This window comes from Podarcis vaucheri (assembly GCF_965113315.1).
Source record: "Podarcis vaucheri genome assembly, chromosome: 7".
Classification (NCBI taxonomy): Eukaryota; Metazoa; Chordata; class Lepidosauria; order Squamata; family Lacertidae; genus Podarcis; species Podarcis vaucheri.
The window spans coordinates 54,918,489-55,061,915 of NC_138765.1; the positions used below are offsets into that span (position 1 = coordinate 54,918,489).

Below are 143,427 nucleotides of genomic sequence, written 5' to 3' on the forward strand. Positions count from 1 at the left end.
CTCCCCGCTGTGACTCTATTGCCAGTTCAAGCCCAGCTGAATGTTGAGCAGGGCTTTGGCCCACTGAAATCTCTGCAAGGTTCAATCTAGCAGAAGATTTTCCATGTCTGTTATCTTTATTGGATGGTATAGCAAGGAGAACTTGTGTCAATATCGGAAGGTTTAGCTCTATGACTAACAGATGCAGGTTTGCCTTTAATCATTAACTTCTGATTAGCTGCTATCATGCTGGCATTGGGCATCACCTCAACCAATTATAAAAAGTGGCTTTTATTTGATATGCAACTTGATGTTCTTTCCTCATGAAAAGGGGTGGGAACTGACATCATGCTCCTCATACTTTAGAGCCCCCAGGTAGAGCTGGCAAGGGGCACAGGATGTAATTGACCCAGGGTTCATATATCCTGGAATATGAACCCATCTCCACACAAAGGAAAGATTCCAGAGTTTTTCAGGGCAACCTGTTCTGGTAGTTTGATAGACTTACATTGTCATGGTGGTCTCAAGTCAAATGACATGCTGAACATGTGAAATTATTTTTGTTTTATTTATTCAAGCTAATCTTACACTCAGATATATTCCCAAGAATTAACATCACATTGTCAGTGAAAAGACCAATCTTCATTTGTTCTGAACCACACTTAGTATCTGTTATCTCTGGCTGCCCTAACCTCTTTTTTGGGAGGAAGGGCAGAATATAAATTTAGTAATAAGTAAATAAACCCTTATATCCCACCTTGACCACTGAGCTCAGGGGTGGGGGACTTCTGTGGGCCTGCAGGTCATTTCCCCCAAACCATGACCACCTGCCCATCAGCTGACATCACTGGTGATAGCAACTGATTGGCAGGAAGAGAGGATTTAATCCTGCATTGCCTGTGTGATCCTGTTCCCAGCAGGATGTATCCCTTGAGGTCACAAAAGTTAAATCATTCTCTGGTTATGGATTCTTATGTAGCCAACTGGCACCATTCACACATAAAATGAGGTTTCACCAGGTTTGAAGGATGCTAAAAATTTGCAGAAGTAAAATCTCTAGAGGCGGGGAAAATAACAACACTTACAGGGGCAACCCTCCACAAAACAGCTTAATGTTCTCTAGGTATGAAATGCTGACTGAGGTGGATGTACAGAGTAATTCAAGTAAAGGACGAGGCAGGCTAGTCAGAATCCTGGACAGGATCTCTCCACAGTGACACATTTTGTTTCAGGTCCCACTTGTTTTGTCTTCTAATTTGTTTTAGCGGATGGTGAATGTGATTATATTGTGGTCCCACTTGAGGGTGTTCCATCCCACTTTCAGAAAACAACATTAAATTTGTTGAGGTAAAAGCTCTGCACTCCCCTATCCCCTTTCCCTGAAAAATCAACCCTCAGTTCCAGGAAGAGAGAGCATATTTATGTAGGGACCATGTGACAATCAGTATTGTAATAGTGTGGGCTTCCTCAACCTTGGCCCTCCAGATGTTTTTGGCCTACAACTCCCATGATCCCTAGCTAGCAGGACCAGTGGTTAGGGATGATGGGAACTGTAGTCTCAAAACATCTGGAGGGCCAAGGTTGAGGAAGCCTGGAATAGTGCATCCAATCACCATTCATGTTCCGACATAAAGAGAAAGTTGGACCTGTTTTGCCAGTTCTGAAGAGGACATACAGAACTGGGTATGAATACATCTAAGGACATCGTGGTCTTTGCACCAGTTTCCTTCTTAAAAACTTTCCCTGCACAATAATTTCCAGAAATCTTTGCCGCCACCCTCCAGCTCTTTATATCCTTTCTTAGGACAAGTGTCCGTCTTGTCCAATGACCAACTCAGTCTTGACATCAATATCAACAGATTAATGGCTAGTGATGGGCCAACAACCACCCTTCTGGAGAGGAACTGAAAATCAGACAAATTACAAAGCGGTTGGCCCATGAGAAAGAAAGAGAGAAAGATTATTTCCAAAGACATCATGAAGATGGAACAAGACCATGCTCTCAATTGTATCCATGCTTTCTAAAATCCCATTCAGCCCTGGTCCACTCACTGCCTGTGTAAGAAAGCAAACAACTTTTTGGCTTGGCAAGGGTACCCGAAATCAATGAGGCTACATAAAACAACTGTGAATATCAATAGTCTTGTTTTTAACCACTTAATTTTCTGAAAGGGCAGATCCACAAACATTCTTATCTCATAAAAGAGACCAGAAAATGAGGGGACGGAGGAGACTTTGAAAAGCTACCGGAAATATTTGTCCATTGATAATATCCTAGAAGCAACTGCTGTTCACACAGGGAACCTCTCCTCTCTGCAAGCCCATTGAAACAAGCAAGACATAGGTAAGAGCAATACATCATGTCTGTTACACATCTCTGGCTTAAAAATGGTGCTTAAAAGGATAGGATTCTGGTATATAGTTCCTTTTCCACATACCGTATTTTTCGCTCTATAACACGCACCCGACCATAACACACACATAGTTTTTAGAGGAGGAAAATCCATAGGCCTGCCACCCGTAGGCATTTCCTCCATAACACGCACAGACATTTCCCCTTACTTTCTAGGAGGAAAAAAGTGAGTGTTATGGTGCAAAAAATACGGTATATGCCCCCCCCCCACAAACTTGAATTGATTTACAATCCTAAATGAGCTTATATTCCAGCACAGTAACATGCAATGAGCAAAACTTTGGGTAGTATCCAACTAAGTTTTACTCAGACAACCCACTGGGATGTAAGTGACTATGTGAGTAATGTTAATTGGTTTACTGGATCTGTTCTGAGAAGAACTTAGTTGAATACAATCATTTGTACCTATTAGCGGGTGTGGTAACAGCAGTGAATCCCTGGTCCAAAGTGCACCCCTGCCATTAGCTCACAGCATACACACCAAACATTCAAAGCACCCTTACAGAGGGACAACTCCCTGGGAACTGTAGTTTGTTATGGGTGCTGGGATTTGTAGTTTATCCCTCACAGAACCACAATTCCCATGATACTTTGTGGTGAGATGTGCTTTAAAGGCAGGTTATGCGGGCAGAGGTGGCCTTAGGCAAGGCCCTTTTTTATTTCTCTCCATCTCCTTCCTTCACATCTCCTCCCCTTCAAGCTGCATTATGGGAATAATAACAATTGCCCACCCTGCAGAGTTGTTGTAATTATGAAAACAGGTTCATTGTTTGTTTGTTTGTTTAAAAAGGGTTGTATCCAAGGAGTGTAGACCCAATGAAATCAATGGAACTAAATTACTTGTGATTTTGATGAGCTTACTCTGAGTAGAACTTATCTGGTGACAACCCCAAAGATTAAAAAGATCTACATCAATAGCTGCAGAAAATACCACATTTACACCAATCATGATCCCAGATCTGGACAAAGAAGGTGAGTTTTCAAATTGTGCCTGGACATACCTAGAATGTTCTAATTTCACCTGGGATGGAGTTTCATAAGTGGGGTACTATCACTGAGAATGGCCCCCTCAAAACCACCAGGTTAGAGCCTTGGAATCATGTGTGGAAAGTACTTTGAGCCCCATAAAGTGCTGCATATAACCACAATCCTAACACTAATTAGCACCCCATGTATAGTAAACCAAACTCATTTGTTTGAGTGCCTCCACCAATCCACATGGCGCCAAAATGGTACCCTTCCACACACAAGAGGGAAGCATCAGAAGAGAACACAAAGGTTTGCAGAAGAATATCCCCCCCAAAAGAAAAACCTTAGGGGGAAACCACCCCCATACATCTCAGTGAGAATTGAGTATGCTCATTGGTCTTCCTGAATGTCTGTTAGGGTAAAAGATCGGGACTGAAAATGGAATGGAGTATTGTGTAAAAGGGCATGGCTGGCTGGCTGGCACCCAGAACAAGAGCAAACGTTCTGCTGCAGGTTCCACATGGGAAGCTGCCTTATAAAGGGTGAACACTGGTCTATAGTGCCCTGTATTGTCTTTGCTGACTGGCAGAGGATTTCCAGGGTTTCAGGCAGGAGAGATTCCCGACTCTACCTAGAGATGCCAGGGATTGAACCTCAGACCTTCTGCATGCCTAGCAGATGCTCTGCCACTGAGCTATGCCATTAAGAGAAAGTAAGATTCTAGTCCTCATTGATCTGAACAGGAACATGGGAAGCTGCGTCCTATCGAGCCAGACCATTGGTCCTTCTCATTCAGTATGAGTGACAGAGGGGTTGAACTTAGAATCTTTTGCATGCAAAGCAGATGCTCTAACCCTGAGCTACAGCCTTTCCAATTGCAACGATAATAATATGTGGTGGTGGTGATGATGATCGTGGTCGCAAAGGAGCCACGAAAACGCGACGGGCAGGACCCCACACGAATTCAGAACAAAAACCAAGGCAAAGTTCTTGAAGCTGAGAGGGCAGCCCGTTAGACTTGCAGCCTCCCTGGTTTCTTGATCAGAACCCACAGCCTTAGCTCCCAGGCTGAATCCAAGACTCAAGCGGCTCCTAAAGAGGGCAGGTGGTGGTGGTACTGAGCCAGGGAGAAACAGCAGCCGCAGCAGCAGCAGGATTAACTCTCCCATCCAAGTTTTAGAAAAGGGCTTTTATCCTTTTCCACCCAGCCCTGAAACCAAACCAGCAAGCATGAAAATAACAGGAGGAGGGAGAGCGCGCCAGGGAGGGGCAGAAGCCTCCTCCTCGAGATTCTTGGGGGGCAGCAACTCACCAGCTCTGCAGGCAGCCGCCGCCTTCCCCTCCAGTGGCCCCAGCCCAGCCGCGGTGGCCGCCGGCGGCATCCCAGCCCCGGCTCTGCTGCTGCTGCTTCTCCCAGTTGCAGCGCCTGACATCGCTGCCAGCCCAGCGAGAGGGAGATGATTGCAGCTGGCAGGAGTCGGAGGCAGGACCAGGGCGATTTACATATTGCTGTCTCGGGGACCACCTCCAGCTCTTGGCCGGGCCAGCAGAGAGGGAGGGGCGGAGGCTACCAGGCACTGTGTGCCCCCTCCTCGCCTTTCCACCCCTCCCTCTCTCCAGCCTCATCTCAGCAGCTGCCGCAATGCCTGGCCAAAGGGCTTCTCCCCTCGCTGGTCTCTGCCAAGAGCTGCGGGAGGATGGCTAACTTGCTGGTGCATCCCGAGATATATAATAACATACAGAGCTGGAGAGAGACGGCAAAGCAAGCTGAGGATGGGAGGGATGCGGAGGTGGGTGTGGAGAGACCCAGCTGGCACCACCAGGCAGGCGAATGCGCTCAAGAAACCTGGGCAGCCTGCACACACACCATATACTGAAAGCACTTTCCTCCCCAAGAATCCTGGTAGTTACAGTTAACCTTTAGTGGAGCTACAATTCCCAGAACCCTTAACAGGCTACATGATTATTTGGGGAACTCAACATGGCCACTGACGTGGATGGCTTTAAAAAAAGGATTGGACAAATTCACAGAGGATAAGGCTTTAGATCTCTGCTAGATGACTGTGCGCTGCTTCCAGTCTGCTTCTGAACACCAGTTGCTGAATACCACAGGGGAGGAGAGGACTGTTACACTCAGGTCCTGTTTGTGGGACATCTGATTGGCCCCTGTGAGAACAGGATGCTGGGCTAGCTAGGCCATTTTCTTCTTGTGGGGAAGGGGAAATGTGCTTTGAATATGTGGTGTATACATGGCCCTTGAGCACTGAAGCAACTTGGGCTGTCCTGGAAGATGAGTTCATTTGCTGGAGTGCCCATCTAAGCCATGGGTGGGGGGATTTTTTTGGTCCAGTGGGTCAGATCTTTATCTCTTCCCCCATTTCAGCTGATAAGGAGAGAGAGCTTAGTATTGCTTTCTGCAGGGTTCCAGTGCACCATAGACTTCCTGCAGATAACTTTCTTGAGCACCCAACCCAAGCAGGGTTGAATGCCTCATCCATCAGCTGATGTGCTTGGGACTTCAATCCTGTTTACCCAGCTACATGATCCGGCCAAGTGCCTACCTGACGCACACCTGACATCACATATGGTGTTGGGGGTGGGGCAGGAAGGCGCCCGTAGTTTGTGGGACAGAGCTTGCCAGCCAAATGAGGGTCAAATTTGGCCCACAAGACAGAGTTGTGGTCCAAAGCATTGGTGGGCACCAGATTAGTTACCCCATTTGAATTTTCCCCACAGTAAAGTAGGGAATGTATAGCTGAAAGGTCACAGCTCAGTGGTAGAGCATCTGCTTTGCATGCAAAAGGTCTCTGGTTCAATTCCTGGAATCTCCAGCCAGGGTTGGGAAAGACCTCCCTGCCTGAAACCCTAGAGAACTGCTGCCAGTCAGTGTAGACAGTACTGGACTAGATGGAGTGACCAATGGTGCAGCTCAGTATAAGGCAGCTTCCTTTGTTCCTACTAAGCCTGCACAGGCTCGCTTTCTTTGCTAGTCATCGTAACTGAAAAGAGGCCATTGGTCAACCCAGCTTAGTACCGTTTACTGCAGGAGTAGGGAACCTGCAGCCCTCCAGATGTTTCTGGGTTCCAACTCCCATCATCCCTGGCCATTGGTCATGCTATCCGGGTCTGATGGGCGTTGTAGTCCCAACAACATCTGGAGAGTCAGGAGTTCCCAATCCTCAATCTGCTATGACTGGCAGTGACTCTCCAGGCAGGAAAAAAAATTCTTTCCCATTCTCTGTTACCAGATCCTTTTCACTGAAGATGCCAGGCACTGAACATGAGACCATCTGCATGTATAGCAGCTGCTCCATCACTGAGCTGTGTCCTAAATAAAAATGTATATGTGGATATCTGGGTCATTTACGAGATGGAATTTTGGGCATTCGACTTTCTGCATATGCTCTGCCACTGAACTGCCCCGTGCACCACAATAGTGTTCACTATTACTCTGTGGCTGAGAATTCATGCACTAAATGACAGCTCAGATCAATATTTCTTTTTTCTTTTCTTTTCTGGGTACAGAAGTTCTGCATGGCAGCTGTTTTAGAGAGGGTCTCACAATATACCAGGCCATTCTGTTACTGGCCTTCAGGTAGCCATCATGGAACAAGGAAACTGCGAAGGGAAACTCCAGTGTGATACTGCTGAATTGCAGCTTATCCAAAAGTTACATTCTGTTTGTTTGGGTCTGCAGAGAGACCCAGCTAAGCTTTACTGAGTAGAACTCATTGAAATTAATGGACCTAACTTAGTCATGCGCATTAATTTCAAGGGGTCTATTCTGAGAAAAGTAGCTGAATGGTTTCCTGTTCCATTCCGCTGGAATTTAACTCCAACTTTTACACCCCCGTCCTTTACCACTATGCATATCACTTGAAGCCCAGGAGAGGGTCTTCTCTGTGGTGGCCCCTACACTGTAGGACTCTCTCCTTGCAGAGGTGCATCTGACACATTCATTTGATAGTTTTCACTGCATTTTGGAAGACTTGCCTCTTTCCCCTGGCTTTTGACAGTTGTTTTGTGGGACACACCTCATTTGTTTAGTTGCACTGTTCTGGTTATTGTTTTACTCTTTTTTGCAATTGTGATTGTTTAATGGTTTTTTTTTCAAATAACTTTCTGCCCTGGGACCTTATGGCAAATAACTGAGAATCACACTCCATGGATGTGATGGTTCATGGCAGGCACAAGAAGCAGGGCCTTTTTTGGTGGTGGCTCCCCTATGTGATATGCTCTTCCCCTTGAGACTCACACCAGTGGCTACCTTCTAACCTTTAGGAAGTAAATTCTTCACTGGGCTTGTGAGGACTAAGTTTATTTTAGCCATGCCATCCAAAGAAGCTAAACTTTTATCAGGACAGATAAAAGTATGTACCGGTACCTTATTCACAGTGTGAATAGTTAAACTACAGAATTCACTACCACAGGATGGATGCTTTTAAAAAGAGGATTAGAGAAATGCATTGAGGATAAGGCTATCAACAGCTACAAGCCATGATGGCTGTGTCCTACTTCCAGTGTCGGAGGGAGTATGCCTCTGAATAGCAGCAGGTGGGGAACATGAGCAGGACAGTGCTATTGCACTCATACTCTGCTCACTGGCTTCCCAGAGGCATCTAGTTTGCCCCTGTGAGAACAGGATGTTGAACTAGGTGGGTCTTTGACTTGGTCCAGCTGGGCTCTTACTATGTTCTAATCTGTACCTTATTTTAAAGTGGCATTTTATTATTTTAATGTGGGTTTTGCATGGAGTTTACTGGAGCCGACAATTGCTTTGGAGATCCAAAAACAGAGGTGGAAAGGAAGCACAGGGTTCTGCGGGATAGTAGTAACATTTATTTAATAATTCCCCCAATGATCAGTAAAAAGAATCTGGTAGCTTTTAATACGTTGAATAAACACAGGCGTGCTAGGAAAGAGCTTTGTTTTACAAAGGCAAGGCTGGTTCTTTCCCCAAGTTTTTTTTGATATGGGGCAGCTTTAGGCCTGTGAATGAATAAGCAGAAGCCACTCCACCGTCACTCTGCAACGACAGCAAGCTGGAACGGTCCTGCTCAGATAATTAGGAACATTAGATGCCCCTAAAGCTCACAAAAATATGGTTGCTATGTAAGACCTACTCTGGTCCCTTGTGGCTCTGAACAGGTGCGTGACAGAAGAGAAATGTCAGCAGGCGAAACTTTCCACTGTTACTGCATCTTGGTGGCAGGGGAGCCTCAGCTGTTACACGCACCCTGCCTCCCATGTAGCTGGGATCCCTGCCAGAAAGAAACGGCAGCAGCTCCTAAACAAAAAGACATCCTAGTGAGTGAGCTTCAGATCCCCAAGATATGACTAAATAAAGCAAAACACAAATACTTGAGTGTCTGGGGGGGTATGACCTCCTCCTCCATCATCCTTATCAAGCCAAAGCATTTCCCAGGAAATCAACACATTCCTCGTTCTCTCGGGTAATGCAGAGGCTGGAGTCTGAATGATTCATTGAGTTTGCAAAGGCTGCGTGCCTGGGCATATTCTGTTCAATTAATCAGTGGACGACCACAGCTTTTTACAAACTAGCATTATGGGGGAGAGTGGATCAATGATGCATTACGACTTTCCTAATGAGTTCCTGTGACTTCGCAAGTGCTGGGACTTCAGTTGGAGTTGAAGGCCGCTCCTACGGATTTTGGGAAAGTGCCTTGATCTATTCACTCACTGCCACTGTGATTGTTCACCTGGAAGGGCCATAAATTAGTGGCTATAGCATTTTGTGTGCTGTCCCAGACAACTCCAGATAAGATAGGGAAAGACTCCTGTCTGAAAACTTAATCGAGAGACACTGCCAGTCTGATCAGACCAAAGCTGGGGAACCTTTTTTTCCAGCTCGAGGGCCATATTTCCTGCTGAGCAACCTTTGAGGGGCCATATAGCAGTGGTTGGCAGTGCCAGGGGCAAAAATGGGAAGAGCAATGAATGTAAATTTTACCTTAATAAATATTTAAGATCTCTTTCCACCTCCATCCCCCAGCTGGGAAAACCTTACACTGAAGACAGCATAACACCTTTTATATTGTTCAACTGTAGGCCTGCATTTTAATCATTGTTGTAAGCTGCTCTGAGCAATGCAAATGAAAGGGCAGGTTATAAATCTTTCAAATAAATAATAAGAATCCAGAAGTCAGATGATGCTTTCCTTTCAGAAGCCATTAGCAGAGCACACAATGCTGCTTTCATGTGCCCAGGTGATTATAAAGCCCACATATCTGGGAAGGAAGCAGAGTGTAGCAAACTTTGGAAGCCAGTATTTCAGTGCACTTAGTGGGAACCCCTGCGAGCAGAAAATAAAGGTAATGCTAACAGGGTTTGAAAAGCAGAGAGAAGAGGCAACCTGCATTATGCCTTTGACTCTATTGGCCCATCACGCCTTCTGCTCTTTTGTGAGCAATCAACCTAAACATGAATATCAGCAAAGCTGTTAGTTAAATGCAAGCCAAGCAATATCTCCATCTGTAGAATGTTTTCCAATTGACAATAAAATGCAAGTTGCCACTACATTAAAATCTCCTCTATGCACTGCACTCAACACACACTCATCATTTGGCATCATCAGAGGACTTCAGATCATTACACAAAGAGGGAGGGTGGGACCAGCCAACTGCATGCCAGGCCAAGGTTTAGGGCGAAATGAAAGCTGTTTCCTGAGAGCAGAAATTTTTAAAGCGGCCACCTCAGATAATGATGCATTCATATTGCGGGCTCTGTTCTGCCTTCTACCTTCCAAAGCAGTATAGTCTAGATTTCAGAACCAGGAGAATTCCTCCATGCTATAACAACTAGGTGTTAAATTTAGCTCTAGTAACAGTTGTCACATTGGGTGTGGGGAACCTGTAGCCCTTTGGCTGCAGTTAAGACTCCCATCAGCCCCAGTCAGAAGAGACACATCTGGACTACATACTCGGAATCACAAATCATTACAAAAGCCATACTTATTTCATTGGTTTTATTTTCAAGGTGATGGGGGGGGGAGGAGGAGCAAGGAAATGCAGGTGGTCAGCTAAACATTTTTTTCTCCCAACATAAAACCTCAAACCATTTCTGCTTAAAATGTAGAATGTGTTATAAATAAAGGTTAAGCTAATACAGGGTCCGTAGGAATAGAAAAGACAAACAAAATACATGTAAAATAATGACAAGGAAGATGCCGTACCCCTTCTCCATCAAGAGGTAAATGTAGAGAGAAAAAGAAAAGAAAAAACCCTAAACTGACACATGTAAGCATTTTAAGACTCTTTTATGCTACAGTATTATATTACAAGCCTTTTCCGAATGGGCAAAAGTGGCTCAGTACTAAGTGTAACTGTTTGAAACTCACTTTATAAAGACTGTTTGCATGACATAAAGGACGTTAACAAACAGGAGTGCCTCCCATAAAAGACTTTCAGGCATGTTCATGAGCAATTCCTAATCATTTCAACACAGCTTTGATTTGAACTGCGTTCCATCATATTTGTGTGTCTATTATTATTTTTAACTTCTGCAGTTCTTAAATACAACTACTGTATACCATCACAAAATGGCTGCAGTCAGATGCAACGACAAATTTCAGACTCACACATTCCCTTTCTCCATGGGAGGGGAGATTAAAACTTCTCTTGCAAGCTTACAGTAAACCACAGTTCACTGTTTCGTCTGATCCCTGGCAAACTATGATTTCTGCAAACCAGAATCCCTAGACAGGTCCAGACAAAACAGAAGCTATGGTTTTCTGCAAAACATGTAGGAGGAAGGGAGAAGGTGAGCCTGAGGCCAAAAGCTGTTGTGCTCATAACTATGTCTGAATGTAGTCAGTAAAATGAGAGGAACTGAAATTTATAGTTTTAATCTTGTTTATACCACATGGGTGTGCATTTGTACAGAAGTTACAAGGTTCTTCTAACCACAAGGTTAAGAGAAGCACTCCTGAAACAAACAACAAGAACAAAGAACAATCCTGCAACTCACTTTTTTTTTAAAACCACTTCAAGACACAACGAGCCCTTGGAATGGGCAAACCACTCATGGTGAAAAACGACCAGGCTCATTACATTTGAGTCTGATAGGCAGAAAAATTGCAGCATTCTCAGAACGACAGAGAAACTTGGCAGCATCTGGTGGGTATATTGCTTGTCAAGCTATTGTTTTCTTCCTGTGCAGCATGTCATAGCAACAAGTACGGTGGCACACAACACCCAGCAGTTAGCACTTAGAACAACAGCTCTCAAACTGGCCACGTATTTTCACTTATAGTTATAGATTTGATTCTTTAAAAAATAAAACTAGCAATTAACTCTCTGGAAGATATTTCATAAATCTTAAATCTTTTAAAAATTACTCTCTAAAGGTTATAAAAGGTTAGTCAAAACTTTTTAATATGAATAGCTTGGATAAGTGGATCTAGTTCCCGGCTGGAGAATTACAGCAACGTATTATGCAGAGGAGGAGAAGAGTCCACAGAGGAATCTGCAAACTACGGTTGGAACCTCAAGGATTCTCATTAAAAAGATTTGACTGCATAGTGACACATCCTTTTTCTCTCTCTCTCCCAAGTGATGTGTCTCACTCATTGGCTTTCCACATCACTTGAAGGAACCGTTTTAGTACTTTATTTACATTCAAAAAGTATTCATCTCCCCCTTTTGTTTCTTCTTCAGCACAGTGGAAATGCCAACAAATCAAGTCAATGGGAGACTCCCTAGCAGAGGTGCAGGACAGCTTTATTAATCTCTGGATTTGTCCAATCATTCCGGATGTCATCCAAATGATTATCAAAATCTACTAGTGTTTCATAGGACCGGCTGTCCAGAAGTGAGGCAGAGATCCTCTGGGCTTCTGACCAGTCTTCACAGTAATCACTAGGAAGCAAGAAAAAAGTAAAGAATTAATGGTCCTCAGGAAGAACCAACCAGCCTCCTAGTCCACTGGAGTGAAAGCAAAGGAAAAATCTATCAGCAATGCATAATGACAAGCAGAGGGTCAGCGACACTACGAACTAAAACAAAAACAAAAACCACTTCAGTCAAAATGACTCACCCTGAGGAAACCTGGGAGTTACAAGAGAGGTGCACCTGTTTGAAGTATCTGCTAGACAGCCCTCACAGAGCTACAATTCACACAGAGACCTTATTCAGATGCAGTGCTACATCTATGACTTAAGTGTTGCATCGATGAACTCGCTCACTTCACTTCCCTCTCCCTTCTCTTCTTCCATCTCATTCACAGGGAGATACAAAGCTTATGCTTCTGTTTTTAACTAGGCATAGTACAGAATTATGTTCAAACCTTGACAAACGGTGGCCAGTCTTAGTAATGGTTTATTAAAAGAGGGCAACTTCAAACTGTGGTTTATGAATCTGGCTTGTTTCAGTGAAAGCTTCTGATCGCCTCCTCCTGCTCCTCTTGGTGGCACCTTCTCCAGCCTGATGCTCCCCTGACATTTTGGGCTATGACTCCCAACAGGCTACTGCCAGCATGGCTGTGTTGGCTGATGGGAGCTGGTAGTTCTACTATCTGGAGAGCACCAGGCTAGGCTGAACAAGAGCTTAGTGTTGCATCCTAACAAGGCCAGTGCCAGGGGCGTAGAGAGGCATGACCCTTAAACTGTTTCACATACCATGGGCAGGCCCTGCACATTATTTCTTCATGTTAGAAAAGCTCTGGCGAGAGCAGAAAACCTTTCAAAAGCTGACTGTGATTAGTTCCCAATGGATGCTACTCTGGTTGTTTCACATCTGAACCCTCCTTCCTCTCTTCCCCCTGCCCCACCTCCATGCCTAACAATTTCCTTTGGCAATAGGTTTCATACACTATGTTGCTGTTCTGAGTTTGTTGGCTTTACAGTTTGAAATATTATTCAATTAGGAAGATCGGAAATTTTATTAGGTTAACACTGGATCTAGGTCATTAAAATTTTGTTCTTTATTTATCAAGTTGGTTTGGGGATAATAGCAAAAAACTACTTTATTCAGCTGCCCAAACTGACTCCTCCAGATGTTTCAGAATAGAAGTCCCATCAGTCCCAGATAACCAGCACAGACTGAAGAAGTCTGAATTAATTCATTGTTTGGATTTGCTGTGTGCTTGTATTGATTGTACATTATATATTTTTGCATTGACTGTTTCATACTCATAGCCAGCTGCTTATTTTGGAGGCATTCCAAACTTAGGCTTCGTTTCAAGGTAAAATATACTAAATATAAAAATGTAAATGCTGCTTAGGAGCAAAGGTCTGTTCTATGAATACTCACAAGTGCGGGTCTTTGCATCTCCATTTGTTTTCGTGATGTTCGTACACGTGAACAGTCGGTTCTATGCACTCCATTGTAAATTTACTATTATCCACCTGATGCAGAACAGAGAGAGGGAACAGAAAGCTCAGTGGCAGAATGTCTGCTTTGCATGCAAAAGGTCCTAGGTTCAATCCCTGGCAGCTCCAAGTAGAACTGGGAAATGTTCCCCTGCCTGAATCCCTGAAGAACTACTGCCAGCCAGTGTAGGCCAGGTATGGGGAACACCTGTCCTCTCTACCTGGTTGTCAGGGCTCTCCCAAGTCCACAGACCCTGTTGAACCACACCCTCCACCAATCCTGCTCTGAACCCTCCTTGAGTGTTTTTGCCTTACTGGAATGCTTCCTTGAATGCAGATCATACTTCTTGCTTGTCTGGATGGACGATAAAGAGGCCTACTGTACAAGGTAAAATTCACAGCTGCTGTTCCATCAACTTTTGCCTCTGGCTCTTGGAAGGTTACTTAGGAGGAAATGCAGCTTTTGAGCCGAAAAAGATTCCCCACCCCGGTGTAGACAGCAGTGAGGTAGATTAACCAATGCTCTGAATCTGTAGAAGGGAGCTTCCTATTCAGAAAAGCATTCTCACCTAGACACATACACTGGAACAACCTTACAATTTATGCACTGGAAATGGACCCTTGAAATTAAGTTGGAAATGTGGAGAATAAACTAGAAACGAACTCCTGTTAAAGTAGTGGTTTTCAAACTTTCTACCTTCAGGGAACTCTTTCCAGCTTGTTTTGTCTGCTGAGCAATCCATGATGGTCAGCCACAGACACCTAGCAGGTTGCAAAGGATACTTGGGCATGTTTTAAGGGCACACACTTGTTTAATGCAAGGCATAATTTAGGCCTGTTAACCATTGGCTCCATGGTGACATTGTGCAATCTAGAACACATCCAACAGTTTCCCTGCAGCTATACACTGCAGGTATAAATCCCATAGTGATGGGGAAACAAACTTTCAAGGAAATAAGCATCATCATTATTAATTCAGTCTATTAGTCAATTAATATGATCAGGATGACAGCCAATAAAACAGTATTAAAACAATCCACACTAAAACAATAGCTGGTTGCTAGTTCTCAAATAGCCAGGGCCTCAAAAAGCATTGCTGACAGTGATCTCAATACAAAGGCACATAGTTGTAGAGCAGGGGTGGGAACCTTTTTCAGTCCAGGGGCCACATTCTCTTCCAAGCAATCTTCTGAGGGCCACCTGCCACTAGTAGGTGGGGCCAGAGGCCAAAGTGGGGCAATTAATATGAATTTTACCTGTGCAGAATAGGCTACTTACTTCACTCTCAGGACACCTCTCTCTAGTCTCCATCCAGGCAAGCAAAGTTCAAGGACATTTTCCAGCTAGGCAAAAACATTTGAGGGGGGTGCAGAGCAGGGGCATGTCTTGGAAGAGTCCCAAAGGCCAGAGAGAAAGACCATATCCCCTACGTAGTGGTTCCCAATCTCTTAGAGAGAAGGGAGTGATCAGAGTACCCAGGTCAGAAACAGTATAGGGCTTTGTTCACCATTACGTCTTCTTGTTTTACTTTAAATAAATGGAAGAAACTTGAGCAACTGAAGGATTTTCTGGAAAACAGTTCTGAAGCACACTGCTTTAGCGTGATGGTGCGACTTCATGGTAGCTAGGGAGGGTTGTATTACAAGACTTGCAAATAACTGAAGCACTTACATTTCAGAAAATGTAATCTAAGCAATTGATGTCATTAGCTATGGCCATGAAGTGTACACTAAAAGAAAAAAGGCAGCGGGGGGTGGAGGAGCCAGGGGAAGGATATTACGTACCATTATGAGGACTGTGTCGTTGAAGCCTTCTGCAATCCTGGAGGCAACCTTTTCAGCAACCTGGTTTGGACTACAAAAAGCACACAAATTACTTACAATTTTGCAATTCTTCAAATCAATCATAATGAAATTGGAACACTTGAATGAAGAGATGATAAGATGTCCGATGATGTGCTCAAGAGGAAACGTTTTATACGGCCTAAAGCAAGAATCGGGAACCTCTGGCCCTACAGACGTTGTTGCACAACATCTCCCTTCATCCCGAAAAACACTCACCACACTGGCTGGGACTTACTGGACTAGGAGTCCAATGACATCTGGAGGGCAACAGTTTCCTTAACCCTGGTCTAAAACTAAACCAGATTTGAAATAAACTGATGGTGGCTGGGCAGTGCCAGTCCTCTATTTTGCTCACTCCTCCTGGCCAACCTCCTGTTCTTGTAACAGAGACATGGGATATGGGCCTCATTGCATCAGGCATTAAGCAAAGCCTATAAATTAAAATAAGACTTTTGCAACCAATCTGGTGCCTTCTGGATAATCTGGACTACAATTCCCATAGCATCAGGTCAGGGATAGCTGGCCTACACATTTAACTAAACCAATGGTAATAGCTTCCCCTTAAGGAGCCCTGGGAATTATTGTTTTGCAAGGCCACAAGCACAGAGCTACAGGAAGAATTTGCTACTAGGTGTTTTGCTACAGTTAGCCTTTGATTCGGTTCTTTCTTTCTTTCTCTCTCCAAGTCCCTCTCCCTTTATGTGGCTCATGTCCATTTTTGAATGGGTTGCAGTGGCAAGGTGGTTGCAGCAACATACCTGGCATCTTTCAGACGTTCATTAGCTTGATAGTACCCGGCTATTACATAGCTATTCTCTTTGCACCATGAATCAATCTGAAAGAGGACATAAATAAAAAATCCGTAAGCATTCAAAACTCAAAGCACTGGCTAACGTCACACAGACTGGAGGGCAGGGGGTGCTAGCTAGTGAATTAGTGGATTGAAATATCGCCACTTTATACCTATTAGCATGGGAAAACATGCCTCCCTTTTGAGAGCTGTTGCAAGGACAAAATGAAAACTTTTGGCCTGCCAGGGTACTAGGTAAAAAATCTATTTCTCAAATGAAACATTATTGCTGTTAATCATTTCATTAAAAACTTTAAATTTATGTTCTATACAACATATAACTTGCTCTCCTACCCCGGTGAAACTGGCCATGGCCACTGGTCCCATCACCTCCTGGCAAATAGAAGGGGAAGAAATTGAGGCAGTGAGAGATTTTACTTTCTTGGGCTCCATGATCACTGCAGATGGTGACAGCAGTCACGAAATTAAAAGACGCCTGCTCCTTGGGAGAAAGGTGATGGCAAACCTAGACAACATCTTAAAAAGCAGAGACATCACCTTACCAACAAAGGTCCGTATAGTTATAAAGCCATGGTTTTCCCAGGAGTGATGTATGGAAGTGAGAGCTGGACCATAAAGAAGGCTGATCACCGAAGAATTGATGCTTTTGAATTATGGTGCTGGAGGAGACTCTTGAGAGTCCCATGGACTGCAAGAAGATCAAATGTATCCATTCTTAAGGAAATCAGCCCTGAGTGCTCACTGGAAGGACAGATCCTGAAGCTGAGGCTCCAATACTTTGGCCACCTCATGAGAAGAGAAGACTCCCTGGAAAAGACCCTGATGTTGGGAAAGATGGAGGGCACAAGAAGAAGGGGACGACAGAGGACGAGATGGTTGGACAGTGCTCTCGAAGCTACAAACATGAGTCTGACCAAACTGCGGGAGGCAGTGCAAGACAGGAGTGCCTGGCGTGCTCTGGTCTATGGGGTCACGAAGAGTCGGACACGACTAAACAACAACAACATGTTATTTATATTGATAGAATTTCTATAATGCCAAATCATAGAATACAATGGTGGCATTAAAACATGAAACATATTTTTTTAAAAAATGAAGGGGTTAAGGTGACTGGCTAATAAAATAAAATAAACAACTGCCAAGGCCTGTTGGCATAAGTCTTCAAGAGAAGCTTGAAACTCAAATGTGACGATGCCTGAGGAATCTTTGCTGGAGTGTTCCACTGCACAGAATCTGCAACACTAAATGCCCGACTTCTAGTTAACACGAGTCGGGCTTCTATAATACAGGGAACATTTTATTTCCATTGTACAAAATATGAACTGGGTGGCCATGGACAATCTGCAGGGTAGGTGGGACAAATTTGGGACTCCTGGATATCAGCCCAACTCTCTCATAAAGCTGTGGAAAGCCACCTCAATGAGCTGTCTCCAAGTTCTACTCAGAGGAGAAACACTGAAATTAAATATCCTAATTTACTCATGCCCACTAATTTCAAAGGATCTATTGAGTAGAACTTAGAAAGATATAAAGGGTTTTATCAAACTATCAGTGCAGTGGATGCAGGAGATCTGGGTTCAAAGTTACCGCTTTGGTCCTGGATTTAACTGTGTGTTTTTCTGTAAGACATTCGCATGGTCTCAGCCTGCCATGGAGACAGTGATCTACTAGGGGCTGCTGAAAGTGGTCAAAACAAACACCATGAAATGCTTTTTCTAACTGTAAGTGCTATATGCCTGCCATAGCAATTCCTTTCCTTTACAGATAAGTTGGGATTCCTGAAGGCTGACCTGGTTGACAGACACATGGAAAAGACAAGCCAGAGAAGGACTTTCATGGAGAAGTAAAATATGACAGCATAGGTATGCATAAGGAAGGGGAGAGACTATCTTGCCCTTCCTCTGGTCACTTCATTAAGCATGGAAGTGAAGGGGCAGAATGAGCGGAGAGGGGTCTTAGGAAGTGCGTAGAAACTTCATGGGGTGGGGTGGGGTGGGAAGAGGACAGACGGCACAAGTCAGAGTGGAGGGGAATCCTTGTTCTTTTGTCCCCTACTCTCTGTGCAGAATGAAGGGCTGGTGGACTCTTGACTTGCTAGTATTCTCATGGGAGAAGGGGCGAGAAAACTGGTCACCAGCCCCACTCTAAAAGACCCACATTTAAACTGCCCAGCAACCAGGGCTGTGGGCTATAGCAGGAAGAGCAACATGATCCTCGATTGGTGATAAGGTGCAGATTCTATTGTGTCTACTCTGAACCTCCACCCCTGCTGCAACAGTCACTTTAATTAGTGAAGATATTTGCATAATATCATTTTATCCTAATGTATCATCTGATCTGCCACAAAGCTTTGTTAAAATACCCAGTGAGAATTAAAGGGGCAAATTCATCTTGGGTGTTATGAGGCAGGATTTAAAGTGCTGCATTTATCCATATCAGATTTTGGCCCAGTTTCAGTGGCTTTTGAATATATCCCCATATTTGCTACTCACAATAAATGTAACTGATTAAGATAATCCAGTGATTTTGGGAGGTGGAAAAACGAGCTAGCAATTGTGCTTTTTGCTGTCAACTACTATCTTAAAAAAATGGGGGGAGGGGGAATTAAGTGGATTGCAGAACATTTTGGATGCTGAATTCCAGCTTCCTGCAAAACACATCAATCTCATGGTTAGCAGAATAATTACAGCCCTGAATTAAACTGTCTAAAAGCAGAACGAAGCTACACAAATAATCTCTTCTAAAAGAATGACATGGATTTATGTGTTTCATTAAATTGTCATTTGCTGGCATTGTTATACTTAAAGAGCCAACTGCTGAAGTAATCATAACCCCCATTTCAAGGGTTTATAGATGCCATTTTAATTGCCAGCAAGTTGAGATCTTTTAACTAAAAACTAAACACCCGGATAAAACATTCTTGCTCACAGCAAACATTAAGAAGCTGATCTGAAATTTTCCTTTTGCTATTCTATAGGAAGCTCAGTTTCTATTCAATTTTAGGGGAGCAACAGAGAGAGACAGCTCTGCTCTGGCTTGTTAGCAACAGGGTTTTTTAAAGTAACACTTTATTGGGTTTTATAAACAATGATCATATGAATAACAAATTATACAAATAAATGGACCAAGTCTTCTCATGTCATTTGTACATCACAAAAATAGCACAATAAATTTGCAGGAATATCTACAACATATGCTTCATTATTAGTGGTCAAAGGGGAAATAGGATAGAACAGAGTAACAGATAACATTCAACATCGCATAGCTAAACCCCTAATCAGGAGCCCTTGTGGTTGTGCTTAGATTAAGTATGAGTAATAGTCATTTTTCCTCTTATGTTACCAATGAAACAATCTAAAGTGTTGAACATTAATGAGTGTGGGAGCACAGTTCAAAGTGAAAATAAAAATTTATGTTTACATTTTAATTTCGGTCAACCAGACTGAGCCAAATGCTGATGGGAGGTGGGGTCATTTTTAGGAATACTGGCATAAATTAAACCACACCAGGGTAAAGTCATCTTTTTTGATCTGTCCATGTGCCAGCTGTAATTTATTTCATAATCTTGCAAGGACGGCTGTTTCCCAAACTGAACCTCAAAGTTCAGTTCTTTGTCCTACAGCTATTTTTCCATATTTGAATGTAATGACATTTACTTAAGTGTAAGGAAAGCTATTTTATATTGGCAATGTGTACACATCACCAAGCACGTGTACCTGCCTTAAAACAAGCATTGCCCTACCAGGTGATAAAGTTTCCTCATGACAGCTCAGTAGATGTCCTTTGCAGATGGCCAGGCACAGTTGGGAAGTAGTTCTCAAATTGCTCCTTGCAATTCCCAAGAGTTAACTGTCTCATTTGCCACAAGTACATTTAGTTATTTGTGGCCTTAACACAAATGCACAGACAGCTTTCGCTGGGGTTCTGTGCATGGCAGCCAGAGGCAATTTTTATTCCCAACAAATGGCCAACTATCAACAAGCTTGGCCTAGTGACCCTTGGCTTGGCAGAGGAATCAATTTTAGCCTATTCCCGTGGCATATCTGCTTGGCTCATGTGGTTAATTCATCCTTTGTTGATTGGTTCATTGTGGCCTTAACTTTGTAAGCCTATCATTATGCATGGGGCGGTGGGAGGACTTGGTATGTGGATCACCTTCCCTTAAAATAAGGCCTTGTGTGGTTTTTTGAGTTCTCTATTACTACTCTGCAACTCCTTAAGTATTCTTGTACCTTGACAATAATCTTAAAAGGACAGGATGTGAGCAAAGACTCTTCCTTGGACAGAATAAATATTTCACTGGGAACTTCTGCTTTCTACACTTTCTCTCAATACTGTATCTCCTTCATGCACCTGCTTGGTTGCTCCTATCCTTTAGACTTCAATCTTTCTAGTGATGGTCTCAGCACTGCACTTTGTGGCTTTTGGCTGGATAAATAACCAGGACTGCTGGACCCAAGTTGATATACACATTTCATCTTCTGGCGTTTCTACTATCAATCAGCAAATAGGCTGTTACATCTGAATGCCACTTACAAAACCACAAGGCAGCACAATAAAAAGTTAGGCAAATATGGATAAGCACCTTGGCTTTCTAAGACATCTCGCACTATCCTTGATTACGTTTGTCAAAGCTGCCACAAACAATATTTGCATGCCACATTGATTTGCTAATTGATTAAAGTTTGACAAATCCCAACTCAGCTTAAAATGCACAAATACAATTTCTTCATAATTAGATTGTTTGAGGACTTGCAGCATTTCATGAATTCTGCAATTATTTCAATTTCCCATTAAAGCTACAAGCTGATTTTGCAAAGATTTCCATTTGGTAAAAGTCAGCGCTGCCACAATGCTCTGTATACCAAAGTGATTCACTGCCCTTAAAATTCAATGTCCATGGTGCTCTTCATTCACCTTTGTACTCAGCAACACAACTTATTCCATTGCTGCCCAGCCTCCTCTAGATGCTTTTGGTTTAATTACTCTGATATCAGAGGGGCTGTGAACACACTGGTTATTATCTGAAAAGATATCACAGGCTATGCACTGTCCAGGCGGCCAAAATGTTTATTGTTTTCAATGCTTGATTTATAGTGCACCCATCAACAGATTCCCAGGGTGAATTACAAAAAAGTTTTTTAAAACCACAACAAAAAATTAGAACAGGAACATTAAAACATCATGTTAAAAAGCAGTTTAAAAAAATATCAGCCAGCAAAACTAAAATGAACAGCAAGCACTGCAAAAACTGAAGATCGCCCTTCCCAGACATGGCACCCTTCAGATGTTTCAACTACAACTTTCATGAGCCCCAGCCAGCACAGCCATGCTGCCAGGGGTTGATGTAAGCTACAGTAAAAAAATATCTGGAGGCCACCAAGTTGATAAAGACTAAAGATGAAAAAGCTGGGGGAAATGAAAAGATATTTGGTGCCAAAATGTCATCAAGGTGGATGCCATGTTAGCATTCCAAAGTTGGGTTCCCATCACTGTGTAGGTCCTTTCTCCTATAGTCACCCACTGCCCTTAGATGGTGGGAGCTCAAAAACAAAAGCCTCCTTTGAAGATCTTAGTACACTGTATAGGCAGACACATGTTGAGACAAAAGGTCTTTCAAGGTATTGTGGTGTGATGCTGTGAAATATTTAACACAAGGACCTTTGTACATTTAGCAGTTGCATTGCCAAGGACCGTTGGGCAGGTGCAGCTTTTCAACCCCCCTGCTGTCCTGTAACTGCTGAAAGTTCAACTTCTACAAACCAATGAAAAAAGTATAGAGGTGCTAACTTTGGAAGCATAATATCCTCTGTGCTAGACAATGGGAAGGGTTATTAACAGGTAACATGCTGAAGGGATGTGGCCAGATGCCCCTGGGAAGGCCACATATCAGCTCCCCTCTGTTGTTTGTCCTCTGCATGCATGTGATATCCAAAGGTATGCTGCCTGATCATCTGTGAATTTGTGTAGAAGGCAGCCTTCCCCAGCCTGGTGTCCTCCAGATGTTTAGAAATACAGCTCCCACAACCCCCAAATTCTGACCAACTAGAGTTCGAGGGAGTTATACAAAAGTCTGGAGGGCAGTTAGGGGATGTCATTATAACAGTTCATCTAGCACCGCACCCTCAATTTCTCATAGTGGGTGGGTGGATGTTTAAGGAAAGCCCAAAAGAAGCTCCCCAGCAGCTGTCTTTCTAAGGCCTCTTCACGGGGAGGTTATATATAGGCCAGCATCCTGTTTCCAACATTGGCCAGCCATAGGTTTTTTGAGGTACAGAGGTAGCAGTTGCCTTTCTCATCTGTCCCATTATGTGGCACGTTGAGCTATATTGCCTACAGACAGGGAGGCCCCATTTAGTTCTTATAGTCAACAGCATTCAACGGACATATCTGCCATGAATTAAGGCAACAGACCCCCTGCTTTGCTGTTTGCTCCCTTCCCTCAATCTGACATTTATAAGTATATTACCTCAGCAGTTAAGAAAGGCCGTAAATCAACTATCACATATAGAAGCAAGGCCCCAGGCTTAATTCCTGGTGTTCCCAGCCAGACAATGTCAACAGCACTGAGGTAGAGAAACCAATGGAGTGACACAGTACAACTGACAACTTCCTATGTTAACCCTTCATTCAGACCCATGAGAACTAGAACCTTACTTTTAGGGGAAGGGCTGTGGAAGACCCCATGATTTACATGCAGAAAGTCCCAGGTTCAATCCCTGAAGTCTGTAGGTAAGGCTAGAAATGTCCCCTGCCAGAGAGATAATACTGAGCTAGATGAAGCGAGGATTTGATGTTCACTATAAGGCATAGAAGCTCTATTCACCCACAGGGAAGCCTTCCCAAAAAGCAGCAAACAAGTTAAGGACCAGTTTCCCATTGAGGAGTAAAGAAACACAAGAAGCTGCTTTATACTGAGTCTTAGTACTGTCTACACTGATTGGCAGCAGGCTCCCCAGGGTTTCAGACTGGCAGGAGTGTATGCTTTCCCAGCCCCTACCTGGAGATGCTGCTGCGGACTGCACCAGAAACCTCCTGCATGTAAAGCAGATGCGCTACCATGGAGTTAAGACACTTCCCCTAAAAGCAATATAAGACGCTAGTCCTCATGGTTGTGAATAAAGGGTTTAAATGAGAATATGGGAAGTGGCCTTACATTTAGCTCAGCGCTCACTGACTGGCAGTGACTATCTAAGGTTTTAGACGGGGAGGAGTCTTTCCCAGCCCCTACCTGGGAAACTGAACCAAGAACTTTCTCCATGGAGAGCAGGTGCTCGACCACAGGGTTAGGGTCCTTCCCCTAAAATCAAAGCAAGACACTAGTCCTCGTGGTTCTGAATGATGACAATGTGAGGCCTTTATACCGCGTTAGACCCATTGGTTCATCTGCCTAGCTCAATTTACTGTCGACGCCGGTTTCCTGCCTCCCACCCCACCCGCTTGGCAGCCCCCCTGGCCCACCCACCAGCGTGAGCGCCACCTCCAGCATGGGCGCCAGGGCGAGGCTGCCATGGAAGAGCGGGATGCAGTCCACGAAGAGCGCGTGCGCCGGCAGGTGAGGCCCCGTCGGCTCCCTCTCCCGGCCTCGCTGCTGCTGCTGGTGCTGCGGCTGCTTCTCGGCCACCAGGAGCCCGTTGACGGCGCAGTGCGGGTACTTGGCGCCGTGGAGCACCATCTTGCAGTAGGCCTGCGTGCTCAGCTTCATCTTGGCCGGGCCCCCGCCTCAGTCAGCACAGCCGTCGCCGCTGCTGTTTCCTCCTCCTCATGTGGCCCCGCTCGGCAGGGGCAGCTCCGGCCTCCCTCACGACCACCGCCGCTGCCCGCTTCCGGCTCCACGGGCCCGCCGCCAAGCACCGACCGTAAAGCTGGGAACGGGGAGGAGGGGGAGCGGCGCAAAAGTGTCGCGAAAGGAGCCTCTCCAAGTCCCATAGCTGAAGTACATAGGAAGGGTGGCGAAGGCCCTTCTAGACTCATATCTATGGTCTTCTCTAGTTCCGCCTTCTTTACCTCCCGTCATACCCCGCGGCGAAAAAGCCAACCTAAAGTTGTTCCTTTTTTTTTGGAACGCATAGAGTTACGGATCCATTGTCTACAAACAAGGTTGCTCGGTTATTTTTGACGGCCCTCTCCCGTTTTTCCCCTGTCTTATGTGAGATAAAACAGGCAAGAGATTCCGAGGAAACAAAGGAGGAAAACTCTGTCTTTTTTTGGGTGGAATCTAAAAAGCTAACAAATTTTATTATGGCATAAGCGTGCATCTGATACGGTGGGCTCTAGTCCACGAAAGTTTATGGCACAATTTCTACTAATCTGAAGATGCTACAACACTTTTTGCACTCTCTCTTTTGTTTTGCTGCAATAGACTTGAGTTGCAATCCTAACGCCACTTACCTGGGAGTAAGACCCACATAATTCAAGGAGACTTGCTTCTGAGTAGACATTGTTAAGGATTGCTCTGTTACTCCTCTGTAAAGTGGAGAAAATAAAGTACTTTAGCGTAGCTACATTACTATTAGGCGGGATATCTCTCCCTCCCCGTAAAGCAAAGAGAGCAGTTAACAATGCATCTAATTGAGGTCTTATTTATTGTGAACGGCACTTTGGAAACTTACTCTCCCTGCCCCTCCTAAATAGGAAAAATGAAGAGTGACACACACAATTGTCTGAAAACCACCTTCTAAGTTCTAAGTTCCTTTTTTTGCCTTTCCTTCTTTTCTTTTTTGCCTTTCCTTCTTCCAATAATTTTTTTTTGAAGTTTTTGGTAGAAAGTATTGCTACCCAATCACAGGTAAACAACAGTTCTATATTTCTCTGTCCTTTTTCTATAGCAGACTTCACCTACTACTAGTAGTTTTGGACTACTAGTAGTTTAGGGTAGAAAAGACAAGGAGCGACTTTTAGAGGTGTCTAAGGTTATTCACGGTGCGAAGTAAGTGGATAGAGAGAAGATTCTCTCTTCATTCTGGAAGGTCAATTCAATGAAGCTGGATGTTCTTGATGTTAACGCGGAAATCACCCCATGGGGTAAACGATACCTGGTTACTTTACATTTTCCTATATCTATATCTTTCGTCGTATCCCGTCATGCTTCGCGGCAGAAGGCTTTAGGCACCGCCTGGGAGGAGGGACTTCCGCCCTCTTGGAGGCTTGCTCCGTCGCTATCCCATGCTGCCTTGCGTTTCCGCTTCCCTCTCCTTCCCTCTTTCCGTCCTCATTCTCCGGGGTTTAGAGGACACGAGCTGCCTCGGGTTTGTGGTGGCAGGTGAGGGAGGGGCTCCGCCTCCACGGAGAAGAGTGAGGGGGAGGGCCTGTGGCGGGAGTGGGGAGTTGCGGGGAGGAGGGGGAGAAGGAAGGCATCCTGCTTAATTGGGGTTTCCCGGTTGAAGGGGGTATCCTGATTGGGGTTGGTGATGGAGAATGGAAAAGATGCTGGTAGTTGCCCTGGGAGAGACGAAGGGGCAGGCAGACATGTCTCCCTTTGCACGCTTACCTGGGAGTAAGCCCCATTTCACCCACTGGGGTTTAATGGACCAACCCTTATTCGGGGATAAGCCCCGCCGATCTGAATGGGGCTTGCTTCCAGGTAAACATTCAGAAACATTTTAGTCCCGCCTCATGCACAGGATGCAGGAAAGTAAAAGTGCCATTGTTTACACCTATACCCTGAATGTAAGCCCTGCTGAACTTAGTAAGACTTAATAGCCCAGCCTTATGCATGTGTCTAAATCCTGCATTATGGAGCCTTATTTGTGGAAGTAATCAGTGCTGAAAGCTTCTGTGTCCACTAGCCTGTTGAGTACAGTGGGGTTTACATCTGAGTATATATGTTGAAAAGGAGTGGGGTGCTTGTGGCCAGCTAGATGCTGCTTAACTGCAACTCCTGTTATCCCTGACTACTGGCCATGCAGGCTTGAGCAGTTGGAGTTGTCTTCCCATAACAACTGGAGGGCTGCATGTTCCTCACCCCTACTCTGGAAAGTAACAAAATGTTGTTACAAACATTTTGGGTTCCTTCCTTTTGGGAAGTTGGGCTGTCAACTCTGGAGATATCCCATAACCTGTTAATAACAGCAATTAACAAGTGGTAATGCTTCTCTATGGCATGAAAAGTTTTATTACTATTATTTAAAGTATTTATATCCTACCTTTCTCCCAAATTGGGACTCAAGGCGGCTCACAACATATTAAAAACATCCTTACAAAATACAAAGAAACAAAAACTAATTAAAAACAATAGTTAACAAACTTAAATACAACAAATTTAAAACAGCATTGAAATAACAATTGCCCTTATAGCAGCCAAGTGGTCATTGTCTGCACCTAGTTTTCAATGACCTGTCTGAATAGGAAGGTCTTAGCCTTCTAGAAGAATGATACCAAGGAAGGAGCCAATCTATCTTCTGTTGGGGGAGAATTCCACAATATGGGAGCAACCACAGAAAATGCTCTCTCTTGTATCACCACCTCCATGCTTCTGATATTGATGATACCAAGATCATTATGATTTATTTGTTAGATGAATTGGAACAGAGTTGCATTTCCCCTTCAGGCTACTTGACAACCTGTTGGGAAGACACACTAGGCTGCAGTCCTATGCTTGTTTATCCATTAAATGTGTGGGATGCCTATTGCCCTTCTTGCAATGTATATATGCAATTGGTGCAAACATATTGAAAGCAGAGCATGGAAAATCCCAGGTATCTGTTGTCCCAGATTGTATTAAAAAGGAGGATGCGGTGCAGAAGCTTACATTCAGTTTTAACTCTGTAGCTGTAACCACCCTTCCCCCGATTTTTTGGTGTCACCTGTGGGTAGAAGATTTTCCCTTCCAGCTCTTTGTTTGTGAGAGGTTGATTAGTAGAATGCAGAAACTGTTGGTAGTCCTTTCTTGTGAGAGGAGATGGGAGTCTGTTGCTTGTTGGTGCCTTCTATTCTTATGCCCTTAAAACCTAAGTCTGCATCTTCTCCAAATGTTACTCAGTAGGCTACATTTTGGTTTGCTGCATGGTCATTAGAGCTGTGAGATTCCAGCACTGTATTTTGCAAGAAAGACAATGCTGCAAGAAATGATATGTGGACAGTGTTTTGCAAGAAACTGCCAATGGTACTTGTAACACAGAAGGAAGATTGTATTTTTTGGATTCAGTCTGATATATAACGTTGTACCTTTTTCTCTTTCAGGATGTTGGCTTCTCGGGCATTTAGTCTTCTTGGCAAGCGGGCCATTTCCACTTCAGTCTGTGTGAGAGCCCATGGGCATGGTAAAATGATGGCCTACTATTACATTTTCACCCTACCTCTCTTTGAAGGAGCTTAAGGTGGCATACAACGGTCTTCCCCTTCCCTGTTTTATCTTTACAATAATCCTGTGACATTGACTGGCCCAAGACTATCCCAGTGGGCTGTCATGGCTGTGTGGGAATGTAAGCCTGGGTCTCCCTGATCCTAATCCAACACTCTCAACCACTACCCCATCCTGGCTGTCATCTTAGCTTAATTATCCTAAAACTGTTCACATACATTTAGTACATTTCAGCGTATATTATCACAACAGCTCCTTTAAAATAGATTAGAGTGACATATAGTGACTTTCCCATACAAGTGAGAAAAGCTGAATGGCTTTAAATCTGCCACATGCCCTATTACAGCCTATCGTCTGATCCATGAATGAGGAACCTGTGACCTTGATATGAAATAGAACCCAACAACCCCATCATGGGCAATGGTCAGGGATTATGAGAGTTGTAGTCCAGTAACACCACAGGTTCCCTGCCCCCCATCTATTCCATCATAATGACATAATGCTTCCAGAACTAACTTATTTTTCTTGTGGGTCCTCTTGTGTGAAGGAGGAGGAGGAGTTTGGATTTGATATCCCGCTTTATCACTACCCGAAGGAGTCTCAAAGCGGCTAACATTCTCCTTTCCCTTCCTCCCCCACAACAAACACTCTGTGGGTTGAGTGGGGCTGAGAGACTTCAGAGAAAGGTGACTAGCCCACGGTCACCCAGCAGCTGCATGTGGAGGAGTGGAGACGCGAATCCAGTTCCCCAGATTACGAATCTACCGCTCTTAACCACTATACCACACTGGCTCTCTAAAAATCCATTGTATTTAAAGTCTCTGCCTTTCTTAAGAGAAATTAAAAGATGAAACTGCCCAGTGCAAATTTTAGTGTGTGCCCTTCTGCTCTGATACCTTTGTTTGGTTTATGCCATTCCAAGCTTCCTGGGATTGTATCTGTGTGAGACTTCTCTTATTTTCCCTGCCAAACAGGTATTGCAAAAACGGAAGATTTCAGCCTGCCAGCTTACACTGATCGTCGGGATATTCCATTGCCTGAAGTTCAGTTTACAAAAAGTCTCTCTTCGGAGCAGAAGGCCCTGAAGGAGAAAGAGAAGGCATCATGGACTGCCCTTTCTTCTGCTGAGAAGGTTGCATGTAAGTATTTATGGTTACGGTGGGCTGTGGTGGAACAGGGGAAAGCAGGGTGGCAGGCAAAGGTGACTTGGCTAACTTTAAGCTTCAGCATCTCAATTGCACCCTCTCTTCTCCCCACCTTTCAGTGTACCGCATCAAGTTCAATGAGACCTTTGCTGAAATGAACAAGGGGTCATCTGAATGGAAGACTATTCTCGGTGGGACACTCTTCTTTATAGGCCTCACTGCTTTTGTTGTCATTTGGCAAAGGATGTATGGTAAGTAGTTGGCATTTAAGGAGCATCTTAACCATTAAGGTAGCAAGGTGTCTCAAGTGAGAAGTGTATGTCTTATGATCCCAAGAGTAAGGAGAGAGGTGTGTGTGCATGTGCACTGGGTAATATAGAAGAACTAAGCAGTTACACTTGCAGGTGTATTTGCGCCAACATATGGCTCTTTTAAGTCATTGAAGAGCATCATTGCTATGCTCTGGCAATTTACCTAAATCCATGTTTTCTCTTGGGAGGCTGCTTTGGTAATTCAGAGTTGTCTTTTTTTATAATATGATGGCTGTACTTGAGGCAGCTTAATGGCCAGCACAACAGCGTATGGGGCTATTCACTCTTTTTCATGCCACAGGTTCTTGGCTTTGGATCTATAGCAGGATATGGGAGGCCCTGGGCAGAAAAACACATTGTGTTCATCTTTGTCATAATAGGGACAGGCAAATCTCGGGTGTCTGTCTATCTTCAGGTAGATCTGTAGCTGATCCCCATCTCCAATAAGCTTATAGGGGCAAGAGGGCCTCAGATGGCTTATTTTCCAGACTTCCTTTTAAAAGATGGGGTGTGTATAACTTCACAAAAGTTGTTAGCTTAGCTGCTCGCATTTCAGCTACATAAATTATTTCCGTCTCAAGCAACAATAGATCCAAACATTTGTTAAGCTTTCTTGCCTTAATTACCTGGAGACTATCTGGTTTGCCATTAAGAGTTAGGCACCTGACTGTGCAGAAAAAAAGATTTGATCAAATAATAGTCAGGTATTACATAGCACAAATTTTTAGAACTGCAAAATATTTAAACATCAAGCCTAATGATGATATAATTACAAGGTGTTTTTTGGGTAGTATCTTAAACAGTGAAACTGACTCTAAAACAAATACAGTGGTATCTTGGTTTAAGAACAGCTTAGTTTATGAACAACTTGGATTAAGAATGCTACAAACCCGGAAGTAGGTGTTTTGGTTTGTGAACTTTGCCTTGGAAGCAGAACATGCTCCGCTTCTTGTTGAGTGTGTTCCATTTGTAAATTGAGTCGCCTGCTGCTATGGGAAAGCACGCCTTGGTTTAAGAACGCTTTGGTTTGAGAACGGACTTCTGGAATGGATTAAGTTCGTAAATCAAGGTACCACTGTAAATGAATTAGAGTAACTACTTGGTACTGTGCACAATTCATTAACATTTCTATAGGTTTTCATCCTTTTTGCACCTAGGGCTAGCCTACAGTTTCCTTCCTTTGGGAGGAAGGATGGAATATAAGTTCAGTATATAAAATAACATTAAATTACCGTATTTTTCGCTCTATAACACGCACCTGACCATAACACGCACATCGTTTTTAGAGGAGGAAAACAAGGGAAAAAATATTCTGAATGAAACAGTGGACGTATCATTTTTGTGCTTCATGCTGTGGCCACAGACATGTGATCTGATGGTGAATTTGGGGTGACCCAATGCAAAAATCCTGAGAATCCCTGTGGATCCATGCTTTGTAACCACGTTTTTGCACCATTGCAGCCCCAGGCAACAGTGGGTGCGTGATTTTTTTTTTTGGGGGGGCAGGCTGTAGCCATGGACATGCTATGTGCTCTGATGGTGAATTTTGGCTGACCCAATGCAAAGATCCTGAGGATCCATGTGGACCCATACTTTTTAACCACGTTTTTGCACCATTGCAGCCCCAGGCAACAGTGGGTGCGTGATTTTTTTTTTTGGGGGGGGACAGGCTGTAGCCATGGACATGCTATGTGCTCTGATGGTGAATTTTGGCTGACCCAATGCAAAGATCCTGAGAATCCATTTGGATCCATGCTTTGTAACCACGTTTTTGCACCATTGCAGCCCCAGGCAACAGTGGGTGCGTGATTTTTTTTTTTGGGGGGGCAGGCTGTAGCCATGGACATGCTATGTGCTCTGATGGTGAATTTTGGCTGACCCAATGCAAAGATCCTGAGGATCCATGTGGACCCATACTTTTTAACCACGTTTTTGCACCATTGCAGCCCCAGGCAACAGTGGGTGCGTGATTTTTTTTTTTGGGGGGGGACAGGCTGTAGCCATGGACATGCTATGTGCTCTGATGGTGAATTTTGGCTGACCCAATGCAAAGATCCTGAGAATCCATTTGGATCCATGCTTTGTAACCACGTTTTTGCACCATTGCAGCCCCAGGCAACAGTGGGTGCGTGATTTTTTTTGGGGGGGGACAGGCTGTAGCCATGGACATGCTATGTGCTCTGATGGTGAATTTTGGCTGACCCAATGCAAAGATCCTGAGGATCCATGTGGATCCATGCTTTGTAACCACATTTTTGCACCATTGCAGCCCCAGGCAACAGTGGGTGCGTGATTTTTTTTGGGGGGGGGGCAGGCTGTAGCCATGGACATGCTGTGTGCTCTGATGGTGAATTTGGGGTGACCCAATGCAAAGATCCTGAGGATCCATGTGGATCCATGCTTTGTAACCACATTTTAAGTGGGGAGGGAAGGAAAAACACAGAAGGCTAAGAATGCAGGAGAGGGCTATAACGTGAGGAAAGGAAGGCAAAAGTTTCCCCCCACCCACCCACACAAGCCAGCCAGCGTGTGCTCTCTCTCTCCCTCTTTAAATGGAAGAAAGCATATTTGAATGCTGTGTGTCTCCAAAAACAAAAAGCAGGAAGTCAAATCAGAATTTTAAGCCGAACCTGTAATCTCTCTTCCCTTCACAAACATTGTTCCTCCGGAGCAGGGAGAGGATAGAAGGACGGACGCTCTGCTTTCCTCTCTTCTTGCCTGGAGGGGAGGGGCTTCCCCTGCTCTTTGTTCCGTTTGAGCAAACACAGTAACGAAACAGAGAGGGCGGGCAGTAAGACCCTGAGGCAGAATGCAGGAAAGCTGCCACTTCCTCTCTTCAGGCTTCCCTTCTCCCTGAAGCGCGGTTTGATTTTTGCCTCATTTTTCGGCTCCAGGGACCACACATTCGCTCCATAACACGCACAGACATTTCCCCTTCCTTTTTAGGAGAAAAAATCTGCGTGTTATAGAGCGAAAAATACGGTAGTGATTAAGTAGAAGTCAGTTTTTAGAAGACAGGCATGGTACTGCATCAGACTAATTCTCCAAGTAGGATTACCTTCAACTGTTTTTTGTCTCAATCTGTATTGTCAAAATAATCAGTGCGTTCCTGGCTAAGGCAGGGCAAAGGAGCAAGCTGCATTTGCTCCTGCTGTTCTGACAAAGTTCGCCCTAATCAGATTTTAAGAACTTAATACTGCCACCCACATAATCATATTATTGGTTTCGTGGGATATTTGTCCACAGTCATTTGACAGGTGTGTCAGTGACTGAATTTACAGAAAGTAATTCCCTTCTGTTTGTTGTGTGCAGTCCTCACTGGCTGCTACTGGGGCCAGCCCTATCAATGGCCAAAGAGGTAACTTCCTCAGGCAGCAGATACTGAGGGGGGCAGTAATGGTATCTCTCTGCCTGTTGCTTCTGGATCCACCAGCCACTGCCTCTGTTGGAGGAGAGAGCCATGAGTGCCACACAACCTGTCCTGTGCCTTTTAAGCTAGGCTGCTTCCCTGAGGTGTGGAGGACACTGCTCCATTGCCAGTGTTGGAAGTAAGATTCAGTGGCTAGTCTAGTTAGCTTTGGTACTTGGAATGGGGGTGAGTGAGCGAGCGCCATATGGTCAGTGGAAGCAGGACCCTTAGGGTGAATGGGGCACAGCCCAACCAACTTTAGTTTGCCTGCTTTCTTAGAACCAGTCGAGGGGTGGCCTACCTGTCATTAGCTCTGGCTCCACCTAGTGTTGGTTCCAATAGGCAACAGCCTCCACTACATCTTGCCCTTTGCTTTGGGCAGCAGAAGGCCTTGGGTGGACCTCAGCTGCCATGCAGTAAATTCTGGGAACAAATATCTGTTAACATAAAACTAGATTTGACTGTCCTCCACCAGGGCCAGGGCTTTTTCAGTGACGACTCCGACCTGGTGGAATGCTCTGTCCCATGAGACTAGGGCCCTGCAGGACTTGATCTCCTTCCGCAGGGTCTGTAAGACAGAGCTATTCCACCTGGCCTTCAGTTTGAATTAGCCTGATCCCTTATTCCCTTTTCTCTTTCCTTTTCTATGAAGAAACCCTTCTGGGACCCCACAATTAAGCTCTTCCTTGGTCTCCTTGCTGGCCCTAGTAGGACCAACTTAGTCAGTTAGCCCTGGTGATCATTTGATGTCTACTGACTGGGGTTTCCACCCCCCCAATGACCTCTGAATTTTAGAATTTTATTGACATTGATGCTGCATTTATGTTGTATTTTATGCTGTTTTAATACATTTTAATCGGTGTTTTATATTTGCTGTTAGCCGCCCTGAGCCCGGTTTTTAAACCAGGAAGGGTGATATATAAATTTGTTGTTGTTGTTGTTGTTGTTGTTGTTGTTGTTGTTGTTGTTGTTGTTGTTATTATTATTATTATTATTATTATTATTATTTATTTATCTAGCCGAACGATGTTTGTGAGATGTTTTCATGTTTTAGTTCTGAAGGCAGAGCAGAGGTGGCTTTCAAATGTACCTGGGCCAGATAATACCGAGAGAGCATCAAGCTTTTGACTCACACAGAGCGTTATGTCTCTGTTCAGAAGTCTTAAGCCAGATAGTGGTAGTTGGATGCTAAAATATAAAGTCTCTAAATGACTTGCAGTCATCAGATGTGCATATACTTTTTATTTATGATTATGAATCTCCTTTCACATAAGCCACAAAACAATTTACAAACTTACAATAAAAACAACTAAAGTAGTTTTCAAAACAGTACAAAAAAAAGCCGAAGAGAGACTTAAAACATATCCTGCAGGAAAAAGCTTGTTGAAACAAAAAAATATTCAGTTGTTTGCAGAAAATACAAATGGAGGGTGCCTGTATCTCTTCTAGGATGCTGTTCCACAAAACAGTGACAGACGCACTTGAAACCCCTGCTCTGAGTTAACTTCCTTTTGGGAAGCAAAGAAGTTCTATTATTTCTAGGCTTGGGGAAAGCTTGGATGGAATGTACTTCTTACTGTTGGCAAATTGGAGATGTCATGAGCTTATTGTAATTTGCTTTTCAATTTACAGTTTTTGGGCCAATCCCTCACACTTTCACAGATGAGTGGAAGGCTATGCAGACCAAAAGAATGTTAGATATGAGAGTGAACCCAATTGACGGCTTCTCGAACAAGTGGGACTACGAAAAGAATGAATGGAAAAAATAAATGCACTCCAGGGATCGCCACTCCTGTTCTGGCTTGAAATGTTGAAACCATTCCTTCATCTCCATGTGACCTCGCTGCTTCTGTGTATGGGGAAGAAAATACCCCTCTATTGAAAGAGAAACCTTTAATAAATGTTTGGTTTGCTTGACAAGTTTATTCTGCTTTGTTCTAGGGTCCAAGAAAGTATAAATTGTCCCTCTTGGTATATTTTTAGATGTAAAATCTACACAGCAAGATTAAAAGTTGAAATTAAAAAAAAGGACTTTGTGACCATCTCTTGATGATAATCTTTTAAAAAAATATCTCTGGGGGATTCTGGCTGCTGAAATACCAAATGCATCTTATGTCATCCAGCAACTCTGGAAGCATCTAGTGTGCTGATGCATATTTAATAAGCACTTAGTGCTTGGAGTTGTCAAACCATGGCAGCAGAAATGGCCTGGCAAAAAACCGATTCTGTGTTTTTTTGAGTGCATGCTGAAAGGCAGGACCGCTGCATGACACGTCAACATGCAGTGTGCCACAGATTGTAATCAGCAGGGAAACCACACCTCTCACTCTGCATAAAACGTGAGAGTGTGCAGAACACAATGTAGGCAATAAATCTGCCTCCAACGATGCCTATAGGTTCGGATGCTGCTGCCCTGAATTAGCTCAAGTTCTGCACCAAGTGCTCAGCAGCTTCTGCTACTGCAATGCAGCAAAGGTGTTGCCTGAGGGCTGACCTTCTGGAAGCCTTCCCAAAGCTTGGCAACACCTTGCCTTTGGCTTCCCACAGGGTATGTGTGTGGCTGAGCTGGCAAAGGGAGCTGCTTGATGGCAGTGATAAGTCACTTTGGTGGCAAAAGGAAATATGACTGCAGAATATCATTAACTTGAAATCTACATTGCACTAGATCTGATCTATGTTGCAATCTGCCTCTACAGGCAGCTTTAGATGTCGTGACACTACTTTGAGAAATCCATCTGTGAATGCTAATTCCTACTACCTTGGTGCTCTTCAGTGTAACTCGGAAACAATCCAAGATAGGAGCAGGCCTAATGACAGATAATCTCTAGTGCTTCTGATGGAACTCTCATACCAGATTTTTGTGTGTGGAGGTAGTACATGCAGTCAGTTGGGAGGTCCCCCCCCCCCCTGAAATTCCACGGAGAATCAATGCACAGAGAAGAGGAGGGAGTGGGAGGGATCACTCCTGCTGTTCTTCCTTTGACCTGCATATTGATGTGAAAGTGAACACGACTGATGCTTGTTCATGCACAGCAACAAAAGCCATAAGCTACTATAGATCGCACGGGCTGTTTGCATAGCTGTAAAGGTTCACATCTGCAGAATACAGCTGCAGGACCATGAATGATCCTGTCACTATTACTGCATGGGAAAGATTTAAATTTTGTAGCATTCCAGGGATGGATTGACATATGTGTGAATCAGCCCTATCGGCTCTTGTCAACCCCCTTTATACTATTTTATTACATCTATATCCCACCTTTCGTCCAAGGAGCTCCAGGCTGTGTACAGGGTTCCCCTCCTACTTTCTCCTCACGACAGTCCTGTGAGGTAGGTTAGGCTAAGAGACCATGGCTGGCCCAAGGATATCCAGTGAGCATGGCTGAGAAGGGACAGGATTTCAGCCCCAGGCACTTAGCTCTTAAGTCTGATGCTTTTAACCACTACACCACACCGCCTCTCTTGTTGTGAATAGCATTTTGCAGTTCATTCCCTGGTGCTAGGGATTTGCAGGTCAGCTAATAAGCCAGCTGCGTCCTGCATCCCTTGCAGCCTAGCAATATAAGGATCGCTTGGGTGGGGGAGGTTACCCTCTGAGCTGAAGTGCTTTGCCCGGTGGCTTGTGCCTGAAAATAGCACTAGCTGCCTTCACTGACTCTACAGTCGCTGACCTGCTTTCTAAATCCCAGTGAGGGAGGCAGCCTGGCCTCTGCAACAGCACCCTCTTCAGGTGAATCCTGATAATGTACCAAAACAGAGGTCCCTTTCCCACTTCCTTTCTTTGGAGGCTGGCTTTGGAAAGATGCAAGCAAGGAATGAATGAAGGTATCGTGGCCAAAGAAAGCATGACTGCAGCAGAAAGGAGCTGATGCCTCTGCTGGCGAATGACGCTTTGCTGCTGTCTCCGAGGAAGCTCTTAGTACGACTCCAGAGCAGCCGAACTGGAGCCTTTACCTGAGAGGTAGGAATGGGCAAATGACAATTTTACTTTCTCATTTTTCCAAACCTAAGTTCAGTTTTCCACATTTTTGTATCAGTTTGCAATTATCTTTTTTAAAAAACATATTTTTTAAAAACATGAGATTCCAGCCTATTCCCCCCTAACACCTTTTTATATGCAAAGTATACACATTTTTGCAAAAAAACAAAACCAAACCACAATACAATGCATTTTTTTGTACATGACTTTTCTTCCTTTATACATAAAAATGTAAGGGAGGTTAAATGGAAGCGGGAGGTGCTTCACACAGTGGTTTAGCAAGTCACTCTGTGAAGTGCCTCTTCCCTCCTTTAAAAGAGAACGGGGCTGGGAGCAAACTGGTGGTGGTGGGGAGGCAAGGGGATGGGTGAGGGGTAAAGGGTGGTCAGGGGTGGGGGAAGGGTGGCTGGCAAATGGGTGGGCAGAGTTGGACAGAGCAAGCGGGGGGGGGGGTGAGCCCCTAATATCAATATATACCTTGACTCAAGCCTGCACACAATGCAATGTCTGCGCACATTACTGGGCTGGGTAGCTGCGTTGCAAAATCCAGAGAAGTGCAGATGTCGAAGGGTTTCCGAAGGGTTTCTGTGATAAGCAAAGTCTGGGGGATAACTGTTTCCATTACCCCCCCCCCATTCCCCAAGTTTGTTTAGAGTGATGTTGATTTCCCCTCTTTTTGTCTATTTCAGTAAGGCAGAACCTCTGCATTGCAACAGTATGCTAGACATTTCGCTTGGCAGCAACAGCTGTAGCACAGTGACTCATGAAGCAGAGATGGGAGGGGAGTGTGTGTGTTTGTGTGGCAAGCATCGATGCCCCACACAGGAGTCCGCCAGCAACTGACCAAGGATCCCATGTCACAGCTGGTGACGTAAGATCTGCAGATCTGGATGAGAATCCCAAGTCCCTATTCCTCTGTGTCCTGTTGTGACCCTTAATATTAACGCCGCTGCTTCTCTCTCTCTGTGTGTCAGTTCCTGCCTGGTACTCTGTCCTCCCACTTCAGATGCGGCAGAGCTGGTAAGTGTACGGAGATTTCCTGCAAGTCCCCACCCCATAATAACCAGCGCATGCTCTTCCTGGCCCATAACACTCCTCAGCAGATAAACGCACCTTTCGGAATGAGTCAGAGGAGGAAAGCGAGTCTCAGTTATAAGGGTGTTTCCCTCCCTTTTCTCTCCTTATGTTTTGCAGTGCCCTGGCGACAAACAGGGGAACTGGAATGAGCAACTGTGGGTTTTGTGTGTGAGCCTGGCTGCTGAGGAACTCAAAAGTGGCATGGGGACCGGTATGAGTAAGGTACAATCCTTAGGGTTCATTGCAACTTAGCAAAAAGTGGGACTGGGGGTGGTAAGGTGGTAAATTTATTTATTTATTTTATCTGTTGCATTTATATCCCACTGTTTCCTCATTAAATCCCCACCACAACCCTGTGGTGCAGGTTAGGCTGAGAGGCACAGGGACCAGTGGCGTAGTGTGGGGGGTGCAGGGGGGGCCGGCTGCACCGGGCGCAACATCTGGGGGTTAGGGTTAGGGGGCGCAAATCCACAGGTTAGGGGGCACAAATTACTTGCCTTGCCCTGGGTGCGGACAACCCACGCTACGCCACTGACAGGGACTGGTCTTCAAGGTCACCCAATGAGTTTCATGGCTGAGTGGGATCTGAACCCTGGTCTCCTGGGTCCTGGCTGGACACTTGGCCAACGAGACTGCACTAGCATGACTGGGGCTGATGGGACTTGGTAGTCCCCCAAAATCGAGAAGGGACCAGGTTGGGGAAGTCTGCAGTGAAGCAATTTATGTCAAAGAAATAAGGCTCGGTTTGAGCGGTTGTGGAGCAGCTGGTGGCCGCACCCCAGGGCCAAAGTCCAGTCTCCTGCCCTCCCCCACCCATGACGAGGATAGAAGCAGCAGCAAACAGGCACTGTATGCTGGGGCTGAACAGGCTTGATGCTGGCCATCCCAGTGTCCTCCCTTCCTTTCCTTTTTAAAAACACTTTATAATCTTGTGGCAGCCAGGTAGGCATGTAAATGTTTTTTATTATTTTTACCTTAAAAATTGGCTCATTATTGTCAGGTTTGTGTTAGTACTGCAGCAGCAGCAAATTCTAATTATCCATTAATGTGGCTGTGATTTAAGTGAGTCTGAGCATAGGCAAACTTGGCCCTCCAGATGTTTTGGGACTACAACTCCCATCAACCCTAGCTAACAGGACCAGTGGTCAGGGATGATGGGAGTTGTAGTCCCATAACATCTGGAGGGCCGAGTTTGCCTATGCCTGATGCACACTTTCATATTTTTAATCGGGGTGGCAAAACCAACTTTTTGGGTGGCTTTTTGCTTAAACACAGGGGTTTTCAAACTGTGGACCACCAGTGGTCCAGAAACTTCACTCAGGTAGTCTTTCAAAGCATGTCTACATTCAGTAGTCATATTGATTTTCAATTGTATGTTTATTGCTTCTTTCATTAGAAATTCAGTTTGATTGATTGCAAATTGTAAAACAATAGTATATAATGTAAAAAAGTAAACACTGAGCCAGTGTGCTCAGAATGTCCAACCAAGACCTGAAAGACCAGGGTTCAAGGACCTGAAGCTTGCTGGGTGACCTTGGGCCTAACTTACCTCACAGGGTTGTTGTAAGAATAAAAAAATGGAGAGGGGAGGACCATGTTAGCCACCTTGAGCTCTCTGAAGAAAACGAAAGTGGGATATAAATGCAATAATAAATAAATGAATGAATGAAGCAAGCAATAAAAATACAATTAAAAACCATACCGTATCTGGCACAGTGCATCACAACTGCTACAACAGACAGAAAAAACATTCAGCAGTAAACTATCAGCAATTTTCACGTGGTCCTTGGTGAGCATGGCTCTAACATATCAGGGATGCAGAGGTAGTTGTAACAGCAGGGTAGAGGGAAAAGAAGCATTGATCATCAGCTCCACGATTGAAGCAGCACACCTGATCATTGCTGTAAGACTATTAAGTCCATCGTGTAAATTTATTCAATTTTTCGCGACACAAGAAGACCCCTGTTAGATCAGGCCAGGGGCCCACCAAGTCCAACACTCTGTCTTCACAGTGGCCAACCAGATACCCCAGTTGGGAAGCGAGCAAGCAGGACCTGAACACAACAGCACTCTCCCCGTTTGAGATTCCCAGCAGTACAGTAGTACCTCGGGTTACATACGCTTCAGGTTACAGACTCCGCTAACCCAGAAATAGTACCTTGGGTTAAGAACTTTGCTTCAGGCTGAGAACAAAAATTGTGCTCCGGTGGCATGGCGGCAGCAGGAGGCCCCATTAGCTAAAGTGGTGCTTCAGGTTAAGAACAGTTTCAGGTTAAGAACGGACCTCTGGAACGAATTAAGTACTTAACCCGAGGTACCACTGTAATTCAGAGGAATACTTGCCTATTGCGAAGAATTTACAGTGGCCCCAAGCAAACTATATTCCCTCAGCCTTCCCTGTCTGCATGCAATATGAGCGATAACAACAATGGTCTACCTTGCAGGGATGTTAGAAGGATTACTAAACTATTGGTCTGTGTCTCCAGAGAGCTCCCAACTCCCTACAGTTTATTTTTCCCACTTGGTGAGCCTTCCACCCCCCTTACACTTGCTGCAGCCTCCTGTTTTTATCAGAAGACATTCAGCAATATTGGTTGGTATTCTTTTTAACAACAACAACAACAACAACTCACTGAAGAACTATTTGTTTAACATGCAGCTGGGTGCCTGGCAGTGGGATCAGTTTACTGCCTGTACAGGGAAAGTCACAGCTTTACTGAATTAAAATTAGATCCTCTGACCCAGATAAAAATGCCTGCTCAAATCAGAGACTGCCGACCTCCCTGTTTCTGGATTGAAATAATTGCGGACAAGAGGTTTTCTCAGCTGGCTGGCTCACTTTCCTGCAAAGGTAGGCAAGATATTCAGCAGAGGCAGGTCTCTTAGGGCAAATGGGACACTGTCCCACCAAACTCAGCCTGCTCCTACTTGCCTGCATTCCTGCTTCCAACCAGACTAAGGAGGGTGGCCCTGCCTGTCAACTTCCTCCTCCTTAGTCTCAGTGTTGCCCTTATAGAACACAGCAGGGAGGAGGATGAGGGCAAAACTAGAATGAGTTGGCTCAGTACAGTAATTGTCTGCATCTGCCACTGGCTTTGGCTCCACCTACCGTTGGGCTCCCAGTCTTACACCCTACCAGCTCCTATACGCACCACCCACCATGGAGGATAGCTCATTGTCGCAATGCTTTCTACAAAATCTGACTCGTTCAGGTCCTAGTCTGACACTCTAACCACTATGCCACACTGCCCAAGTTCGTTTTGTTAGGAGGCAGGCGGGGAACACAGCACGTTGTAGTTGTTCTTTGCTCTTCAGAGCAGGAGGAAGGAACGAGAGAGAGGGGGCCTGTTTTGTTCAGATGTCTCGAGCTAAGCATTTAAAAATAGCACCTTCGTGTGTGCCTGCCCTGGATGCCGTCTCTCGTAGTGGAGTTGTTTGGAAGATCTGTGCTGGCTGCTATAGAAACGCAAAACAGAGCCATGGCGTCTCTGGGCCACAGCAGACCCTTGCTGCTGGTGTGAAGCCAAGCTGTGTCTGTTTGAAAGGTCACGCCGGGAAGGCCTGATGTTTAGGTTGCCTGGCGCTTGGTGTGTTCCCTGTGAGGCTGGCAGTGGGCGAAGGATTAAGAATGCTGCTTTTTAAAAGGCACCAGATCTATGCCCCTGTCCTAGAACTGAGCTCACAGTCCTCTCATAGGAAGCTGGCATAGATAGATAGATAGATAGATAGATAGATAGATAGATAGATAGATATGCAGAGTTGGATCATGTGTTCATCTAGCTCTGGCTGATCTACACTGACTGTAGACATGGGCGTATCCAAGGGGGAGGCAGCTGCCCCCCAATCAGATAAAGTAAAACAATAGAAATACTTAACCAACTAACCAATCACGTTAGTTCTGCCCCCACTAACAAAAGTCCTGCCCCCCCAAAAGTCCACTCCCCCCAAAAAATCCTGGCTACGCCCATGCCTGGAGATTCTGAGGGTTGTATCTGGGACCTTCTGCATGCAAAGCAGATGTTCTGCCTCTGAGCTACAGCCCTGCCCCCAAAATCTGTTCAGAATTCTCTCCTCTCATGCTTTCTTCATTTCAGAAGCCGAGTTTGGGGACTGGGAAGTTATTGCAATGGTTAAAGAATTGGGTGGGGAGGGGAGGAGAAATCCATGTTGGTCTACTGCAAATCATTCAGTGATCTACCAGTAGATACTGGTCCTCATTCTGTGTGCTCTGGGAGAAGGGATTGGGGAGGAATTTATTTCCATTCACATTTAAAGCTGAACTTATCAAATTCACACTTCCTGAAACAATATGAGAACAATATAGAAATGAATACATTACTGGACATATACCAAAATGCATTATGAGCAATTCCATGCAAAAACATGTATGTGACTCAAAACTGGGTGTAAAAATGTGCCAGGAAGAATTCTTCCCCAAATGTGGAAGAATTTCCATGAGATTTTTTTTTTTTTAAATGAGACCATTCTTGTAGAAATGTGGAGAATTGAATTTAAGATTGGAAACATGAGAAATGAAGAGAACAAAAATAGGCAGATACTTTCATCTCTTTTCCTCTAAAGAACATTACTGTTAAGCCTACCCAGATGCATAGAAAGTGTGAATTTTAATTATTATTTTTAGTAATTTAACTTTCTGTATGTTTTAAAATATTGTAATATTTTCTTATGTTTTCTTGTTTTATCTTTTTGTAAACCACTTTGAGGTTTGCTTGTTTTTTTGTTTATACAATCAAGTTTATGAAATACTATAAGACACATCAGACCACAAGACGCACCTAGTTTTTGGAGGAGAAAAAGAAGAAAAAAAATATTCTGAATCTCAGAAGCCAGAACAGCAAGAGGGATCGCTGCACAGTGAAAGCAGCAATCCCTCTTGCTGTTCTGGCTTCTGGGATATCTGCGCAGCCCGCATTCACTCCATAAGACGCACACACATTTCCCCTTACTTTTTAGGAGGGAAAAAGTGAGTCTAATAGAGCAAAAAATATGGTAAATAAAATAAGCCCAGGAGGATCTTGTTCACAAGGGACAGTGCCTGCAGCACTAACTATTTTTATTGGCTTATTTTCAGGTTGTGGGGGGGCTGTACCTTGGAAACATCAGGGGTAAGTTGTTTTTCAAACTGCCTGTCTCCTAGCAGATGTTGATTATGAGCCGTGTATGTGGTCTCTGCTTCCTCCTCCTCCTAGAATCTAGTACAACTGTGGAATGATGAGCTGGTTTCATCTTTGCATGGTGTATGTATTGTTATAGATTTAGGAGTATTATTACTTATTCCCACCAAGGCCAGGAAGTGTCCTACTAACATACAGTGGCGTAGCGTGGGGGGTGCAGGGGGGGCCGGCCGCACCGGGCGCAACATCTGGGGGTTATGGTTAGGGGGCGCAAATCCACGGGTTAGAGGCGCAAATTCTTGTGTTAGGGGGCGCAAATTAGTTGCCTTGCCCCAGGTGCTGACAACCCACGCTACGCCACTGCTAACATAGATTGATATAATGCAAGGGAACCATGTGTTTCACAAGGCATATGTGCCATTTTAACATACAGGTAAGTTCTGTGCCATTTTGAAAAACAAAATTTCATTTTATGGTTTAGCATTGCTTTATTTTGAGTTACATATGGGGCGGGGAGGGCACAACAATATTTTCAGTGCTTCTAAGTGTTATGTACTGAAGTTCTCACCCTGGGCCAGCAGAGGGATACTGTAGGTAGTTTTCACTCAGGTCCACATATAATAATAATAATAATAATAATAATAATAATAATAATAATAACAACAACAACAACAACAACCCACTATTTCTACCCACTATTTAACTCTAAGGGTCTTAATCTGGGGCTGCATCCATCCACATGATTTAATGTTATAAAGCAAGAGTGCATGTTCATAATTTCTTCATACTTAGTTTAATCTGTAGTTATTTGCATTATTTATACACCGCTTATCAAGTGCTTTCCCCAAAGGGTCTTATGCAGTACAGTATTCGAAAAGAGAGAAAACAAGAACAAAAATGCAAAATAAAAATCACACAACAAATTAACAGCATTAAAAGCCAACCAGTCTCCTTGCAAACACATACACACTAGAAAAAATAATAATAAAATCAGCCCACATATTAGAATCAACAGATTAGAAGGTGGGGACAATCACAAGACAGAATGCCTCCTGTTGTGAATGGGAAAGACTGAAGTTGCTCCTAATATATGTGTGGGTGGACTGCTGTGGTTTAATGCAACAGGAGGTGGAGAAGTGGATGAACAGCTAACTAATGTCCACATGTGGGCAAATCCTTGCTTAATAACACAAGGACCAAAGTAGATGCTACACATAAGTACCAATATCTTTACTTGAGAGAGATTTTGGATTGGCTGGAAGGGAAAGGGTCAAGTCCTCCATAGCACTTTTCTGGTGATAAATCTGCAGCTTCCAGAGGCTGCTTTTTCCTTAAAAAAATGGGAGAAAGTTTACACACATCTTTCTATGTAACATCTTGTTTTGGTCTTTGCTGGAATAAAGCAAGGGTTATGAACTAATGCGCCTTTTTATTCATCTTGGATCTTAGAAGTCTCTCTTTCTTTCCAGATTCTGAGGACAAAGAGAACTTAGTGAAGAATGGGATCACACACATCTTGTCGGTGCATAACAATGCTAAGCCTGTTCTGGAAGTGAGTACGGAGAGGAAATCTGGAGCATCTTGGATCATAGCAATAAGGAGGAATCCAATTACTTAAAACATGACAGCTGGAAAATATATAAAATGCTTTAGGGACCCCAGCTGCAGGCCATTTCCCACCCCATTCATTCATATTTCTTTGGTTTCCCCAGCTAAAATGTGAATGCATGAAGGTAATTATTTCTGTGGTGAAGTTATGAAATGTCACAAGCCAGTAGAGGGCAGTGCAATTACAGAAATGATTATGCTAGGTTTCCCAAACCTCCCTCCCTCCACATACTGTGTATTAACAAATCTTGCTTTCAGTCGTCTTGTAATGCCAGATTTGCCTAGTGTAGGGATGGGGAATCTGCATCCCTCCAGATGTTGCTGGACTACAGCTTCCATCATCCTTGACCACTGGTCATACTGGGGTGCTGTAGAAAGAATGCAGTTGGTCAAGGGAGCCGTGGACTCAAAAAGGTTGAGAACCTCTGGACTAGATGATCCTCAGGGTCCCTTCCAACCCTGTGATTCTATGATTGGCTAGCATTTCTCCAATTTAAATGTAGGCAATACTGAGCTAGATGCGCCAATTATCTGACTTGATACAAGGCACCTTCTGATGTTCTGATGCAGCTGCTGCTAATAGCAGTTTACTCTGCTTCCCTGATGTTTCCTTACCTGATAATTTTCACACTTTATGTGATACTTCACACAGCCAAAGAACCACTTCTGGAAATCTAGCAACTGTTCAATGCTCATTTCTGTGCTAGCTGTTTCCAGGGCCACACTAACACCCTGCATTTAAAGCACTGTGATACCACTTTAACAGTCAGAGTTCCATCAAAGAAATCTGGGGTGGTTTACTAATCAACTCCTCTTCACAGGGAACTCTGAGAATTGTAGCTCTGTGAGGGGAATCAGGGTTCCCCTAACAGCTCTCAGCACATGAAGGGAAAGGGTCACCTCCCAGAATTCCTTAGGGCAAGGTGCACCTCCCAGAATTCCTTAGGGCAAGCCATGACTGTTTAAAGTGGCATGATAGCACTTTAAATTTATTGACTGAATGTAGCCTAAAAGACATGTTAGATAGAGGCGCTAGCATTGTAACCAGTAAAACTAATGCAATAAACCGCATGACTGAATACAGCTGTAGAGAGTTGTGTGTGTGTACTGATGGTGTTGTTTTGGGTGGGTGAATTTGCCCAGGCGATACATGCTGCTTTGCTTCCCAAGAAAATACAGTATGTATTTATTTAGAAAATGAACTCCATGAAAGCCATTTTCTTGGTAAGAGATACTGACTAATGTCATCGAGGGGGGGAAAAATCAAATGCAGGGAGCAAAAACCGCTCACCAAAGCCGCAGCTGCTTGGACCGCATCTCTGCAGACATGCCAGACAGATGGCAAATGGGCGCAGAGGTCTTACAACATGATGGAGTGAATGAGGCCAGGGAGAAAAGGGGAACTGGAAACACACGGGTGCATTGAGCAATTTGTCACTCTAGCAAAAAGAATTGCAGAGTCAAGCTCCTTTCCCATGCCTAGCCCTCCAGCAAATGCTGAGAGAGTGTGCATGGGGGTGGGGTGGGGGGGTCCCATCTCTGGTAGTGAGCAGGGGTGGGAGGAAGCTTCAGTGGAGAATAGTAATTAATCCTGATGTGTATTGTTGTGTGATTTCCTGGGAAGGATGGGGTGGGGTGAGGACAGGAGAGGGAGAGGTTAGCAACTGCCTGGAAGATTTTACTGTTGCAAATGTGTTGCAACACTGTCCGCAAAAAGTATTTTCGATACTAGTGGTGTTGTGTCCCCCCCCCCCCCAAAAAAGCCACAACCTACGTATAGATGAACCTAGTTGGGAATGACTTGGTCCAATAAAAAACAATCTGAAAATTGTGCAGCAGTAGCAGGTAGACTCAAGTTGGATGAGGCCTCTGCTCTGTGGTGTGCTTAGCTTGATGCTTAATTTGGACTATATCAGTGCCCTCTCTCTTTTTCTGCATCTGAACATAGGAAGCTGTGATATGCCAGCTCAAACCATGGGCTTCTCCAGCCCTGTATTGTCTACTTAGGCTGGTGGCAACTATCCAGGGTCTTGGGAAGAGAGAGAGCTTTCTCCACTATCACCTGCCACCTGAGGTCCTTTCAGCTGGAGATACAGTGGTACCTCAGAAATCGAATGGAATCCATTCTGGAAGTCCATTCAACTTCCAAAATATTTGGAAACCAAGGCATGGCTTCCAATTGGCTGCAGGAAGCTCCTGCAGTCGACCAGAAGCCGTGGTAGCCCCATTGGACGTTTTGGTTTCAAAGAATGTTCACAAAACCGGAACACTCACTTTCAGGTTTGCGGCATTCGGGGGCCAAAATGTTTGACTCGCAAGATGTTCAGGATGCAAGGTATGACGGTATTCAGGTTTCACATTTAAACTGATTTGGTGCTCTTGCACAGCAAACCTGTTCCACCATAGCATTAGGCTTATGGGGATGAGAAAAGTGATGGGAAGATGCAGTGGAATGCCTGGGATATTTAACTGTGGTTCCTGCATTGCAGGGGGTTTGGACTAGATGACCCCTGGGATTCCTTCCAAATGTACAATTCTATGATTCTAACCTCCCCGAAAGCAAATCGGAATGAATGCTTAGTTGATGTTGCTTAGCGTCCTCGCAAACCTAGTGCAAACAGATCAGGGCCAATGCTCAACTAACAGGTCATCTGACAGCAAACATCTTCATTAGGGCTGATTAAAGCACCACAAAACAGTGAGCAATGTTTTATGTTTCCTAGAACTCTTCCATCAGGCTGGCTGCATCAGATCAGAGCTCTTCCATCAATCTGGTGCAGAGGGTGTAATGCAGATTTGGGGCATAATTAGCTGTTATGCTGGGGCTCTGTAAAGGAAAGCATCATAGGGGCACAGTTTGAAGCAGGCAGCCCTGGAGCACCTCGATGACCCAGACATACAAATAGTGCTGTTTTCCATAGTGCCACAATTATTATTTTTCAAATGACAGCATTTTAGAGTTGTCCAACAGAAGTGCCCCGAACCTGGATGGGTTACTATGTCTGCAAATTTTACCAACTTCTGTGGGTAATAATAATAATAATAATAATAATAATAATAATAATAATAAGATGCCTCTCATCTGAATGGGTGGCTTTCAAAAGGGGGAAAAAAGTTGTGGCCATGTTTTGATTCCCCAATTGTGCTTGGTGGTGGAGGGAATGATGCAGAATCTGACCCCAGAGCTAGACCAGGTAGTCTCCACTTTAGTCTAAGCCAAATCAAGCTTATTTTACAATGCTGTGGTCTGAACTGGATCTCATGGTCAGTACACATTTCTAAAATGGAGCTCCAAGATAATGAGTTGTTTGGCTCTTAATCAGACGAGGTTGTGCTAGGTGCAAATAACAAATCTGAGGTTACGCTGAGGACTATCACAGAACAATAGCAGATGTTCCGCCATTTGTTTACTGTGCTGTGCCTCCTGCATGAAGTGGAATGCACAAGTCCCTTGTAAAGTTTGTCTCTTCTTTCACAGGACATGACCTACCTCTGCATATCAGCCTCAGACTCTTCGAATCAAAACCTGTAAGTTCTCTCAGGGTTTTCAGCCTGTATACACTGCAAACATGCTAGCTTTCTTAGAGAGCAATCCTGTTTTCCTCACTTGTTGTTCATCAGAGAAATTGGTTTTGTATACAACACACTGATCCATATTATGTTAGTGCATGGAGCAGAGATGGGAAACCTCAGGCTGGGCCCTGAATGTGGTCCTCCAAGCCTCTCCCTGGCCATGCCCTCATTTCCTTAGACCACATCATTCACTCATTGACTCTGCTTGAGTGCTTAAGCTCGAATTTGTCCTTGAACTCTGATACCGCCCTTCGTTTCACTGAATGAAAGACAGTGTGAAAGTGTGTAGAAACTAGCTGTCTGTAAAAAAGGAAAATTCACATTTGTTGCTCCACCCACTTTTGCCTCCAGCCCTGCCCATCACTGGCATGTGGCCCCCAGAAGGCTTCTTAGAAGGGAATGTGGCCCTCAGGCTGAAAATGGTTCTTTATCCCCAACACAAAGCATGACTTGATGTCTTTTCTTTTATGGGCACAGGATTCAGTGTCTCAATGTCAACTGAAAAGCTACCCCCTCATATGAAAGGGCCCCTTCCCTGAACTAAAGGTTCCCTCTGAGGGGACTGAGAAGCTTGAAAAGAAAGTCCTGCTCCAGCAAGTTTTTTTTTTTTGGGGGGGAGAGGGTGTTTTGTTTATTCCCCCTCCCTTCTTATTTCTTTTAATCATAACATGCCTCTAAGCAATGGGCCACAGGAAGGAAGTTTTGCTCTTAAGGGGTTATTTTCTGCACATTGCATGAGACTCTGAATTTCACAATCCTGGTGAACTTAGAGAGGTTCCCCCCACCAAGAGTCCAAATGAGACTGGGTGACTTGGAATGACCCGTAGTTAGTGGGCTGAAGGTGGGGGTTGTGACCCATCACCACCCACTCTTGCTTTCCAATAGGTTTTAATGCCACACCTGCAAGATCACAGCCTTGGTGATCTTAACCACAGCCTTAACCACAGCCAGTGTGGTGTTGTGGTTAAGAGCGGTGGACTCGTAATGTGGGAACCGGGTTTGCTTCCCCGCTCCTCCACATGCAGCTGCTGGGTGACCTTGGGCTAGTCACACTTCTCTGAAGTCTCTCAGCCCCACTCACCTCACAGAGTGTTTGTTGTGGGGGAGGAAGGGAAAGGAGATTGTTAGCCACTTTGAGACTCCTTAAGGGGAGTGAAAGGCGAGATATCAAGTCCAAACTCCTCCTCCTCCTCCTCCTCCTCCTCCTCCTCCTCCTCCTCCTCCTCCTCCTTGTAAATTGGTCCAGAATGATGACTGTACCATTTTTTACATTCACAAACTTGCAGTGAAAGAGTGGAGGAAAAACCATGTGGAGATGCTTTAACCATTCTGATCATGAGTGGAGTAGGGCAGATAAAGGGTGCTATGTCTGATCATGATGGAAAAGACCCACAAGTAGCCTCTGGCTCTCACATTTCCTCCTCTTCTCCTTCAGCCCTACCACCAGGAGACTGGAAGCTTCTCCCCCGCCATGTTTGTTGTGTCTTCCAAACTGTGGTTAATCTTAACTATAGCTTGTTTGATACTAGCCAACTTCCAACCAGGGGTTATGAAACGTTTTATAATTCATGGCACAACAGGTGCTACTCCTGTAAGAAGAAGAAAAACAGAGAAAACTACACACTGCTGTAGGGTCATTTATTTATTTTAACAATGCATGTACCACTTAATATGTGTTTGGGTAAAATAGGAATACAGCATGAACTGCATATTGTGGAAAGTTGCTTGTTTGCTATGCATCTGGACATCTCCTAAGATACCATAACCTAATTTTACATGATAGTTCCTGAGATCGAAGAGTGGGTTTTTGTCTATGCTGAGATACAATTGGGTGCCATTTGGAATCAAGATGGTGGACTTGAACCTTTCAAAATTGCACTGATTGTAACCACTGATTTCAAAACTGCACTGATTTTAACCAAGGATTTCAAAACTGCACTGATATTTTAACCAAGGATTTCAAAACTGCACTGGTTTTTTAGAATTCCTGAGCAACAATGGGTATGAGGTTGCTAGTATATCTTAAGATCAGTTAAAACTAGCCATCTCATCAGAAAAACTCACTTAAAATGCCTGAAATAAAAAGTGTGTGCATCCTGCAGAGAAGAAAATTAATTATTATTACAACAACAAGAACAGCAGCAACGAGTGGTGTAGCGTGGGTAGCCAGCTCCCGAGGCTGTGGGTAGCGTGGGTGGGTAGGAGGGAGGGAAATGGACAGAGTACGCATGCGCATTCAACTGCCTAATGGTGTCAACATCACCCAGGATATTGCAGCCTCGGAGATAAGAAAAGAAGAGTCACTCTGTTGTATGGAAAGGTCACTTTCTGGTTCTCATGGAGAAGCCGTTTTCAATGGAGCCCAGGGACGAAAGTGGGCAGCTGTACTGAGGCAGCAATGGGTACTGAAATTTTGCACCCCTGACAATGTTGTGTGCAGGACAACTGCCCCATGGCTCCCCCAAACTACACCACTGGCAGCAGCAACAACAATTCCATTTTGACTTTTAAATAACCAACAATTCTGCACTCAGGATCTAAAAATAGATTACCAAATTGAGAGGATTCATTACCTCGTCATCCACTTCTCATCAGGCCAGAGTGAAGAAATCGAGAAGGGGATTTTACAGTACCTGAGTGTTATTTCTGTGAATGGAAACACCTTTTGTTGAGGTGTCAAGGACCTGGGATGAGTCTTCTTTTACTCAGCATGCCTCAAGTTTACCAGGCTTATCATCAAGCAGGAAATCTGACTGCCACGTACAGTGTTAAGTGCCTCTTTACTAGCATTGCTTCTGGCACTGCCCACACCTTTGTTTGGTTTCATTTTTCTTTCATTTCCTTTTTGTAAGTGAAGGTCAAAGGAGGTGCTGTCAGTTCCTTTGCCAGCATCAAAGGAGTGGCACCAAAGGGTGAAAGGGAAGGGGGAGGGGCAGGAACGTGCACAGATCTGACTGCAGGTGTGGATAACTCTCAGTGATGTGATGCAGTGATCTTGTGCCCCTTGTGTGCAGACTTAGGAGGGTGCAGGCTTGCACAGATGCCTTATACTTTTTGGCATTGTCTTGGTAGACAATGGAGGAGTGCACCGCCTGCTGTGGCTGTAGAGACATAGGACAGACATGTTTTGTTGCAGCTGGGGCAGATGAGGGCATTTAGTTGTGCTGCCGCAGATGCACCATGACATTTCTTCTCCCTGAGCTCCTCACAGCCTGGTCACTGCTATGGATACACAACCTGTCTGTCTGTCTGTCTGCCTCCAGGCACTGCAGTTGTCTGCAAGGGATTCCCACAGGGTGGGGTTGATGTTGCCAGCCTTCATGTCACATTTGCAGACATCTTTGTAACACAGAGTTGGTCTGTCAATGTGCCTGGAGCTGAGTCTTATACTGCCTCATTCTGTCTTATACTGAGTCAGACTGGTGGTGGCTCTCCAAGGTATCAGACAGGGGTCTAAAACCTGGAGATGCTGGGATTAAACCTGGGATCTTCTGCTGGGATGTGCTCTGCTACTGAGCTACAGCACTTCATTTCTTCATCCGACCATCAATCCATCTATTCCAGCAGCCACCTTTTCACCAACCAGATGCCTCTGGGAAGCCTACAAGCCTCTCCTGCAATTGCGTTTGGCATTCACAGCTATACTGCCCTTGGACAGTATAGTTCTATTGGTTCTATTTAGCTACCAGCACACCTATGAGCCACTGATAAAGCTCATCTCCTCCATGAAATTGTCTATTTCCATTTGAAAGCCATCTAAGTTCTCAGGGGCGCCGACTTATAAAAAATATTGGGGGGGCCCATACCGGGGTCCTGCCGCTGGTTCGCTCGGGTAGCCGGGAGAACGCAGTTCGAGGTGGCGGTGTTGGGGAGAGACCCTCGCTCAGGGCGCCACGAGACTTGGCGGCCGGCGGCCTATCTGGGGGGTTTTGGAGCGTATTTCGGTGGAGCGATTGGGGAGGAGGGGGCTTGTTGCCGGATTCTTCAGCTGGGCCGGAGATCCGCTGCTGGGGGGTCCCTGGGCCGAGTTGTGAGCACGGCCTGCTGAAGGGAGATCCAGCCGATTGCGCGACGGGGACAGTCGGGGCTCTCCGGCTAGGGCGCGCGGCTGGCTGGCTGGCTGGCTGGCGAGGGAACAGGTGGGGAGGAGGCGGGGGTCCTCACTCTCTTAGGAAACGCACCCGCGCGCCCGATTGCCACGAAGTCCGAAGGGTGCGTGTGTGGAATTAAAAAGCAAAAACGAGATACGGGCAGGGCAGGCAAAGAGTTTTCCGCAAGAGGATGGAGGGCAGGTTGAAGAGAAAATCACTCAGGATGAGACAGTCAAATCAGCCATGATAAAATGGGCTCAGGATATTGGGTATAACATCATGTTTGAGGACTGGGAAAGGTTATGGACCACCGGAATGAAATTCACGGCATGTAATGCCTTGAAGGAAAATATTATGAAAATGATTTATAGGTGGTACATGACCCCAGTCAAGCTTGCAAAAATATATCACCTGTCTGATAATAAATGTTGGAAATGTAAGGAGGCTGAAGGGACATTCTTTCACCTCCGGTGGACTTGTCCAAAAGTGAAGGCCTTCTGGGAAATGATCTATAATGAGTTAAAAAATGTATTTAAGTATACCTTTCCCAAGAAACCAGAGGCCTTCCTCTTGGGCATTGTTGGCCAGAAAGGGTTAAAGAAGGATAGAACTTTCTTTATGTATGCAACTACAGCAGCAAGAATACTTATCGCAAGATATTGGAAGACACAAGATTTGCCCACACTGGAAGAGTGGCAGACGCAATTGATGGACTACATGGAACTGGCTGAAATGACTGGCAGAATCCGAGATTTGGAGAAAAAACAATGGAAGAGGACTGGAAAAAAATTAAGGACTATTTACAAAAACAATATAAGTTGTATGAATGTTAAAAATTTACACGATTCGGAAACTATAGCTTCAGCAATTAGATTTGGGAAACAGGAAATTATATTTTAAGTAAGAAAAGGTCAAAATCTAAGGTAATACTATGTTTAATTTAAGATATAAGTAACTGATGAAAAGTATGTTAAATTTAGAGGTATAGTATTTGAAAAGTACAAAATAAGGTACGAAACAAGGTAATAATTTGCTGATATCTTTATTATCAAGAATGCAGGGTAAGGGAGATGCGAGGAAGTCCAGTTAGTTATATAAAAAATGTGTTGAATGGTTGGTTTTCTTTTCTTCTTTTTCTTTTTTTCTTTTTCTTGTTCTTTTACTTTTTTCTTCAGTGTATGTTTCTAACTTTGTATTTGAAAACTTAATAAAATATTTATAAAAAAAAAGAGAAAAAAAATCCTTTCGCTTTTCTGGGGCGCAGGGAAGTCTCAGAGCCGGAGGTTGGGGAAGGGACCCCCTTTGCTCTGCCCTCTTCTCCCGTCTTAGATTCGCATGGGGGTCCCCGCCCGAGCTTGCGTGGCCACCGGGCCACACAAGGGCCGCGCTCTACGCGGCGCACCTTGCTAGCCGCGCAGCTGTCCTCCGCGGCTGCGGAGTGGCCCTGCGCCGGTGCCCAGCCCCTCTGGGCGCCCGCTGCGCTGCCAATGACAAGTGGGCGATGTCGCGGGCGGGGAAGGCGTCGCTTTCTTTCCTGATCCTTCATCCTCCGAGTCTTCCAGCCCTTTTTTGGGTTGGAAGCTGTCTCGTTCGCCCTTCTCCTTTCTTCACCCTGCGCGCAATTTTCCTCCCTCGTCTCCCTCCCCATTTCTCTCTCCTTCCTTCCTTCCTTCCTTCCTGACTGACTGACTGACGGGCTTGGGCTTGGGCTTTGGCTCGGGCTCCGGCTCGGGCAGCCACAGCGTCGGCGGTGTTGGCGATCGGCGGCGCGGGGGGATGGCCCTCCCGGGGGAGCCGGCGCTGCTCAATGGGGTTGCCAAGGAGACAGGCCGGCCGCCCCCCGCCGCGCCGGTGCCCGTTATCGAGCTGGTGCGCGCCGGGCGCCCTATAAAAGCCGCGGACGCGCCAAGCGTCGACAGGCAGAGCCAGCGCGGCGGCGGCGCTCTGCTGGAGGGGCGCCCGAGATTATTGGGGGGGCTCCGCCCCCCCAATAAAATTTTTGAGGGGGCTCGGGCCCCCTCAAGCCCCATGGAGTCGGCGCCTATGTAAGTTCTCCAGATGACCAATTTATTCAGCATTCTTCCTGATTGGCTTGCACAAAGCTAATGCAGAGGTTAGACTTGGTCTGGTCTTTATTGAACATTCATTCTGATATGTTTGCAGGGCGGTTATACGGCAATGAATGTTCATCTTGATTTGTTTGAGGGGTGTTGTTACACCTTCCCATCAGTCATTCATTCATTCCATACTTTCCAGTGCATTTCCTTGTCACTTTTCTAACTTTCAATCTGTCCTGCAACATACTGACAATATGAAGTCAGTTGCCACCATCACATCAAGTGGTAGTGAGTTTGTGAATTACCGGTAATAATAATGCATTGTGTGATGAAGGACTTCATCTAGTTTGTTTAAGATCTACTCAGTTGGATGACCCTGAGTCCTAGACCAAATCTACACCATACATTTAAAGAAGTATCATATCACTTTAAACACTCACACTTTCCTCCAAAGTATCCCGGGAACTGTTGTTTGTTAGGGTGCTGACAGTTCATTTATTTATATTTTATTTATAAAATTTCTATGCTGCCCTTCATCTGAAGATCACAGGGCAGTTTACAATATAAAACACACAATATAAAGCACGTCAAAGCAAATTTCTGCTAATAAACACATTTTTACATGCAGTTTTTACTCACACCCACATTTTTGTGAGCAATTTCCCCTAATTTAATGCATCTTTGTATTGTATTTTCATTAATACCTTCATTTATTTGCACCCTTTCCCCTAATATATGCATTTTTGTAAACATTGTTCCATTGGAGAACTGCATCACAAAATTTTGGGTAACAATTTTTGAAGGATAGCTGTGATTTGGTTCACATGCTGAATCAAATTTCACCTTCATCTCTAGTTCAGGGCAAACAATTCCTAATTTTTCTTCTCTGCTCTCAGGATACAACACTTCAAGGAGTGCATCAAGTTTATTCATGAATGTCGGCTACATGGAGGAGGATGTCTCATTCATTGGTGAGCTGCTTTTCTCTGCCTTTCCTTTTCAGGATGGGGAGCACACTATAATATATGTATATGGACATTTATATATCTCTGGAAACCTGCTGGCAGTCATTCCTAAACTATACATACATACTCAACTGATCTGGCTCCCTTAACCTTGCAGGATGATTTTCATTCAGGCTTGAAACAATCGTCGTCTGAAAAGTGGCAGCGTTATGGGTTTTTCCATGAGTTATCTTATCTTCATGGGAAATGAAATGGCCTGAACAATACTCAGGCAACACATTGCAGATGCTGAATGCCAAAATGATCTAGGTTTAACCTCAAATAACATTTTAATTGACAGAGCACTTCAATCCTACAAACCAGTCAGCCATCTTTACCTGCTCTCTGTTCCAAAACACCACAGAGTCTTCACTCTGGTACATTTAAATACTGTTACACCAGCTGTTCTTGAGGGGAGGTTTCAAAGAATTCCCTAATGTCAACGTAAATGTCCCTGTGAATTGGGAGAGGAAGATTCAACAACTCATGCTCTTATGTATTGCTCTTCTCCTCACGATATACCTAACATTCTTATTGGAAATTCCCAGGGCATTTGGATGTATTTTATGCTTCTAGATCACAAGGCATTCACCTCTTCCAGGATGGCTAAATACCTACCAGGGATGAATTTTAGCAAACTCACAATTCTGTTCTTTGTGACTGGTGTTCTACAGTACAGTACATTTACTAGTAATTTTATTGTTATGGTTCTCTATTTTGTATGCTTTTATTTTATTTTATAAATTTGTACAAAGTTTCTTTTTTGAATACTGGTCATTGATCATTATAAAGAGATTGATTGATATACATACATTTAGGTCACACAAATTTGCTAGAGTTTAATATAGGCTGAGATAGGAGAAAAATAAAGGCTGCAATCCTATCTATGTATACTCAGGAGGAAGCCGTATTGAATGTAGCGGGACTTCAACCACTTCCAGGTGACAAATTTATTGAGCATTCAGCTTGATTTGTTTGCAGGGAGGTTAGATGACACCCGGTAGTCACTGATAGTCCATTCTGATTACAGTGGTGCCCCGCAAGACGAATGCCTCGCAAGACGGAAAACCCGCTAGACGAAAGGGTTTTCCGTTTTTGAGCTGCTTCGCAAGACGATTTTCCCTATGGGCTTGCTTTGCAAGACGAAAACGTCTTGCAAGTGTTCCAATTTCCCCCCGCTTTCCCCCCTTTTTTCTAAGCCGCTAAGCCGCTAATAGCCTTTTATCCGCTAATCCTTGAGAGCCAGTGTGGTGTAGTGCTTAAGAGCGGTAGTCATGTAATCTGGGAAACCGGGTTCGCATCTCCGCTCCTCCACATGCAGCTGCTGGGTGACCTTGGGCCAGTCACACTTCTGTGAAGTCTCTCAGCCCCACTCACCTCACAGAGTGTTTGTTGTGGGGGAGGAAGGGAAAGGAGAATGTTAGCCGCTTTGAGACTCCTGAAGGGGAGTGAAAGGCGGGATATCAAATCCAAACTCTTCTTCTTCTTCTTTAATAGCCGCTAAGCCTTTAATAGCCGCTAAACCGCTAATAGTGCTAATCCGCTAAGCGGGTTGCTTCGCAAGACGAAAAAACCGCTAGACGAAGAGGCTCGCGGAACGGATTAATTTCGTCTTGCGAGGCACCACTGTAGTTTGTGGGGAGGTCAGATGTTGTTTCATCAAGGAAACATTATCCCCCATTTTTCTGTGCATCTTCCCATTACTTTCCTTATTTCAAAGAGTCTAATTTTTTTGTGTGCAGAAGCTCCAAATAAACTTCCCTTGCACAACTTGAATTTGCTGATATGTGATTCAATCCCACCAGAAAATAGCAACAGCCTGGAAGCATCCCTGGGCTGTGTTCATACTCCTGTTTGCTGTGCACTTACATGATTCCAGTGCTGGGTGTTTCATCCATGCTCACACAACATTATCCAAAATGCATATGTATCTCTTGTTCTGTGGTACTACTGTTTGGCACTGTAGTTTCTCAAACGAGCGACTCGCTGACTGCAGTCCTTCAGCTGTTCCTAGTTCATTTCTTGCCATGGGGTAAAGACATCTTTGCTCTGTCAGTGCTCCCTGGTGTGCACACAAACAGAGATGAATTGAAGCTGGTGCTGATGTGAACAGTTGTAAGGGGGGAGGGAAGAGGTGTGAAATGCCTGGGACACAGGGAACAACTTTGTTGAGCTCTAAGATGGTAAAGTGAGCATACTTCTACATTAAGTGGACATGGATAGGATTGCACTGTCAACAACCTTTTGCTTTCCCCTAAAGCTGGATGTTATCGTTGGAATTCTGAAAGCACCAATGGCTTGAGCTAAAGAAGCAGGTCTTGCTTTTGTTCCGTTCAGCTAGCACTGAAGGATTAGTTTGGCATGCTGTTGCAGCTTTTAGCTACTCCCCCCCCCAAAGGATTCCTTATGCAAGCTGCAGCAAATTTATTTAGATTTTACAAACCAGTCAATGTATCATGTGGATTGTGCAGAAACCATTTGCAGAGGGTGGGGCTGGCGCATGAAGATACCGGCTGCCGACTAGACACACTCCTCTATTCTGCCTCCTTCATTTTGCCCCATTCTTTGGATCCTAGCCAATGGCTTCATTAGCCAAGTAGAGGCTTCAAAAGGGCGATGAGCCACTCCACTCTCACTGTCAAATCCACTCCCAGCATCTGTCATCAACCATGTCCATCATTTCAAAGCCTTTTCTCCCTGCTTGTCTCTCATTTTGATAGCCAAGAGTCACACCAAGATCATGTCAAGTTTTTATACATGTAATGGTTTTTTCATATATATATTGCCCTTGTTTTAACAATATGCGTAATTGCTTTATATGCTTTTCTTGTAGCCTGCCTGCTTTTATTGCATCTCTTTACCCTGGCCTTTGACACCTGAGACATGTTTTCAGGACCCACCCTGTGACTGCCATTTGTTATAACTGTTTTTAATGCTGATTTTTAAATTGTTGCAACCTGCCCTGGCACCTGAAAGTGAAGGGCGAGTCGGGAAATTAATACCACTACTACTAATAATTCTGAAATTGCTTTGATATGCTCCATGGGAATTGAGTCATAAAATTAATCAAATAAAAAAATAATCATGTTTAATCTGTGACCTCTGCCTTTATGGCATTGTAAATCTATGTTGTTGATGCTGTGGGTTCTGCCACATGGCAGTTCATGGTGGAGTCCATTTTTTGCAGCATCTACACAACAGCGCCCCCATCATAAGGCCATCCCATATCCTCCCCTTCCATTTCATCTGGATTTACTCCTTCTGGAGTATTCTTTTTCTAACTTACCAAATTTCCGGCAGAAAAGGTAAATGAAGAAATAATATTGCTTGGCATTTTGATGAGGATGATGTAAAAAGCTTGCAGCCCTGAGTAGAACAGAGTCCACAATAAACTGCCATTAGAAGTACCCTGTGAGAACAGGCCTTTTAAGTGGTGGCCCCTTGTCTGAGCAATGGTCTCTTGAGGGAGATGTACCTGGCACCATTTTTGTCAGTCTTTAGGCACCAGGCTAAGCCCTAACTGTTTACCCAGTCCTTAGATTACGGCAATTAATTTTGCCTGTTACGGGGGTGCTCATCTTTTAGTGGGTTGGATAGGACTTGTCCTTAGTAATACATTGCTGGATGAGCATTTTATATATTTTATATTGTTGGTGGTTTTAATTTTTCCTAGTTTTACATTGCTATTATCTGTTACAGTGGTTACATACGCTTCAGGTTACATATGTTTCAGGTTAAGGACTCCGCTAACCCAGAAATAGTGATTCAGGTTAAGAACTTTGCTTCAGGATGAAAACAGAAATTGTGCTCCAGCGGTGGAGCGGCAGCAGGAGGCCCCATTAGCTAAAGTGGTGCTTCAGGTTAAGAACAGTTTCAGGTTAAGTACAGACCTCCAGAATGAATTAAGTACTTAACCTGAGGTACCACTGTATACTGTATTTTAGCTAGTCAAGTCACTTTGAAACTTTTAATGGTTTAAAGTTATTGGTAAATGCAATAAGCAACAACAACAAAACACAATAACTTTAAACTGTTGTAAGTGACTCTGCATATTACACAGGCAGGCATTGGATGCATGGGCTGGAAATCTCTAAATAAATAAATGAAGACTCAAGGATTTTGAAAGCTAATAATAAAGTCAAGAAAATATGAGCTGCCCTGCTGGATTAGGCCAGAAGCCCATTGAGTCCAGCATCTTGTCATAGTGGTCTATCAGATGCCTATGGGAAGGCCACATGCCGCACCTGAATACATGCAGAATCTCTCCACTTGTGATCCTCAGCAACTGGTATTCAGCAGCATACTGTCTCTGAAAAAGGAGGTAGAATAGAGCCGTGGTATTTAGCAGCTGTTGATAGCCTTATCTTCCATAACATTTAGGTGACAAAATGCAAAACAGTACTTGATAAGAGGGCATCGATCTTGAATTCCATGATGCATGAATGCTGTAGTGCATGTACAAACTTGGGAATATGTCCAAGAGTGGAGGAAGCAAGACTTGGGGGTCTTGCACAATCCTAACATGAGTTTTCTTCACTCCTGTTCCTAATTGAAAACATTGCTCCTTTATTTTTGCTCAACAGCTTAGCTGGAGTGTCTCGCAGCACCACCATCCTGGTGGCCTATCTCATGACGGTCACTAACTTTGGCTGGGAAGAGTGCCTGACAGCCACCAAAGCTGTCCGTTCTTACGTGAGCCCCAACTTTGGCTTCCAGGAACAGCTTCAGGAGTATGAAGTCACTCTGCTCAAGGAGGTAAGGCTTCATGCTGCTGGTCTACTAACCCAGTTGGCACTTCAGAGCAACATTTACAGGCTCATGTCTTCAGAGATAGCTGAAAGTTAGCTCTTTCCTTGCTCCTCTCTCACACAGTGATGAGAGAGGAATCAGATTCACTTTGCACTGATAGGCAAATCTCCCTAATTCACACTTTCTGAACAATACTTGTACAGCTATCCTTCGAAGGTGTCCTGGACCTAAGTTGATTGTTGAAGAACAGTGAGACAGCAAGTGAAAGTACTTTTTCTTTGCAACAAAGGTTTTTTTCCCCCAGTGCCCCAAGGAAACCCAGTGTGAGCATGTCTCACAGCTGAGACTGTCCGCAGGTTCCTCCTGACTCCCAACATTTATGGGTCTAGTGCCCTGTGCTTTAACTTCCCTTCTCAGAAAGTTGTTGCTTTCTTTTAAAATAAAGAACCTCCAGGATATTCTGAGAATATCCCATGCTGAGGAGTGGGCTGAAGGAGGGTGGAAAGATGAGGTGGTGCTGCACAAGAAGGCTTTCGGAGAAAAACGTACCACAGTTTGCAAAAACTATTTGAGCCAGGCATTCCCCCAAAGGACACAAATTCAGCTGATTTGGGCATCCCCCATGAATTCAGCTGACTTGGGCATCAGGCATGACGCCTCGCAGAACAGAACATTTCCCCAAGGAAGGATGTTTGGTTGCTGAAGATATGAACTGGCCCTTTTCACTCTACTACTGTTTGTTTGGGGGCATAATGCAGATCTGTTCTATGTGAAAGGGCAGGGCTGGGAAACCTCAGGCGAGGGGGCCTAATGTGACCTCTCTATCTGGACCTTGGAACTCTCCCCAGACCATATCCCTGTCACACGAATGGGTGTAGTGGTAAATTGTGCAGGGTCCCTTCATGATAGTCATAAACATTATACAACCTTCTAAGTTTATGCAACAATCTTATAATTATACAATAATACTAATATGGGATGCACTGAAACAATCAATGCAGATGCCTGTGTTGTATTTCAGCTAGATCTACTATTTTCTGTGCACGTGTGTGGGCAAATGATTTGGACCTCATGGTTTCTGTGCTCCTAAATGCTTAAGCTTTGGAACATGCAGAAGAACTCTTGTTCTTCCTGAGTGCCATTTCCAGAGTGACCCTAGGAGCCAATCCTCAGTTGCTGACTCACCTCCTTTCACTGTGGCTCCAATCAGCACAAAGGATGAGAATACTTCTTCTCAGTAGCTAAAAAGCTCCCCTTTTATGCTGATTTGGTAGCTATAAGATACTGGAGACAGGGACCCTGCCTGCTGCAGAAATAGTAATGGGTCCGTCTCTGATTGCCTTTGTAGTCAGCTTGCGGGCTTCCAGGAGGCAGAGGGTGGATTGCAGAGAGCAAGAGAGGGGGTCTGCAGTGCATAGGTCTGCTACAGTGCAGTTTCAGGTTTTGTGTGGGCGGGGGAGCAGTGGTGGGTTGGGGAGCAAGAGAAGCAGTTTGCTTCTTTTAGTCCAGTGGAGGAGAGAGAGGTAGGCCCATATGCCCATATCAAATCAATTGTAATGGATTGATTTGAAGTCACTTCTGCACCATGTAAAGTAATTTTTAGCCCCCCAATTCTCCCCCCCCCCGACCAGTCCCTTATTTGGCCTGACCAAAGGTGGCAACCCTGACCTTTGATATGATTGAACAGGGCTCCTCTTGTCTCTAGAAAGTGGCAAGAACCACTTTCACTTTCAGTTCTAAATGAAAGTCACTCTGTGCTGCAGCTATATCTGTGGGCGGAGACTGCGAGACTCGGGTGTGGAGGACTGATGTTCTGCTCCACAGGCCAAAGCCAACCAGCTTATCTCTGGTTTCTCGGGCAGTTTATGTATTTAAATTGTTTTTTGAGGCTGGCTTCCAACTGACAAGCATGTCCAAAGCAGCAAATAAGAGAAATAAAAATAGCAATATCATTGTGCTTACCCTCACTGTGAAGATTTCCAGGGACAGGTGCTTCCCTTTGTTTGGTTTTCTTGGGAAGGAGGCTACTGGTCCTGGTGACTCCCCCCCCCCCGCTTTGCAATGTTTGCATTATATTTACAGGTACACAGATTGCATGTAGGTGGAGACACAGCTTAACCATTCCAGCAGACAGCTACTGTTTCCACCACTCCCTTATCAGATATCCAGGAAGAGAGACAGAAGCCTAAGCTACTTGCAGTGCCCTCTTGTCTATATGGCTTTCTTAGGGTTTTCTCCGTTGAAATTAATAGCCATGGCTTTCAGTGGGTAACTGAGTATGGGTATGCTGCCCACAACCTATTTTGCAGAGAAAGCAGAGAGTTTAACATGCAGAGGTCCTCAAACATTTTTGGGCTCAGGGGCACATTTGGAAATCTAAAGAATTGTTGTGGTTGCACCACAAAATACCTATTTCATAGAAGAAAAACTAGCAAAGCTCGGAACCTACCAAAAAGCAGGCAAAACATCACCCATTAAACAAACAAACAAATAAACAAATAAATAACACACATTAAAAATATCTCTAGAAAACAGGCAACTTTCCTGAAAGCCAAAGACTTAGTAAAACAAAAAACCAAGTCTCACGCAGGATGCAAGCCAAGCAGAGTCCCCCACCCACCCAAGCAGAATGACACTTGACTTTTGCCGTGAATGCAGGATCGGTTACTTTGTGGCAGTTTGGGGTTATGGATCACATTGTTTACTTGCAAGTCCTTGATAGGAAATAAACCAAGTTTCCTTTTTACTGTGTGACTAGCTAGCAGCATTGCACCTCCGCCTTGAAACAAAACATTGCATGCTTTCCTGATTAAAAGAATAAAAGTTGTGCATTAGATTTCCATGGCCCAGAGGGAAGATATGTTATTACATGCAATCTTAAAAAAAAATCCCACTGGAAGTCCCCCAATGGGCTGGGGGTAGCCCACTTAAGGACATGAATGATCAGGGGACCATTAGCACGGCTGTGCGTGGGAGGTGGCGCTCACAAGGGATCCTCTCTGCTGGGGAATCAGCTGTAAGGGTTATGTATTCATTATTTCCTAATTCTTTACTCACATGGCTTTAGGTAAGTTCCTGCAACTTTTATTCTGAGTTGAATTGAACACACAGGGTTACACACAGTGTGATTTCCCTGCCCCCCCTGTTTAACTAGCTCAAATGTCTTGCTCAAAACCAAACAGCAATGACTCTGCATTTAAAACACAGCTGCTGCTTTTTCCATTATTTTTTTTAAATTGTCATATTTTTGCACAGCAAGTAGACAAGAGAGGAGGGGAGAAAGAGGAGATGTTGAGTAGGATACTAATAATAACATAAGGCAGGGGGATACAAACCAGAGAAACTGCTGTGGGCAATGACATCCTCCCCACTTAGGTGGCTATTTGAACAATGTAGTGAGAATCCATTTGCAAAATAGATTACAGCATTCACTTGTCATTTCATCATAATTGTATAAGGCCATGTGCTTCTGACATACACCTGTTAGGCCAGTCTTCCTCATCCTGGTGCCCGCTGGATGCTTAAGACTACAACTCCCACTGGCCCCCAGCCAGTAGAAGCTGATGGGAGTTGTAGTCCAAATTATCTGGAGAGCACCAACTTGGGAAAGGCTTCACTGTGCCAACTGGTTTTACCTGCATTGCCTGCATTGTCTTTGCTCATCCTTCATATCTTATGCAGCTTCTCCGGGATTTTGTCTTAACAGTACAGGGCCTGGATTCAGCAGGAGTATGGCAAGAACCCACTCAGTGACCAAGAGGACTTGCAGTGCTTACTTTCCCAGCAAGAAGAGAAAGTAAACCAGCAGCAAGGTGGACTCAGAGAAACTAACTGGATCAATGCCCCGAGCCAAACCAGCTCTCAGCCACATACCACCTATGACAGCAGCTGCAGCCATAGCCGGTGGATGAACAGATAGCAAGAGCTCATTAAAGACTTGGAAGAACTCTGCCTGTTATCTCTTTAAGGAGAACACAGCTTAGTTATTCTGACCCACGGTGAGGAGTGAATAGATCAGCTGCATCTTGGACATGTTGTGGGTGCAGTCGGCATTGCTCAGTGGTTCAGAGTCAAACTCACTCTATTTCCCACCCCTGCCTCTGCCACAGGCTTCTTGTATGGCCTTGTTAGGTAGCATCTGTTGTCTCTCTTTGGGTTGCGCCCCTGGTAGTTGGGATTAGCACAGACATTGGGGGCTTTCTGAAGTCAATGAGAGAAAGTGAGATGATGGTTTAGAGCCAAAGATGAGGTTTCCAGGAAGAGAAATTTGAGACACAACAACATTGAATCTAGCATGATGAGCAGATGGAAGTTGACTGGCTCATTGGTATTGGGGGTGCTTTCCCAAGTGACGTGGAGGGCTTTTGGCTTGAGTCCAGGCATTTTCATTTCTGAGGTCCTCCAGACAATCTGTTTATTGAGCATTCAATCTGATTACACAGAGCTTAGGTTATATCCAATCTTTATTGAGTATTCATTCTGAGTTCTTTGCAGGGAGCTTATACCACAATAAACATTCTTCCTTATTTGCTTGCAGGGCGTTTACAAATCTCCTTGTTAATCATTCATTAACCACACACTTTTCAAAGCATTTCCCATCACTTTCCTAACAGCAAAAAAAAACAGTTTCGTTTTATTTTTTTAAGTGGATTTGTTGCACTAGGGCGGCAAGAGGGCTTTAATCCAACAGGGCTTTAATTGCACAGAACTAAATTTCCAGGACATGCTTGAATCTTGCAGTGCTTTTCATTCAGAGCCAGCAAAACATCAGGAGCTGTTAGCTGTTGTGTATTTTGTTGCTGAAAGCCATATTCCAAAATACCAATAAATATAAAATGCACTAGAAACAATTCTTTCTTTCTTTCTTTCTTTCTTTCTTTCTTTCTTTCTTTCTTTCTTTCTTTCTTTCTTTTTATGCGATTTCCATACTGCTTAATATATTTTAAAATATCTCTAAGTGGTATACAGCAAGTTATAGAATCAGAATTGTAGAGTTGGAAGGGGTCACAAGGATCATTTAGTCCAACCCCTTGCAATGTAGGAATCTTTCATCAAAACCCACGACACTGAGATTAAGAGTTCCATATTACAAAAATATACAGTTATCCTATGAAAAGTTATATTAATACAAAATTACTGATAAATATGAACTGATATCAGTTCTTTCACATTTGGGCATACCCTCTCTCTCAGCCTCCTGGCTGTCACCTGGAATGCCACCCACTCACCTTGACTCTCACCCAGTGCCCAGGCAAAATCTCAGCTCTCCTAGGGAAGTCTCATGCAGAGAAGGGTTGCTGATGACATCACCCGAGGCTTGTTTTCTTATGGGATGTGGATGGAGATTCCTCAGGCTGGCCACTGCTGTGTCCCATTAAATAGCCAGCTACACTCTTCACATGCAATTCCATGTGTAGTAGGTTTGTTGAGTTTCCCAGGTGGTCCCGAGAATGGGGAAATCATGTTATTCATGATTCAAGTTTATTTCAGATTCAAAGGTTGGGGAAAGAATATTGGCGTTTTCCCCCTGTCCCTAAAATGGTTTTTATATCACTTAAATGAAAACCTCAGTTTATTTGTTATTTATTCCAACAATTTCCATACTGCTTAACACTGTAAAGTGGTACCTCGAGTTAAGTACTTAATTCATTCCGGAGGTCCGTACTTAACCTGAAACTGTTCTTAACCTGAAGCACCACTTTAGCTAATGGGGCCACCTGCTGCTGCGACGCCGGAGCACGATTTCTGTTCTCAACCTGAAGTGAAGTTCTTAACCTGAAGCACTATTTCTGGGTTAGCGGATTATGTAACCTGAAGCATATGTAATCTGAAGCGTATGTAACCTGAGGTACCACTGTAGTTTTTAAGTGGCATGCAATGAAATATGACAGTGATCGACTCATGTAAAATATTACCCAGGTCAACCTTACTTTCTATGCATTTGTGCCAGGCACAAAGCTTGATTCTGTTTCGTTAGATAATTAAAAGTCTATTCGTGGTAAACGTTTCTACCAGCAGAAGTCAAGTCACATAGGAAATCCCATCTTCTATCTTATGCTTTGTGTGCTGAAAGCTACAAATTATCAGTTGAACAAATGTTTCATAACTTATTACTTTTATTATTCCCTGGTGTAATTTTTACAACTGACCTTTGGTTCAGTACTGACTAACTTTTAATGCTAAGACAGGAGGAGATCCTTACCAGTTTCACTTGGGAGCACCAATTATTAAAATGGCAAAGTCTGAAGAGGTTGAGATTAATCCAGGGTTTCCCCCCCAAATTAGCATTAAGGTTATTCAGTCTCAGCTCCTGTGAAAGCTCCCACTTTCCAAGGTTATAGCATAATGCATATATGCTGGGAGGAATACTGTTAAATCCAGCTTTACATTCACTTATTTGGTGGTGGAGGAGTAGAACTACGTGCTCTTTGCATTATTCCTTGGCCTGCATCTCCTTGGCCTTTAAAAATGGCAGCAAAATGAAGCAAAATAAATAAATAAATAAACAACAGCTGCTGGAAGACACTGCCAGTAACCTTCACTCCCCGAGAGAGTGACCGGCCGGAGCCAATTTGCGAAGCAATTGCAAATTCTGCTGTTAATCAAAGTGGCTTGGAGAGGAAGTTAGGCAAAAGCCCAGACAGTGTGTCTGGTTGCTCTGTAAATGGTGCAGGAAGCCACCAGTGAAACATGTGCATTAGAAAGAGAAGAGAGGCTGATTTTGGTAGGAATAGGAAGTTATAATAGATATGTGATAAGCAGAGATTACATTTACAATAGGTGATACCGAGTGATGGAGGCTGTATAAGGATGCCCTGGTCAAACAGGAGCATTTTAAATTAAGATTTTAAATCCACCTCAGCTTTTGCCAACATGATGCCCACTAGATGGTCTGGACTACTGCTCCCATCAACCTACAACCTGATGCTATTCCGGCTAGGGCTGATGGGAGTTGTAGTTCAAAACATCTGCAAGGTTGCTCAGTCTGCATTAGGTGTACTTTTCACACAGTTCATATTTGGTCTTTTGATGGTAAATCCCCAAACTGGAAAGTCAGAGGTGAAAACTAAACAGATGCAATATAAGTTTCTTTTGTTATAAGAAAAAATACTGCTCCCTTTCCCTTATGGGGTATCTAAGAGCCCGTGTTCTCGAAGCTACCAACATGAGTTTGACCAAATTGCAGGAGGCAGTGGAAGACAGGAGTGCCTGGCATGCTCTGGTCCATAGGGTTACGAAGAGTCGGACACGACTAAACGACTAAACAACAACAACAACAAGAGCCCATATAGAGTCCTTATGTGGGTTCTCTATTGGTAGGAAAAAATAACAGAGGCCAACCAGAGAATATTGAGAAGCAAAGCAGCTAGTAAGCATGATCTTTATTAAACTGTTGCAACCGGGTCTCCCACTCCCCCCATGCAGGGAGGGAAGAGAGGAACCCAGAACATTGCTGTGCAAGCTCTTATATAGATTTTTGAAATTGCCTACCCTGTAGCTCAAGACCACCACCCAAAACATCATACATACATCGCAGAAAGAGGTGGGCCCCAGCAGAAATTTGAGTGTGTTGCTTCTCTTCTGTCTGCCAGAATACTTGATAATGCCTTATCTGATTGCCTTTTCTGGGAGGCCTGGCCATTCCTTTGAGGCAGTAAATACAGTGGTACCTCGGGTTACAGACGCTTCAGGTTACAGACACTTCAGGTTACAGATGCCACTAACCCAGAAAAAGTACCTTGGGTTAAGAACTTTGCTTCAGGATGAGAACAGAAATCGCGTGGCGGTAGCGCCGGAGTCCCCATTAGGTAAAGTGGTACCTCAGGTTAAGAAGGGTTTTCAGTTAAGAATGGACCTCCAGAATGAATTAAGTTCTTAACCCGAGGTACCACTGTACTTAGTTCCTGAATCTCTTACTCATGTAGATAGTGTGCTCAGCTTAACAGATACTTGCCAAACTGTATATTCAGGGAGGTGTGAGCCCCTACAGTCCAAAGACAATTTGAAAGCTTTTCCTATTTCCTTCCTCCTTGCAGAGAAATATTTGAGGTCAATTTGGGAGGGTCAAAATGGCTTCAGGATTGTTCTCCTGTACTATTTCAGACACGTGGTTTATATACTTATGTATGTGTTTGCCTTGTACTACACACACACACACACACACACACACACACACTACCTTAGAATTCCTATGACATTTGAATAAATAAAAAATAAAAATAAATCAAAAATAAAATCTGAGTGTGTTCCTCTTTTCCATGGAAAATCAAAGAACATGGGCATGGTGTAACAACAGCTTTCCTGTTACAAAACAATGCAAAATGCTGTCTGCTCCAAGGTTGTAATAACAATCTTTCTAAGGTCATGATCCTAAAAACATTTATTTGGACAGTCTCTACGGAAATCAGCAAGACAAGAATGTGGAACTGGTGGATCTCAAAATGTTGTTAGACTCCAGCTCCCATGATCTCTGGCCACTGACCATGTTGGCTTGGTCTGATGGGAGATACAGTCCAATAACAGCTACAGGGGACCACATTACTTACCCCTGCCATTAGGACTTTATAATCCTTGCCGTGTCAGTGATCACAGTAACCCAGCCTTTTGGTTTCCAGGAAGTGGGAGGAAAACATGTGATGAATCAACTTCCAGGAAATAAGGAGAGAGTTTTGCTGAAGCCACGATGACTTGGACTAACTTCCACTTCCTTGTGAAGATTTGTTTTCCCCAGCAACATAGTTTGGAATAACCCTCTTATCTGGTTGCAGACAGTAGGTGTCACCATACACATGAAAAGAGCGAGCCTGACAATGGATTAAGTAATGATGATTAAAGAGTCAAGACACTGCACAAGGATGAGCTTTCTCAGATCCTTATGAAGATACTCCTGTGCCTCTGAATATAAAGGTGGCCCTATTATTAGATATCCTGTTACTCAACAGATGGTGAGGCATTTCATTAGTGTTACAAATGTCAACTCCTGCACTAAGCACATAGAAAGCAGCCTTATACTGAGGCAGACCATTGGTTTGTTGAGCTCAGTTTTGTCCACACTGACTGGCAGTGGATGTCTAGAGCTTCAGGCAGGAGACATTCCCAGTCCAGCCTAGAGACGCTGGGGATTGAACCTGGAACCTTCTGCATGGAAAGCCTGTGTTCTACCACTGAACTACTGTCCTTTCCTTGGCATTGTCAAGTTTATTTTCTCCTATATGCCTTCAGAAGTCATATTATATAAATTCACATAGTAAGAGGTCCATCAGTGACTATTAGTCAAGATGGTCATACAAAAACTCCAGAGTCAGAGGCTTCAGAGCACCAGTTGCTGGAAAGCAACAACCTTCATGCCACCTGGTTATGGACGGGTTGGCAACTGTTGGAAGTGGGATGCTGGGTGGACTTTGATCAGATCCAGCCAGGGAAGGGCATTAATAGGAATGTAGAGGACCCGGAGCATGGGCCCAGGCCACAAATTTGCATAAATGTAAAGAGGTCTTTTTGGAAAATTTAAGATGGCTGATGTCTCACCAGTACTGCATTTTACAGCAGGCTGAACCCAGCTTGTAAAGTTCTGCTATTGGGCTGCTTTCCATAGGCATTTGGTTGGCCGCTGTGAGAACAGGATGCTGGTCTAGATGGTTCTTTGGCCTGATCCAGAAACCAGACTTTTCATTTGTTCTTAAATGGCAGGGACTTTCTCATTCCAACTACGGGTTGCAGAGCAATAACTGGAATCCTGACATGCTGGAAGGGGCCCATAGGATATATAGTGCCTAGTGGTTAGTCCAGCTCTGATTCTAACAGACTCAAGCTTTGGCCCAGGAACCCAAAAAGTAATGAATCTCACATCTGTGTAACACAGAGTGTTGTGTGGGTGGTTGGGGAGGCCATGCCGCAGATGCCTGATACAGGTTATGGCATCTCCAGGGATCAAGTAGTTGGTGATGGAAAAGCTCTCTGCCTCAGACATCGAAGGGCTGCAGACACATGTGTTTTAAGTAGCACTTCAGGCCCTGGGTCTTTTGGGGGTGTCTGTGTGCCTCACACAGTTTGATAAAAACTCCCGCTTATCAGGCAGGTTTGCCTACCCATCCCTGGGAGCCAGTGCAGTGTAGTGGTTAAGAGCGGTAGTCTCGTAATCTGGGGAACCGGGTTCGCGTCTCCGCTCCTCCACATGCAGCTGCTGGGTGACCTTGGGCCAGTCACACTTCTTTGAAGTCTCTCAGCCCCACTCACCTCACAGAGTGTTTGTTGTGGAGGAGGAAGGGAAAGGAGAATATCAGCCGCTTTGAGACTCCCTAGGGTAGTGATAAAGTGGGATATCAAATCCAAACTCTTCTTCTTCTATCAGATGTTCGGGATTTCCCAGACTCCAGCTTCCAAAGAAAACTTGGTCCTTCCTATGGGAATTCCCCCTCTCCACCTCCTGAAGGCTCAGCCAAAACCTCCCCTTGCCTCTCTTGGCAAGTTAGTCCTTCATCAAGGCTCAGCAGCTGCTAGAATCTAACTAGATTATGCATCGAATCAGTCCAACAGCTTTCTTAATAATACTATCATTTTAAATCAATGAGAAGGCTACAGAAACAAAGGTGAGCGCGGGGGCGGGGGCTAGGGATGCCACTATCAAAATCTTTAAAAACAAACAGCAAACGGACAAACAAACAAACCCGGGACTAGGAAAACTAAAGAGTGCGCAAAGGCTGTCAGGAAATCCAGCCTGCCCCCAAACTTTCGACACGTGGGCGCAGGGGGATTTTTAGAGGAGTCAGAATTAAGAGGCGCGCGGGCGGAGCAAAGAAAGTGAAAGGACAGGGGGACAATGGAACGTTGACTTGGGAGTCGAATGTTGACGCGGGGATGGAACTTTGGACTGGTACTCTCGAACGGACTCCCGAGAGCGAGAGCGAGAGCGAGAGAGACTGCCGATTTCTCGGAAAAGAATGTAGTGAGAAGAAGGAACGCTGCACTGGCCCCTCCTGATTGGCCAGTTCGCCTCCTTCTTTCTTCCCATTGGCTCAGAGACACCCCCCCCTCCGGAGGGAGGAAACTGCATATCCTCCGGGCTCTAATAGAAATAGATATACATATATATTGGCAGGGCGAGCTTCTGTTTCATCTTCCATGACCTGGTATCTAGCGTAGATAAAGATCAGCGACCGGCACAGATGTGGAGGTTAGTGCTCTGTGTGTCCAGGCGTACTTTTCTTTTGCTGGAGTTGCCGGCTAACTTTTTTTCCTTGCAAAGCGAAAATAGCAATTTAGCCTGGGGGCTTCCAGACTACTAATAAGGGTCACAAAATTTTGCTTAGCTATTAGACCTTGCCAGACCTGAAGATTTTGTTCTTAAACTGTGGATCCGTTTGCCGCCCTGAGCTCTTTCGGGAGGAAGGGCGGGATATAAATGAAATGATCACAATAAATACTGTATTTGCCTCCTTGTGAAACGGGTTTATTTTTGCATGCTTCCTTATTTTTTCATATTTCTTATTCTTACCAACTTAGAATTGAATTATCCTTATTATTAGTTTTGCTATTAATATTATTAATATTAATAATCTAGCTCTGAATAATAATTCAATGCACGTTTATTTGGTAGCAAGTCAAAGAACAGCCTATTGGAATGTGAGTACATATTTCTGCATGTGCCTTTGATCTTCAATAAATCTATGTATGAGAACTTTGTGGAGTTTTGTTGACTGCCATCTAGATTAAGAGAGAAGTCTCAGGACAGAATAAAGTCAGTTGGCTGAAGCCACTCTCCCGGCAGTAAATGTCATTGAACTTACTCCTGAGTAAATTTACTTAGCATTGTGCTGTTGCTTCTGAGAAAGGATGGATAGGATTGTAAGTCTCTCACCTCTCTGTGTTGTGTGTTTATATTGTACCACTGTGTTTTGAGTGGAATTTAAGAGAAATTGTGTCATGGGTTTTAAAAAAACCACGTTCTGTACTGGAAATTCAGAACAGATTCACACCTTTCTAACCCTATGCAAAACACATCACAAATAACTTGATTCCTATCAATATTAGGAAGTCGCCTTTGCTGTACTTTTTCTGATGCCTGCTAGAAAACCTTGTTTGTAAGCCTACTCAGACATGTAATTTTATCATGTATGTTTTTAAAACTGTTGGTTTTATTTAGATTTTGATTATTATGTCTATTTTTTAAGGTCCATTGATTTTATCAGTATATTCTTATGAATATTTTATATTATTTTATGTAAATTACTTAGAGGTTTCCCAGATGAAGCAGTATATAAATCTTGTTAAATAAAACAAGTAAATAAACTTGGGACACCCCTTTTCTGTATTAAGCCTATTGTTGAACCCACTGTATGGGCTTCTGATTCCCATGCAAGTGTTCAAAGGAGTGCACAAGTAGTCTTGGATTGTATAAAATGGGGGAAGAAAATAAACAAATAAGAATTCTAAAAAGTGTAACATGTTTCATCTACCAAAATGTGCCTATATAAAAGATTGTCCAGTAACATGTACAATGAGTAATACAATGATTATAGTAGTTCTTCTTAGTTGGTTTAAAAGCAAAATGATCATACAGAGTAATTCCTCCTTGTTTGACTTAGTATATGTACTACTTCTTTTCTGGAAGAAACATTCAAAATTTCAGATTCTAAAATGAATTTTCAGTGTGGTGTCTTGGTTTACAATTAAGTGTGGCTATGTGAAGTAGGCAGTAATTGCAGAAGATGAGCCCTTCAAGTTCAGACAAGTGGTGTAGCAGGTACTAGTATGCATGCAAAAGGTTCCATCTTCAACCCCTTCCATCTCCAGGTAGGGCTAGGAAAGACTCCCTGCTTGAAACCCTAGAGCCTGTAGAGCTGTGGCCAGTTAGTGTAGACAGTAGTGAGCTAGAAGGCTAGAAAATTAATAATAATTAGAATGATACATTCATGATTTATTAGACATATTAGTCACTTGTTACCTAAAAGGTTTCCGAGTGGCTTGCATTTTAAAAATGCAAATACATGTAATGACTTGAAATGGAATCCTTGTTTACAGACACTAGCCTTCGGCCTTCGTGTTTCCCATCTCTTGCAAATAACTCAAGATTACAGCTGCAATGCTGTGTATTTACAGGAAGAGTAGCTCAACTGGTGGAGCGTAAGACTTAATATCAGGGCCATTGGCAAAAGATCCTGCATTGCAGAGGGTTGGACTAGATGATCCTTGCGGCCCCTTCCAACTCTGCAATGCTATGCATACTTACTTGGGAGTAAATCCCATTGAACTGAGTAGGTAAGCATAGGATTACATTGCACAATTAAGTGAGTTCCCTTCTGACAAGACAGTCATCTGGGGGCGTCTCCGTGACACAACTTTGCTAACTGGAACTTGCATTGCTTGACTTTTTCACCTCTCTTTTTAGTGCTCAGATTCTACTGGTCTACCTTTCTATGTATCCAGTGGTGTAGCATGGGGGTGCAGGGGGGCCGGCCGCACCGGGCTCAACATCTGGGGGTTAGGGTTAGGGGGCCCTAATCCACGGGTTAGGGGGCGCAAATCCACGGGTTAGGGGGCGCAAATTACTTGCCTTTCCTCGGGTGCTGACAACCCACGCTACGCCACTGTATGTATCTAGCTCTGTATGCAACCTGTTTCCAGTGATAATAAATTAGCTGGAGATTTGGTCTCAAATCATCTTTGTGTAAATTATTTATCAAGGGAAAGGTTTAATTTCTTGTTGATTACAAAACAACTGCACACTACTTGGAACAGTTCCTAAGGTCTAGCCGTGTCAAATGCTAGAGCAGGGACAGCCAATGAGCTGCCTTCCAGATACTGAGGACTACAACTCCCATCAGACCCAAACAGCATAGGCAGTAGTTAGGGATTATGGGAGTTTCAGTCCCCAATATAGTTTCCCCCCGGGCTAGAGCACGTCCAGAGGAAGGCAACTAGGATGGTGATGGGGTTTGGACCGCAAACCCTGTGAGGGATGGTTGAAAGAGTTGGCCATGTTACCTGGAGGAGGTAAGCTAAGGGGAGAGCTGACAGTTGACTACAGAAGATGGAACAAACCTGTTCTAGATCCCATGGGTGGAAATGGTAGGCAAGCAGGTTTCAGCTAGGAGAAATTTTCTAATGGTAAGATTTTTCCAATAGTGGAAAATGCTGCCTCTTTTGCTGCAGGTTTTGGGCATCTAAGCAGAGGCTGGATGGGCATCTTTCAGGAATGCTGTAGATTATTACACTGAGCTGTGGATTGGACTTGATGACCTTCAGGGGCCTTCTAGCTCTAAAATCCCCTGATTTTATGATTTCCTTGGATGAAGAGTTTTATCAAATTGCAGCTGGCTTTTTTGTCCCTGGATCTCTCTGTTTGTGTGTACTGTACTGTATGTTTCCCACCATGGGGCATCAGGTGGCTTCTTTGGGTGGACGAGCAATCTAGGTCAGGAACTTGACATGAGGAAAGAATTGAATGTCTTCATGCAGCACAATGGCCTCGATTTTGCTCCCCTGCCCCTTTTAAGCTATTTTTGAAATCACAGGAGATCTTCTGAAGGTTTAGCTCCTTTGGTCCTTAAAGGGCAACATCATGTTTCTGACTTTTGGCCCAAAGCAGTTTATTACATATATTATTCTGTCTCCTTTAATGTCCTGCATGTTGAGTTTACGGACTGACTAGTGTTGGAAACATATTGCCGGATTAAAGGGGACATTCTTCTGATCCAGGTTGGCCCATAAAATGTTAGTTGAAGAATAGCCAATGTGGTGCCTTCAGATGTTGTTGGACTCCAACTCCCATAATTTCTGACCATTGGCTGTAATGGCTGGGGCTGATGGGAGTTGGAGTCTAACAATATCAGGAGAGTGCCATGTTGACTATCCTTGCCTTAGTTTGTTTTGCTGCAAATTAACACTGTTTCCTCTTTGGGAATCTGTGTGCCAAGGGGTGGGGAAATAGCTCAGTGGCAGAGCATCTTCTTTGCATGCAGAAGGTCTCAGGTTCAGTCCCCAGCATCTCCAGCTAGGATTGGGAATGGCGAAGACTCCTGTTGCTGCTGCCAGTCAGCGCTGAACAAGCAATACTGAGCTACACAGCATAAGGCAGCTTCCCATGCTCCTATCCACATACCACATGTAAGGATGGGTGTAGATATCAGTTGTTTGATATCTGTAGATGAACATTGTTTTATTGAAGACCTATTCAGAGCTTGAATTTGGTGCCTTCTGATAAACTAGTGGGGATTTAGATCTCATGTTTACTAAGTATGGCCAAACTCAACTTGGGTTGAACAATAGTTTTTTTTTGGGGGGGGAGTGTAATGTCTTTGTCTTAAATTTTACAATTGTTTGCTTCACACTGTTTTCCTGTTTAAAATATTGTCACTCTGCTCAGAGTCTCTAGGAAGGGCAGAATCAACATTTAAATGAGCAAATCCAGCATTATTTTAATTACTTGTGCTTTACATTAAGCTAGCATTGTGTTACAGCCCCCAGACTCTCCCTTTCATTCTCCGGTTTGCAACCTGATTACTTCCTCAGTCTCGTACCTTCTTAGTTCTCAGACTTGCAACTGTATCACTGTTTTAGGATGTGATCCTATGCACTGTTATCTGAAGAAAAGCTCTATTTAAATCATTCAGGCTTACTTCTGAGTAAATGTGCATAGGATGGGATGGGGTGTGTGTGCTGAACATCTGGCCATGTTGGATGCAGATGGTTAGTCATGATTAGATTGACTAATTGACTGGAGAGGTTCTTAATAAAAGCTATTCAAATGCTTCCATTCAGGATGTGCGATCGAAACGGTGGAAGACGGCTCAGGCAATGGCTGATTGAACAAATTGATAGCGGGATGTATTCTGGCCTGATCTGGGAGAATGATGAGAAAACCATGTTCCGTATCCCATGGAAACATGCAGGGAAGCAGGATTACAACCAGGAGGTGGATGCATCCATATTCAAGGTATGAAGAATATGCCTTACATCAATGTTGCAAATGTCAAATCTGTTTATTTTCCTGAGATCCTTAGTAGTTGAAACTTTCTATACCTTTATAAAAGCAAACAACAACTTTTCAAGTCACAACTCTTGAGGTTTCTGTAAGTCTTTTTGAGGGTGCATTTTCACAATCTGAAGTCCACATGGGCTTGTCCTCTATATTAAGAACATAAGAAGAGCTCAGTTGGATCAGACCATAGGCCCATTCTGTCTAGCATCCTGTTCTCCCAGGGCAAACTGTATGCCTCTGGGAAGCCCACAAGTACAACAGCACTCTCCCCACTTCTGATTCCCAGCAACTGTTACTCAGTAACATGGTGTTTCTGACAGGAACTCATAGGATTGTAGAGTTAGAAGGAATCCTGAGGGTGTGATAGCCATTTTCAAATATCTAAAGGGCTTTCACATGGAAGATGGAGCAATCTTGTTTTCTCCTGCTCCAGAGCGTAGGACCCAGACCAAACAGGAGATTCCAACTAAACTGCAGAGAGAACTTTCTGATGGTAAAATCTATTTGACAGTGGAAAGGGCTTCCTCAGAAGGTGGTGGTGGGCTCTCCTTCATTGGAGGCTTTTAAGCAGAGGTTAGATGGCCACCTGTCATAGATGCATTAGTTGAGATTCCTGCATTTCAGGGTTTGGACTAGATAGCCATCATGGCCAGTAGCCATGGATAACTTTATCCTTTGTGAGTTGGTCAAATCCCCCTTTAAAGCCATCCATGGTGGTGGTCCATCACTACCTTTAGTAGGAGCAAATTGTGTCATATGTGAAGAAGTCCTTCCTGTTGTCTTCCTGTATTCAGCTTAATGGATGACTCTGGGTTCTAAGATTATGAGAGAGGGAAACACTTTCTCCAAAACATGCATAATTCTATGCACTTATATCATGTCCCGCCCCTACTATGAACTAAAAACTATCCTTTTGAAGTTGTCCAAGCCTCTTGGTCACTTTGGTTGCCCTTCCATGGCTTATTCCCTGTAGTTTTTGTAGTCTTAAGTTTCTTTTAAAAACCACCTAATAAAAACAGCTTCTTACTATGCTTTACTGAAGCTTCATTTATTTCAGGTAATTATTTTTACGCTTCCCTTCAAACTATAGCTTTCCCAAGGCATTTTACATTACTATGAAAATACTCTGTTTTATTTAAAACAAATATTAAAATGTACAGTTTGAATTGTAATGAAATAGCCAGTTTAAAACATGCTCAAAATAATAAAAATGAGTAAGAACAAACTGGAATGCCCATTGAGGCACTTGAATGGAAGGGATGGTCTTGCTTAGAGATTGTTCTCAGTGAAAGTCTGATTCCCCCCCCTCCATTTGGAACCTCAGAAAGCAGTGGTACCTCTTTGTGAGAAACTTTCCTGCTTATCCTCTAGGCTTGGGCAGTCTTCAAAGGGAAATTCAAGGAAGGTGATAAAGCTGAACCAGCCACATGGAAGACAAGGTTACGCTGTGCCTTGAATAAGAGCCCCGACTTTGAGGAAGTGACGGACAGGTCACAACTGGACATCTCAGAGCCATATAAGGTCTACCGCATTGTTCCAGAGGAAGAACAGAAATGTAAGTGTAACGGAACCAAGCAGGATCTCATGGTGTAGCTCACAGTAGATTCTGCTTCAGACCACAGGCAAGAGATGATTTGTTTAAAGACACATACAAAGTTTCTTCGTATCTATTGTACAGCAAGCCCCAAATGTCTATATGTTTTAAACAAACTGAGGGGCTGTTCTTCAGGAGAAAATGAATTTTGGGAGGAAATACAGTGTGAAAACATTTTTTTGTATTTTAAAACTATATTTATTTTATAAAGAAAACGGAGATGTAAATTTCCTAATAAATCAATTTCTTCTCCTGATTCTATAGTTACTTAATCATCTTCATCGTAGAGATTTGCAAACGGAAATATTATCTACCTGAATTCAAAAGTTGCAAACCACTTTGAAACTGAAGTAAAAGACTGATTGTGAGTTGAATGCGCCATAGGATTGAGTCCGCTGCTGCCCCCCTTTGCATGTATGCCATAACATGCAGTAGAATCTGCATGTGCATGAACTGTTTGCATGCAGACTGTGTCTATTTACTGGTTCCCAGTTGAATGCAGAGTCTGTTCACATGTAGGCTCTCTTGGAAGTTATGAATGCATGCATGTGGTGCAGCTAGTGTGCATGATCTTGCTCCCCCTTGAACACACATTAACCACCAGTCCTTATGTGTAATGTCCTGCAGTTGCCATGACAGCTGGTCATTCATCAGTTATTCTGTCTAGGTAATATCCAAGAACCATGCATAGGTACATGGGAGAAGCTGCCTTATGCTGGGTCCATCTAGCTCAGTGTTGTCTACACTGATTGGCAGAGGCTCTCCAGGGTTTCAGAAATTACATTCCCAGTCCTACTTGGAGATGTCAGAGATTGAACCTGTGACCTTCTGTATGCAAAGCAGGTTCTGTACCCCCAAAGTACAAGGGAGCTTCTCTTTGAGAGAATGGGAGATGGAGCTTGCTGCACATTAGGATTTGATTTACACACAAGTAAAAGAAATTCATCAAGGTGCTTTTTTTCCTCTGATGGCGTCCCCCACTCCCTTGACTGATGCAGCTTTCTTTGAAAACCACACCACATTACTATGTGTCTTGCATTCCGCGAAGTCTCCATTCGTATCAAATCCCAGTGTCAAAGGCGCTGTGAGAAAGCGTTCACGGCACCTTTTATTGTCAGCCTCAGCACCCACACCCCAGTGCTCGGTTTGCAAAGCCCCAGATGTCAAGGATACAAAGCAACAACTCTCTGCATTTGCCCTTTGCTGGAGTAAAGCAGAGCTGTGCATTTGTGGTTACAGTAACAGAACACAGAACGTCTGTCTTTGAAATGTCCGGTATTACACGAGCCTCGCTCTGTTTTATTTTTATCTGTGGTTTTTGGTGTGTGGTGACTTTTCAAGCATACAGAATTGAGTTGTCAAGAAATCACCCCTCATAAGGCTGCAAGGCTTAATGCTCATGCAAACGGCTTGCAGTTTTTCTGGAAAACTGTCCACTGTTTACAAAGTTCACTCACCTTTTTCAGTGGGCAGTATTGTGGCCAGGCATCCGGCCCCCTGCAGTGATCTGGCATGAGGACGGGGAGTCGATGCCCCCTTGTGCCGATCCGGCCGTGTCACTGGCCCATTGTGGCCCTGCTGGCCAGTCAGTGCCGGTAGAGGGACGTGGTTGTGGGAAATTAAAATGTGATGCCTGGACGTGGGCTAGGGCCATGCCATGACCCCAGTGGGGACACCTAGGGTTGCCCCTATTTGATGTAAGTCAGGCATAGGCAAACTTGCCGCTCCATATGTTTTGGGACTACAACTCCCATCACCCCTAGCTAACAGGATCAGTGGTCAGGGATGATGGGAGTTGTAGTCCCGAAACATCTGGAGGGCTGAGTTTGCCTATGCCTGACGTAAGTCATAGGGCTCTCCCTATTGGTGGTTTACCCTTAGTTGGACTCCCTGCAGATGGGTGGGAGTTGAGATATAGCCTGGCTTCACCCAATGCCTAAGCCAAACTGCTCACATCTGTAACCAATAAAGTTGTGGCTTTTTGGAACCCATAAACCTAAATACTTGTGTCTGTGTGTTTATTAGCCACTAGGGGACTACGCTGTGGACACTAGGGGACGCGGGTGGCGCTGTGGGTAAAAGCCTCAGCGCCTAGGGCTTGCCGATCGAAAGGTCGGCGGTTCGAATCCCCACGGCGGGGAGCGCTCCCGTTGTTTGCTCCCAGCGCCTGCCAACCTAGCAGTTCGAAAGCACCCTCGGGTGCAAGTAGATAAATAGGGACCGCTTACTAGCGGGAAGGTAAACGGCGTTTCCGTGTGCGGCTCTGGCTCGCCAGAGCAGCGATGTCACGCTGGCCACGTGACCCGGAAGTGTCTCCGGACAGCGCTGGCCCCCGGCCTCTTGAGTGAGATGGGCGCACAACCCCAGAGTCTGTCAAGACTGGCCCGTACGGGCAAGGGTACCTTTACCTTTACCTTTAGGGGACTACGAGTCATGGGGGCCTTGGCATGCAAACAACCTGGATCGCAGGGTAGCGTCAAACAGTTTTCAGATTATTTGGGGTGGAAAGTTGGATGGCCCTTACAGAAGTACCTAAAACCCTCTTGCAGAGGGCTAAACTACATGCCAAAGTTGCCACTCTTTTAGAATAGTTTGTAATGGTATTCAAACTGTGTTTCTTCCCAGGCAAAATGGGGATGGGGAATGGGTGCAGCTTGAGTGAAGTAACGGAAATGGAGTGCAGTGCTTCTGCAATAGATGACTTGATGAAAGAGGTAATTAACACCCCCTTTGCACATGCTAATATATCACTTTATTTCTTCAGACTTTCTTTTTTTTGAAGGGTCACATGTACAGTATATGTATTTTTGTATGCATTAGTTGGCATTACAAAAAGTGTGAATTTCAAAGGATGGCGGTGCTGCAGTTAATGTATTGCTTTGGAAAGTGCAGATTTTGTAAGTTCACATTTAAATGTGAAATGAATCGAATTTCTCCTCTATCCTTCTCCACACATGCTCATTCCATGCACACCTTTGCCCTTGAGTGTCCAGGCACTATGGCTGAGGAGGGCTTATGTGTAGTGCCATAGCGGGACTGGGATGATGGTGTTAAATTCCCTTCATTCCATCCCCTTTGACTCCACCCAGAACAAAATTTACTGTACCATTTCAAATTTTCATTTCTTTTATTTCTTTAGAAAGCTTCATATATTGTTTAATTGAAAACAAACAAACCTGTAAGCTGTTTACATAAATAAGTTAATAAAATATTCATTTAAAAAAAAAGCAAATAAATACATTAAAAACATGGTGGATGAAGTAATAAGAATATAGACAAAAGGAACAGTTTTCAAAACAAATACACATAATAAAATAAAATGTCTTTGTAGGCTTGCCTAAACAAAAAAGCCTTAGCAGGCAAAGAAAGTAGGACAATAAAGGGCCTTTCCTAATATCAAGAGGCTGGGAGTTCCTAGGAATAGCTGCCGCCACATTACAATATTGATTTCTTGCCAGTGCAGATCAAACATTATGTGGCACTTATAAAAGTGCAAGCTCTGCAGAATGAAATGTGCACATATTGGGTAGCTATAGCATCCTATTAAGCATGAAATGGGAACTATGGTTAATGGATTCCAAACAAGGCCAGAATTTGGAAGCCACCTTTAAAACACAGTTTGGCCCTTCTTCTTTGCTTATGTGGTGATGCAGAAGTAAGGAAGGGCTTTAACTCAGCGGCAGAGCATCTGTAATGCACGTAAAGAAGCTTTCAGGTTCAGCTCCCAGGACCCCCCAGATAGGGCTGGAAACTTTGGGTAGTCGCTGCCAGTCAGTGTAGGCAATGTTGAGCTAGGTGGACAGATGCTCTGATTCAGTATAAGGCTGCTTCCTATGTTCTCACAGTAAAGAACTGCCAGAAAAGCAGTTATTCAGCTGTAATGGGGAAATTGGGCCCTGGAGATAATCCACTTATTGCACAGGGAAACATGCAGCCTTTGTGGGATAAGAAATCCTTCCCCCATCTGGCATTTGGATTGTGTGCAAACCACAGTTTCACAACTGTCAAGCTGCAATTTGATTTGTGTGTGTGTGTGTCTACCTTAGGGGTGGTTTAAAAATTACTGAAACAATGTTAAGTGCTTTGAAACACACAGTGCTTTTGGGGGACAGTAGTCAGTGGTCTGGGGGTACCATCCCTTTTTTTTTACTGCTGGTTTTGCTGCCATTTTGTGCTGGCATCCATGACACTTTTATCAAGATGTGAGTACTTGATAAGAAGCAGCAGCACTGGACACACTGACCATTTCTCTTCATACGTGTAGCCAAGCCGGGGGGCGGGGGCGGACAGGGAGGCATCTGCTCCCCTAAATCAAGTAAATAAATGAAACTAACAGCTTGGTTCTGCACCTCTAACATAAAGTCTGTCCCCCCAACATAAATCCTGGCTACGTCCATGCTCTTCTCTCTCTCTCTCTCTCTCTCTCTCTCTCTCTCTCTCTCTCTCTCTCTCACACACACACACACACACACACACACACTTTCCCTCTCTCTGTCCCCCCCCTCTCAAAATCAAATTCTCTCTGACACACACAAAATTTGTGTGTATTTGTATCTCCTATATCTTTATAAGTATTGCTCTTTATTTCTGGAGGGGCTCTTGGGAGACATCTTGTCATACGAAGCAGCAGAATAACTCTCAGGAGCACCACTGCTTTCGGGTTACATATACAGTACTTATAATGTTAACATTGCCATCTCAATGGTCATCTTCTATCTCTCCCCACCCCCCATAAACTTTCCAGCCCCCCTCTGCAGTGGATGAATACCTTGGCACAATTAAACGAAGCCCTTCACCACTTCAGGAGACTGGAAGAAATCCACCAATACCCGACTGGTGGACTCAGCAGTCAAGTCCTGGTAAGGCACTGTTATGTTCTCAGAAAGTCAAGGTGCTCACATCATGGATACAGTAAACACCAGCATGTGTATCTTAAGTTAGACGCAGAGGCTAAATGTATAAGCCCTTCAGGTGTCCACATGAAATTCATGTCTATATGAAATATGTTCCAATGTAGCCAGGACAGTGAGGTTCTCAGATCATTCAGTAATAGGCAGTGGGTATTTACCCTTCCAGGCTGAAAGCATAAATCTCTTAGCCATAAGGGCTCACAAGGTCCACTTTTGTCCTGCCTTTTGTACTACAGAAATACTTTTATAAATATAAATACATAAGCCATCTTGTTTAGGCAGGCACTGGTTTTAGTGGGCAAATAAGTATTTATCCGATGCCTCTGTTTTAGCTGCTGTTTCTGTTTTGCTTATAATGTAATTTAGAAAATAATAATGTATTTTTTGGTTGGCTTGTATACATGTTAGCTGCCCTAAGTGGTGTGCAGACACCAGAAGGGCAGGATGTCACTTGTTATAGAAGTAAATAAAATAAACACATGTACCTTTTCTTTTCTTTTTTTAAACCCACAGCTTTGCCGCTGATGAGTGGGTGCACTGGCTATGAAGCAGTTCATTCAGGTATGGCGACTCTTCAGCTTCCTCCCTCAGTTAACATCTGGTACAGTTAACCCTTGTTTCATTTCGTTTTCAACCCAAGTCTAATTTTTTTAGGGGGGGGAGTTAAAGATACCAAGAACTCCTGCTTCCCTGCCCCCAGTAAAAGCAGCCCATGGTGACAGGTCCCTGTCAGAGCCACTATAACTTTGTAGCTGAAATTAGGTGCTTGAGTTTGCCGTTTTCATTCTCCCTCCAGACCTCTTTTCCTTTCATGATGTATCTTTTAAACCGGGGGACAGGTACTGTGTTACCACAGATATTTCTGAGCCACTTTAGGAGCTATTTTCTCTTGCTGAAGAGCAGTATTAACAATGCTTCATATAAATAAGTAAATAAATTGGCCACATACAACCCCTTGATGGGTGATTGCCACATATCTCTTCACAGGCTATTCCCAGATGGTGATCAGCTTCTACTATGGCGGGAAGCTGGTGGGAAACACGACAACCTCTCGCCCCGAAGGTTGCCGGATCTCCCTTGGAGAGCTGCCTTATGCCTTGGAAAGCTTTGATCACGTGCGGTTCCCGTCGGCGGACGTGATCCCAAATGAACGGCAGAAACAGATCACCAAGAAGCTCTTTGGGCACCTGGAGAGGGGTGTCCTTCTGCAATCCAACAGGCAGGGCATTTTCATCAAAAGGCTGAGCCAGGGCCGGGTCTTCTGGAGCGGGAACACCATGATCTACAAGGACCGCCCTAACAAGCTTGACCGAGACGAGGTGGTCAAGATATTTGACACCAACCACTTTCTCAGAGGTACGGATGGGGGGTGAATCCGATTCATTTCGTGTGTATAGACGAACCTACCTAATTTGCAGTTTCTGAACCAAGACACAAACTGAAACGCAGCCACTCTTCAAAATTCACACCTCTCCGAATTTTTGCAGTTCGGTTCTCCAGCCAACTCATATGTATCGAAACAATTATTCTGGGTCAAAATAGGCATAGAAATGCATATGTTCGTAAAAATATAACCTACAAAAACTGCATTGTAGTAAAGGAGAATTGCTTTGCAAAAACATATATGTTTAGGAAAATAAACTAATGAATTTCCACGGGGACTTTTTTTTTTTTAAAAAAATTGCGAACTGATGTAGAAATTTGGGAAGCTGAACCAAAGACTGGAAAAATTAGAAACTGAAAGAAACTGAAATCAACAGATTCACCCACTCCCTCCTCAGAGGTCTGTGGGAGGTCTTGGTGCATTTCTCACTTGCCCCCATGTGCTTGAGAATTTTATGCCCAGGGACATTGTGCACCCTCAAATTTGAAACTAAGATCAATGTGCTTTGCCAAGGTCACCCAATGCAGGTGTGATTCTGCACCCTACATAAGTTATGTGTAGGTTCAAAATTTGCACGGAATTGCAATTTGTTTTGTCTCTTCTCTCCATGGGGAAGAGGGGAAAAAGATCTCGTCTAAGTCCTGGGTATTCTGTTCTTCACCCCCATCTTTTGAGGTTTCAGCAGGCATTGCCACACACAAACTTAAAGTATTTTTTTGCACTCTTAAGGGCTAGAAACTTGTTTCATTTTTAAACAATAATAATGAAAAGCTGAGATTCCTAGAATTCTCCTCCCCATGCACCTCTCAATATGTTCTGGGAGTTCCCCAACCATATGGAGCAAATTTAGGGGGCACGTGGGGAGAGAAGAGGGAGGGGAAGTTCCATTGCAGAACTGTTTAGTTGGATGCTGTCCAAGATTATTATTTTTTTGAAAAAAGTAAGGATAGCCTTCACTGAATTGTATTCTTGAGTGTCATAGAAGCATTATGCACACATAATATTCCCTTGTTCAGCATTCCAAGTACCTCTGTCTCCATTTTGTTACAGACCCACCTGTAGTTGGGCTCCCAGACACAGAGACAAATGACTTCTGCCTCTAATTAAAACATTTGCCATTTTCTTCTTCTAGAATTTCACCAGTATTACAACAATCAAGGCCGCTTCCCAAACAGCAAAGTTCTTCTATGTTTCGGGGAGGAGTTTCCAGATGCTACCCCTTTACGCTATAAGCTGATCCTAGTTGAGGCAAGTATTATAGTCTGTCTTGGTGTCAGTTGTTTATATAATCTCTGTGCCCCCTAGTTCTTCTCTGACTTGAGTTCTCTCATTTATAGTGCAAGACGATCTTGTGACTTCCCAGTGTTAAATTCAGGGAAGTTCCTCCTTTCCCACCCACAATGTAGCATCAACAATCAAGTGCAGCACATTTCTTTTCTGTTTTGTTTTTAAAGCAGGCAACCAAGATACTAGTCCTCATGTTTTGGGGAAATTGTTTTAAAATGTGCTTTATGCTCAGGGTTGCCTGATTTTGGTGTCAGTTCCCCTAAGTTTGGCAAGTGAACCTGAGGTGGCCCTCCCCTTCCCTTTATGGAGGTAGGCCCCTTCAGAGAGAGAGCTGTCTGCTCTCTAGATGGCTTGGTGTACCAAAGCATTTATTTGATAGCATTGGCACGCTAAGCTGCTGTCTACAGAGAACACAGAAGTGTCATGTTCCCTGCCATTAAGGCTTAAAAGTCTACATGAGACGAGCAAGGCCAGGAAAAGGGGAGAGAGGACTTTTATGGAAGAAGTATTTCCAGGCATGGTCTATGCTTCATAGCTCTATGTCCAAGCATCCTTTTTTCTTTGCACTCCAGACCCACCAAAACCTGCTGGGGAAATAACCACAACCAGACACAAAACTTTTAAGTGCAGCCTGGAAAGGGTGTGGATAAGGATGGATAAGCCCTGTATTCACAAGGAGGGTTCTCTCAACATAATCATCATCATATAGACAAGGGAGATAGATACAACATCACATTTGACTGCCTCTTTCAAGTATTTCCTCTATCAAGTATTGCAACAAAAAAAGAAAGAGACTACAGTAAGCCTGCAACTTACGCACATTTAACTTGTGCATGGTCAGCTTTTTGTACTTGGCATTTTTAAAAAACAACAACTAAAAAGGGAGTGGGCATCCAGAAAAAAAGACTTTGGCAATCCCACCTGCCATTGCATCCAATGTGTTTTGACTATACATGATTTTGGCTTTAGGTGCAATCCCTGGAACATAACCCCAGCACAAATTGAGGGCTTAGTGTACAGAATTGTTTATCCTGTAAGAAGGAGAATATTTATAAGAAAGAGAGTAGAGTCGGACTAGCACTGAATATTAACCCAGAGTAGTATTCCACTGGTTGCCGGTTTTTTCCCCCTGGCCAAATTCAGGATGCTCTCGTTAGTGTTCAGAGCCCTAAATGACTCCAGCCCCAAATACCTGAAAGACCGCCTCCTTCCCTTCAGACCACCTTGAGCACCAAGATCAGCAGAGGGGTTCCTCTTGGTAGTTCTCTGCCCTCAGAGGCTTGGGATGGTGGCAGCAGGAGGACCCATTCTCTGGGGCAGCCTGTACGTTGTGGAACCCCCCACAGACATACACCTCACACCTTCCTTATACACTTGCTGAAGGCACACTTCTTTGCATGGGCTTTTGACACTTGAGGTGTATATTTTTAGGACCTGCCTTATTTATGTAATTGCGAGTTGTTTTAAACTGCTTTTAATATTTTGTTGTCATGTTGTGTTTTAATGTTGTAAGCTGCCTTGGGGCCTTATGGTGAAGGGCAGGATAGTAATAGTAATAGTAACAACAACAATAACAATAGTATCCACAATTGAGTAGGACCATTCTGCTGCACATTCAATCCTTCAAAGGTGCCACTGCTCAAAATAAGGATTTCTGATCTTCTCCCAACTTTAGATTGAGCAGCTGAATATTCGTCAGTTGGTGGAGGAAGCTGGGAAGAACGACAGCAACTCTTTGATCCACCCGATAGGCGAGGAGCTGCATTATGACCAGATATATAGGAATTTCCAGGATTCTTGTGGACCACACCAAAGACCCATTTTCCGAGAAAACCAGCAAATCACTGTTTGAGAGAATCCTGGGCAAAACATTTGTTTTTTAAGGATTCAATTTAGATGTATTTTTGTATCACCACCATCCATTTAATTTTTCCTTTTGGGAACATTGTTCTGGGTTTATACATGTAGATGTGTGTGTGTGTGTGTGTGTGTGTGTGTGTGAGAGAGAGAGAGAGAGAGAGAGAGAGAGAGAGAGAGAGAGTGTTTGTGACATCTTGTTTCCCCATATGGAATTTGACATAAAAAAGGAAACAATTAAACATTCCTTTGGGCTTCTCAGCACTATAACATACATCCAAAGTAGCTTTAAAACCAGTACTGGGGTATTGCTGGATGGCTTGGTTTTTGAAAGGAAAAAAGTGAGGTTGTGATTCAGCAGCTTTGATCCCAAAAAGACACACACCATGTTGATTCATTGGCCTCAGAACAGAGAGGGACATCTGTAGGGCTGTTTTGGTGTCTGGGTAATGTGTTTCCTGAAGAGGAGGGGTGACGCAAGCTCCAATCACTGTATCTCCCCCCCCCCTTTTGGTATAAATGTCTGCATTTAGGGGAATATGGAAGTGTCCCCAAGAAACATATCTCCTTGTGTTGTTCAGTACTGGGCATCTAGATGGAGCTGCTGTGTGTGTGTTCAATGTACCTGGAATGTGAACAATATAGATAGATAGATGATAGATAAAGATGACTGATAAATGATAGATAGATAGATAGATGATAGATTGATAGATGATAGATGATAGATGATAGATGATAGATAGATGATAGATGGATGATAGATGATAGATGATAGATGATAGATGATAGATGATAGATAGATAATTGATACACACACACACACTGCAAGCCCCAGTGAATGAGAGACGCTTCAGCTGCAGAGATGGGCTTATATGAGCTTTGCAGAAAGGGACTCAAAGGGGCTGATTCACATGTGCATGTCAAGTCATCTGATTTCTGTGCACTCAATCACTGGCAGCTAAGCATGTGAGCAGAGTCCACCGAAAAGTCTAGGGGTGATGTGAAAATGTTATTGGTGGTGATCTCCAATAGCTTATTCCCATGCACTGGCGGAGGAAGGGGTCTGTGGTGGGTGCGGTCCACCCCAGGTGTCATCCCTGAGGGGTGTGTGACATCACTGCCCCGCCCCCCTGGGATGCTCACCGCTTGCTGCGGGCACTGCCACCCAGGGACGCTCACCCCACCCCTGCGGGCGGCTAGCCCTGCCCCTGAGTGCACAACGTGTGCGCTGCTCCAGGTGCTGGAGAAGCTAGCTCCGCCTCTGTTCCCATGTGCACGTAATTCCTTGTTGTCACAGTCATCAAGTGATGAATATGCATGTGTGAACCTAGGTCTGCTCCCCTGCTCCCAAGACGCCCATCTTTAGCTGTCTTGTGGCTGATTTGCTCTCTTTATATTTTCAATATATCCCGGTAAGAATTCTGTGATGACTTTGTTGACCAAGTGGCTTCTTACTTTTGCTATTAAGAAACCACACCTAGCTATACATTTTTGCATCTATGTAATATATTCCTGTAAAGTTTTATTTTAGCTCGTATTGCGTAGCTGTTTTTTGTGGTGGAGGGGGAGGGTAGATTAAAATGCTAAGTCATTTAAGAACTAAACAGAATGATGAACATATGAAACTTGTCTTATATGGAGTCAGAGTCAGACCACGGGTCCATCTAACTCAGTATTGTCTGCACTGACTGGCAGCAGATCTCCTGACAGGAGGTCTTCTTCCAGCCCTGCCTGGAGATGATGGGGGATTGAATCTGGAACCTTTTGCATACAAAGCAGATGCTCTAAAACTGAGCTGTGGTTCTTCCTGATTTTTTTTTAATTCTTAAATAGTAACATGTACCCCACCCCCTTAAGCTATGTTAACTATGAAGTGTTTCTCAGTAAACAAAATATCCCAAGAGCGAAATGTGAACAGCTCTACTTGGTGAGACCAGTAAGGTAAAGGGACCCTTGACCATTAGGCCCAGTCGTGACCGACTCTGGGGTTGTGGCGCTCATCTCGCTTTATTGGCCGAGGGAGCCGGCATACAGCTTCCGGGTCATGTGGCCAACATGAGACCAGTAAAGGTAAAGGTAAAGGTAAAGGTACCCCTGCCCAAACGGGCCAGTCTTGCCAGACTCTGGGGTTTGTGCGCCCATCTCACATTTATTGGCCGGGGGCCAGCGCTGTCCGGAGACACTTCCGGGTCACGTGGCCAGCGTGACAACGCTGCTCTGGCGAGCCAGAGCCGCACACGGAACGCCGTTTACCTTCCCGCTGGTAAGCGGTACCTATTTATCTACTTGCCCCCGGGGGTGCTTTCGAACTGCTAGGTTGGCAGGCGCTGGGACCGAGCAGCGGGAGCGCACCCCGCCGCGGGGATTCGAACCGCCGACCTTTCGATCGGCAAGCCCTAGGCGCTGAGGCTTTAGCCCACAGCGCCATGAGACCAGTACCCTAGCTCAAAAGGGCAAGTGATAGATGCTTCAGAGCAGAGTTGGGGAAGTTTATTCAGTCTGAGCGCCACATTCCCTCCTGGGGGTGTCACATGACAGCGGTAGCTGAGGCAGTGAATGTGACTCTGTACAGTTTCTATGAGCCATTCCTCCAGCCAAGCAAGTAGGAGAGAGGCATTGCTACCATTCTAGGACAAACTCCAGCAAGGCTTAACAGCTGGAAGGCATGGAGAGGAGAGGAGTGTGTGGCCTAGAGAGAGTCCCAAGGGCAAGACAGAGAGGTCCAGGGGGTCCCTGGGCCTGAGGTTCTCCACCTTTAAGAAGAAGAGCAGCAATATGTTCTTGGCTCTTTTCCATCCGGGCAAAGTTTTGGAGGATGCTGCTGTATATATCTATGTTAATAGGAAAAGCATAGACGAGTGGGTCCATAGGAGGGTGGTGCTGGTGGGGATCCAGTAGGATATGCATCAATGAGGACCAGCCGAAGGGTCCCAGAATCAGAAGCTGTGTAAATATCTTATTATAGAGCTACATCAGCCTGGGCTCTTAAGGAGCTATTAGCACACATGCGCTTCAGAGATCCCTTGTGATTGCATGCACACAGCTCTCCCATCCAGTGGAGGGAGCAGTTTCGTGTGTGCCAAGAGGTTAATGGGTGAGCACTGCAACTCATTTGTGCACATGGCTGTGTGGATTGAGCAATCTCTGTGTTTATGCCATGGTTGCAGCAGGAGGAAGGGGGTAAATCTCTGTGTTACTTCTTGGTACATCAGGGGTGTGACACAATCACTGGGAGGGGGAGAGGAGCAGGAGTTAATTGCTGCTTTTCTAGAGAGTTGCATGCCTCGCTCTGAGCAAGCCCCTGAGAGAGCTGATTCGGAGGTGGTAGTTGTGACCTCCCCCCGCCCCTGCATTGTAAATGGGGAAGAGGAATGCACAGTAATCCCGGGGGGAAACACTTTAGAGTATTGCAAAAACTACAATGGTTAAAATCCAAAGATCATTGAGGGACAACATTCATGTGTGCTAAAGCATGTGTTCAGTGTATGTACAGGTTAGGAGTGTGTACAAGCTATCATTAATACAGACCCAGCCTGCGTGTGTGTGTGTGTGTGTGTGTGTGTGTGAGAGAGAGAGAGAGAGAGAGAGAAAGCAGTCATGCAGATGCATTCATTGTTTGCAAAGGGCATTATGCGCATTTTGCTGTCAGCTTGAAACCAAAGTGATTGCTTTGATCCTGTGCTACCACGTGCATGATGGAACACCCACATGGAGCTCCTACCTTGTGCAAAGTCTTGTCCACTAAGGGCAGAAGTGAGCAGGGAAACTTGCACTCAAAAATGTGTGACTATGCACCCCTGAGAACAGACACAGTGCTTTGGATCAGTCTGAATGTCTCCATCTATAGTAGGCAAAGTATTTATTGTAATTGCTTGTTTTAAAATGTTTTGTGATTGTGTACCAAAGGTACCTGCCAATAAATATCTATCTTTCGTAACCTCTTGTGTCTGCTTTCAAATGGGTAAATAAATTTAGTCTCACCTAATTATGCATGCATTTGTCTTGTTGGGTGGTAGTGGTGCTTTTCTCTGTGTGTGTTCCGGGGGGAGTGGGGTTGGCAGGGGTGTAGGGAGGTGGTGGTTGAAATCTGCATTTTAGTGCACAGAATATGTGGAGACATGCTAACGGAATATCGTAACTCCCTTTCTTTTCTTCCGCTGCTATAGAATTTTGGGGACAGGTTTTTAAAATTTGGGTATTATTATTTATAAAAAATATTTCTGTACTACTAATTTGTTGGTTTTTTTTAAAAAAACCCAGAACTGTTTGCAACAATTGTTCATAAAAAACAATGCGATTTAAAAATATATATTAAAAAGTTAAAATCTGAAATCAGGTAACTATTGTGGAACAACATCTTCTTAACAGCCTGCATAAGCCAGGTGTTTAAAAGTTGAAACAGAAGGCATCTCTATGGGCAGAGTATTCTACAATACTGGGCCAATGACACTAAAGGCTCAGTTCCTTCTTGTCAAATGAGCCTCACCAACTCTGGAAAGGACCAACAATATTCCTGCAGGGTGTGACACTTTAAACAGACTAGTCTACATTAATCTCAGGGTCATGGGTTCAAGGGCAAAAGATTGGGCAAAAGATTCCTGTATTGCAAGGGGTTGGACTCATGTTTCCTTCCAACTCTACAACTCTATGATTCTATGAAAAGCATCAGAATAGTGAATGATTTGCATTCTAGCTGAGGACTGGGTAGGTTCCATGACACCCCCCCCCAGCAAGAACATCATTCTGTGCAACACTCAGTCTGTTGAACCATGAAGATTTGTTCTGGTTCAACATGGCGTTGGTCATTTAACAGGGCTTATGAAACAGGGCTATATACAGCTCTCTGGTAGGGCTCTTAACAGTGGCCTGCAACAGTTTCCCCTAGTTGATGAGTATCGTATGCTAGGTTGTATATAAAGGGATGATGCTTAGGGGACAGAATGCAACACAGCCATCACTGTGGCATCAGTTTTCAAGGGAGGTGGAAAGCAAGGCAAGGATTACATTGTAGCTCAGAGGTGGGGGACTTTGGGCCCAAATACAGCCCTCTGTGCCTCTTTGTCTGGTCATTGAACTCTCCCCAGGTAACAGCCCTCACTAAACCCTATTTTGCACCCTCCTTGAATGTTTTTGCCCAGCTGGATGGTGTCCTTGAATTCTGATTATGACCTTTGCTTGCCTGGATGGAAAGGAGAGTGTGAATGTGTGTAAAAAGTTGCCTTTTGTATGTAGGCAACATTTCTATTTGTTGCTCCTCCCACCTTTGCCTCTGGAATGTGGCCCTCAGACTGAAAATGCTTCCTCACCCTTGCTGTAGATGGAAGGCTAAAATGCACCATAACTACCAGCCTTTCTGTGCATGAGAGCAGAAGACTTGCCAAAGTTTAGGCTAGCAGCAGTTTTGTGCTTGGCTTCAGGTCCAATGAATCTGTAACCTGGAAAGATCCAGCAGGATGCTCCAGCTTCCTTTGGTACTGACCTGATGGGAATGTGGAGAGGCTAAAACCCACCAGAGGATGCTTTCAGTTAAAACAAGCTCTCAGGACCATGAACACTGGGCTGCATCTGCTTCCTCCAAATCTCTTGTGTCTATGCAAAAATGTGTTGGAAAATCAGCAGCTGCTTTTTTAAAAAAATCTTTTTGCAGTGAAAGCTATTGCTCAATGTGAAATTTCAGACCATTTCCAAAAAGTATGCCACTGATTTCTTCTTGACATTGACATTTTGTAATCTGGGACATTCTCTGCAAGATGCTTCTATTCAACTGCTCTAAAACAAACATTTGCAGAAGAATTTAAGAATCAGGAGGCTGCTGGATCAGGCCAAAGGCTCATCTAGTCCTGTTTTCACAGTAGCCCAATGGATGCTGATGGGAAGCCAACAAGCAGGACCTGAATAAAATTCCCACTTGCATTCCCACTAGTGATACCCAGAATTTGGTGTTCAGAGACAATAGCTTACAATCATTGAAGAGCTTACAATCTTTACTAAATATAAGGGGACAGGTCTCTGCCTTGGAGAGCTTACAGTCTAAGATCTGACACAGGAAAAAGATCTAAGGAAGGGGAGGCAGCAACAGGCAATGAAAGAACCTGAGCTATTTCAATCGCCTTTGGTTTGGCTTATTAGTTACAGAATGGCAAGGGGGGGGCAGGAGTGGTGCCAAAACTATTATGGAAAAGGTGCTCAGTAATCCCGTTTACCACACAAATGGCCACAGAGTACTAAAAGTAAAAAGGGGGATGTGGTTCAACCTGAGTGGCACTTTTGTATGAAAAAGCCACTTCACTGCTTGGGTGCCCTAGACCACATCTATGCCTTACACTTAAAGGAGTATTATGCCATTTTAAACTGTCATGGCTTCCCCCAAAGCATCCCAGGTACTGTAGTCTGTTAAGAGCCTTATCCCCCACACAGAACTACAATTCCCAGGGTTCCTTGGGAAGAGGCACTGATTGTTGTTCTAATGTAGTTCTGTGAGGGAATGGAGGCCTGCTAACAACTCTCAATACCCTCAACAAACTACAGTTCTCAGGCTTATTTGTGCAGGAGCAATGTTGTTTAAATGTATGGTGTGTAGGCAGCCTGAGGAAATAGATTGATTCATGTGCTTACTGTCCAAACCAATAACATCTGGAGGGCACTAGGTCTACCCCCATGCCTCATTTACAGGAAGACACACAGGTAGAGTTAAATTCTGGAGCTTGGTTTCCAAGAAGAGAATTATTCTACCATCTGCCAGACAGATGCTGCTGATGCCCTTTTGTTCGAAAAGTGAGAGAGGAAGACAGCAACATTTCAGTTTTCCAGCTGGAAGGCAGAACTCCCTTGATGAGGTCTGATGCTGCATTGCAGAATAACCAATGATTAAATAAGGGATTCCCTGCCAAGGCTCATGGTTGTAATTTGCTAATGATTTGGCACTGGTGCTTTAAAGCTACAAGAAACCCATCGGTTTAAAAGGCCATTTGCTTCCATGTGGAGATGGAAATGCAGGTTTCAAGCAGCAAATTGCTCCTTAGCCTGAGTTCGTACCCTCCAACATTTCTCCAATGAAAACAGGGACATCCTATTCTACATCAGGAAACTTCTCCTGCATTGGATCTCACCACACACATAGACGTCATATGCACATCTACATTGATGACATTGAGCCAATGGCAACCTCTCTGCCAAACCTGGCTCACAGGATTGTTGTAAAGAAAATATGTGTAAGGGAAGGCATTGTGTACAATACATTCAACAGATAAAGGGAATGAAATAAAATTTCAGCTGTAAGCTGCTTTGAGTGAGGGGAAAAAGTAGGAAATGATGATGATGATGATGATGGAAACCGTGAGAATGATCAGGAACATACCAGAGAGTAAATCCTATTGAATGCAGTGGGACTTACTTCTGAGTAGAAATGTTTCAGATTGCAGTGTAAGGCCGTCCAGCCTTTGCCCTGTTACCTGGGAGTAAGCTCCATCAAATATAGTGGGACTTACTTCTGAGCAGACTGTGTAAGGTTCCATTTTCAATAAAGGAATAAACACTCCATGCAGTTCCCTAGAAATAACTGGCTGCTGAAGCATTGCAATGAAATATTTTGAAGTGGATTGGTGACCTTTCCCTTCAAAATTATAGGAAGGGTTTTGTATGCCAGCTTCACCATTTCCTTTCAGTACAAACAGGACTTTTGCACTTACACATACACCACTTTTAATTGTTCTCCGAGATGTGGAGGGGAGGAAAAAGGAAAAGTGGGACATTCCGGGATCAAATCAGAAACCGGGATGGCTTCTGTAATTCTGGGACTGCCCCTGGAAAATCAGGACACTTGGTATGTGAGTTTTGCTTTTTAAAATTGCTCACTCATGCCTTGCCACTTAGCTTTCAGGCCAAGTGCACATCAACTTCTGCAACCTCACCTTCTCAACTGTGGGTGGGGAAAATCTCTAAGTCAGAGCCCAGAGTGTCTCAGTTTCTCACAAGACTGATGCAAATCATTTCTCTCTTTCAAATGACTTTCATTACAAATATTTTCTCGGTGAAACTTGGCACACCATGATTCAGGCTCAAGTGTATTTTCTGTCCTTTTTGTATAATAGAACATGTGATTTGTCCTATAACAGGGTAAGATTTGCTAGTGGTACATTTTGAAGCACAGGTGCTCATCATGAAAGCTGCCCGTAGCTGCACCTGCAATGAGAGCGTGGTTGTGCTCCTGGCCAGCTTGCAGGCTTCCCATTAGGGCATCGAGTTATCAACTGTAAGAACATGATGCCAGATTAGATGGGCCTTTGATCTGATCCAGCAAGCTCTTTTCATGTTCTTAGCCATGAAAACAAACATGCAGGCCTATGTGTTGTTTCTAATTATGCAGGCAGCTATGTTGATTCATTACGATACACACACACACACACCACCCTATGCATCACTACTTGGGAGTAAGTGCCATTGAACTCAGAGGTGCTCAATTCTGACTGCACGAGTTCAACTTAATAAAGCTTTAGCCAAAGATACTCATTCAGCAGAAATGCAGCCTTTAGCTTTCAATCAGAAATGCGAACCATCTTGCAAAGAACTATAGCCATTTAAACAACTTTCTTGAGGTAGGAGCTGCACCAGAGAAAAGTATCTGCTCTCTCTGTGTTATTCTGTCAGAAACAAACAGGAAAGGCTCATTATATCACCTCATTCACTTGCCAGAACAAGGAAAGTCCGTCAAATGCCCTGGTATTCCGGCAGATGACATCTTCATTGTTGCTTTGAAAAAAGCCCCAGAGCTCTCCTGTGTGCCCTGCCCACCAGTCCCTGAGCTTTTGAGCCAACCCTTGGAATTGTCACCTTGACAGGTTTGACCTGCATGATCAGCAGGCAATGATTTTGATTTCTGTGCCATAAAAACCTGCATCTCCTCATCTCTCCATATGAAACCTCTGTCCCCACCCCGCCCCCAGTTGGCAAATGGACACAGAGATCAATGACAGCTAACATGAATGCAGATTCGGCAATTTGGGAAGGGGGGGCGATAGGCAAGATGCACTTAGTGGGTCCCCATTAAAACAAGGGCCCATCTAGTCCAGACTCCTGTTCTCACTGTGGCCAACCATATGCCTCAATGGGAAGCCTGCAAGCAGAAACAGAATGCAACAGCACCCTCCCCACTGCAATTATCAGCAACTGGCACTCAGGGGCACTAATGCAGAGGCAGAACACAGCCATCGTGAAAAGTAGCCAGGGTTAGAAGGATCTGTCAAATTTGGTTTTCTCGGTTTCTCATTTTTCCAATCTTAAGCTCAGTTTGCCACATTTTGCAGTGATTTTTTTTTTAAATTCTCTCGAAAATCCACCAGCATTTTAGTGCTAATTTCTTCTGATAAACACTTTTTATATACAGTTTTGACTAATGTGCACATTTTCTCATATCTTCATTTTAATGCACACTTTCCTCTAATATATCCAGTGCTATTTTTCTAGAAAAAGAGGTGTGGAACTCAGCATGAACACCTCTCTTGTTGTCTTATAATGGCATTGGCACCCACCTGAATGGTGCCGGAATTGAGTTCTGGCAAGTTCCACATGCAAAAAGCCCCAAATATATCCTATATACTTTTAAATGTGTTGTGGGAGGGAGGGTCATTGTTTTGTTCTTCTTCTTGTTATGTAGTTTGTGCTTTTATCTTGTATTTCTATACTGTGGACTGCCCTGAGATCTTTAATAAATAAATAAAGTAAAATAATATATGCATTTTTGTAAACATTGTTTGGTTAGTTGGAGAACTGCACTGCTCTTTCTGTTGCTAATCAGTTTGCTGAACTGCTTCATTTTTTTGTTTTGTTTTAATGCATTGCATTTTTTTAAAAAAAGGATTCTGAACTACTTTGCAAATTACCTGCTGGTGTGAAACCCTGGTAAATCTACCAGTCTTTTAATTTTTGTACAAAAACATAATCTTCATCATTATCTACTACTACCACCTCCCACTGCAGGAACTTTCATGACCAGCAATGCTGCCTTTACAGGTGGTTAAAAGCAATTGCTAAGTCACATGATTAGAAGGAAGCAGCTGTGCGTTTCCAGCTGAGGAAGTCTAATATAGGCCTTTGTGAATAACCTTGTAGCTTGGCGTGGGTGTCACTGATCAAGCAACATGGGATTTTCTATTGCTTATTGCACCATATTATTAATAGTGATTCTCTTGGGGCTGGCCCTTCTGTAATCCAGAAGGTGCCATCCTTCTCACACAAATGGGGGAAGTCCCAGAATGTACAGGAGAATTTTATTTTTATTTTTTAAAATAGTCTTACGGGGACCATCAAAGGACTGTGGAAATCTAGAGGGTATGCTGACAGATGGGAGGCTGGAACAACATGCTCCTGCAAAAAACGACAACAAAAACAAAACAACAAACAAACAAACAAACAAACAAACCCAAAGGGGAATGGAATGGAGTATCCTGAAGAATGATTCTAACACACCAAGAGCAGGAACACTTCATGCTGCCAAATTTAGTTGCAGCCAGTTCCACTACTGTTTATACAAAGTATTGCGATTGTGGTGAATGCAGTAAAGCCTATGTGCTGAACTGCCAGAGATGGAAGGAGTGTGTGTGAAGGAAACTTAAGAAGAGGACAGAGGTTGTGGAGAACTGAGGGAAGGAAGGAATGAGGAATCTGCATTAACATAGGGAGTTGCCTTAGACTGTGGGTCTATCTAGCTCAGTATTATCTAGATTGACTGGCAGCAGCTCTCTGGGGTTTCAGAAAAGGGTCTCCCAGCCCTACCTGGAGTTGCCAGGGATTCAGCCTAGGATCTTCTATATGCAAAGCAGATGTTCTACCATGGAGCTACCAGCCCTTTCCTGATTTCAGTGACCCAGAAACAGCCTTTTAGTTGATACTCTGGGAAGCTGCTTTATACCAAGTCAGCTTATGTCCAGGATTGACTCTAATGACCAGCAGTGACCCTCTATGCTCTCAGGCCAGAGGGGTGTTTATCAGTCCTGCTAATATCCTGTCAACTGGAGATGCCTAGGACTGAACCTATGACTTTCTGACTGTGAAGCCTGTGCTCTGGCCTCTTTTCAAATGCACTTGCCAATTAAAGGCGAAAAAAGAGCACCTGATGTGTTGCTTGTATTTACCTCACATCTTTGTCTTTATACAGAGAAAAGGAGAGAAAGTGATTGGCCACTCTCATTGCAAGGAGCTCGTTGAAGAAAGCTGCAGGAAAGAATATGCCGAAAGGGCTTTGCTTCTAGAAAAAGCAGTAGGTGACGTAGGTTAATTTCTGCATTGCGTTGCATGGTGTCCTCACTAGTGTTGAGGAAATAGAAGTTCTAGAACTTATGATAGATGACTGAGGTTGATGAATGATGAGTGAGTAATGTTCAGATATGTGTTACCCAATCAATCAATCAATCAATCAATCAATCATTTATTGTGTTTGACTAAAAGCCATCACACATTAAATTACAGATCCAGCAAGTCAATTAAAACTTGTTAAAAGAAATCCAGAGATATACTGTATTTTTCCGTGTATAAGACTAGGTTTCTTTCCCTAAAAAATAATGTCAAAATTTAGGGGTGTCTTATACACGGGGCCATCTCCCCCCATTTTCTTACATCTGAGTCCCCCAAAATAGGGGGCGTCTTATACATGGGAGTATCTTATAGACGGAAAAACACAGTATATCAATTTACAATAAGTCAAATTAATGACTCACCTGCACAGTCTACAGCATTGTCTTTTATACAGCTAACACGAATACTTTTAGCAGCTTTAGCAAATAGGGTTGTTTTGTATGTGACAAGTGGATCACAGCCAGATAATAGCCAGCATATTTTCACTTCAGGGTTCTGTCCCTGTAGGGGAGCCAGCATCTGTTCCAAAAATCTCTTTCTGGGGTTTGGATAGAGCTGACAATGGAGTATATAAAGGGGAGATTTTCTACCTCACCTACTCCACAAATACAAAGCCTTAAATGCCTTAGAAAATTTCTGTATTTTCCATCTAAGACTGATGTTGGCATTGTTTGAAAATGGAGAGCAGTTAATGCAGTTCTCAGGGAGGCAAAGGTAAGTGACTGCAAGCTCTGGTGTGGTTAAAGGTAATGGTAAAGGGACCCCTGACCATTAGGTCCAGTCATGACCGACACTGGGGTTTTGGCGCTCATCTCGCTTTATTGGCCGAGGGAGCCAGCTTACAGCTTCCGGGTCATGTAGCCAGCATGACTAAGCCGCTTCTGGCGAAACCAGAGCAGCGCACAGAAATGCTGTTTACCTTCCCACCGGAGCAGTACCTATTTATCTACTTGCACTTTGATGTGCTTCCGAACTCCTAGGTTGGCAGGAGCAGGGACTGAGCAACGGGAGCTCACCCTGTCATGAGGATGCGGTTGAATTTCAGCAAATCATACCAATGGGAGAATTTTGAGAGAGGGGTTAAAGATAAAACTTGCTCATTATCCTGTTTATAAATCCAATCCCTGAGGAATCTTTTAACTCCAGAGAATACAAAAATATCTGTTGTCATTTTTTACTGAACCTAGCAGGTCTTGAAGTATCATGGCCCAACCAGCCTTCTTCCATTGTTCCTCCAGGCAGAGTCTAGGCAAGAGATCCTCTAGCATATCCAGGACCCTTTTATAGTAGGAAAAAGCAGCCATCTCCACCATGGCTTTTACAGACACCATGCCTGTTTCTGTCCTAAGGAAGACAGCTGGGATACCCGGAGGTACTGCCAGCAGATATCTTAGGAACTTATTCTGGCACACTTCCAGGTCTTTCAGGCTATTATGATTCATCCCCCAAATCTCAATACCATACTGCATTTGAGCTACTGCTTTCCCACCATAAACTTTTAGGGCTGGGATGACCAGCCTGCCACCTTTAGAATAGAAAAACTTCAGTATAGCATAGGCTTAGGTGTTACCTTCCAAACATTTGCTATTGACATTAATGGGTGGTGGTTAATTACCTTCATTTTTGCACTGATAGCCTGTGCATCGCCAAATAGTGGGAGGGTGAGTGACAAAAATATAACCATTAAAATAAGTCCTCCTCCACCACCACCACCACCACCAAGTATTGGAATAGCAAAACAATTCATTTTTTGTCAAGCACATTGCTTGACAGCAACCTAGGAAGTTCAGGGAATGTCTTGCTATGGTGAAAAACCACAAAGTTTTATGGGTCCTTAAAGACTTAATACTGGGTCGACCCTCTCATGAAGGAGAGTGAGACAATTGCCTCAGGTGGCAGATACTGGCAGGGGGAGGAAGCATAAGAACATAAGACAAGCCCTGCTGGATCAAGCTAGTGGCCTATCTAGTCCATCCTGCCCCTCTCACAGAAGCCCATACAAAGGACCTGAGTGCAAGAGCACTCTCTTCTCTTCTCTTCTCTTCTCTTCTCTTCTCTTCTCTTCTCTTCTCTTCTCTTCTCTTCTCTTCTCTTCTCTTCTCTTTCTTTCTTTGGTTGCCAGTGGCTGTTATTCAGAAACATACTACTTCCAACAGTGGAGGAAGAGCCTAGCCATCAGGGTTAGTATCTACTGACATCCTGATCCCCCATAAATGCATCTAATCCTCTTTTAAAGTCATCCAAGGAAGTGTCCATCACTGCCCTTTGTGGGAGCAAATTCCATAAGAGTCTCTGCTGTTGCTCCTGAGCCCCTGGCCTTTTCTCTCTGCTGGACATCAAAGGTGTTCATGTGACACCCAGTCTGTCTTGCATTCCCCAAACTTGCCTACTGCCTCAGGGGCAGTAGAGAGTATTATGCTTTTGCCATTGTTGGAGTATAATTCAACTGCCAGGACATAGTTTCTGGATATGGAATGGGGAGGCACCATTATGTCATTTGCTTCAGGCAGCAAAATGTCTTGGGTTGGCTCTGTTTGGACAATACTAAGCCATGCAGTATTCCATTGCAGGAAGAGGGCCTTTCCTGTTCACAATGCTAAATGCATCTTGTACACAGACAGCATGTAGTAACTTATGCTAATTAGTAGTGAGTCCCATTTCTTCCCCTCTTCTCCCTCATCGTACTCTAGAAAGGGGAAATTGGAAGCACCTACTTCCTGGTTTAAACTAGCCATGGTGTGTGGCTACATATGAGCTGGAAACTGTGGTCAGATTAAGCTATGATTCATTGACACAAGCCAGGATCAGAAAGCATGATTCGATTTTATCTGTTGCAATAAACCATAGTTTAAAACTCAGGTCAAGGGGTACAAAAGTGCCCCTCCAGGCCTCTTTACCTCACCCCCAGGACTCTCCCCAGCTGCAACCCTCATCTTCCCTGCTTGAGGGTTTTGCCTGACTGGAGTAAGTCTTTCATCTGTCATAATGATCTACGTTTGCCTGGATGGAGAACAGAGAAGGATGGCTGAGTGTGAAGACACTAGCCCACTGTACAAAGGTTAACTTCATATTCATTGCTCTGCTCAATTTAGTCTCTGCCCCGCCTCCCCGCATACATGGAATGTTGCTCAGAAGGCATGGTAGTCCTCAGGCTGAAAAAGTCTCTCTACCCTCAGTTTAAATTAACTGTAGCTTGACCTGATCATACCCAAGTTATGTGCAATCACCACTTGACATAACGGGGGGCTGTGTGATTTGAGACCACCTTGCCTAGTTGTAGAACTTAAGATCTTTTTTAATAAAAAAAATTATTTGTGTTTCTGATACAATTCCATATCAAAGAAATGAATGAAAATAATGCAAAGGACACACACAGAAAAAAACAACACAATTTTAGGATATCAAAAAATAAACAGATCCGCTGTGGTTAAATGCATCTTGTACACAGAGAGCATTATATAATTCATGCGCAGCTGCACACTCAATTTTGGTTCTTAACCCTTTCTGCTTGAGGTATTGTTCAAAGGAAACTTTGAAACTCAGAGACAAATGAACAGGAAACAGTTCTTTTTGCTCCGAGTCCTCTGTTGTGTGCTAAAATTGTACTATGTTCCATTCTGGGCTTTAAACATTTGGCATCAAGAGCTTCCATGTCTGCCATGCTGCCTGGTTTATGCACTAAGTGAGGCATGAAACCCCAGTGGCCTGAAGACCTTGCTGCTCTTTCTGCCTGTAGCTTCAAGCTATTTTGGTAAACTTGGTAATCATCTTACCTAAGATGATTGTTATTCACCTGCTAACCTGAATGGCACAATGCAATTTCATCCATCTCTTGTCCTCTATGTGCACCTGTCGCTGCAGCTGCCTCCTCCATGCCTTGCTGCCTCCTTTGCTGCTGCCTCCTCTTCTGCCTGCTCTCTGTGACCACTGCCTCCTCCCTGCCCAGGCCCCTCTTTGGTGGCCAGCCAGAGAGGTGGCTGGACATAATTATTCACATAAACTGCTGAATAATGGATATTGACAGGAGCCAGTTTTTATAGCAAAGGTAGAAATCATAGGGCCACAATCATGGCCTGTGTTAAGGGTGGGTTTGGTGAATCTGGCCTTATAGTGAGAAATTTGGGAAGGTTGGGTTAGGTTTTGTAGCTTGCAGTTAGAAAACCATTCACTGTATTGATTTGAAACTTGGCAGTGTAGGAGAGGAAGGTTTGAGGATTTCCTCCATGGGATAATTTCGAGATAATTGTGAGGCAGGTTGAGCTGGACTCAATCAATATGAGAAACCTGTAACCCTTCAGGTGTTGTGGGTTTACAATTCCCATAATCCCTGGCCATTGGCCATGCTGGTTGGAGCTGCTGGGTGGTGGAGCCCAACAACTTCTGGACTATATGATTTATCAGTTTCATTCCACTACCTGCTAGATTCATCTTCCTGTTCCTGAACTTCAGCTTCCCCCCATGTATGGTATTAGGCTGACTTGCGAGCAAATTTCCATTCTTTGGACAGCAACCAATTTAATGCAGCCAGCTCCCTAATGAGAGTTTGATCTTCAGGGTGGGTCTTATGATAGTTCCCATCATAATAACTCAAAGAGACATTTCAGTCTCAAAAGATATTATTAATAGTGGGTATTTCCAATGGTGAAACCAGGTGATTGGGGTTGGTGGGTGGTGGCGGTTTCTAAACATGAGTCATTTGATGATTGTTTATAAAGTGAAAACATGAAGTTGAAAGCTCCAGACCTGGTGGCCACTTCCCAAATCCCATCCTCATCTAATAAGAGACACCTAAAAAAGCATCAAAAATTAAAAGTGGTGGGATGTTCTCTGTACACTTTTCAGCGAAAGGGGAAGTGTGCAGGAGAGAAAGTTTCGGATAGCTTGCTCCAAGTGGTCACCCCACCTTACCTCCTAGACTTGACATGGAGCAAAGAGCTTGGGGTCAATGGGACAGTGTGTGTTGAGGGACGACACTTAGTCCACCTCCATGTTGCAGCCCCTGGAGTTAATACATGGAGAGGTCATGTGGAAACCCAATACCCTCCTCCTATGGCTTCTGGCAGGTGCCATCTGCTGTCTGGACCATGTGTTAGAAACCAAATCATTGCAACACCAATACTGTGGTTCCTGTGGTTAGGAGGGTGCTCAGAACCCAGTGCAGGTGCCATGGGAGGAAAAACCCGAGTTAGAGAAGTCAAAGTTCTAATGGAGAAACCAACCACCCCAACATACGGCACAGATGCACCAGCAGAAGGGAACTCTTGAGCAAGCATGCCAGGTGTTTGACACCATGGGCTTCCTTTGACTGGAGGGCACCCTGCTTACAAAAACTGGGCCTGAAGGATGCTTGCAATGGTCTCTCCATTCTTTATATAGGCCGTTCAAACAAATCTAATTATTTAATAGCCACTTCCACATTTTCACTGGTTGGTGGTATCAACACCTTCGACACTTCCCTAGATATGTTTCAACCACACATAAGCCGTCCACCTTTCCCCTTTTTGGGCAGATGGACTAGTGTTTAAAAACAACTTATTTCTCTCTCCCCCCACCCTTGTAACTATCATTCTCTCCCCCCCCCCACTTTCCATTTGGGGTGTGTTTTGTACTGAAATAACTAGGAACAGGGAAAGGGGTTAAATTTCATTTAAAAGATTTTGAAAAAAGCCCAAGTGGAAACTGAGAGCTCAGTTGGCACAGTATTTATATAGCTGGAAGTTGCTTGGGTAGATGGGGAGCACAGCTGGATCAGAGCAAAGGCCCGGCTAGTCCAGCATCCTGTTTCTGACTGGGACCAACCATCTGAAGCTTCCAGAAAGTGTGCAAGGAGGGCACGATGTCAATAGCCAGCTGCTGCTGTTTCCCCCTCAGAACTGCAGTCTAGATCAGGCTCCCCCAACATGGTCCCCTCCAGATGTTCCTGGGACTCCAGCTCCCATCCGTCCCGGAAAGCATGACCAGCCCCCTCAAATATTTTATTGGGCAGGGGTCGAAGGGACCACGCCCTCTCAGAGTTGGCTCCTATGGTTCTCCACAACATATTATTGTGAACAGGACTTTCAACTCTGACAAATATGAAAGATCAGAAAAGAGAAAGGCTTCTTTGTGTTGATGAGAAGAGTATGTTTGTCTCAAATTAGACATAATATGAAATAGATTACCCAGCAAAAGCAAACTCACACCCAGTGCTTTTTTCCCTAGAAAAATAGGTGCTGGTACTCACCATGCAATTGTTACAGTAAGTGCCACACTTTTTAACAACAAATAAAAGAGGTGCTGGTAGTGTGTACTCTTGAGTACCCCCTGGGAAAAAAGCACTGTTCACACCCCTCAATGAATTTGTATACATACTTAAGGTGCATGTATAAGAGGCTCATTTATAATGTTGGGAATGATTCATTTATAGGCTCATTTATAATGTTGGGTGCATGGGGGGACTTTGGGGAGCCCCACTGCATTAGGAAGACTGCTTTTGTTGCCTTCCACTAGCAGAATGAGGTAGTTGAAGCTGACCCTATATGTTTTGTTAAGGATTTTATTTTTACTTCAATCTTTTTCCAGTCAGTTTTATTGGACTGGATGACCCTGATTGTTAGAAGAGATGGGGGAAAGTTTGTTGATTAGGAATAGGGGAGAAATTAGGTTCAGTTTGTATTTTAAGGTGATCTATCCAATTCACACTTACTGAACCAATGTGTGAACTGAAACACAGCTACCCTTCAAAATTCACACATCTGCAGATCTCTTGATGCAGCTTTCCACCAAAATAATGTGCACCTCATAAAAATGCACCCATACATGAAAATAACACATGGAAATGCACCATATTAAGGAAAAATAGCTTTCACAAATGCATGTATACTAAAATGCTGATAAGATATTGTGGATTTTTTTAACAAAATGAAAATGCAACCCAGTGTGGGACTATGGACAACTGGGCATAAGACTGGAAAAATGAGAAACCAAAATGGACATATTTGCCTATCCCTGCTCTTAATCCAATTTCTCTACATCAGACATTATGCTATACCTTTTGTTTCTAGCTAAAAAGTCCCAAATGCTGATTCAAAACTTTAGTACAAGTACTTAAATGCCCAAGGTTTTAAAATGAATGCGATGAACATGCTGTCGCTCAAAATTTGTGCAGTGTAGAAATATCTCCTGTTTATAAAACTGAGAAGGGGGGGGGACCCCACCCAGATCAACCCCTTGGGAAATAGCTGGTTATCATTTAATTAAGGTGACAGCAGGAAGCAGCAGACAGAAGTGTGACAAGGTGGGGGCAACCCAGGCGTGGTTCTGCTTGAAAGGGCAGAGTACCTAAATTTCCTTTGTGGTTCTTTTGATTATTGTTTCTGAGCATCGTTCCCAACAAAGGCTGACGGCAAAGATCTACATCCAATGAAGTTGTTCTCACAGCAGACTCATTGAAGCAATGGCTTGTAGTCCACTAAGTCCTACCCTGGTGTAGACTCATTGAAATGAATGAACTTAAGTCAGTCATGCCTATTAACTTCAGTTTGTATAGGATTGGCTTTGAATACCACCCAGCACATTTAAAAGCACTGGGCAGAATTCAACTATGCTGTTGCATGTGCAGAATGAGGTCTGCTCAGACAATGGGACTTTCCTCCCCTTTCCTCCCGCTGGAGCCCCTAAATATGCTCTGGTGCTTTGGGGGGAAACCCAGAAAAGTCTTAGGGGGTGCAGGGGTGGAAAGAGAGGGGGAAGTTTCACCGGTGCGAGCGGACCTCATTTCCCCCCCATGCACATCTCCTACTTAGCACTGTGTTGAATTCCACCCCTTTATTTATTTTATTGTACAAGAATTAGACACGGCTTGATTGTAATAAAACAAAACAACAACAATGTTAAAACCATAGATTAAATAAAGTATTTGAAAACATTTGAATGGTAAGTAAAATCAGCAATATGTAGAAAGAGATTAAAATGCATGCCATATCTGAGTAGGGTTGGCTACACAAAAATGTTTTCAGCAGGTGTTGAAGGGAGAACAAAAGATGGGTCTGGCTGGTTCAGGCCAAAGGCGGCTTATCTAGTCCAGCACTCTGTTCTCACAGGGGCTGACCAGATGGCCATGGGAAGTTGCTTAAGTATATTGATGTCAGCGGCTTTACTTGGCGTATGATTTAGCTGCATAGAAACCAAATATCTCTGTACTGCTCAGTAATGATCCCTGTGGCGAACACTGCAATCCTGCGGCATGTTTGAACTCTGAAAGTGATTGATGGATGTTATTAGCGTGAGTGTCATAGAGAATCACACTTTGCAAAAAGGAAGGATGGGTGTTTTGTTTTTTGTTTTTTTTTAAAGTTATGCAGTCCTTGAAATAAAGAGCTTAAAATACTTTATGACCGTTTGTGGGGATATTATGAAAGAAGACACCTTGGTAGAAAAGGATGTGCACCAGAAAAGGAATTAAAATAACTCATTTAATGCAATCCACAGACAATTAAGGGCAAATAATAATATTTAGCCTTGTATGCAAAGAAACATAGAAATGTGTCTTAGACCGTGCCAGGCACTGGTTCATCTAGCTCAGTATTGCCCACACTGGCCAGAAGCAACTCTTCAGGTTTTCAGGCAGGAGACATTCCCAGCTGTATCTGGATATGCTAGGATTGAACCTGCAACCTTCTGCATGCAAAGCAATTTTTCTACCACTGAGCTGTAGCCTTTGTTCAAGGTATGGTTGTGTCTTGAAATAAGGAGTGTGTTCCAGTACTTCTTCATGCAGTTCATAGTTAAACTATGGAACTCACTCCCACAGGAAGCAGTGGTGAGCACCAACTTAGATGGCTTTAAAAGAGGTTTAGGCAGTTTCATGGAAGAGGGAGCTATCAACGGCTACAGGCCATGGTGGCTATGGTCTGCCTCCATAGCCAGAGGCAGTAATACTTCTGAATACATGTTGCTGGAAGCCACAGGAGGGGAGTATTCTCTTATGCATGGGTCAGCAAACTTTTTCAGCAGGGGGCCGGTCCACTGTCCCTCAGACCTTGGGGGGGGGGCAGACTATATTTTGAATTTTTAAAAAATGAATTCCTATGCTCCACAAATAACCCAGAGGTACATTTTAAATAAAAGCACACATTCTGTTCCTGCAAAAACATGCTGACTCCCGGTCCGTCCGCGGGCCGGATTTAGAAGGCAATTGAGCCGGATCCGACCCCTAGGCCTTATTTTGCCTATCCATGCTCTTATGCTTGGATCCGAGAGCTCCCATGCTGTGCCTTGAACCTGGTCCAGGTGGTTTTTGGTTAAAGGCTGAAGTTCAGATCCCTTCCTCTTTTTCTCACAAGATGGACAGAGCATGGGGTGAGCTGAATTCAGGTCACACACTTGTGGAAGAATCACGAGACGCAGGCCATGGCCATGAGAACAACAGGAACAATCTGTAGGAGAGGAACTTGGGATGAGCCCAACTTCTCTAAAAATTATAAAAGGGCCCCAGCCCACAACACAAACATGCCTCCTCCCTGTTTGAGCATGGAGCTTCTCCCCCTGGCCTGGATCGTTTACCGTTGAGAGAAAGTATGGGCAGGGGGGAGGGGAGAGAAGGAAGGAAGGAGGGAGAAAAAGTGCGAGAGAAACAGATGAAGGGTGTGTGTGTGTGTGTGTGTGTGTGTGTGTTATTCTGACATTGTGCAATTAGCCCCCCTCTCTCAGGCCTTCCCTCCCAGAAAAGGAAATGTAATGTAACCACACATCAATGTACGAGAATCAGAGTAACCTTTACAAGAAAATGAATGGTAGCAGTTGGTATTCTGGTGTCTTAAGCCAAACTGGCCCCACATCTGCCGTTTCTCTCTCTCTTTTTCACAGTGTGGCCTTCTTAGTTTTTCTGGATCCTGCACAAGGTGTAGACCTTTGGGTCCATACCGCAGTCCATAAACACATACACAGTTACGGATGCAGAGAAACACACACACACCAGTTCCAGAAGCCGTAAGATCCTACAGATAGGTTTCAGGGAGAAAGGTGGGCTATAATTAATTAATTTCAAGGGATCTACTCTGAATATAGATTAATTGGGTGCAACTAATTGAATACAGGATCATATCCATAACACAGAACACGTTTAAAGTTCTTTGGGATTTCCCCCCAAAGAATCCCGAGAACTGTAGTTTCCCCCTCACAGAGCTGCAGTCCCCAGCAACCTTGACAAACTACAATTCCCAGGATTCTTAAGGGAATCTGTGTGATTTAAATGTAAGTTAAAAGTGATTTAAATATATGGTGCGGATGTGACCTGCCTCAAGACTAACAGTATTAGGGATAGGCACGTCCTTTCGAATGGAGAAAACCCTCATGCTCGATCATCTTTTACCACAGGTTTATACCATTTAAAACTCCCTCATTTGCTTTTTGAAATGTAAACTTACTGAAGACTGAGGATGAGAAATGAGGACTGAAGTCACTTAATAATACACATGCAAACTGAACCCTGACACCTGTGTGTGGTGATGGTGGGTACAAACTACTTGTTGGCCCAGAACTGGGCCAAAGGCAGAGTTGTTCAGAAATGTTTCGCTTTCTCAGTACACAAACTTTTCTAAGTTTCTAGGACTGATTATTGTAATCAATTGGCACATGGAAATTTCCACCAGAACTTTTTAGTTCTTAGTTATAAACCACATTGTCTGAATAGTTAATTAAGAGACAGCCTAATGATGCCAAATAAATATTTTTGAATTTGACACATTCCTCTTGTAGAAAAGACACTTTTAGTCAAAATGGGTTACATTCATTGGAATATTTACCTTAGTGAAATCAATGGTTGACATCTTGTTGAACTCATAATAAGTTTCTTAAAATGAGTTGGGTTACATAACACTTCTCTCTCCCCCCCTCATAGATTTTGTTTAAATTATATTTATTTAAAATCATGCATATGCATATACAATATATGTATTGTATATTTATAGTTATATTTTCCCCAAAATATTGCATTGTTTTCACTTATTTATTTAAAAAACACTTCTAAGAACTAGGTCTAGAACTGCTTTACAGGAAAGGTGAACTGCATCTTTCAACTTACTCCATTCATTCTCTGAAACATGATTTTTTTAAAAATTAAATATTTGTTGCTTTTTAAAAATATGAAAAGTAATAAACTTCCCCATTTCAATATGAAAATTAATACATTCCTTTACATGTCACCCCTTCCCTCCCATGAATACTTATTTAGAATCAGAAGATCCCAGTTTCCCTGTGATTAGTTACAGGCAGTGGAAAGTCTTCTGCCAACTGACATCTTCAATGTGTGAATTAAAATAAATGTGGTTTTGCCCATTGCCACTCAAATACTTTTTGACCTCACATTCTTGTTTCCAGCTGCATCAAAACTGCACTTGATTCAGGAACTCTGTTCTATACCCTCACCTCAAATAAGATGATTTGTTGGAAGCCCAGATTTATACCTCTGTAATTTATACCTTAAACTACCATTTAAAAATTGCAATAAAGGTGCTTATAACATGAAGGCTTGTCATAAACTGGTTGCCTTAGAGATAAATGATGCTCAAAGAATAAGTATTATTAGCCGCCTGTCTGGTTAATTTAAAATAGTGCAATGGGTTACTTTACTATTTCAAACCCTTTTAATTCAATTCTTGTTATGAGTTTAATAGCATATTTTGTCCATACTGTGTTGATGTATTTGCTGCATGCTGCACTGCTTTTGTTCAGCTGCAGTTTGCTTTCTGTCAAAATCAACATTATTCATCTCACTGTTGGCTGTGGCAAGATTATGTAATTTACATAATAGGTTATGTAATCAACTGCATTATGTAGCAACATTGTCATTATGTTATTGTTTGCAGACTGAAAGCAACAACAACAACACTGAATATCAATTGTATCTGCTGGAAGTATTTCCTTTCTGGATATGGGACGAATAAGTGAGCATCAGTGATTTCCACTCCTGCTTTCATCCTTGTTGGAATTTTCCTACCTGGAGATGCCAGGGATTGAATCAGGGACTTTCTACATGTGCAGCACATGCTCTACCAGTGACAGACCTTCCTTCCAAATTGTTATGGAGCCAAAGTTGCATCCTTCATGCCCAAGAGAGAGGTATCAGTTTGCTTAAGTGAAACCAGAAGGTTGCCAAAGGGTCATCCAAGAATGAGGACCAAGTATGAATGCTGACTGATGTATGGGGTGGGAACAGAAAACAGCAGTGGGGAGGGGAAATGGACTGGAGTATCCTGGAATAGAGCACTTTGTGGAACCTGGGACAGGGGCACGACAGGCTGCAACCTTGTGTTGCAGGTCCCATTTCTAGTAACAAGATTACATTTTCTTTTCTTGGTAAAAAGGGCTTCCCATCTCTTACCTGCCTAATCAACAATCCAATAATACTGAACAGTTCGATAGTACGGAAGATAACTTCTGATGTTATTGCTTTAACTGTTTTTCTTTTTAACTGTCATGCATATTTTAATTACACATTATTAGTGCCCAATGGTAGTGTTATTGTGTGTTTTAATTATGTGTTGTTTTATAGTTGTAAGCAGAGACATCACCTTGCCAACAAAGGTCCATATAGTTAAAGCCATGGTTTTCCCAGTAGTGATGTATGGAAGTGAGAGCTGGACCATAAAGAAGGCTGACCGCTGAAGAATTGATGCTTTTGAATTATGGTGCTGGAGGAGACTCTTGAGAGTCCCATGGACTGCAAGAAGATTCAACCTATCCATTCTTAAAGAAATCAGCCCTGAGTGCTCACTGGAAGGACAGATCGTGAAGCTGAGGCTCCAATACTTTGGCCACCTCATGAGAAGAGGCGACTCCCTGGAAAAGACCCTGATGTTGGGAAAGATGGAGGGCACAAGGAGAAGGGGACGACAGAGGACGAGATGGCTGGATAGTGTTCTCGATGCTATGAACATGAGTTTGACCAAACTGGGGGAGGCAGTGGAAGACAGGAGTGTCTGGCGTGCTCTGGTCCATGGGGCCACGAAGAGTCAGACACGACTAAACAACTAAACAACAACATAGTTGTAAGCCACTTGGAAGCCATTTGGGCATGCAAACAGCATTTTAATTAATCTACTACTACTACAACAAACATAATTAGAAGCACATCAAAGGAGCAAGAAGAGGGCAGGGCGCATCATGCACCCATGCAAATGCTGAGCTAAAAGGAGTGGAGTTATTTTTCACAGGTCATTGTGGTGGCGGCCTCATTTCTCTCATTTAGGAAAAATTGTGTTTGTGTTTACAAGGGGTCTTTTTGCCGGATGCACTTGCTCTCCCTTCATTTGCATGAACAGACTAGAAAGAGCTGGGCTGTGAAAACGCTTTTTGCTGCTGATGCTTTTTGCATGACAGGCTGATGGTCGCTTCCCCTATTGGCCAGCTTTGGCTGTCTGGGAAAGTAGCTGCTGTTCATAAGAAAAGCCTTTCTGATCCAGCCTGCCTCCAGACTCTCAGTATTTTGTGGGAGGGAATCAAGAGCGTACTGGAAATTGAGCTTTAAGAAATTAGAGGAGGTAAATGCGCCCTGTTGTTCTAGTGTAACAAATCCACTTTTGTCTGTTTCAAGAAATGGAATTTCTGTAGTCATGAAAAGTAGGAGATGAATGAATGATTGTATATATAGATGCAAACAAATCAGGATGAAGGCAAAGAAATCAGAGCAAATGCTAAAAAAAGGACCAGATATAATGTAACCTCTGCATAAGGTTTGTGCAAGTAAATCAGGATGAATGCTCAATGAGCAGATTTTCTAGAGCAGCACCCAGAAGACCTGCTCAGACTGCTGCCCAGTGGGAAGCCCCTTCAAACTTTCAATAGAGGACAGCTTCAAGCAAAGGACTATCATCTGTGAAGAACATCCTAGGTGGTTGACTCAGCTGGCAGAAAGCTCTTTCATACAAAAAATAAAATTCAAATCCTTTCACGAAGAAACTTAGATGCCAGAGGAAATGGTATAGTAGAACATTTCTGACATACAGGATGCTTCCAAACTGTCTCTGTCTTCAGGTGGGACTCAGTTACATACTGGCTAGATTCACGTGGCATCATTCAAGTCTTGCACAAGAAACACACTTCCAAAAGCACCTGGACTTCTTATTTTTCTTTTTTTGTGACAAGGAAAGTGATGTGAAAATGCACTGGAAAGCATGGGACGGACACTTGCTTGACAACGTAACATTGTCTAACCTCCCTCAATCCAATTAGAATGGACGCACAATTAAGAGCCAACATTGTCTCAGCTCCTTGCAAATAGCTGTGCAAAAAACCCAGGATTAATGGTAATTAAATGGGCCATCTGAAAGTGAACACAGTTCTCTGTGTGATGGGATATTTAATTATTTGTTTATTTCTGGCACGGAGGTGTTATCAGCTCTAGGTGCTGCCCACCTATAGGGTGCAAATCAGTTTCTGGCTGACCACCTTGCTGAGAACTTGACCCCTGTCTGCTTTAATTTATTTTGAGATACTTTATAAATTGTCTCCAAACCATTTCCTCTTTCTGAGAGATGCTGTGCTTCAAAACCAGAAGACTGCAAGAACCTCTAACCACACTGAGAAGGAGACTCTCTCCTGCTTTTTGTTATGTAACAATCATCTTTCTCAATTTATGTGGAAATGTGATGCATGTAATCCCTGTTACGGTTAATATGGTGTTAGCCCACCGACTCTAACTAAATACACTAATTTGAGTTGCATTAAAAGATATGTGTTGAAACATAAGAGCATATGAAGCTGTCTTATAGTGAGGCAGACCATTGGTACATCTAATTCTGTATTGTCCGCACTGACTGGCAGCGGCTCCTTCCAAGATTTTAGGCAGGTGACATTTCTTCCAGTGTTATCTGGAGATGCTGAGGATTGAACCTAAGACCTTCTGCAATGCGAAGCAGGTGCTCTGCCACTGAGTTACAACCCTTCCCCAAATGATATATTGACTTTGATTTCAGTTGAGCACTGTCAGGTCCATAGGCTCTAGGGCCAGAGGCTATGTTTCCATACTACACTACAGAGTGAGAGGCAGCTGAACAAGCAGGTTGCAATGGTGAAATGGGAGAAGCAGGTCTGGGACGGGCTCTTGGCAGCTGGCCCCTTGCCTGAGTGTGGGCTCCTGACAAGCAACCAAACCATTACAGGGCAATCCGGGATTGAGCCCATGCAAACCACTAGGCTGCAATCCTATAATCATTCACTTGGAAGTCTGTCCATTTCATTTTCTCTCATTGTCTCATTTTCCCCCAACGTTAAATTCCATTCTCCACATTTCCATATTGCTTTGCTGCTTTTTAAAAAAAGCCCTTGTGAAAATTCACCAGCATTTGGGTGCAGATTTCTCCTTATTTAATGTTTTGCATGCAATTTTAACTAATACACCCCCCCAAGGATAATCTTAATTCAAGGCATTTTGCTATGTTATTTTCACCAACATATGCATTTTCGTGCAGATGTTGCCTTAGCATTTGCAATTTGGTTCACATTCCTTAGCAGGAGAACTGCACTGCAAAATTCAGAAGAGTGCCACTTCCAAAAGATGGCTGTGTTTCTGAAAGTGTGAATTAGGTCAGTTCACCTTTAAATGCAAACTAAATAGAATTTCTCCCCTATCCCTGCCTGGGAACAAGCTTCATGGAATTTCAGGGGAAATACTTTTGAGTAGAGATATATGGGACATACTATTAACATCTTGCTTCTGCTAATTTATTTGAAATAAGGTTCTAGGGATCTCGATTGGCATTTACTTTCATGTGTATATTTAGGATTGGGGCATTAGCAAATGGTAAGTCGAAAACAGAAACACAGCCTTTTCCTGTAAATCAGGGCATTATACTGACAGTGCGATTTCCAGGCTTCAGGGTTTTCTGACTTCCTTAAATATTCAGCTTAATTCTTTAATTAACACATGCTAATCCCCCCACCCCACATTTTTCTGGTGGGGAAATCTAATATTTGAGCCACTTAAGACATTAAAATACAACATAGAAAATCCAAAATACAGGGCTTGTGTGTTGGTTCATTGCGCTTAAGGAATATATATCTAGGAATGTATAAGAGGCTTCCTTATACTGAGTCAGACCATTGGTCCCACCTAGCATTGCATTGTCCATGCTGATGGGCAGCACCTTTCCAGGGTTTCATGGCTCCTCCGGACGATGTGTTTATTAAGCATTCATCCTGCTTGGCTTGCAGAAAACGTATGCAGAGGTTAGACTGTAGCCAGACTTTACTGAGCATTCATTCTGATTTGTTTGTGGGGAGGTTATACAACATTGAGCGTTCATCCAGATTTGCTTGTGGGATGTCTATATGTCTTCCTGTTAACAATTTGTTCACTCACATGAATTTCCGTGAGGACGTTATAAACACACACACATGTAGAAATGTGGAGAACCAGACTTAACATTGGAAAAAATGAGAAACAGGCAGAACTTAAAATTGACAGATTTGCCCATCACTAATTCTGTATTACAGTGGTGCCCCGCAAGACGAATGCCTCGCAAGACGGAAAACTCGCTAGACGAAAGAGTTTTCCGTTTTGGAGGTGCTTCGCAAAACGAATCTCCTATGGGCTTGCTTCGCAAGACGAAAATGTCTTGCGAGTTCCTGTGGTTTTTTTCCCTCCCCCCCCCTTTCTAAGCCGCTAAGCCGCTTATCAGCTGATCTGATAAGCTGATAAGCCACTAAAAGCCGCTAAAAGCCGCTAATAGCGCTAATCCGCTAATCTGTCAATGGGCTTGCTTCGCAAGACGAAAAAACCGCTAGACGAAGAGAATCACAGAACGGATTCTTTTCGTCTTGCGAGGCACCACTGTACTATCTATGAAAAGGGAATTTGTTAAAGAATTGCCTTCCCCCATATAAGTTTGCCCAATGGTAGGGCTGGCCCTCAGTCCAAATTAATATAATCTAACATCTCTTTTAGTGAAATAAGTCATGACTTCACTTTACGTTGCCTTCAGTGGGAGCTAAGTTCAACTAGGTGTATGTACACGCTAGCACTTACTCTAATCATTTGTGCTCCCACTTTTTGAAGCTGCAAATTCACAGTATCAGCCACAACTCCTATTGATCCTGTGGTTGAAAACGAGAGTTTCTTGACAAATACAGATGTTTGAGGTGTTTTTTCTCCAGCTGTTTAAGAATTGTAGCCTGAGTTTGATTTCCTCTGCCTTCCCTCCCTGCCCCCTTTTTCTTGTGGGCTGTATTAGGTTTTTTTAAGATGAAAAGTCTGTGGACAGGAATCAAATCGACTCTGGGAGTCGATTTGATTCAAAAATGGCGTACAAATGCTATAAACAAACAAAAAAGCCAGCTTCAATCTGATCAGAAAACTGAATGTGGAGTAAGTGTTAATTTTAAGATACTCTAACATTTGTCATGGAGGCGCAGATGACAAAAATGAATAGGAGTTCCAGGGGTGGGGAAACCAAAAAGTTAATGTACATCAGGTGAATACGCACTCCACTCCTATGATAGGACCATGTTGTGTTTCAAACTACTAATACGAATATACCCCAACTTGAATACACTCAGTGTATTCAAAACAAGCTCTGAAAAAATCACTCTAAAGTCTATATCATTCAGAGCAGATTCTTTGGGAAATTTGTCTGAAATTTTGAAATGAAGACCCACATAATGGGGGAAATTATTAATTGTCATTTTTATGGTGTTGCTCATGTTTATGTTCTTGTTTATTTGAAGTTTGTGCTATTATTTATTTAGGTTTTTCAGAGTTCATTCAGGTTTTGAATAAATTCATTTTGCTTTTTTATTGTGACTTCTATCAAAATAAGGAAAAGATTTCTAAAAGGGGAATGTTGTAATCTGCCAGTAAAATTCAGAATTTTAGGTTTATGTTGTATATAGTTTTATCTGGGCCTGAAGTAATTTCTACAGAAGCTACCTCATGTTACTTTATGCAGATACTGTATGTCGTTCCCTTTGCTAAACTCTTGCTTGTGGTAGTCTGATGACTAAATACAAAAATCTTGTTTATTAAGAAAATGATGATTAAAGTGTTGTTTAATTGTATTTGAAAAGAAAAATAGAAAAAAATATAAGAAGCTATATCATTTAAAAGAAAAGCTATATAGGTGCTGCATAACTTGTTGCATTTTCAGTGTCTGCTAAAGACATTTTTGTTTAGGCAAACCTATCCAGACATGTAGAATGTTGACTTGTGTTTTAATCTGGTTTTTAGTTTATCCTTGATTTTAATTATTTTTGAATAGTTCAAATTGTTTTTAATCTAGTTTATACTGTGTCTCACCTCCAAATAATATTTTTTATTGAACTTTAGAATAACAGAGAGAAGAAAAAACTTACAGAGGAGAAAAAAGGAAAGAAAAGCAAATCTATTTATAACCACATCATTGAGTTATAGCAGAATCTTCAATATATGAGCAGGTATTTAGATGTATTTGGAAGTAAGTACATAAACAGTGCACTGTTTTGTTAAATAAATGGTGTTTCAAATAATTACATTGACTCCTGTGCTTTGGCATTCTGTTCACTTTAAAATAAAGATGAAGTAAGAATAAAAATAAAATAAAATAAGAAGCCTTGCTTACTACGGTTTATGCAGTCCATATTTTAGTATAAGCTGCAGGGAACTTGTGTCTGTGTGACTCTTTGTTTGTAAATGAGATGAAATCAAACCATGTTGCAGAGAACTGGTCTTTTTTATTTTAAAAAAACACCTAGAAAAGTTAAATCTATGAGAAATTTTCTCAACCAATGCTATCTGCCAGACCAATAATCTAAATTAGCCAAACTAAAGGTTTTCCAAAATCTTGCTACAGCTGCCCTGGCTGCCGTTAAGAAGTGAAAAAGGAGTTCCTTTTTTATAATTTCATTGTTTTATTCTTTTTGTAACCACTTTCAGGGTTATTTCTGGGGTGGTTTTTTTTTTACACAATCAAGTTGTATATAAATTTTATGAAAGAAAAATAAGTAAGTTATTATTGCACAACGCTTCTTGGAAATGTGTGCAGTTGCTCAGCCTAGAAGCCGCTGCATCAGCAAAAGAAGTTCACAGAGCTGTATGACCATGAACTCAAAACCAGAGTTGGTGGTTAAAAAAAATTAAAATGCTGTTGCCATCATCTTGTACAGACTATCATATAATTCTACAACCGTTTTTCGCTGGTGCAGCAGCTTCTAGATTTGTAACACAGGATCTAATAATTTGGTTCATTTATCTAGTTATATTCAAATACACCAACAGGGGAAAAATTCAATTCAGTTTGCATTTAAAGGCAAACTTGCCCAATTCATGTTTTCTGAAACAATATGTGAACCAAAATACAGCCATCCTTCAAAGTTCACACTTTTCTGAATTTTGCAATGCAGTTCTACAGCAGAGCAATGTGTACAAAAATTGATATTTTAGGGTAAAGTTTGCATATAAATGCATGTATTAGTGAAAGCAGTCAATAAAATTGTGTTGATTAGGGGAAAATGCACTAAAATTCTGACACATGTCAGTCTTTTACAAGCTGGCTTCTTACAGTGAGGGTAAAAAAAATGCTTTGCTTGCATGCAACAAGAAAACACATTCGTGGTTTTAAACACCACCGACATGCTCATCAATTTCCTAGAGACTGACTCCCTCTGATGGACATAACGCAAAACTGCAGCCATTAGGCCACTACTTTGGTGTTTCCCAAACTTCTGGATTAAACAGTGGAGGCCCTCAGAATGTGATGTGTCAGGCTCCTGTGAAAGGTTTTATCATCAGTTCAAATTTCTACAGGAGGTTTCTCTCTGGAGGCACAATATGAATACTGCTCCCCTTCCACCCACCTTTCCAAATTTGGATCCATGTGTTCAGCATTTGTAGGGCTCATGTGGTTATTAGGCTCATGTTGGTTCTATAGTACTTCCATGTTCAGAGGAAGTATACCCCCAAATATCAGCTACTGGGGAGCAACAAGAGGACAGGTGTGTTGGTTCAATGCATTGCCGGTCCCTTTCTGAAGGCATCTGGCTTGCCATTGAGGGGAGAGTAGAACGCTATGTTAGATCAGAGTTTCCTCTCTGGAAGATAGAATAATAAACTTATTAGTCATTTCTAACCTAACCAAGTGACTTACATTTAAAAATACCAACCACAAATGAACCATAGAAAAAAGAAAATGGAACATTAATGGAACATTATATGGAACATTAAGATTTTCATACAACATATGAGAAACACCCCCCCCCAACAGCCATAGGAAACTTTGGCAGTAAACTAACAATAGAACAGAATCAGCTCAGTCTTGGGGGGGAAAGGCCATGTTTTTATCTGGTGCTGAAAAAGAGGTCAATGAAGCACCTGGTAGATCTCACCAGGAAGAGAATTACGCAGATGGGAGCCACAACTAAAAACAGCAATAATACACTGCTTCAAACTGACGTATCTAATTGGTGTCTAGTGAAAACAACGCCTAAAGTATAAAATAGTCTGAAATACAGACCACAAGTACAGATTAAGGGAGGAGGGGGAGGGTTAAGCCTTCCCTTGGGTAGTTTTTCTTGGGTGCAAGGTAAAAGGTAAAGGGACCCCTGACCATTAGGTCCAGTCGTGACCGACTCTGGGGTTGCAGTGCTCATCTCGCTTTATTGGCCAAGGGAGCCAGTGTACAGCTTCTGGGTCATGTGGCCAGCATGACTAAGCTGCTTCTGGCGAACCAGAGCAGCACACGGAAACACCGTTTACCTTCCCGCCGGAGCGGTATCTATTTATCTACTTGCACTTTGACGTGCTTTCGAACTGCTAGGTTGGCAGGAGCAGGGACTGAGCAACGGGAGCTTACCCCCTTGCGGGTATTCAAACCGCCGACCTTCTGATTGGCAAGTCCTGGGCTCTGTGGTTTAACCCACAGCACCACCCGCGTTTCTTGGGTGTACCTCTTGCTAAATGCCCAGATGGGGCAAAAACATATTGGGAAAGAAAGGGTTGCTGAGAAAGCAGCAGAAGGGGAAATTAAGGCCACATCCACACGTACTTTTGCTCCACATTTCTAGGCACAGGTCTCTGCTTTCCAGGCCTGTATCTGAGCAGGTTTTGTTTTTGTTTTTTGCCTTGCACTCCCTGCCTCCAGTGAAAACCCACTCTTTACCACTAAATTGGATCAAATAATCCATGGGAAATCCGAATTGCCATTTGGTCCAATTCAGCACTAAAGATCAGGTTTTCCTGGGGAAAGCAGTGGGGGGGGGGCAACCCCAAAAGTAATGCTCAGACACAGCCCGGAAGAGTGCAGGCCTGTGCCTAGAAAGCATGGGGCAAAAGGTAAGTAAGGAGGTGGGGCATCTGAATTTGCAAGACATTGAGGAGTGGCCAGGTTGTATGGCACCATGGTTAGTATTTGTGTGTACACACACACAAACACACACAATTACCTCCAATCTTGGAAATAGAGCATAGCAATCATGGCTAGCAGTGATTGATAGCCCTTACTTCAACGAATCTGTTTAAATCCTCTTTTAAGGCCATCAGAGTTCATAGACTTCACTGCCTCCAGTGGGAGTGAGTTCCATAGTTTAACTGTGCACTACGTGAAGAAGTCCTTTCTTTTACCTGTCTTGAATCTTCCAGCGTTCAGTTTCACTGGATTTCCACAAGTTCTAGAAGGAGGAAGAAAAGCTTTTCTTTATCCACTTTTTCTCCACGTGATGCCTAATTTAATAAACTTCTATAATGTCATCTCTTACTTGCCATTTCTCTGAAGTAAAAAGTCCCAAATGCAAATTCTCTATTTTGGTCACAGGTTTCCCATCCCTGCTCAAGAACCAGCCCCCAACAGTATGTGACAAACCAATTTTGCAGGAATGTCTCTTGGAAAACCAGGAGCAAATCCATTTGTTCCAGCATTTCCAGCTGCGTAAAATACACAGAAACAGGCAAAGAAACCACAGTCTTGGTGCAAAGGTATATTCCAAAGCCTCTCTGTCTCCTTACCCACCAGACAAGCAGCTCTTGGGAGGGGGAAAACCCTGTTCCATTTTTTGACATCTTTAGTAACCCTTGCAAAATAATGGTAGGTTTATGCTTGCAACAGGGAGGGTTCTCCCCCACCGCTTATAAAGAAAACAACACCATGTCCCCAACAAGTCAAGCTGTAGTCTAAAGAACCACAGAAGGCCCCAGAGGAATGCAATGAGGTGGAAACTGTTTGCAGAGCTAGGGAATTAACTGTCCTCACGGCATACACACCATAAATACAAGATAGCTGCTAAAAATGTCTCTTTGTGTGGAGGAAGTGATGTCATTGATTTGGTTTTCTAGAGAATTCTGTTTTCTTTGGCTTTATTGCAGGGGTGGCTTCCCTTGGATCTTACCGGACTTACAAGTCCCATCAGCATGGCCAGTGGTCAGGAATGATGGGAGATGCCAGGGTCGGACTTTGGTAATCTTTCATAATACGGCGCCCTGTGCAAGGACAAAATTTGGCACCCCCAAACGGATCTTCTGAATTATGGATCTTCTCAGTTTTGTGCCCCGTTAGCTCAGCGTCTTGTGGGGGTGGGTGGGAACAACCCACACTGCCCTATATCCAGCACTGGAGAAGCAGTCTCAGATGTACTGCCTCACCAACTTCAGCCTGCTCTCAGCCAGCCCCCACCTGCCTGTCTTCTTACTGGAGAAAGAGTTGGCTTCAGGTTCTACCTCACACCTATTATGTTAGTCTCGGAATACCGTGGCACAGATGCCTTTCTCCAAAAAGCCATAGTGTGGAACCCAGGCTATATTTTCAGGCTGCATGAGTATTATATAACAGTAAGGGGATGGTTTGATCCAAGACTCCCTGACACACAGCAGAGCTAATAGAGAAACATAGACACTTCGATTCCAACAAGAGATCTGCCCTCGTGTGCTTTTCAGCTGATGGAGATGAGAAGGTTTTATGGCCATCATCTTCCTGCAGAATGTGCCTCCTTGACACCAGAGGAATGGGTAGTGACATTACAGGCCAGCACAAAAAGATGACTGTAGATCAATCCAATCAATAAAGAAGGGTGTCAGTGTTTTCCAAGTAAAAGAGCCAGGGACCCCATGAGATGGGTGATGGGAACTACCCTGAGACCTCCAGGCATAAGGCAGTGTATAAATTTAATAAATAATAATAATAATAAACAATGAGAAAATGTGGATTGCAGCTAGAAGGATGGAAGGCTCTGTCAATTTCACTTCTCTCTGTTTCTCAGTTTTCTGGGTTGAAATCCAGTTATTCACATTTCTCCTGAAAATTATCCAGCATTTTAGTGCAATTTTCTTACATGTTTGTTTACAGTTTTGACTAACGTACACATTTTTGCAAGCAATTTCTCCTAATATAATGATGCACACTTTCTCTTAAAATACACATTTTTTTTCAAAAAACAAACAAACAAACAAACAAACAAAAAACACCACTGGTTGGATAACTGCCACATTGGGGGAAGGTTGAAAATCTGTAAAAATGGCCTTTGCTTCAAGGACTGGAGTTGAGGCAACCCGTCCCCTCGAGTCCACATCTTTTTCCAACTTGGTGCTGGCTGCTTCTCAAAGGCGCCTTTAATTAATCCTGACAGACGGGTCCCTTTCGGGTGATCTGTTTCTCCCAGCCAGCTCTTAGGACTGACATCCTGCCTCTTTCCCACCAAAGGCCACACTTGTTGCATCAAGGCCAACACACAAATTAGTAAGAGGTGGAGAGATGCAGAATGCCACTCTGTCTGTTTTTATTTCACCTCCCCCTAACACTGAGGCCGGCCTGTTGGAGAGAACTTCTTCTGTGTTCTTTGATACCTTGAATTTGGGCCACATCCAAGAATATGCCTTCTCTCTCTCTAAGAGACTACGCAGGTTGCGTGAACAAACAGGCTTCCTGGAAGCAACAAGTGGCAGCAGAAGTGGTGCAGGATTTGGGGCCCTTACTTTTCCAGTAGGTGTCAGTGTAACGCAATAACAAGAGATGGCTAGAAGGTCAGGAGGAGGTGGAGGAGGAGGTGGTAGGACTCCTGTTTACTGAATACTCACAGCATTTCCAGTGCTGTTTTTTAAATCCACCTTTGTCCAGCGTTTTCTAAAATGCATGCATACCCTGTATTTTGTTATAAAATGCAACTGTTTTGATGCAGTAGTATTTCTCAAACCAGCTTCACACCAGTTGGAGTCCTTAAACCATTCCTAATTCCTCTCTAGCCAAAGTGTGAAAACATTTGTATAGGGTAAAGGTAACCCACATCCAGTCATAGGCTCATAGAAGGGATCCCAAGGGAAAATTAGTACAACCCCTTGCAATGCAGAAATCACAGCTAAAGAATCCCCGACAGATGGCCATCCAAACACTGTTTACAAACCTCCAATGAAGGAGTGCTCACCATCTTCTGAAGTGGTCGGTGCTGCTGTTAAACGGCACCAGAAAGTTCCAAATGTTTTGTCATAATCTCTTTTCTTGTAAATTGAATCCATTGGTTCTTGTCCTACCCCCTGGAGCAGCAGAAAAGTCTTGAGCTCCTGGGAGCAAGGATGAGATATAATACTGGGCTAGAAGGACAAATGCTCTGACATGGTCATGTCAGACTAACCTGATCTCATTTTTTGACAGAATTACAAGCCTGGTAGATGAAGGGAACGCAGTGGATGTAGCCTACCTTGATTTCAGCAAGGCATTCAACAAGGTGCCCCATGATATTCTTGTAAAGAAGCTGGTAAAATGCGGTCTTGACTATGCTACCACTCAGTGGATTTGTAACTGGCTGACTGACCGAACCCAAAGGGTGCTCATCAATGGTTCCTCTTCATCCTGGAGAAGAGTGACTAGTGGGGTGCCACAGGGTTCTGTCTTGGGCCCGGTCTTATTCAACATCTTTATCAACGACTTGGATGATGGACTCAAGGGCATCCTGATCAAATTTGCAGATGACACCAAACTGGGAGGGGTGGCTAACACCCCAGAGGACAGGATCACACTTCAAAACGACCTTGACAGATTAGAGAACTGGGCCAAAACAAACAAGATGAATTTTAACAGGGAGAAATGTAAAGTATTGCACGTGGGCAAAAAAAAATATGAGAGGCACAAATACAAGATGGGTGACACCTGGCTTGAGAGCAGTACATGTGAAAAGGATCTAGGAGTCTTGGTTGACCACAAACTTGACATGAGCCAACAGTGTGACGCGGCAGCTAAAAAAGCCAATGCAATTCTGGGCTGCATCAATAGGAGTATAGCATCTAGATCAAGGGAAGTAATAGTGCCACTGTATTCTGCTCTGGTCAGACCACACCTGGAGTACTGTGTCCAGTTCTGGGCACCACAATTCAAGAAGGACACTGACAAACTGGAACGTGTCCAGAGGAGGGCAACCAAAATGGTCAAAGTCCTGGAAACGATGCCTTATGAGGAATGGCTAAGGGAGCTGGGCATGTTTAGCCTGGAGAAGAGGAGGTTAAGGGGTGATATGATAGCCATGTTCAAATATATAAAAGGATGTCATATAGAGGAGGGAGAAAGGTTGTTTTCTGCTGCTCCAGAGAAGCGGACACGGAGCAATGGATCCAAACTACAAGAAAGAAGATTCCACCTAAACATTAGGAAGAACTTCCTGACAGTAAGAGCTGTTCGACAGTGGAATTTGCTGCCAAGGAGTGTGGTGGAGTCTCCTACTTTGGAGGTCTTTAAGCAGAGGCTTGACAACCATATGTCAGGAGTGCTCTGATGGTGTTTCCTGCTTGGCAGGGGGTTGGACTCGATGGCCCTTGTGGTCTATTCCAACTCTATGATTCTATGATTCTATGGTGTAAGGCAGCTTCTGATATTCCATTCTGTATGCTGTGTACGTATATAAAAAGCCTGGTTAAGTGTGTGTGTGTGTGTGTGTGTGTGTGTAAAACTTACAAGGCTGTCTGTGTGACAGCAGCCCCCCCCCACCTTGGAAGGAAACCTTGTTCCCCTCCACACTTTAATTTTTTGGAATGAACAACTATCTCCGTAGCCCAAGAGCTGAAAAAGCCCATTCTTAGACCTTATTTCCAGAACGCCTGGGGTTTCCGAACCTTTGCCCAGCATGGAAGGGATGCATTTTGTGCTGGATTCCACTGAAGGGCTTTTTCCTTCCCGCCCTGCTGGGGTAATTGGAGAGGGCTTAGGGTTCCTACACTGGCCCAAACATCTGGAACGAGTCTCTCTTTCTCAGCTCATGGGGAGTCAGAATGCTGGGCCTGTTCAAGCGTTTGGCCTAAATGTCCTCTTCTAATAAGGAACTGGAGAGACTCCAGAATCAAGTTCTGAAAGGAGAAACTGTGAAGAGGCACATTCCATCGAGCATTACGCACTTTGCTTTAACTATACCTGTTTCATAGGTGCAATCGCTGAGGGCTCTGTCCCTAGTTTGCACTTTTTATGTTCCAGATGTATGAAATTTGCTCAGCAAAATGACATTTTTATTTGCATATTTATTTCTCCAAATCCAGGAACTGGTGATATGTGTTGTGGTTTTAAATCCTACACTGCAGTGTTAAATCCCTTTCTGCGACACATGGCAAAACTGAAGGAGCAATGGCAGCTTTGGTAAAACATGTTTCCTGGGTGGTGAGAAAACACACATTGAGAAGTTTGGGCTTCAAAAACTTTTTGGCATGCCATGCTGTTATGTACTGAAGTTGTCACCCTGGGCCAGCAGGGGGATACTGTAGATAGTTCAGGTCCACATATGCAAATAAGGGATCGAAAGTGACGTTCAGTGATTGGATAGTTACAGAAAATGGTTACTGTTGCATTCTAGTGGAGCTCTATATAAGCAGGCTGACTGAACCCTTCAGTTCAGTTCTGTTCTGGCCTGTGAATAAACAAGAGCTGTTTGAAGAATCGCTGAGTTGTCTGATATGTTCACCCACAATTTAACACCATCAGATCTACAGAAAGTGCAGACCTTTGCTGATGAGTCTGCTTCATTGTGTGCTTCTTGTTCCTTTGCCATCTTTGAAAAACTGTGTTATGCCTGTTCCAGATGGGTGAAGAGTGAGGTATCTTTATCAGATAAGGGGGGCTTGTGCTCAATTTGGGAAGCAGGTATAGAGGAAATATCTGAAGGGGACTGGAAGACAGTGTGGTAGTCATTCTATTTTTAACTGATATCTGCACTCACTAAGGAGCAATCACTTAAATCAAACCACAGGTGGTATCTAACACCAGTGCACTTGCATCATATTTGTGGCTGCATTTCCTCTCTTTGTTGGAGGGTTGCTCTACTAGCTGGGCTTAGCATTCATTGCATTCATTCTAGCTTGCTGCAGAAACTGGTAAAGAAGAGACCTGCTGGATCATACAAAAAAATCTCTCCAAGTCTGACATTCCAGCAACTTGCAGGTATACTGCCTCTGAACATGGAGGTTCCATGTAGCCATCATGACCAATGTTATCCATACCCAAGCCTGCTCCCTGCACTGCTCTGGACAGCTGTTTTAGAATACGATTAATATAAAGTGGTTGCTACTGCCAGGAAAGCTTGCTCACTTACGAGCACAATGGCTGGCCAGTGGCTCTGGGACCACCCAGCACTGATGTTGCAGCCACTGGGTAAGGTGGCAAGCAGGGGAGGTTTGTTGCTGCAGCAGAACTCCTGCAAGAGGCCTCACCCATTGTGAGCATTGGGAGAAGATGCAGTGAAACGCACCACTATACCTGATGCAGATCTTGGGCCTGCTTCTAAGATCTTTCAAGGAGGGATTTTCCCTAACCTCCTTATCTATATGTGATGTCCACTCCTGGTTTTGCTTCTCCTTTGCTTTGGGCTTCATGCCACTGCTCCGCCCCCTCCCCGGGGAAACCATGTATTCTAAGGATATTTTGGGTTGTATGCTGATGCAATTGTTGCACACATTTGATTGGGTGGAAATCAGAGAAGCTGTTGCAGTAGAACCCCTCTTTGGCTATTCCATCATGGATGAAAGCTCTTGGAGCCTGAGCCAATGGAAACAGTTTAAGGAGTGGAATTCCCAAAGAGATCAATAAGAGCAGACTTGTTAAAAGGCTCTGCTTTGTCTCTATTTATTTACTGTTTTGAGGGCACGGTTTTCATATAAACTCCTGCCGTTCTGTTCCCACAAAAAAAAAAAAAAAAGGTTCAGGGAGGCCAGGGTATGATGTAACCCCTTTCCACTTCTTTGCACTTTTTGGCATAAGCTCCTTGAATGTTGACAAACCCCCTCCTGCTTCTCTGCCTCCAGGGTGACGCCAGCAGGCTCGGGTGCTGCCAAACCCTGAAGCATCAGATGCCTGTCCCAGAATGCCCTGGGAATGTAGAGCAGGATTTGCGCAGGCAGGGAGAAGCCCAGAGACCAGGCTCTGGACAGTTGTATGTGTATTTGTCCTGGCTGACGAGAACATCTTCCCAAATGTGCACCAGCAAAAGCTAAACACGGCATCCTGATAAAATCCCGAAGATTGAAGAAAAATATTCATTTGCCAGCATCATTACCTCAGCTTCCACTTGCTGGGCACTGAAGCCCACCCTGGCCACAATAAGGTGCTCCCGAATCTAAGTATTGGTCTACATAACTTATTTGTTTCCAGGCCCAGTTTGGCCTTTGAAGCTCTGGATAGTTTGAGAAATAGTATTTGGTATCTATTGGGATTGGTGGGGTGGAAGGCAGGGAGTTCAACAGACCCAATGCCAGGCAGAGCTAAATGATTTTAGTGTGGTCCCCATCCTCTTCTCTGCTGAGTTGTACATGGGCAACACTGACCCTGAGTGTCCTGGCCCTTACTGCCAGATGAAAAACTCAAACCCCTATTTCTGCCAAAATAAATCAGATTGATAGGCAAGGTAAAATTTACAAGGCACAGTAGTGTAATTGCATGGCTAAGATCAAGCTAAGACATTGGTCCAACAGTGACCTTTTTGAGGAGTGGGCATAGCTCTTAATATGGTCAGCAGCTGGAGTTTCAGGACTGGGCAAGCAAATGGGCACTCATTCAAGTGGGTTGAGCCCCTGAGGTTTGTTAATTTACCTCCCCAAAAGGGCAGGTCAATATTCAACCAAACACAGAGAGGAAAAACTCCCTTAGAAACTACGCAGCCAATTAGTGAATGATTCTATGATTCCTCTTTCTGCCTTCCCACATATATCTTGGCAAGATATTTGTGATAAACAAGCCTCATTTGCCACTCTCTGCCATGTTCATGCAGGTTTTAATAAGCCGCTCTCCTTCAGCTGATATTTTGGGAGCCTGCTGGCATCTCAAGACCTCATTTGTACTGCAACGTCTCAAACGAGTTATCCCCCACCCCCAAGTTAGCGTGCAAGATCTATAACCTACCCATTGCCAAAATAAATGCCCATGTTTCACTGGAAGACAAAGAAATCCTTCTCAGTGGCCAAGTACGGAGGAGACTTACCCCCCAGGCAGGTCTGACTTTCACACAAGAATTTTTGAGAAGAGTGTCGGGACAGAACAGGCTTTGTCAAACAGGGTTATTGCTTAAGGCTGCTATTCTATGGCATTTGCATCTGGATTGGGGTGGTGGTGGTGATGTGGTCCTTCCAAGGTTTGCCCCAAATCCATCTTTTCGTCCCTCTCCCCTTTAAAGAAAACAAACCCTAAGAATTAAAAATGAATTGAATGGATCAGCCATTTTTCATACAGCCCTTGGAATCTGGAAAAAAAAGGCAGCTTATAAAATGGGAAGTGAATAAATTAGGAAGGAATCCACATTCTCAAAATTCCCCCTCCCCGTTCGGTCAGAGAAGCTTATGCTGGATTTCTCAAGCGCTATCCACCCTGGGAATTTACTGCTGGTTTATAGCTGGAAGTGGAACTGAATGTTCCTCTATTGCTATAGGGCTCACAGCTGACCAGTGGTATACGTAGTGGTAAATTCTAGAGTGCACACACTCCTCAGGACAAATCCCTCATAGCCATACCCCTTTAAAGAGCATGCAACAACTGTATCAGTGTATGTGAACAACAGATGGGGCAAAATAAAATTGTGGCCCAGAGGGAAGGCACAGATTAAGGAACAGCTATCAGGAAGTGAGTCAGCCAAAACAGTGCAAAGACAGAGCAGGAGGGACAAAGTTAGAAGCTGAATGCAAGCTTGATTTCTGATGATAACTAAACCATAATGTGGGCATTATGGCTTCTGTGTTCTCCATGCATTTCTGACTTCCGGACTGGGTTACTGCAATGCGCCCTATGTGGGGCTGCCCTGGATGCTTGCCCCGAAGCTGTAGCTCGTGCAAAATGCAGCAGGGCAACTGCTCATTGTGGCAGACAATTGTCAACATTTTATGCCACTCCTGAAAGAATTGCACTGGCTGCCAATTAGCTACTGAGGCAAGTTCAAAGGCACTGGTGTACAAAGCGCTAAACAACTTGGGACCAAGATACTTGACAGATCATCTCACCCCTTATTTACCCATTTGGTCATTGTGCTCTGCAGGAGAGGGTCTCCTTCATATACCATATTATCAGAAGGTCTGTTCTATGTAATAGAGGAATCAGGCCTTTAGTGTGGTGGCACCTAACCTTTGGAACTCCCTCCCACTACATAATAGGCAGGCACTGTGTCTGTTGTATTTTTGGCACCTACTGAAGACCTTCCGTTTTCAACAGGATTTAAAATTGACAGCTATCCCTGTCTGCTTCTGGCGCTGGAACTATTTTTAACTGCTTTTATCTATGGAATTGTTTTTCAATGTTTGTATTGTTTATATATTGGAATTAATTTAAATTGCTTTTTTAATATGGATTTTAATTGCTTTTACACTTTCCTTGTTTCATGGTTGGAATTGTTTTATTTACTCAAGGGGTATATTTTTCTGTCAAGATGGGATCACTTATTTGAACCAGAATGCTTAATAAGGGGTGTTATTCGTGACAGATATTCTGTAGATCAGTGTTTCCCAACCGGTGTTCCGCGGCACACTAGTGTGCCGTGAGACACCGGCTGGTGTGCCGTGGGAGGGAGGCGGGCGAGTCGGGCGGCGAGGATCCGCGTCGAGCCGGGGGCGGCTCCGCGGTGGTGGTGCCGAGCGGCGGGGCAGCGCGCGCAAAAGGGAGGAGCGCGAGACAGCGGAGGAGGAGGAGGCCGGCATGTCCGGGCAGCAGCAGCAACAGCAGCAGCAGCAACTCCCAGCGACGGCTCCTCCTCCGCCCGCTATCGCCGCCACCACCACAACAGCCGCCGCCGCCTCAGCTGCCGCCGTCCCTCAGTCCCTCGCTCTGCTGCCTCCTCCCACCCCGGCAAGGGGAAGGGAAAAAACGTTCACTTTTGTGCGTCCCTCCCGGCGTGACGCTGCGCGCTGACGTCACGGGGCGGGGCTTTAATGGTGGTGTGCCGCGAGATTTTTTTCCGGTAAACAGGTGTGCCGTTGCCCAAAAACGTTTGGGAAACACTGCTGTAGATAATGTCTCTTGCTTGTTTGGATGGAGGATTGAGAGAGGTATGTGACTTTGTGTAGAAACCAGCCTGTCTCTGGCTCCACCCATTATTGGCATGTGGCCCTTAGGTGGTTGTCCAGAAAGGAATGTGGCCCTTTGGCTGAAGGAGGTTCTCCACTCATGGACTAACTGGTTACGCTGCATCTATGAGAAATGCTAGGAGTCATTAACAGGCTAGACCTTTAAAAAGGCACAGAATCATTTTAAAGAGCGGATTTTGCACGGCTCCCCCACAGACACAGACTCACAAGAACAATACTCTGCTATCTCTGCCAGGCTGTCTGTCAGCGTGTTAAAATAGCACAGCCTTAAAACGGCATAATCCACAGCATCACTTGGCAGGGCTCATGACACTGATAATAATTTATTGTTTCAATTACATGTGCTTTTGTGCTTGCATGTTGCCTCGGGGAGCCATTTCTCATCGAGCCCATAGCAGCTTTGGGAAACACCAAAAGTTTTTAAAATGGGAAATGCCAGGCTGCTTTTCCTTTGAATCCATGAAGCAGGAATGTGAGACTGTGGGCTTTATAAACAGAGGATGTTGTTATACCTTCTGGGGTCATTCCCCTGTTAGGGAGAGCAGCACAGAAAGGGGGACTGATTGGAGTAAATTGTTAGGAGATGGGCTCCTGATAGCAGGAGGTCTTTTGAGCCTTTGGGATAGCAAGGGGTGATTACCTTCCTGTTCCCCCAAAGAAGCTGAGGCTTCTGCAATGACGGAGGCCGTGTACACACTAACTCATCTGTAGCACAAAAACATAGTTTTTCTCAACCTGGAATAGTTCATGCTCGGTCTCAATGTGCTACTTTCAATCTAGATTGATTCTAGTTCTTGATGTCCACAAGGATGCGTGGGGTTACTTGATATGTGTTTAAAACCCTCACCTTGATTAGGTTATCCATGCCTTTTCCTACCTGCATATCCCTGAGTGAATGAAGAAAGAAATCTTTTTTTTTTAAATGATATTTATTGAAAGTTTAAAATTACAGAAAAAAGTGTAAAAAAGAGAAAAAGAGATTAAACAATACAAGTCAATACATATAAAAAAGAAAAAAAGAAAAAGAAAAAAGAACAAAACACACAATACATCAAGACCAAAAACAAAAGCAAAAAAGTTAAAAATAGATCCAATATTTCCATATCTTTGTCTTTTATTAACTTGTTTCGTCGACCTCCTCACACCTCCCTTTTTTGTATTCTAGTTATTCATTATTTCAGCAAATCCTTTCCATCTTTCACTATTTTCTGTCATTTAATTGTCTTAATTTATTTTAACCTTATCTTACCATAAAAAACCTTAAAACTTAAAACTTATTTGTACATAACTCCTTATAACATTTCTACTAAAGCCATATAGTTTCATTCCAACATTTTCTAACACTCATAAATTTTACAATATTTCTCTAAATATTTTTTTTAAACTTTCTTCCAATCTTCATCCACCGTCTCTTCACCCTGGTCTCGGGTTCTGTCAGTCTTTTCTATCCATTCCATCTAGTCCATCAACCTGGTGATCTCCTGTCCGAGGCTCTTAACTCTTTTCCATGTCCCTTCTGCAGATCTTCTTGGCATATACCCCACGTACAATGTCAATGGGCAGGTGTGGATACACCTCCCCATTGCGAGGACTGTCTACATCCGTTTTCAAATGGACACACTACAGGGTTATGCAGAAACAATATGCCATGAGCAGGGCTGGATTTAGGTTTGATGAGGCCCTAAGCTACTGAAGGTAATGGGGCCCTTTATATGTGATATTTTAGGGAGCAGGCTAGCAGGTGGGGCCCATTACTTACATCATAGGAGCCTGCACAACACAAAACTCTGTTGCTGTATGTAGGTTTTATTTTATTTGTTTTTTATTTTATATTTTGGAAATGTACATCCAGTTTTTTTCTTTAAGTTTTTTTTGGGCCCCCAAGAGAGTGGGGCCCTAAGCTATAGCTTGTTTAGCTTATATGTAAATCCGGCACTTACCATGAGCTTTTATTGTTGCAATGAAACCAGTTTCTCAAAAAACGCTGTTTAGAATAGGTCTAGTTTGTGTGCAGACTGCATAAAAAATAGTAGTTGTCATTGATTCTAGAATAAAATGCTGAGTGTATGCAGCCAGAGTTTTGCGGAGACTTAAAGATTTCAGTTGCATACACACCATACATTTAAAGAGGACTTTTATTATGGCATACCTTTCTGAGAACTGTGAAAAAGGGGAATGTAGCTCACAAAAGGTTATCCCATAATAAATCTATGAGCTTGTAAGGTGCCATAGGACTCTCTGGATGCTTCCAAAAGATTGGATTACTGAGCATTCATCCTGATTTGTTTGCACAGATGATGTGGGTTGTTTAATGAGGTGGGTTGTTGTTATTGAGCAAGGGGGATGCTCTTTGGGAACAAGTGATACATAAAATGCCCACTTTGTTCGGTCAGAAGCTCCTGGGAACTTACATCATCTTACACACACCTTGCATCCTAAAAATGCAATAAACAGTATGTTTCTGTCTAGCTCTAGCTGAAAAACACATTAATCTTAAAAGCCACAATCTACAGACGGGAGCCAAAAGTTTGGCGCTGGGGTGTGGTGAACGGGAGACATATTTACATGCAATTCCTCAGCAGGTCACCAAAACGGGAAGTTCATAACATCCTGCAAACTTCCTCCTTGTGCTGGTATGGAACAGCAACAACAAAAAATTGCGGCTCTTGGGCATCTAATGACTATTCTCCAGCCACTCACAAATTCACCCTCTGGTATCTTTGTGTTGCCGGGTAGATTGGGAGATGCGTCACTTTCCTCTCATTATAACAGGAGCACATGAAAGCAAGGAAGACAGTGGGGCTGTGACAATGAGCGAACAGCTCTGCTAACGCAGGAGCTTTAAACTTGCCTTTTTATTGCTCCAGATGGATTTCTGATCAAGGGGCACCCAAAGAACAGCTTTTTGGTGGCTACGTCTCTGGTGACTTCCGTGAGGGCTTTGGGTGGGGGCTTGTGGGCTACGTAAAGTGCCAGCTGCTGAAGCCATCAGGAATAGCAGGAGTCCTTTGAAAAGGAAAATGTGTTTCCAGATACGACAACCGGGAAAAGTTTTTAAAAGAGCATTGCAGATTTCCAGAGGGCTGCTTCACAACATTTTTATAGCTCCCAGAAGGGAGACAGAGATCAGGTGATAAGCACGCGACTCTGTTGCCTTATCTTAAGTATCCTTTTAATAGTGAGCCACATGGTCAGCGTGCAGTTTTTTAAAAAATATTTTTTTAAAGGAATTTACTTCACTTAGGTGAACTAAAATTTTGTCCACATGCCCTCCTCTCTTGCACTTTGGTCTATGCAGAGTAGCAAAATTTTCCTCTTCAATGTCACTTCTCTGCTTTGTAAGTGTTTCACTAATGACAATGAGAAAGCTCAAGGTCAGGATGACGGGCAAACCAACCAACTGTTGAGCTGCTACAATTCATTGAAAAATACAGAAAGTTGTTCTCTGTCCAAGACATTTGCACAACTGAGGAGGACACACCCGTACAATTTTGGCTGACTTGTTTGTTGCCCAGTTTGCTTGCATGGTTGGCTAGCAGCCCTGAATAGCCCAACACTGGCTTTGAGAATGCAGTGCCTGGACACCCTTTGGTTCAAGAACCCATTTGTAGCACCATCCCAGCACAGAAATCCTTTCACAGATCGAGAGACTTCCTGTCTGAAATCTTGGAGAGTCACTGCCAGTCAATGCAGACAGTACAGAGCTAGATGTGTTAGGATATAGTTCCATTCCACCTTTAGAACATGCATGTGGAGTTGTTGTATGTCACATGTCTGTTTACTTCCAGCACAGTCTGCTGGGAACTTCCGTTGTATATAGCTTTTGCCTGTGCTTTTTGCTTGGACACGAAGGGAAGCAGACATGTTTTTCCTTTGTTCTAATGCTGAATAAACGCTTGTAAATATGCTTACATATGCCTCTGTCCGCTACTTCTGTTGCAAAGAGTTCTTACCTCTGCTGGCTTGCGTGCTCAGTCTCTAAAGGTCTCTGAGGCTTGAGTTGCAGTTTTGCTGCTGTTCTGAGAACTGGAGTTCGCCTGGCTGCTGGCCTGTGGACTGGAGCCAGCTGGGGGCCTGCCAATCGCCCCTGTCTCCCAGGACGCATCCCAACAAGATGGGCCAGTGAGTCTGACTCAATATAAGGCAATTTACTGTGTTGCAAAATCTTCATCACTGGAACATATCAAGAGCAAGGTGGACAGAGTATTTGGTGCAACACATTGCCTGAGATATTAGGCTATGATCCTTGGACACTCAAGGCAATTCTGCTTTAGCTAGAACAAAAGGAAGTTCTCAAATGGAAAACAGGGACATGTTGATTTATATTCTCAAAATGCTGGACAAGACTAGGCACTGAATAGCCATTATGTCTGTGCTGCAGAGAAGGAAATCTTGACTGGGAGGCCATGAGGCTGGCTAGCTATTGCTCTCTAGAGCAAATATGAAAGGCAATAAAATAATGACAATATGGGGGTGATCATTCAAATGTTACTCCCCCCCCCCACACTACACGATGCAATAAAAATGTTCAGGAAGGCTTCAAGGCTCTCTCTCACATCACCCTCAACAAGGAAATGCCTGACAGAAAAAAGAGGGCAAATGATTTGCAAAAAAGTACATATGCTCATGTAAATGGACAAACGTAGGAATTATAATTTAAAATACAGTACAGTGGTACCTCGGGCTAAGTACTTAATTCGTTCTGGAGGTCCATTCTTAACCTGAAACTGTTCTTAACCTGAAGCACCACTTTAGCTAATGGGGCCTCCTGCTGCCTCCGCGCCCCTGGAGCACAATTTCTGTTCTCATCCTGAAGCAAAGTTATTAACCTGAAGCACTATTTCTGGGTTAGCGGAGTCTGTAACCTGAAGCGTATGTAACCCGAGGTACCACTGTATACCTCATTGTGGTAAAGCCTATGACCAAGTGACCTATATGCCACCTGCTGTCCTGGTGCTGCTTATTGTGGATGGTCATCTCTCTCTCATCTTAGGTTATCTTTAAATTTGGTCCAGACAGCCTTCTAATAAAGAGCACCCTCAAATAGACTACCGGTGCTGCCGTGGCAAATTAGTAAGTGCTGGGTCTCTTCATTATAGTCAAGGCCACACCCCCTCACAGCCACACCACTTCTGAGATTATACAACAGTAATAATTAGGGAGGCAATAATCAATGAGCTGCCTTTTAGCTAGATCTACTGTTTTCTGTGCACATACTTAGGGAATGATTTGGAGTGCACGAGTATCTTATTTCAAAGTGAGTTGAGTTGCATTTTCCATGAAGTTGTATTGTACACAACAGAACCTGCACACCATTCTCTTGAAACTGAAGCACCTTGTTTTTTCTATACTGAAAAACTCCTCTGTGTGCCTTCTCCAGAGTGACCCTAGGAGCTGATCCTCAGTGGCTGACTCACCTCCTTTCACTCTGATTGGCTCCAATCAGCACAAAGGGTGAGAAGGCTTCTTCTCAGGAGCTAGAAAGCCCCCCTCTCGGGGTAATTGGGTGGGCTGAAGGATGCTTGAGAGAGGGACCCTGCTGCAGAAATAGTAACAGGTCTCTGATACCCCGCAATCCTGGGCTACTACACCACTGTAGAGGACTGCTTTCTGTCAGCCCTGTAAACAGGGGACTGTTTGGAGAGCACTCTATAGGCAAAACTGGAAAGAATCTTAACACAGGATTTGCCTTGACCTGCCATTCTGATGCCTGAGTGGGAATACCTGCCAAATTCCCAGATAATTCTCTTCTGCTGCTGAGAGGGAGGTCTGGCTGGGGGAGTAGAATATGCAGCTGAGCTGCCTGGAAAATGAGCTTCTTCCACGTAAATGCTGGGCCTGTGTCATTTGTTAAGTGCTTATCTGCCTTGCCCTTTTGGCTCCCTGCTTTAAAGGGCACCGTCAGGGTGAAGGAGGAGAGTGGGAGAGGAACCATGGCAACATTTGCTCCGCCATTAAGAAGGGTGCATTGACTGGGGGTGTGATTGCTGAGGTCAGTGGGAGATTATGCCGACTCATCCTACTGTCCGTCCTCTGTTACTTTGGAAAAAGAATGAAAATTGAATTAGGTACTTAGAAAGAAAACATTCACCTTTTGATTAAGTATCCACTCATTTTGCTTTCATGTCTTACAAGAGGTGAATGACCTTCCCCTCGTCTCCCACACACCAACTATGGGGAAGGGATGTAGCTTAGTGGTAGAACAACTGCTTTGCTTGCTGCAGGTTCCAGTTTCAATCTGTGGCCTCTCCTGGAAGGGCTGGTAAAGATACCTGTCTGAAATGCTGCCAGTCAGTGTGGGCAATACTGAACTAGATGGATCAGTGGCCTGATGCAGCATAAGACAGCTTGCTATATCCCTCTGTATGATAAAGAAACTAGACTGCTGTCACATTGTAGTTCACATGGTTTCTGATAGATGGCGATAGCCTTGCAAACTTCAGTGTGATGAAAATTAGGAGGAGGAGAAGGAAGCAGGACCAGGTGAGGACTTATGGAGGAGAGGAGACAGAGGATGTGTGGCTGAGGAGGCAGAGGCAGCTGAGGGGGAAGCCGAGAGGAGAGAAGGACTGGGTGTTGCTGCCCACCACTCATGGTGAACCAATGGGTGGAAATTGCTGAGAGGAAGATTTTGGCTAAACATTAGGATAAACTTCCCAACAGAATGGGCTGTCCGATTGTGAGAGAGGTGCCTCCAAAGGTGGTGGGCTCTTCTTCTCTGCAGGTGCTTAAGCAGATGCTGGACACCCATCTGTCAGGGATGCTGTACTTAAAAGATTCCTGCAGTGCCTCGGAGCTGGACTAGATGACGCCTAAGGCATTCAACTCATTCAAAAAGGGTACATTGGGAAAGCAGGCAGCCAGGGGCTTTTTGGGCATTGCTTGCTCAGCAGAATTATGCTCTGTCTCAGATTTAGCCTTTGCTGGCTCTGCATACTTACTGGCCACTTATTCCAAGCTAAGGAGCCTGACCGATGCCCATTTAAGCATTGAAACTGGGCAAGAAAACAGCACTGAGGCAAGGGTATCTGTCGGTTGCGTGCGGGTGCAGGCAGGAACTATTTCCTCTGTTTCCAGGCTTTTGGAGCAGGGAGGTGGAGGCAGGGGGTGGCGCTTTAAATGGATCTGCTAAATTAGAACATGGTGATTTCCCCACCCCTCCACTTCATACCCTCAGTGGGAACAACAGTGTGCTGTTAACCTTAAGCTGGCTGCCAGGAACTGAAAGATGGACTGATTTATATGGGAACAGCTTGGTGGTGGAAAAAGATATATTAAAGGCTGTTTTGATCCCTCAAACCAAGGAACAACAGAATACTCAATGGTTAAAGTAACTGGCCTTGGCTTCCTTTTCTTTTACACAGCTGGGGAAATGACAAAAGCAAGGCCAGGGCTGCTGTTGTTGTTTTTCTTTTCTTTTCTTCCTTGAAGCGTTATGATCCCCAGCCATTTCAAAGGGTGTAGCAAGATGGTGAATGCTCTTAAAAGGGTTGAGTGTTTGCTTTGTTTGGCAAATGCACCCAAAGCTGCATTTCGAAATGAAAATCCATGATGTGCAAAAGAGGTTTTATATAGCAAAATGTGGCACAGAGTGCTTAGACTGTTGGACTAGGACCTGGGAGACCAGAGTTCAAATTTCCACTCGGCCATGAAGCTCAGTGGGTGATCTTAGGCCAGTCTCTCAGCCTAACCCACCTCCCATGGTTGTTATGAGGTAATGAGGAGTGTGTGTGTGTGTATGGACCTTTGAGTTGCTTGGTGGAAAGGTGCAATATAAAAGTAGTAATCACCACCACCACCTGCTGTTGGATGAACATTTCTTGGTAGAGGGGTATTTAAGCTTCAGAGTGAAATAGGACACTTTAGCAGGCAGAATGCAAAAGAGGCTGTTGAAGGCAACCACTGAATGTGCTCTCCAAATTGCGCACGTGCGCTCGCACACCCACCCACCCACCCTCAGTGCACAGATCTCAGGCACAAAATGCTAAGAACATTCTGAAGGATATGCGTTACAGATTGGGGCCATCTCTCACTGGCTATACTGCAATACTTTGTGGTTTTCTTGCAACACAGAAACAACTTCCCCAGCCCCAAACAGGCCACAATATAATAAACTGTCCAAAGAGATCACATGCTCAGCGGTCTCACTCTGTATTCTCCCTGAGGGCTTTTGCCTGGCTGAAATGCGTTCCTGAACTCTGATCATGTCTGTCGCTTGCCTGGATGGAGGAAAGAGAAGTGAAGTGGGTGAAATAATAGCCTACGGGGTAAAGGAAATATTCAAATTCATTGCTCCACCAGCTTTTGCCCCTGGCCCTGCCCACCACATGTATGTGGCCCCAGGAGGTTTCCCAGAAGGGAATACTGCCCTCAGGCTGAAAACGGTCCCTCACATCTGGCCTAGTATGAGTCTGGTCTGCTTTATGTTGCATTACTGGCGTTAACTATTTTTGCACGGCCACGGCTCAATGCTCGTTTTCAAAGTCCAGGTAGTTGTGCTTGGCATGTTGATGTCCTCCTTCGTTACAGTGTAATCAATCCACCTGCCAGCTATTCCGGCCTCCCTCTCCTCCCCACCCCCTCCCCCATTCACAGCATTTATGAATCAAATTTTAAGAAATAAAAAATAAAAATAAAAAACCGGATTTGAAATGTTGCATTAACCAACAACTACGCTTGGGCCCCTTTCTTGGGTCGCTTCCCATGTTAGCTGAGCCTTGATAAATCAAGGCCATTTATTCGCAAACTCGACTTGCTGCTTGCCATTCAAAATACCACTTGTGGCTTTCAAAGCTAAGTGAATTACTGTGCATGCGATAAACACCCTCTTCCTCAACAACATATTCAAATGTCAAGCGTTTGAAAAGGCCTCTCCCTCGGGAGGCTTGTCCAAGCACCAGGGTAGACAAACGCCAGAGCTACTTAGGGTTACTCCAGAAGCGAATAATTTCTATCAAAGAGAGAGGTGGGTGAGTGCAGGAAAGCTGCTGCCTGGGAAGATTTAGAGCCCCCTGAACAAATAAGGACTCCTGCAGATGACCTGCTTATCCAGCCCTCATCCTGATTTGCTTGTGCGATCGTTAGGCCAAGGCCCCACCTGTACCTTACATTTAAAACACATTCAATCCACATTTAAAGCACTTGGCTCCCCCTAAAGCATCATGGGAACTGAAGTTTGTTGAGGCTGCTGGGACTTATAGCTCTGTGAGGGTGAAACCACAGTTCCTAGTATTCTTTTAATTTGCACACACCCAGAAAAATTCCTGTGTACCCCCATGCAGTCGATGTAGTTCTTTCCGGGCTGGTATCAGACCCTCTAAGTGTCCCTATTTTCCAGGGACAGTTCCAGATTTACAGAAGCCATCCTGGTTTCTGATGTTCCCCCTTTCCTTGTTGTTGTTGTTGTTTAGTCGTTTAGTCATGTCCGACTCTTCGTGACCCCATGGACCAGAGCATGCCAGGCACTTCTGTCTTCCACTGCCTCCCACAGTTTTGTCAAACTCATGCTGGTAGCTTTGAGAACACTATCCAACCATCTCGTCCTCTGTCGTCCCCTTCTCCTTGTGTCCTCCATCTTTCCCAGCATCAGGGTCTTTTCCAGGGAGTCTTCTCTTCTCATGAGGTGGCCAAAGTATTGGAGCCTCAGCTTCACGATCTGTCCTTCCAGTGAGCGCTCAGGGCTGATTTCCTTCAGAATGGAGAGGTTTGATCTTCTTGCAGTCCATGGGACTCTCAAGAGTCTCCTCCAGCACCATAATTCAAAAGCATCAATTCATCGGCGATCAGCCTTCTTTATGGTCCAGCTTTCACTTCCATACATCACTACTGGGAAAACCACAGCTTTTACTATACGGACCTTTTTTGGCAAGGTGATGTCTCTACTTTTTAAGATGCTGTCTAGGTTTGTTTCCTTAGGCCATCCCTATTTTTATCAGAGAAATTATGGAGGTTATGGTAGAATGTCCCTATTTTCATCTGAGAAATATTTGAAGGGTACGCAGTGTTATGTGATCCCACAAAGCTATTGCTTCTTAGTCCTGGCAATTGTGAAGTAATAAAACAAACAGCATCTCTGAGTGTGTGCAGAGTTGGCCCCACTCTTCCGCAGGTAACCACACCAAAATCCCCCCCCCTTAAGAGACAGGGTTTCCAGATCTTACTTAGAGTGTCTCTTTAATTCAGGCCATGCTTGTTCCATCCACATCCTTCCAAGCTGCCCTGGCAGGCCCCAGTAATAAAGGAATTCAAGCAGCAATAAAAAAAAATATCCCAAAGATCGTCCCTCCTCTCTCTGCAATCTTGCCTTGAATGCATCCAGGTCACGCGGCCTCTCTTGACGGGTGATCCCATTGTCTTGCTGACCCTGCAGTTATAAAGTGCTTCCTACCATTTAGCTCAGTGTTTTTCTTCCTTAATTTTAGGCCCATTAGTGCTTGTTCTACCCCAAATTTACTACCCAAAATTAACCGCCTCCCTTCCTTTTTGGCTGACAGATGGCTGCAATGTGACACGACCACAGATTTATATTGCCAGGGAGAGATTAGAAAGCACCCTTAGCTGTTCAGGCTGATAGCGCTGGTCTATGGTCTTTTCTTAATCCCCTCTACGACTGTGACATATATATGACTTTTAATTTGATTTTGTAAAAGTGACATCCACTACAGCTTCTGGTCACAAAAACAACTCCAGTGGGTGGGAGGAGAAATTGGTATTAACCTAAATGCAGCAAGTGCTTTAAAAACTCACGTTTCTTGAACTTTTGCTCCAACCCAGAAACTGGGCACAAAAACATGCACATTATTTATTTATTTGTTCTCTCTCTCTCTCTCTCTCTCTCTCCCTCTCTCCCTCCCAAAGGAGTCTAGCTTGGCAAGCAACAAAGTCTCAAAATGTTACACTTAAAAAAAATTAAAGAAACATCCGAAAAGCATCCAGAACTTCTAAAAACATTTAGAAACAGTCACAGCTTATAATGTCAATGTTGCTGAGAACAGGATCATCCAGCCTGGATGAAGAGGAAGGTTTTTGAGTTCTTCTTGCATGTTAATAGAGGAAACCGGCACACATATCAGAAAGCACATTCCACAAACAAGGAGCTGCCACAGAGAAGGCCCTGCCATGAGCTGAATTTCTGTGAATAATAATAATAATAATAAATTTTATTTATATCCCGCCCTCCCCAGCCGAAGCCGGGCTCAGGGCGGCTAACAACACTAAAATAGTGCAACATTATAAAAACATCATAAGAATTAATTAAAATCAGAATTGATGGCAACCATAAACTAAAGTATTGTAAAGATTGCCAAAGGAGGGAGTCAGGCTATGCCCTAACCAAAGGCCTGGTGGAACAGCTCTGTCTTGCAGGCCCTGCGGAAAGATGTCAAGTCCTGCAGGGCCCTTGTCTCTTGTGACAGAGCGTTCCACCAGGTTGGAGCCGCAGCCGAAAAAGCCCTGGCTCTAGTTGAGGCCAGCCTAACCTCTCTGAGGCCTGGGATCTTCAAGATGTTTTTATTTGAGGACCGTAAGTTCCTCTGTGGGGCATACCAGGAGAGGCGGTCCCGTAGATACGAGGGTCCTAGGCCGTATAGGGCTTTGAAGGTTAAAACCAGCACCTTAAACCTGATCCTGTACTCCACCGGGAGCCAGTGCAGCTGGTATAGCACCGGATGAATGTGATCTCGCAGCGAGGACCCCGTAAGGAGTCTCGCTGCGGCATTCTGCACCCGCTGGAGTTTCTGGGTCAGTCTCAAGGGCAGCCCCACGTAGAGCGAGTTACAATAATCCAGTCTGGAGGTGACCGTCGCGTGGATCACAGTGGTTAGGTCAGGGCGAGAGAGGTAAGGGGCCAACTGCTTAGCTTGGCGGAGATGAAAAAATGCCGCCTTTGTTATAGCTGTAATCTGCGCCTCCATAGAGAGGGAGGTATCGAAGATTACACCCAAACTCTTGACGGACGGTGCTGGCACTAATTGCACCCCCGCAAGAGATGGGAGTTGCCCCCTCAATCCCATATCGTCCCGTCCCAGCCAGAGGACCTCTGTCTTCGAAGGATTTAACTTCAACCGGCTCCCACGTAACCATCCAGCCACAGCTTCCAAGCATCTGATCAGTGTGTCTGGGGCCGAGTCAGGATGGCCATCCATCAACAGATAGAGTTGGGTGTCATCAGCATACTGATGGCAGCCCAGCCCAAAACTCCGGACAAGCTGGGCGAGGGGGCGCATAAAGATGTTAAAAAGCATCGGGGAGAGAATCGCACCCTGAGGCACTCCACACACCAAGGAGTGGCGGGATGACAGTTCCCCCCCAAGCGCCACCCTCTGTCCCCGACCAGAGAGAAACGAGCGCAGCCAGTGAAGGACTGTGCCCTGGATCCCCACGTCGGCGAGGCGGTGGTCCAGAAGTTCGTGATCGACCATGTCGAAAGCTGCTGACAGATCTAGAAGAATCAGCAGCCCCGACCCGCCTCGATCCAGCTGTCTACGAAGATCATCTGTTAGGGCGACCAGAGCCGTCTCGGTCCCATGACCAGCGCAGAAGCCGGACTGGAATGGATCCAGAGCCGATGTTTCATCCAGAAACCTACCAAGCTGTTCAGCAACCGCTGTCTCAATCACCTTACCCAGGAATGGAAGATTCGAAACTGGGCGGTAATTGGATAGATCTAAGGGATCTAATGATGTTCTCTTTAAGAGCGGACGCACCACTGCCTCCTTCAGTTCCCCTGGGAATGTCCCGGTGGCAAGGGACAAATTGATGATATCCCCCAGGGGGGCCCGCACCTCGTCTGGACATGCTCTAATCAGCCAAGACGGGCACGGGTCGAGAGGACAAGTGGTGGGCTTTCCAGCTCGGAGGAGTCTGTCCACATCGGCTGGGGATATCCGGTCAAAGTGGTCCAGTACTGGACCCGAGGACAGTCGAGGGGCCTCCAGTTCCTTTATTGTATCCAAATTGGCAGGGAGGTCATGGCAGAGCGACAGGACCTTCTCCGCAAAAAAGCTCGCAAATGCCTCACAGCTGTGTGTCGAATTGTTATTTAAATTTGGCTGTCCTTCGAGGGACGTTAAAGACCGAATTATACTAAATAATTGTGCCGGGCGAGAGCTAGCGGATGCAATGGAGGCCGAGAAGTAGGACTTCTTAGCGGCCTTCACTGCCATCTCGTAGGTTTTCATAAAAACCCTATAAGATGTTCTTGAGGCTCCGTCACGGGCACCCCGCCATACTCGCTCTAGCCGTCTGAGGTCCCGCTTCATTTTCCGGAGCTCCTCAGTAAACCAGGGAGCCCGGTTTCTGCGGGGTCGCAGAGGGCGCTTAGGTGCGATCTCATTGATGGCTGCCAGGAGCTGGGTATTCCAGCCCTCAACAAGCTCAGTCAATGAGTCGCCAGGGGGAGAAAGGTCCTGCAAGGCTTGGCGGAATCTATCAGGGTCCATCAGCCTCCGCGGGCGAGCCCAAATCGGCTCACCACCTAAGCAGGGTGGGGGTGGAACATCAATCCTGGCTTTCAGAGCGTAGTGATCAGACCATGGCACCTTCATTGAAGGAGACATGATCACATCTATACCGGCGCCAAAGATCAAATCCAGCGTGTGGCCTGCTTGATGTGTGGGGCCCGAAACAAACTGGGAGAGCCCTAGTGTCACCATGGAAGACACCAGGTCCAGAGCCTGTGAGGAGGGAGTGGCATCAGCATGGATGTTGAAGTCCCCCAATACCAATAGGTTAGGGAACTCCAAGGCCCAGCCGGCCACCGCCTCCAGCAGGCCTGACAGGGTGGCTGCTGGTGCGCTAGGTGGCCGGTACACCAGCCAGACAG

At 44.1% G+C, this 143,427-nt stretch overlaps 4 protein-coding genes and 2 long non-coding RNA genes across 8 annotated transcripts in view; 3 read left to right on the top strand and 3 right to left on the bottom strand.

The window, feature by feature from the left end:
- LOC309536014 overlaps positions 1-5,060 on the bottom strand; it is a 22,652-nt gene extending 17,592 nt beyond the window's left edge. Inside the window, exon 1 of the long non-coding RNA XR_014221485.1 lies at positions 4,674-5,060. This is a non-coding gene — a long non-coding RNA (uncharacterized lncRNA). The remainder of the gene's footprint in view (positions 1-4,673) is intronic.
- A 5,810-nt stretch (positions 5,061-10,870) lies between these two features.
- EMC8 (ER membrane protein complex subunit 8) lies at positions 10,871-24,216 on the bottom strand. The gene is made up of 5 exons (XM_082233027.1): positions 23,809-24,216; positions 16,291-16,367; positions 15,473-15,542; positions 13,630-13,724; positions 10,871-12,237 (listed from the first exon to the last, which is right to left on the bottom strand). The coding sequence occupies exons 1-5, from the start codon at positions 24,046-24,048 to the stop codon at positions 12,078-12,080; spliced, it is 642 nt and encodes a 213-aa protein (XP_082089153.1). The 5' UTR covers positions 24,049-24,216; the 3' UTR covers positions 10,871-12,077.
- A 1,234-nt stretch (positions 24,217-25,450) lies between these two features.
- COX4I1 (cytochrome c oxidase subunit 4I1) lies at positions 25,451-34,430 on the top strand. The gene is made up of 5 exons (XM_082233033.1): positions 25,451-25,605; positions 27,525-27,604; positions 28,620-28,784; positions 28,910-29,041; positions 34,143-34,430. The coding sequence occupies exons 2-5, from the start codon at positions 27,526-27,528 to the stop codon at positions 34,277-34,279; spliced, it is 513 nt and encodes a 170-aa protein (XP_082089159.1). The 5' UTR covers positions 25,451-25,605; position 27,525; the 3' UTR covers positions 34,280-34,430.
- Positions 34,431-36,318: 1,888 nt separating this feature from the next.
- On the top strand, positions 36,319-64,633 carry LOC309537854 (dual specificity protein phosphatase 22-A-like). The gene is made up of 9 exons (XM_082233025.1): positions 36,319-36,471; positions 37,179-37,509; positions 37,684-37,788; positions 42,659-42,692; positions 44,171-44,253; positions 47,788-47,837; positions 54,927-55,001; positions 59,618-59,789; positions 63,490-64,633. The coding sequence occupies exons 3-9, from the start codon at positions 37,768-37,770 to the stop codon at positions 63,700-63,702; spliced, it is 648 nt and encodes a 215-aa protein (XP_082089151.1). The 5' UTR covers positions 36,319-36,471; positions 37,179-37,509; positions 37,684-37,767; the 3' UTR covers positions 63,703-64,633.
- A 6,221-nt stretch (positions 64,634-70,854) lies between these two features.
- IRF8 (interferon regulatory factor 8) lies at positions 70,855-87,456 on the top strand. 3 transcript variants are annotated; one of them, XM_082232963.1, is made up of 9 exons: positions 70,855-70,956; positions 75,543-75,717; positions 77,134-77,317; positions 79,982-80,070; positions 82,101-82,215; positions 82,780-82,827; positions 83,254-83,622; positions 84,783-84,898; positions 86,613-87,456. In XM_082232963.1, exons 1-9 carry the CDS (start codon positions 70,949-70,951, stop codon positions 86,787-86,789), a joined length of 1,281 nt encoding a protein of 426 aa, XP_082089089.1. In that variant the 5' UTR covers positions 70,855-70,948; the 3' UTR covers positions 86,790-87,456. The 3 variants fall into 3 exon arrangements, with proteins under 3 accessions (XP_082089089.1, XP_082089090.1, XP_082089088.1); XM_082232964.1 differs by lacking the exon at positions 70,855-70,956 and adding an exon at positions 71,302-71,405; XM_082232962.1 differs by lacking the exon at positions 70,855-70,956 and adding an exon at positions 72,778-73,040.
- A 30,334-nt stretch (positions 87,457-117,790) lies between these two features.
- Positions 117,791-119,925, bottom strand: LOC309537897. The gene is made up of 3 exons (XR_014222050.1): positions 119,534-119,925; positions 117,946-118,183; positions 117,791-117,893 (listed from the first exon to the last, which is right to left on the bottom strand). It is a non-coding gene; the product is annotated as an uncharacterized lncRNA (long non-coding RNA).
- Positions 119,926-143,427: the final 23,502 nt, after the last annotated feature.

Bases quoted from the DNA above. Each gene is read 5' to 3' on its own strand.
- COX4I1 (XM_082233033.1), top strand. From the start codon at position 27,526: ATGTTGGCTTCTCGGGCATTTAGTCTTCTTGGCAAGCGGGCCATTTCC. The intron at 27,605-28,619 runs GTAAAATGATGG...CCTGCCAAACAG, and splicing joins TGTGAGAGCCCATGGGCATG to GTATTGCAAAAACGGAAGAT. The intron at 28,785-28,909 runs GTAAGTATTTAT...CCCACCTTTCAG, and splicing joins TTCTGCTGAGAAGGTTGCAT to TGTACCGCATCAAGTTCAAT.
- IRF8 (XM_082232962.1), top strand. From the start codon at position 73,000: ATGCATACTTACTTGGGAGTAAATCCCATTGAACTGAGTAG. The intron at 82,216-82,779 runs GTAAGGCACTGT...TTAAACCCACAG, and splicing joins GACTCAGCAGTCAAGTCCTG to CTTTGCCGCTGATGAGTGGG. The intron at 82,828-83,253 runs GTATGGCGACTC...ATCTCTTCACAG, and splicing joins CTATGAAGCAGTTCATTCAG to GCTATTCCCAGATGGTGATC.
- EMC8 (XM_082233027.1), bottom strand. From the start codon at position 24,048: ATGAAGCTGAGCACGCAGGCCTACTGCAAGATGGTGCTCCACGGCGCC. The intron at 16,368-23,808 runs GTGGGTGGGCCA...GTCCTCTTTCAG, and splicing joins TGGAGGTGGCGCTCACGCTG to ATTGATTCATGGTGCAAAGA. The intron at 12,238-13,629 runs GTGAGTATTCAT...CTTGCTTCCTAG, and splicing joins AGATGCAAAGACCCGCACTT to TGATTACTGTGAAGACTGGT.
- LOC309537854 (XM_082233025.1), top strand. From the start codon at position 37,768: ATGGGGACCGGTATGAGTAAG. The intron at 42,693-44,170 runs GTAAGTTGTTTT...CTTTCTTTCCAG, and splicing joins GTACCTTGGAAACATCAGGG to ATTCTGAGGACAAAGAGAAC. The intron at 55,002-59,617 runs GTGAGCTGCTTT...TTTGCTCAACAG, and splicing joins GGAGGATGTCTCATTCATTG to CTTAGCTGGAGTGTCTCGCA.